Source organism: Marmota monax, unplaced genomic scaffold (genome assembly GCF_021218885.2).
Source record: "Marmota monax isolate L192 unplaced genomic scaffold, Marmota_monax_Labrador192_F-V1.1 WCK01_AAM20220418_F8-fsc00125, whole genome shotgun sequence".
Classification (NCBI taxonomy): domain Eukaryota; kingdom Metazoa; phylum Chordata; class Mammalia; order Rodentia; family Sciuridae; genus Marmota; species Marmota monax.
The window spans coordinates 11,916,240-12,019,119 of NW_026695235.1; the positions used below are offsets into that span (position 1 = coordinate 11,916,240).

Sequence of the window (102,880 nt, forward strand, 5' to 3'; positions counted from 1 at the left end):
TTGGACTGATCATTAGTGACTACCAACATGTGCTCGTAAAAATGCCCGATTAACTCATCTGCCGAAATAGTGGCTCTCATCCTTTGGGGGAGGGTTTCAGAAGCCCGGGGAGAGCCAAAAGGAAGCACAGAGGCCAGCCCAGTGAGTAGGAAAGGGCTAGGCCTGGGCATAGGCCTGGTGTTTCCCGGGAGACTCTGCTGTGGCTAGTCCGAGACCCAGCCTCGGGACATCGGTGTAACAGCTGGGAACTAGCAACCAGATCTTTCAAGGTCCAAAAGAGTAGGAGCAAGTGTCTTCATGAAGTGTCACTTTTAGGGCACCTGGGCCCTGTCAAGGAGCGTCTCAGAGCCCACAGACCTGAAGGACAGGAGCTCCTTCTGCGTCTGCTCCTTCCTCTCAGCGCTTTGACCCACCTGGGTAAAGGTGTGGGGGGCAGGGTGCTGGTTACGTCGGCCCAGGGAGAGGAGCGGGGCCACAGGTCAGCGTGGGGAGGGCTGAGATCAGCCGCAAAGAGAGACGGATTCCTCGGCTCCCAAGAGCCAAGGGGGTGGTCTCACAGGGCAGGACAGGACAGGGGCATGAGGGCATGGTTGTCACTGTGGCCACCGTGGATTCCTAGGGCTGTCACTCAGCAACACTGGTCAGCAGCCCTGTGACCGCTGGCCTTTCCCTCTTCCCCGTCTGTAAAATGGGATGGACCCCACAGTACTGGTGTTTGTGAAGAGTCAGTGAGTGACAAAATGTGCTCAGCACATAGCAAGTGCCCGAAAATGTTAGCTGTTACTAATTGGCAATAGATTCCCCAGGGGTGCTCTACCACTGAGCTATGTCTCCAGCCCTTTTAATTAAAAAAAAAAAAGTTATTTGTTCTTTTTAGATATGTGACAGTAGTGTATTTTGACATATCATGAATACATGGAGTATGATTTCCCATTCTTGTGGTCGTTCATAATGTGGAGTTACACTGGTCTTGTAGGAAACTTAGGAGAGTAATGTCTGATTCATTCCACTGTCTTTCCTATTCCCTTCCCTTCACTCCCCTTTGTCTAATCCAATGAACTTCTATCCCCCTTGGGTTCTTTGGGATTGGCTTACTTCACTTGGCATGATAGTCTCCATTTTTATCCATTTACTAGAAAATGCCATAATTTCATTGTTCTTTATGGCTGAGTAAATATCCCATTGTGTGTATATACCACATTTTCTTCATCCATTCATCTGTTGAAGGGCACCTAGGTTGGTTCCATAGCTTAGTTATTGTGAATTGAGCTGCTATAAACATTGACGTGGCTGCACCTTTTAATTAATTAATTAATTAATTTTTTGAGGCAGGGTCTCACTAAGTCGCTCAGGTTGGCCTTGAAGTTGGGATTCCCCTGTCTGTGCCTCAGCATCCCAAGTTTCTTGGAGTATAGGTATGGATGATGATTGATTATTATTAATTACAATGTACTTTCTCTTGAAAATGTTCCCTAAGCAATGCCCTCTTCTTGCAGGATACCATGCTTGCTCTCATGTGCTGTCTATATCACTGACCCCAAGGGTCAAAGCGACATGTCTAAGACCCACAACCTGGAGGAGTTGTGCCCTCACGTCAGCTCAGGAGAAGGCTGGGTTGGGAGATGAAGGGCAGGGTCAGGTTCATCCTCCTGGAAGGACCTAGGTGGGTGTTGAGAGAGCAAAAGGTGCGGCATCTGCAGTCCAGGGGAGAGATAATGAATGTCCATGCACTTCTGCCCTTTTCAATGCTCTATTCACTTAAATCACTTAATACAATTTCACTCTATAGGTTCTTATGGAATGACAATCCTTAACTCTGGGCATGGCAATAGACATAAACAATTCACAGCAAACAATTCTAGATTAATTCCAAGCACTGCAAACACTCTTCATCATGACAGGCTCATGACAGGCATTCCCTCTGCATGCAAAGCTCAAGTGTCAGATCAGAAGTCTCAAGTCTTAGGCTTCAAGTCCAGCAGATGCACACTCACTCAGACCACGGTGATCAGGTCAGGAACCAAGGTAGGCTTCTCCTGGGTGGAACTGATGGCTGGCTGAGGAGAGGGTCATAGGGAGAAGTTGCAGCTCTCACAGGGCCAAATGTGGCTGTAGAGTTTGAGGGTGGTAAGAACAATGCCGAGGATCAGGCACACGGGAAGACTTGGGATGTCAGTCCAGGTCCTCATCGAGCTCTCAGGGTTGTGTGAGTCAGCTGCCGTGGGGGTCTCTCAGTGACCTCATTTACCGTGGGTTAAAGCATCTGGTCTGGTGGTTCCCACTCTGATCTTTTCGCCTTTCCCTCTTAACTGCCACCTTTCCTTTCCCCCTTATTGGGCGAGGCCAGCCTGCCAGAGACTTCACTCTGACGTCAGGGTGGGGGAAGTGACCTATTGGTGCCTGAGGGCCACACTGGAGGGCTCTGTGGGTGTGCCTGGTGAGACTGCAGGTTTCAAACTGGAGTTTTAAAGTGGAGTTGCTTGGGCTCAGGCCTAAGGCCATCCTTAGTGGGCAAGTACCTGAACCTGCAGCCAATAGGCCAAACACGTGGCCCAACTTGGGGGCAGCCTGTGGCCAAGGGCGAGGCACTGGCGGCTGAGGGTTGTTCTTTGCTGCAGGCTGCGCCCCTGGTGGGGAACACTAGAGGTCCTCCAGTGTCTTTTGGTGGTGTGGGGATGTCTGCTCCGCTAAGCTGTGCGCGGCTCCCCGTGGGCTCTGGGGCCCTGGGCCCTGAGAGTGCAGCCTGCTCGAGTGCGCAGCGGTGCCGGCCCGCGCCCCCGCTGGTGTCCTTCGCGGCGCTGGGCGTGGGACGGACTTGTGTCCAGCTGCGCACTGGAGCGCTGTGCCGTGGTCCGGGCAACGAATGAATCAGTGAAGGAACAGACGGCGCTGCCCAGCCCTTGCGGGTGTACCGAGGTGCGGACCGGCGCTTAGAGGGTGGGCGCCCACGTGCGGGGACGCAAAGTCGCCGCCCGGAGCGAGGGCCCCGGCCGGGTTTCGCTTCCCGCTCCCGGGAGGGGCGGGGCTTGCGCGGCGGTGCCCGCCCGCTTCCTGCCCCGGCCCGCCCCCGGCCCGCCCCGCGACGCGCGGGGCTCGCGGGTTCGCAGCCGCTGCTGAGGTCAGAGGAGGCGGGCAGCATCCGAGCCCAGCGCCTGCGCGAGCCGGGCCGCGCGCCGGAGAGCCGCGAGCGGGGATCCCGAGCGAGCGCCGAGACCGTGACACCGCCCCGGCCCCGCGCCGCCGCGCCCGCCCGGCATGGAGGAGGAGTGCCGGGTGCTCTCCATCCAGAGCCACGTCGTCCGCGGCTACGTGGGCAACCGGGCGGCCACGTTCCCGCTGCAGGTACGCGCTCCGCGCGGCTTACGTAACCCGCTCGGCTGCACTCGCGCCCTGCGTGCGAATCCTCGGCGGGGTGGCCGGTCGCCCCCAGCCGTGACCTTGGCGGGGTCCCGCAGTGAGCCCCCGCTTGGGGTCTGGATTTCGGGGCTCTGCGGCCAGAGCCTGGCGCGCCCAGGAGCCTGCTCCGTGGGCTGGTGGGCGGGGGCGGGGAGCCCTGCTGGCGGGTTGGCCGGGGCTTGGAGTGGGGGGTGCTCAGATGGGACCAAGCCCCGGTGCACCAGCTGTGGCGTCCGGCGAGTGCCTCCGGCTTCCCGCCGCCAGGCCAGCCGTGGGCGGGGGCTCCCTGGAGGCGACAAAAATGCAGCAGGGTTGGAGGAGTGACAGCTGGTAGGACCCGGCCCTCGCGGGCAATGTCCAGGCAGGACGGTGAGATAGGCAGGTGTTTGCGCTGGCCTCCAGGTTCTGCCCCTTGTCCTTTGTGGGCCTCACGAAGGAGAGGATAATAAGGTTGCAGACAGGCCTGTGGTCAGGAGGCTGGGCCAGCTCTTGGGCTGTCCATTCCTGGAGCCCACTGTGTCTTCACGTGTTACTGTAGGCCAGGCACCCACTGCTTCCTGGTTATGGTTGGATGGTCAGGAGGGGACCTGGATAATTAGGCTGGACCTGAGGCAGAACCAGGGTATTGTGCTGGGTGGGCCTGGCCAGGTGATAGCCCCCTTGCCTGCCCACCTTTGGCATGGTCTGTGACCAGGGCAGATATGGCAGGTCCTTGGGCTCTTGCTGTGCACACCCAGTCCCTGTGCTGAGCATTGCAGGACATGAAGAAGGGCCACCTGCTGGGTGTTCTGGTTCACATCTGTAATCCCAGCTACTTGGGAGGCTGAGGCAGGAGGATCTAAAGTTTGAGGTCAGCCTGGGCAATTTAGCTAGATCCTGTATCAAAATAAAAATTTGAAAAGGGTCTTGGGATGTAGCTCAGTGGTAGAGCACTTGCCTAGCATTCTTGAGGCTCTGGGTTCAATTATGCAAGAAATAAGAAAAAGAAAGGGCCGCCTGTTTGCAGCAGGCCTGCAGGTTGGGCTAGTGTGGAAGGAAGACAGGAAGGGCCAGCCTGGGGGTAGCATGCTCAGCTGTGGAGCAGGAGTTCAAGACCAAAGGGATTGGGTGGCCACTGAGTCTTGAGCCTCTGTTGGGAGGTGTACGGTGCCTCCCCACCTCAGTCTCAGGCTTGCCTCTCATTCCAGTGGGCAGAACTTGATTGGGGCAGTCAGTGTGCAGCCCCTGGCTCGCGGGGGAGGAGGGACATAGCCTCAAGAATGTTAGGCAAGTGCTCTACCACTGAGCTACATCCCAAGACCCTTTTTAAATTTTTGTTTTGATACAGGATCTAGCTAAATTGCCCAGGCTGACCTCAAACTTTAGATCCTAGGACTGCAAAAGACAGGGTCACTGAATGGGATGTGCTTGGAGCAGGGGTGCAGGGGTAGCCAGGCAGGGTGGAGCTAGGCTGGGCTCTGCACAGCCCTACCCACCTGGGCAGTTGTGCAAGCCGCTGTGGCTCTCTGTCCCGTCCCTCCTCCCCACCTGGCTGCTGCTTCTCTTCTTCCCTTCACTGGGTAAACTGCTCTTCTTCCTCTCGTCCTGGTCCTTCAGCAGGGTTCCTGGCTCCTGAATTCCCAGGCATGTGCCTCGGCTTCTGCACCAAGGAGGAGGACATAGTGCGCCTGTTGCCAAGGGAGCGGCTCTTCCGGACAACCCATTCGGGGAAGAGCTGTGCTTCTTACCTGGGGTCCCAGTGCCCAGCATCCTTATCTGTGGCTCCACAGGTGCCCATGCTGGCATTGTGCTCTTCCACCCCTGTGTTTGAGCACCACTGGGCAGGGAGGAGCAGTGGGCTGGCTGGCTGACCTGCCCATCCAGTTTGCACAGCCTCAGCCAGCACAGGAGGGGCCTCGGTGGGCAGAGCCTGGAAATGGATCTGGAGCAGCGCTCACCAGCCTTCAGAGGCAGGTCCATGGGGAGCATTCCCTAAGGTCCAGAGTCACTGTAGTGGGGGTTTTGGTCAACACTACACAAGTTGGAACGCCAGAGTATTGTCTACATGGCCAAAGGTGGGGAAAGAAAAGCTAGAAAAGGAGAAGGTCTAGGCTGGGGCCAGGCCTAATGCCCTAATACTGCATCAGAGAGACCACAGAATGCCCCAGCGGCCTGGCATGGGGCTGGAGAGGCCACTGTGGAGACTGACCCTAGTGTCCAGGGCTCTGTAACACCAAGCAGGTGTCCCCTCTTTCTGTAATTGCACTGGGGGACCTGGGCCTGGTTTCTGAGCCTCCCTATACTGGGCACCATCTCTGTTGGGGTCTGGTGCCAGGGCTCCTGAAGCCCTTCATGCCAGGTGTGACACGTGCCCTTGGCCTTCGTATTCCTGCAGATGGCTGACGGCTGTGGCTTGGTGCAGACTCTTACCTCAGGACCGTCAGGGTCCTGCCTCCTGCACACTGCTGAGTCCTCGGGCCCTCTCCTGGGTCTCATGCAGGCAGCAGAGCGGCCCCTGCCCTGGGCCAGGGAAAACATGCTGACGAGAAGGGAGTAGAACCTTGACCCTGATTTGGGTTTTATTTCTGGGCCTGAATCCAAGGTGCATTTTTGTGCCCAAGGGGAACGTGTTTGTGGGACCAGTGCCAGCAGGGCTGCGAGCCAGGCAGGGTGATCTGGGGTTTGCAGAGTACAAGGAGGATGAGGCAGTCTCCTGGTTCTCGTGTCCCCACCCTCCTTACCCACCTCTGCAGCGAGGAGAGGCAAGGGGCTTGTGGAGTCCTGCACACAGGCTTGTGAAGCGTCTGGGGCAGGGAGGCCCTGCTGCTCTGGCCCTGGGCTGTGGGTCAGGGGAAGGAAAGGTGTCCTGCTGCACACTGCCTGTCCACACACTGCCAGGACCATTTCCTCTTCCTTTTTTTTTTTTTGTGGTGCTGGAGATTGAGCCCAGAGCCTTTCTTGCGCGTGCCTGCAAACCCTCTGCCGCTGAGGTAGACCCCAGCCTATTCCTCTTCAGGGGAAAACCCCCAAGTCTTTCAGGCCCGGAGCTCTGGGTTGCCTGAGCCTGTGGGTGTTGGTGCAGAGCCTTCCTGGCATGCTGGTTGGGAAGTGGAGATCCCAGGATGCTCAGAGCAGCCTCCCAAGGTGGGGTCAAGTTTACCATTGCAAAGCCCCTCAGATGGGGTGAACTAAAAACAAATTCATTCTCTCCTCTGGAGGGCAGAGGGTGCACTCGCTGGCAGCGGGGCCCTGCATGTTCCCAGAGGGTTCTTCCTGCCTCTCCCAGGTTCTGGTGGGCCCAGGTGTTCTTGGCCTGCAGATGCATCATGTGATCTTCTCCCCTTGTCTCCCCTTCCAGGGACACTTGTCACTGAGCTCAGGGCAACCAGCTAATCCAGGACAATCTTATCTTGAGATCTTTAACTTATATTTGCAAAGAACCTTTTTCCAAAATGATCGTGCTCAGAGGTTTCAGTGGACACACCCTTGGGGCCACCATGTGGTCTGCCTGGGGTTGGAGGGGCCTGCAGAGAAACCCAAAGGGGCAGTTAGGGGTTTTCTGAAAGGCTCAGAGGTTGGTGACATCCTTTTTGGGATATGACAAGAACTTCCTGAGGGTGGCAGCAAGCACTGCCAAACCTGCCCTGCTGGGGGGCACTGGAGCCTGTCACAGCCACTGGGCCTGCAGGTGGCTCGGAGCAACTTTACGTCCTTGTGTCAACCTCTGGAAGAGTGGGCCTGAGCATTGTGGCCTTTTGGCCTCTGTGCTGGGGTAGCCTCAAGGACTGTCGGGGAATCATGAGCACTGGACACCAACTTACTGAATCCATTGGCTTTGAAAATCCAACCTGGGGCCTGAGCTCAAAACCCACTTAAATACTTTGTCCCTGGAACAGGAAGGCAAGGCCATAACCTCCTGCCCCTGAGGACGTGGTCAGGTGGACAGCTTGGTTTGGGGCCTGCAGAGAGCAGCCTCATTCTTTGACTGTCCTGGCCCCTGGTGCAGGGGCAGATCCTGAGGGGCAAAGCCATGCCTGTTGACCAATGGCCTGGGCCTGGACACCCTGCAGGAAGAAGCAGGGGGTGGGCATCAGGTTGCGTTGGAATCAACGTGGCTCTACTCCTCTCTGACAGGTGACACTGGCAAAGTAGCCAAGGCTGTGGTCCGGGGTCCCTGGAGCCACAGGACAGTGGCAGATGCATGGTATACATGCACATGTGGGCAGGCCACTCTTGCTCACCTCCTTGGAGATGGGTCGGAGTTGGAAACGGTCCCGTGTCTTCCATCCCTCGTTCCCGCCAGGCCGTGCTGACCTGCCTGCTTGCTCTTCTCTGGTTGAGTTCTCCTGTCTCCCTTTGGCCGCTGCTGAACCCGGGTCTGAGCCAGATGGGTCCCAGTCCTGGAAACATGGTGGTGTTTTTAGTATTTTTTCTGCATGAAAGAACAGTATCCGTTGTTCTTGCTCTTGACTCTGAGTTTGGGGCTGAGGGTTCTGCTCTTCTCTGCTGTCTCGGAGAGAAGTGAGAACGAACTGTTTCATTTTCTGATTGCTCTTTCCCTGCTTGGACCACGGCTGCGTGTGTGGGTGAGGTGGGTGCCTGCGCGTTACAGGTGCGTTTCTTGGTGCTGCTCTGCCCTCTGCAGGACACTGGCCTCATTTCAGAAAGGCTTGGGGTGATGCTATGGAAAGCGGGGACAAGTCTGCAGAGCAGGGCGCTTCAGTGTCAGAGGCCGGCCGCTGACTCACTCACTGGCTTTGACGTCTGCGGCTGCACGCCCACACGGAGCTTCTGAAGTAGTCATGGCCGGTCCTACTTGGTGACCTGGAGCCGTGACATGGGGAAGATTGGAAGAAAGGAGAGAGGAGGGGGAGTGCTGGGGACGGGCTCAGGGATGCAGCCCGGTATCGCCGCCCTCCCTCCGTGCCTGGCGGAGCTGCCATCCTGTTCCCTCCGCACCCAGCTCCACGTGGGGCCTCTGTTCTCAGGGGTTCCGCTGCTGGCACAAGCCTGCCAGCCCCTCCTCCTGTGGCCCCAGGAAGGCTGACCTTGTGGCCTCCTGTGTGTGAGTGAGGCACAGGAGGGGGCCAGCACTGGGCAGAGATCCTGCTGAGCAGGTCAGGAAGAGCAGCTGCGTACAGAGGGAGGTGCAGCAGGACTGGAGCTGGAACCCGTAGCGTTTGCTCTGCTGCCTTCGGGTGGACAGGCCCGAGGCCGCACTGAGTAGCCCATGCTGGGCCGGGAGTACCTTTTTGGCAGCCTCTGGACAGCTCAGCAGCCCCCAGCTGTCTGGCCATCTGACCTCTGCTAAGCCAGGGGAGTGGCAGACAGGCTGGTGAGTAGCAGGAGGAGCGGGGCTTCCTACCAGCCGGGTTCTGTGACCCCCTGTTGCCTAGAAGGACCGTGGCTAGGCTGCCAAGTCTCTTGAGTGACCCAACGGCAAGATGGGCTGACCATGGTCAGCCCCTAGGTGTTGCCAGGAGCTTGGGGTGAGACCCTTGCCTTGGGGCTGTGCAGGGCAGCCCAGTACCTGGGAGACCCTGGACTCCACTGCCCATGGTGGGGCCTGCCTGGCATCATGGTCCTAGCCGTGAGTGCTGTGGGCACAGAAGTGGGTGCTGGGGGCTTGCGGGGGCAGAGCTGTGACTGTAGAGGCAGGGCACACACGTGGGCAGAGGCAACTGGGGGGCTGGGGGTGAGCTGGGGAGGTAGGAGGCCCCCTGGGGAACACAGGCTGTCTCCAGAAGTTCCCGTGGAGATCAGGATGAGGATGTGGCTTGGCTGGATTGTAGGCAGCCTCGAGGGACATGGGCCCTGGGCCCTGAGGTTGCTCAGGTGACTGACCTCCTCTCCACCCCTAGAAGGCTTTGAGTGAGGGTGGGCTGGCCCCTGGAGGAACTGTGCTGGAATATTCCGGAGCTTTCCCCGCTCCTGCATTCTGAGTCACTCTGCCTCTCCCGGGAGGAGGGATCCGAGCTGCTGCTTCAAGGCAGGTCTCTCTGTGTCTGTCTCGCTGTGAGAGGAGGGTTGAAGACCCAGGAAGGAAGGCGTCACGGGGCCGCTGGGAGTGGGGGCCACCTGCCCACAGCAGCCGCTAGCCTGCGTCACTGCCAAGTGGGGGATGCTTGGTGGCCATGGGGCCCGGGTACTGGGGCTGCTGTGGCAGGAGGAGGAGCTTGTATCGAGCAGCTGTGGGTGGAAGGAGGGGGGGGAACAGAGAGCCTCTGGCTTCCCTGTTGCCGGGAGTGCCCCTCCTCCTGGGTGCACCTGAGCCGTGTTGCTATGGAGTTCCGGCAGTGGAGGGTTGAGAGCCTTTCCAGGTCCTGCCTGGGCCCTGCCTGGGCTGCTTTGGGCATTGGGGCAGGAAGTCCGAGCAGCTTCCTCTCCCGGCAAGACAGCCTGTGTCCAACATGCACACAGCTACAGATCTCGCCCAGGCCACAGGCCAGGGACCCCCTGCTGCAGTTCAGGCACCGTCGGGGTTGAGGGGCAGAGGCTGCCCACTGCAGGTCTCCCAGGGCGCGCCCACTGTGGCGGCAGTGAATCTCCGCCTCCTGGGGCGCTGAGCCTCCCAGTGCTCCGCCAGGCCTTCCTCAGCTGGACCCGTGCTGCGGCCGACTCTGGGCACCGGAGCTTCATCTGTTGAGCTTCTTGGCCGAGACACCCCATCTCAGAGGCCGTGGGAGGGGGGAGCCTGAGCCCCTGAGCATCCTGGCAGGTCTGAGGTGCTGCAGAGACTCCAGGTGCTGCAGAGAGCCCAGGGTGCTGCAGAGAGCCCAGGAGGCAAGACATTGATGGGGCCCTGGGGGCTGGAAGGAGCACACTGTTCCCCTTACTGGCCATGCCTGGGTGGAGGTAGGCCCAGGACTGTTGGTGCTGGTTTTTCCTGCACACACACCTGTGATGGGGACGGTCAGACCAGTGAGAGACGGGCGGCAGTGAGGAATACAAGAGAACAGCTGGGGTCTGCCTGCCCCCCCACTCTCTGTGTCCCTGTGTCTGTCTCACATGCCCTGTCTGTGGGAGAGGTGGGGGACTGCCCTCTGTCAGGACTGTACAGCTGACCCTGGAAGCAGAACTGCAGGTGGAGGGGTGCTGCCCTCGGCGAGGGAGCGGAACTGATGGCACAGTGGCTCTAGGGCTTTGGGTCCAGAAAGTGGCCAGCAGCTCTGCAGCAGGGGCTCATGGAATGGCGGGGACCCCGGCTGCTGCTTGCGGTGTGAGGCTGTGGTGGTGGACACTGGTCTGGGCAGCAGTGGACCCTCAGGGGCAGGTTTGGAGGGGTGCAAGGGGTACGACTTGAGGGAGCTGGGGCAGCATCAAGCTCAGAGGCCAGTGAGGACCATCGCAGGGAGGGCGTGAGGCGGAGTGAACAGGCTGCGGGGGGGCCGTGCCAGCAGACGTGGACCTGTGGGAAGGTAGGCCGAGGGGCGGCCGAGCTGGAGCGGTTCCCGGTCCTCTCTCCCTGGGTGGCACCAGCCAGTTCTTCCTTGTCTTGAAGCGGGTTGTCCAGATCTCCTGGCTGTGTGCCAGCTGTGTGCAGGTGAAATCTGAAGTGGGTGTGGGGCAGGGGCTGGCTCACAGGCACGTGCTGGTTTCCCAGGTGTGGACCCTTCCTGCCGGCCCAGTGGGGCTGTGGCGGGAGATGGGGGGAGATGCAGGTGGCGCAGGGCGTAAGTGATGGCGAGGTGCGGTGAGCTAGCTGGGAAGAGGCGAGGTCTGCTGGCCTTGGGGTGCTCGGGGCCACGGGAGGGGTGCAGTCGTGCAGGCCGGTTCCACACGGCCACTCAGAGTCCGCAGTTTTCACGTCTCGGGCCTCCCCTTCTGCCCAGCAGCCACTGGAGTTGGGTGGGACCCGCCTGGCTAGTAACAGTCCTGGGAGAGAGGCCGCCTCAGGTTTCACCCATATGCAGAAGCCACCCAGGGCAGGTGAGGCCCACTGGTGTCACTCTTTGAACCAGGGGGCCCCAAGGCCATTTTGGGCACCAGGCTTTCTGTGACACAAAGTGATTTCTCCCTCAGGAGGCACAGACCAGCAGTGCTGTCCCCAAAGTGGCCTGAGGTGGCTGTGTGAGTCAGGGGTCTGGGGCACCCTGGCAGGGGCCTGTGTCTGCCTGCTGCCCGCCATCTCCTGACCCTCAGCTGAAGGAGCAGTCTGTGGCTCCCTGGAGGGGAGGTGGGGAGCAGATGGCCTAATGAGGCAGCTGCTAGGCCAGAAAAGGCAAAAAGGGAACCCAGTGGTGACCCAGGGGCCAGCAGCTGGCCTGGGGTGAAGGGAGAGGCTGGGGCCATTAGAACTTGAAAGCGGGGAGGGGCCGTGCGGGGAACCTGCGCTGGGGGCCACGGGGCCTGCCGTGGCGAGGGCTTCTGTGAGCGAGGGAAGGGCATCAGTGCCCTCCCAGCTCGAGGCAGGGGCCTTCGGGAAGGGCCTGGTGGAGACCCCTTCCTCCCGGGCCGAGGGCTCCTGGGAGCCCGCCTGGCTTTGCCTCCTCCCGAGTGTGGCTGAAGTGCAGTGCTGACAGGTGACTTGGGGTGCTGCCACAGGCATGTGACGCTGAAGAAGCTGATGGGGCGGCGTTTGGAACGGAGATGCCAAGCGCATCTCAGCCCCTTAGCTGTCATTGAAAGCAGAGGACAGCAGCTTCCTTCTCGACACAAGGGTTGAGTGTCCACATCCAGAACTGGCAGGATCCTCAGGATTGTGTCACGTGGCTTTAATCCGCTTCCTCAGTCTGGGGACTGAGATGCTGCAGGCCGCGTCAGTCGCGTAGAGGGGGCCCGGCCAGGCAAGTGAACTCTGTGGGTGGGACTGCTGATTTTTGTTGATTACTCTAGTGATGCATCGGCTTAGTCCTTGGAATGACCTTGGTGAACACAAATCGTGAGTGTACCGTCCAGTGGCTCAGCTCCAAGTGAACGCCACCCACGGAGCAGACAGAATGTGCAGAATGCCAGGGCACCCGGCCAGCTGCTCACGCCTGGCTGGGACACAGCTGCCATCTCTGCTGCCCGCCTCCTGCCTCTCTTCCCTGCCTGGCTCTCTCAGTCTCTCACGTGCACCACGTGTCCCTCTGTCTCTGCATATCTCTGTCTCTCCCACGTGTTCTGTCTCTGTGTCTCTGTCTCTCACACGCTCTGCCTACCTCTGTCTGTCTGTCTCTCCCACATGCTCTCTGTCTCTCCCACACCCTGTCTGCCTCTGCCTCTCCCACGTGCTCTGCCTCTGTCTCTCTGTCTCTTGTCTGTCCCCCACATGCTTTGTGTCTCTGTCTGTCTCTCACTTGCTCTGTCTCTCTCTGTCTCCCACACGCTGCCCGCCTCTGTCTGTGTCTGCCACGTGCGCTCTTGCCCTCTGTCCAGCACCTTCTGCCGGGGAGGTGGCCCACTTCTCTCCGCCCGCTGCAGGTCCTAAGGTTTTTCTGGAACGTTCTATGGAAATAGCACCAGAAAAGCATCTTGGTGACCTGCTGTCTCCTGCTGCCTCGTCCCCTTGACCTGCCAATTGTTTCTCAGAGCTCCTTGTTCTCATTTTCCTGGGACTTTGGCCCAAGGGAGGGTCTGATTCTGAGCCATGTTTACCTGGAAGTCCTCACACTTGGTTGTCGGGACTTTCATGCTCCCAGCTCTGTCCCCTCCCCCCTGGTGGGCTACCTCTGAGTCACCAGTGGACGGAGTGGGCGGCCTTCGACTCAGCTCTCCCTGAGGCCTAGGCCCCAGCTCCCGTGCCCACCAGGCCCTCTCCCTGGGTTGGTGGCACCTGCCAGTGTGGAACATTTGGTTGGTGGATTCCTCAGTGGCCCTTTGGTGACTTAAGCATGGAAGGAGCCACCGTAGACCTGGCTGGGAGTGGGGACGGGGGCAGAGGGGAGACTCAGCGCCCTCTGGAGAGGCTGGTGTGTTGGGAGCTAAGAGGCCCCTCGGGGTGGACAGCCAGCCACAGGGAGCCGAGAGCAGGTCGAGGCAGCCAGCAGGTGAGCTCTCAGGAAGGTGGTGGAATGGAGGGGTACACACAGGAGGAGGGATGTCCCTGGAGATGGTGGTGGGGCGTCTTCCAGCAGAGGAGGCAGGGGAGGTGGGAGGATTGGCCAGCATGAGCCTCAAGCTCCTTGGGCATGGCCAGTTGTCCTGATTGCAGGTGGCCAGCCCTCCCCAAGTACAGAGCCCGGGGACAGCCCTGAGCCTCCCAGTCAATTGAACACCTGCCTGTGGCATGACTGAGTCCGTGGCCCCCAAGTCAGGGCTGATGGCATGTCTGGCCTTGACACGGGGACAGGATGGCCCAAGCCTGGTGTGGGCAGGCAGGTGGGGTGCGGGAGGCCCCAGGCTCTCCCTGTGTTCTCGTAGGGCCAGCAGGAGAGCCAGGGCCCGCAGGTGGCTGAGCCCTTGCACACCGCCCCGCTGCGTGTGCTGCACCCTTGCACCCTGCACTCTTGCAGCCCCTGGCCCTGCCGGGGGGGGGGGGCGGGGGGGGCTGCTGTTCCCACACTGGGCACAGGGCCAGGGACGGGAGACAGGCTCCGTGCTGAGTAGTTCCCTGGGCAGTTGGAATGGCTGGCTCTGTTCAGGGGCACAGTGGGCAGTGTGCGACCAGGGAGGGGACTCTCTGGCAGGGCCACTGTTGTAGGTCCACTGTGATGGTGCCCGCAGGACCAGCCTGGCAGAGGCAGGTGGGCAAGGTGGGTAGGCCTGGCAGTGATCCAGGTAATGGGCTGAAGAGTGTCCTCTGTCCTGTGTCTGGTGTCTACCACCTCCAGCAGCCGAGGGGCACCGAGGGAGTCCTACCTACTGAATGTGAGAGGCCAGGGAAGTGGGAAGAGCCAGGGAGGACTCCCTCTGCACCGCATCCCACGGCATAGCCTGCCGCTGGCCCTGCAGACCCACAGGCCCCGCCGGCCCCGCAGACGTGGCTCCCCTTCCTCCCTCCACCAGAGAAGTGCTCTTACTTTTAGAAAAACGTAAGCTTTTAAACTCACAGGTTTTAATTTTCTTTAATAAACTGCTTCCTGCCCTGAGAGCAAATCTGCTTCCTCTGACCACAGAGACCCCCCACATGACCCTGCAGCCCAGGGTGTCTCAAGGGCCCAGCTGCCCTGGCTGAGTGACCCCATCAGGGCCAGTAGGAGACTCCCTGCCAGGGAGCAGTGAGGGTCAGGTGGCTGTGGTGGTTCGGGGAACCTCGGGCCAGCTGGCGCGTGAGGAGCAGGGATGGCCAACCAGGTGGCCTGGCAGGCTCGGGCCTCACTTCCTCAGAAGGGCCGAGGCTGGGAACCGAAAATCTGGCACCAAAGATGGCCTCACAGCCGTTGCTGGTCCCCGCACTATATTGGTTTCCTTGAATGATTTCATTTGGTGGAATTTCCGGAATCATCCATGACCCCTTCAGTGAGTTCAGCAGGCTGGACAGGGGCTCTGCCTCAGCCTCTGGGCTGCTGCGCCCCATGGGTTTCCTAAACAAAGGACAAGAAGCCCCTGGCTGGGCACAGGGGGCCCGAGAGTGCCAGGGGGCAGCAGGTCATGGAGAGCCGTACCCACCGTCCCTGTTACTCCCCTCCTCCTCCTCCAGGCAGGTGCTCGGGCTGTCATCAGGGCCCTGATGAGGGGTCCCTGGGACCCCGACCCTGGGCTCTCACACCCGTCCTGCTGTCTGTCTTGCAGGTGTTGGGATTTGAGATCGACGCGGTGAACTCTGTCCAGTTTTCAAATCACACAGGTAAGGCCTCGTGCAGCTGTTGAGGTAGAGCGGAGCACAGGTAGGTGGCATGGGCCCCTGGGAGCCAAAGTGCCATCCTCCTATGGACGAGGGCCCCAAAATGTCACTCTATACTGAGTCTGGGGGCAGGAGCTAGGGTTTCCTCATCCTTGATGTCTGTTGGGTTTGGATCTCAGCTCTGCTGCTCTGGAGCTGTGTGACCTAGAAGAGGTGACAGGGCCTCTCTGTGCCTCAGTGTCCTCCTCTGAAAACCAGGGTGGTGATCCAAGGCCCAGCTTGGGGAGAGAGTTCCATGGGTGAGCCCCAGGGCTGGTGCCTGGCTAGGAGCACTGTCCTCCCCGCGGGGTCAGCCCTGCGGGAGGCCTGTTCACACCCTGTCCACCAGGGGGGCGCTGTGGGTGTGAGGAGGTCCCCTAAGTTCCAAGGTGAGCCTCTAGGCAGTCTGGATTTTTAACACCAGTGCCACAGAGCGGGGCGTGTGTGTGTGTGTGTGTGTGTGTGTGTGTGTGTGTGTGTGCGCGCGCGCGCTCATGGGGACTCTGAGGACTTGGTTGCTCTGAGCACTGAGGGGTTGTCTGGGGGGAGGGTGTGCACCCCACAGCCCCGACCTGTCCTGTGTGGCCTCAGGGGCTGTGTGTGTGGAGTCCGCCCCACTCGCCAGGGTGACATGCCCCTGACATTGTTCTGAGCCCAGCAGGACGCGCAGGGTGGGCTGCAGCCCTGTGTGCAGGAGGGCTCCGGGGTGCTCCCAGGAGGGGTGCCGGAGGGCTCCGGGGAGGTTAATACGTGGATGGGGTATTAACCTTATAACCTGGGGTGGGTGCCAGCGTCAGATGGAGCCTCTGCTTGTCAGTAAGGGCTCTGAAGTCCAGAGACGTCCAGAAACCGATGGCTCTGACTGCCGTTTTCCATTCCCATGGTTTACGTAAGAGAGCAAAACCGGCTTGCACATTAAGTGGCTGCCTTTGTGCCTGAGGACTGCAAGGAGCCCCTCAGCACGTCCGCCCATGAGCCCCTGCTGCCCCCTGCCGATTCCAGCATTCCAGCAGGGCAGGGCCTCAGGCTGCAGATGTGGCCAGCTGCCCTCCAGGTCCTGCAGCTTTCTCCATTTGTGGCTGGGTGGCCACCCTGGGGGTCTGAGGCAGAAAGGCCTTGGGCTTGTCCCAGGGGAGGTAAAGACCAGGCCCCTGGGTGCCGGGCAGCTCTCCGGGTGCAGGGTGAGGGCAAGGGCGCTGGGGCTTCTTTTCACTGGGGCCCACCCCATGGCTTGGGGAATCCCCTGAGTGGACAAGTGCCTGTGCCCCAGGCTCCCACCTCCAGACACCACGGGGGCTGGGCTGGCCCCGGGGGCCCCAGGTGGCCCACTTGGGGCTGGCTGTGCAGCCTCACTGGGGCTTCATGGTGCTTCTGTCTCAGGGCCACCAACTGAGGGGTGAGCCTTAGGGGAGGCCTCACTGCACCTCTGCCTCATGGGCTCCCTACCTGTTCCCACCCTTCGCCCCACCACACTGTTGCTCAGAAGCAAGGCTGGTGCCTCTCACCTGCCCCCAAGGTGTGTGGCCCCTGGACAGCCATGGAGCTGGTGGATGAGTGACAGCTCCTACCTTGCAGCTCTGGGGCGGGTGGAGCACCCCATGCCGCCATCTCTGTCCTCGTGTCACAGGCTGCGCAGGCTGTGTCCTGGGTGGCGGACCTGCAGGTCCTTGACTGAATGACCTTCATTCCTGGAGTGCGGGGCTTCTCACCTGCTCCCCACCTCCCAGAAGCAGCCGCCAAGGCCCCTCGTGCAGGGGAGGCGTACTGCCATGTCAGTGACAGCCAGCATCCTGGGCCAGGGCTGTGCTGCCTCAGCCCAGCGATGATCTGTCATGTGGTCCCACGTGGGACTGGCCATGCAGGCTCAGCCACGTGCTGTCTCTGCCCTGGGCCACAAAGCCCCATGGCCCTTTGAGCCAGCCAGGGTCCACTGAGGCTCCCTTGCTCTGCTGCCTGCTGTGCACTTCCTGGGTGGCAGTGCCCGAGCAGCTCTGAGCTCTACTCCAGGGTCTGCCCTCTCCTCCAGGCCAGAAGCCCCCTCCCCCTTGTTATTTTTATTTATTTTTGAAAATCAATTATTACATTAAATCAATGTAATCAAAAACACACTTCTAAATGCTAATTATTAATTTTTGTATAATCTTCCTTTAATTGGTCCAGAAGAAACTTTTTTTATTTTTATTTTTTGGGTGGTGGTGGTGCTGGGGATTGAACCCAGGGCCTTGTGCATGCGAGGCGAGCACTCTACCAACTGAGCTATGTCCCCAGCTGCCAGAAGAAACTTCTTGACTTATACATATTTATTGCCCTCCCCTTTTTAAAACAATTCTATTATGATTTTCACGATTTTCATGCGATTAATTCACCCATCAAAGTGTAAGTCATTGGGGTTTTTGGAGGGTGGGGGTACCAGGGATTAAACTCAGGGGCACTCAACCACTGAGCCCCATTCCCAGCCCTATTTTGTATTTCATTTAGAGTCAGGGTCTCACTGAGTTGCTTAGTGCCTCACTTTTGCTGAGGCTGGCTTTGAACTCGCCATCCTCCTGCCTCAGCCTCCTGAGCCGCTGGGATTACAGGTGTGTGCCACTGTGCCCAGAGTCTGTGGGTTTGGTGTATCCACAGAATTGTGCAGCCATCTTCACAGTCGGTGTTCTAGAATGTTTCCACCATCAGAGCAGCACACAGTGGCGCACAGCTGTGGTCCCAGCAGCTCAGGAGACTGAGGCAGGAGGATCCCAAGTTCAAGGCCGGCCTCAGCAAGTTTGCAAGACCCTGTCTTGAAATAAAAATAAACAGGACTGGGGTGTTGCTCAGTGGTTAAGCACCCCTAGGTTCAACTCTGGTAGCTTAAAAGAAAATATGGGAATGAAGGAAGATTGTCGGCTGTTTCTCCCAGCCTCCACAGACTACTTTCCATCTGAATGTGTGCTGGACCTTGCTGTGAATGGGGTCAGGGACACAAGGTCTCCACATGTGGCGTTTCTCACTGAAGCAGCTGTCCGCGTCCCAGCCTGGGGTGCTCCCTGCCCTTCGCGGGTGAGCGGGGTCCCCCGGGGTGGCCACATTTTGTTGTCCAGCCACCAGTCGCACCTTCTGGTTGTGTCCAGCTTTGGGCTGTTTTGAATCGGGCCGTGGGGACACTTCCATGCTCTGCAGTGTACACCTCACCCAGGGGTGAAAGGTGAGGGGGCTCGGGCTGCACCTGACTCCCAGCAAGGAGCCGTGACAACGTGTGATGTGTCATCTGCTGGGAGCTCAGTGGAGACTGAGTGCTTGGGGTTGATCACTCCTCCTCTGCCTGGCCGAGGGGGGCCCTGGGGAGTCCGGGCCCGATGCCACAGGGACAGCCCTGTGAAAGGGTCTCTCTGGGCCTGGTGGCCTTAGCCTCCCTGTGTCCTGCTGCTCCTTAACAGGCCTTGCCAGAGCTTCCTGTTCCCAAGGTCCCCGCCTCGAGCGGACAGTATGGAGCTGGCGGGGCTGAGGCTTGGTGGTTGGGACTGGGGCACTGTCTTGTCACCTGGAGTTTGGAGAGTGAGGCAGCTGGCCAGGGGCAGCCAGCGTGGACACAGGGAGCCTGAGGACTGGAGAGGGCTGGCGGCAGGAGTCTTGGGACTACCCGGGGGCGGGGCTGCAGTGGGAAACCTTCTCTGCTGCTGTGGGTTGACCAAAGGATCCGAGTGTCCCTTCCAGAAGGTTCTCGCAGGCTCTGGACCCATCTGAGTCACAAGGGAGGTGCAGGAGGCCCCCGGGACCAGCCTTTTGTGTTTGTCTGGTCTCTCTCTCAGACTCATTGGCTCGGCTCAGGCCCCAGGCTGGTTGGCTCTGCTGCTTTGCGGCCTGTGGTGGGCGGCACATCACAGGGGAGCCCGGGGGCAGCGAAACTGCTCACCTTCTGTCCAGGAAGCATAAAAGGAGGAGACTGGGGGCCTACCGTTGCTTTTGAGGGCACACGCCAGCGACCTAAAAACCTCACTAGCCCCCCCCCCCCGCCCCGCCCCGACAGTACCATGCTGCACATGGACCTTTGGGGACATTGCAGATCCAAATACATCCGCCCGGAAGCCACCTCTCTAGGAATCCTGTGCTCTGCCGTGGGGCCTGTGCTTGGGACCTGCCTGGGTGCTGGCGGCTCACCTTCCTCCTAGTGAGCCAGGGGCTGAACTGTGTCCCCACTCTAGCCCTAATCCCCGGGACCTTAGAATGCGACTTTATGTGGATGAGGCCTTTAGAGGCACTAATTAAAGTTCATGAGGTCATGGGGTGGCCCTGACATAAAACAACTGTCCTCATAAAAAGAACACATCAGAGCTGGGCTTGGTGGTGCGCACCTGAAATCCCAGTGGCTCAGGAGGCTGAGACAGGAGGACTGCCAGTTCAAGGCCAGCCTCAGCCGTAACTTAGCAAGGCCTTAAGCAACTCAGCAAGACTCTCAACAACTAAAAAGGGCTGGGGTGTGGCTCAGTGGTTAAGCAACCCTTGACTCAGTTAAATTCCTACTACCAAAAACAAAGAAGAAGAAGAAGCCATAGCACCCAGACGCACAGGGGAAGATGGCATCTGAACTGAGGAGAGGGCTCGGGAGAGACCGGCCCTGAGACCTTGATCTCAGACTTCCAGCTTCCAGAATGTGAGGGAATGAGCACCCGAGGCCTCAGCAGGGTCTGTGTACCTCGTCACAGGTGCCTGAGCACACCAGGACACAGGTGTGCAGTTGGGTTTACCCCACCCCCCAATTTGGAAGGATGTTGGAGACCAAGGGTCAGAAAGGACCTTTTTGTCTTGCACCCCGCACCACTAGGCCTGTGAAATTTTGGTGGCAGCCTCAGGCCTCCTTAGGAAAGCTAGCCCAGGGCCCAAGGGCATCCCAGATAGTGGGCAGCTGGAGCCTGGAGGGGCAGGCTCCTGACCAGCTGAGCTGGTAGCCGGGGGTCAGTCTGTTTCTGTCTGGCCAGTCCACCGTGTACCTGGGGTCCTGCATTTCCTTCTTCAGTCAGAACCGGAGGGTGCCTCTGCCGGGTGGAGCAGCCGAACCCTCGTGTGTCCGTGGGGCTGTTCTGGAGAATGGCATTTGTTCCAGACACCTTAGGATGGCACCTGGGAAAGCCAGGGTCCTTTGCCATGGGAACAGCTGTCACCACACAGGCCAGACACTCGGGGAGGGGTGTCACAGGCCCCTCATGCAGGGAGTCGGATGGTCTGACGCCTCCCACCCCTGGACTCTGCTGTTCCAAGAATCAGAACCGAAGGGCTGTGCGATTGTGTGTTCGGGGGAGTGAGTCGGGGACGCCAGGCCCCTGGGTGGGGGGAGTGGTGAGAGGTGGGGTTTCCACACTTGGCTTCCCCTGGCACGCACAGGGCACCCTCAGCAGTGCTGCAGCGTCCTGCACCTCAGGTGTACCCCAGGTTGCGGGCAGTCCTGGAGTGGACACCTTGCTTGGACTCCTGTTGGGTCTGTTTCTTGTCCAGCTTGGTCCAAGGCTTTCCTGGCCACTCGGTAACCTTGTGGTGGAGGTGTCAGGACAGGGTGCCCAGTGCTGGGTGACAGCCCCGCTTGATGCCCAGGAACACAGTGGGGACTGGATCCGGAGACGGGGGGAGGGCACTGAGCCACCCCTGCAGCCTGGCTGCCCTTCCCACTCAGGACCCCAGTTCTGCCGGACACAATTGCAGCAGGAACTGGCCAGCAGAGTGTGCAGACACTGGTGCAGGACCTGGGGCTCTCAGGGGCGCTGGACACGTGTTGGGGGCCTGCCGAGGCACTGTGCCTGGGCTGCCTCACTAGGCCTTGTGCAGCCCCAGGGGAGGGCTGCCCACTGGGCATCCCCAGGGAGGGTGGGCAGTTGTCCCTGGGCTAAGATGGCCACCAGAGAGGCCTGTGCCGCTCCACCCTTGGCCCCCCGTGCCTCAGGCCCGTGTGATCTGCCGCCCCTGCAGGCTACGCCCACTGGAAGGGTCAGGTGCTGAATGCCCATGAGCTGCAGGAGCTGTATGAAGGCCTGAAGCTGAACAGCGTGAACAAGTACGACTATGTGCTCACGGGTGCGTGCCCAGGGCGAGCGGCCGCCGAGGGCCAGAGCCCCCTCCCCAGGCTTGCACCTGGTCCCTGCTTTCTTCAGGGAGGGTCTCAGTGCCCTAGGCATGTCACATCCTTGGTGGCCTTGGGCCTGCCACTCGGGGCCTGGCTTGGGTCCTGGGTGTCCTGGGGCCATGGCGGGCAGCACAGGTGGGTGTTGGGGGTGCTGCTGGGCTGGAAGGGGGCCAGCAGGGACTTTTAAAAAACACCTGGTTAAAAGCGATGCGTGCTCACTATCGAAGGCAGAAAATAAAAGAAAGGAAGAAGTTAGTCATGTGCTGGGCACCCAGGGGTCCATTCATGTCAAATGTTGCATTTCTTTTGGGAAAAAGAAAAAGGCCTGGTCTCCCTCCATGACCCTGGACTGGCCCCGCGCTGCCTGGGCACAGGCCTTGCTGTGCTGCCCAGGCCCCCTGTGGTCGCGGAGCACAGGGTGATCACTAAGAGGGTGATCTGGCTTCTTCCCCCCGAAGGTTACACCCGGGACAAGTCCTTCCTGGCCATGGTGGTGGACATCGTGCGGGAGCTGAAGCAGCAGAACTCCAGGCTCGTGTACGGTGGGTGCTGGACCAGCCTGCTCTCGGCCCGAGTGGCCAGGGTGCACCCGTCACGCTGAGTGGGGTTGGCCGGGAGCACAGGAAGGGAGGCCCAGCTGCCTCCTCCTGGCCACCCTCCCGCTCTGCCCCTAGCCAGTCAGCTTTGTCCACTGGTGTCCAGGAGAACCTTGCGGCTGTGCAGAGGAGCTGGAAACGTTTCCCGGGTCTCTCGGGCATGTGAGAGAGAAGAGTTAATGTGCTAAAAGTCGGGGTACCCAAGATGTGCCTGCACATGACCCTAAGGGCGTGGGCGTGGGGTGGCACGCAGGCAGGACCGGGCTGCAAGGGGGCGAGGGGAGTGGCCACGTCTGGGTGTGTCTGTACAGAGCAGCCCTCCTTCGTGGCCAGGCAGCCCTGGGCCCATCCTGTCACCTGGAATAGGGCCAGTGTCGCCAGACTGGCAGACTGAGGACCTTTTCCAGGGGCATGGTGACCCTGTCCCCCCGGTCAGTGGCGGGTCTGCCTCAGCTTGTTGCTTTGTCCATGCTGCTGTACAGGCCAGTGCCGGGAGACCTGGGTTGGCCTGTCCACGGCCAGGGAGGGGAGGGACTGCTGTGCTGGCTCAGGAGCCCCTCGATGCTCTTCCATGTCACTTGAGAAATGGTGCAGATGCTCCTCAGTTAGGTCAGGGTTCACCAGTCGTCTTAGACAAGGAAACGCAGGAGCCAGGTAGCCGAGGACAGTGGGGAGCTGGGGGGGTGCCTGGACTGTGCTCACCCCGCTTCACACCCACACGTGGTCGTAACAGCAAGCACTGGCCGCTGCTGGTGGAATATGCAATGGCACAGCCACCACGGAGAACAGCCTGCCAGTCGCTCATAAAGTCACGCGCAGTCACCTCGCGACCCAGCTCCCTCCCTGCTGTGTGCTGGAATAACTGAGGCAGACCCTCCACCAATTGTGCACCGTGTTAACAGCAGCCAAAGGTGGACACAACCAGGTCCACTGATGGTCAAGTGGACAGGCACAGGGTGGTGTGGAACACAGAGCCCAAGTCAGCCTTAAAAGGAAGGAAGTGGCTGTTAGGGTGGTCACGCCCGTGATCCCTGCAGCTTGGGAGGCTGAGACACGAGGATCACAAGTTCAAGGCCAGCCTCAGCAACTTACTGGGACCCTGCCTCAAAAACTCAGGCTGGGGATGTGGCTCCGTGGTGAAGCACCCCTGGGTTCAATCCCTGGTACCAAAAAGAAAGAGAAAGAAGAAGAAAGGAAACCCTATGACCCAGATGAATCTTGAAAATGTCTCACTCCGCGTAAGCAGCCAGTCTCCAGAGGGCAAATAGGATTCCACGTAGATGAGCTGTGGGGATTGGGAAGGTCAGGGCCTGAGGGTGGCCTGGGAGTGGGGAGTCGGTATGTGACGGAGGCAGTGTCAGTCGGGGGGAGAGGAAGGTGGCGGTGGCGGTTCCCCTCCTGGATGCCCTTACGGCCCTCCTCCGTGGGCCCTCCTCCGTGGGCCCGCTCACCGCCTTACTGACTTTTACCACCGTGCATCGTGGGGCTGGGGGCTGAAGCCGGGCCTCACTCACACGCCAGCACTCTGCTGCTGAGCCCACCGGCCCTTACAGACATCTGGCCGGGGGTGGCATGAAGGGGTCAGGGGTGCCCGCACCTCCAGGCTGACCGGCGGCCTGTGTCTCCGCAGTGTGCGATCCCGTGATGGGCGACAAGTGGAACGGCGAAGGCTCCATGGTAAGTCTCGGTGCTGCCGTGAGGGCCTGGTCCGGCCCTGTGACACCCAGAGACAGGCCGCACCTCGGGGCCTGCGGGGGAGGCTCGGGGGCCGGTCAGGCTGTGGATAAGCCCTTGGGCTCTGCGGCACCCTGTTCCTGTAGCCCCAGGGCAGCCGCAGTGCCAGCGAGCGGGGCACCGCCTCCCAGCGGAGGTCACAGGCAGACACTGAAGTTGGATTTCTTGTGCTGAAAAGTGGGTTTTGCTTACCTTTGCCCCTGAGCATTTAAAAATCAAAAATCATTCTTAGCTCACGAGCTGTTTCAAAGTAGGTGGTAAGACAGGCATGGTGCAGTGCCCCTGCACAGGACAAACTGGACCAGGTGAAGTCCGTCCTGTGGCCCTCACAGAGGTGGACACAGAGGAACTCGGGCCGTCCTGCCCGTGGGTTTCGAGGTCGGCAGTTTAGCACCTGCACCGTCTTGCCTTCTGCCCGCCCGTGGGCCTGGTCTCCACTGGCACAGGGCACGCCTGGCAGCTGCCCTCCCTGCCCCACTTGGTCAGTGGCTCGTGGGCTTCTGGTTTGCTGCGTGCTCTGTCCTGGGCACCTTCCCCGGTGCCTGTTTTCTGGAACCCGGCACCAGGCCTTGCCTGCTCCTGGTGCTGCTCCCTGTGCTGGGATGCTTGCGTCTGGGTCCTAAAGAGCCGAGGCCCGACCTGTTCGTTGACTAGGACCTGTCCTTGTTTTGATCAGGTTGATTTTTCCTTGTGATCTGAGAGCAGCCTAAGCGCGGGGTGACGGGTTAGGTTCAGAGGTGGAGAGAACCCACAATCTCAGGTTCCTACACAGATTTAAAGGAGGAAATAGGACGCTCTGCCCAGAACTGGTTTTGTTTTATTTGTAGTGCTTGGGGTCAAACCCAGTTCCTCACTAATGCTAGGCAAACACACTACCACTGAGTGACCTCCCAACCCTTTTTACTTTTTGAGATAAGATCTTGCTAAGTTTCCCAGGCTGGCCTTGGCCTACTTTGAGATCCTCTTGCCTCTGCTTCTGAGTAGCTGGGATTACAAGCGTGTGTCATTGTGCATTTTGCAGTCCTTTTTATTTTATTTTGGGAGAGGGTCCTGCTAAGTTGCTAAGGGTCTTGATGAGTTGCTGAGGCTGGCCTCAAACTTGCCATCCTCCTGCCTCAGCCTCCCACGTCGTGGGAGATCATAGGTGTGCGCTGTGGCACCAGCTGAAAACCAGGTTTTGAAGAACCTTCCGTTGATATCATGGTCCGACTTGAGGCAAGAGCTAGGGCCTGGGTGGGCTGGCTGCACCCCACCCATTCTCAGCACCTCCCAGCTTGTGGCTGGAGCAGTGGCACCTGGGGGCTCTCTGAGCACCAAGGGCACGGGTACATCTGTAGGGGTCTTGGGTCTCCAGGGAGGTCCCCAAGCTACATGAAGGGGAAGGATTAGAAACCAGCTGTTCCGCGGCACCTGGGAGTACCCATAAAGCAAGCAGAATCATTCCACACCCTCATGTTGGACTTTGGCTTTGGGGCCCTTCTTAAGGACATGTGGAAGCTAAAGAATGCTGTTAGGTCGAACTGTTTGTTGGGCAATTTAAGACAAAAATGAGTTGATCGTGAGTGTGGCTCACGGCCTGGCTTCCGTAGATACCAGAAGATGTGCGGGTCAGCTCCCAGACCCAGGTGTGCCCTGGGCCACTCTGGCCAACCCTGGCCTCAGGACCCCTCTCCCCATCCTCTGGGTTCTCCTGTTTCTCCGCGGCCTCTCCTTCCTCTGTGCTCTGGCCCATCGCGCACCTCCCATCCCAGACCCCTGTCCCTGGAGTTGCCCTTCCTCTGCCCGCCCCAGCCTCCTGCAGGACCCCTTGCCCTTGTGTTGACCTTGCCCGCTGCTCAGTGGCGCGAGCCTCTGCAGTGTGAGTGAGTCCCCCTTGTCTCCTGTGCTGCTCAGTACGTTCCCGAGGACCTCCTCCCGGTGTACAGAGAGAAGGTGGTGCCCGTGGCGGACATCATAACCCCCAACCAGTTTGAGGCCGAGTAAGTAACCTACAGGGCGGGCCTCAGAGGATCCTGTGCCTGCCCCTGAAGTGTCCCCAGAAGTTCCCCACTGGGGTCAGGTTACCCCGAGGTTGCCACCTGCTCCTGAGTCACAGTGGCACTCACTCAGGCCCCACCTGCTGGCCTGTGTTTACCTGAATAGCCAGGTATAGGAGGGGGGGCGCTCTGGCCAGCGGAGGGCGCTGGAGGCTGGACATGCCTCCAGGTGGGGAGCCACGGTGGTGCCACAGGCAGGCAGGCCGCGGGGTCTCTCTGTGGGGTTCAGAGGGGCTGTGGGCCTCCTGCCTGACTAATTGAAGGAGCAGAGACCTGGGAAAGCCAGTCACCAGGCTGCGGAGGTGAGGCTGCTCTTCTTGGCCACGAGCTGGTCCCTCTGTCCCTGAGGCCTGTCATCCATAGGTGTGGCCCCTGGACTCTGGGTGGCCAGGGATCCCTGACCTAGCCCTGTCTAATCTGGGGGGTGATACCTCACCTTGACCCTGAGCTGTTGGTACAGCGATGACCGTGTGAGTCCATGGAGGGTCTGGACGCTGGTCCCTTCACAGGGGCTGTGTGCTGTGGTGTGGGTCACTGGGGCCCTGTGGGGCTGTTCCTTTCCACTGTGAACCGTGGACGCTCAGCACATCTGGAACCTCACAGCAGTGCAGTGGACAAGCGTCCCCTTAGGACCAGACATCACCCCTGAGCCCAGCCCACCTGTCTTCCAGGTTGCTGAGCGGCAAGAAGATCCACAGCCAGGAAGAAGCGCTAGCGGTGAGGAGACCTTGGGGACCGTGCGCGTGGCCGGTCACACTGTTCACGGCGGGAGGGTGCGGCACACATCTGGGGACGGGAGATGGCACCCAGCTAGGCTGGCTCTGGCCTCGGATGTGGCTGCACCCAGCCCTCTGGTCAGCCAGCTGGCCCTTGTCCCCTCCTCCTCAGCCGGTGCTGGCAGGGCAGCGTGTGGCAGGGCCCAGGCTGATCTGCCCTGCCCATCACAGCAGTCCTGCGAGCCCTGCGGCTGCTGGGACAAAGTGCCAACGCACAGTGGGCCGAAAGCTGCACACCCCCGGCACCCTGGGGCTCAGGTGCTGCAGGGCTCCCTCTGAGGGGGCCGGAGGGCCGGCTGGGCCTGTGTGCACTCCTTAGAGGGCCCGCAGCCTGTCCTTGAGATGTCCCACCCTGCTGTGACCTCTTTTCTGAGGCATTGGGATCAGGACCGCAGCGTACACATTCAGAGCGCAGCCCAGATGGCCGCCTGCCCCCAGTGGCGCTGCAGGCTAGGGTCCTGTGAGCTCGGCAGTCACCCCCGAGGCCTGCAGCCCCCCAGCAGTGACCTCAGGCCCACACCTTCCTCCCGAGAGGAGTGGTCAGGAAGCCTGTGGCAGTGGTGCCTGGGCTGTGAGCTGTGCCCCCTGGGGTCCTTTCACAAGGCCACCTGCCCTGGGCTCCAGAGACCAGCAGGGTGCATGTGTGGGCAGGGGGGTTCCGGGACACGCTGTTCCCAGGCCAGCCCACTGGCAGGCTGCCTGGTGCAGCGGGGCTCAGGCAGGAGCGGGCGCGGCCCAGGGCAGATTGTTGTTCCTGTGCGCTCCCCTCTGGGACTTGCCACTTGCCCTCATGCCAGCACAGCCCTGGGGGACGGTCTCCACCCTCGAGCTGCCACTGGAGTCACCTCCATCCTTTGCTTTCAAAGCAAAAGACAGAACCGAGGTGGTGGGTAAACAGCAGGCGTCGGCTCAAGCACTGGAGCCGCAAGTCCCAGGTCAAGACGCCTGGGGAGGGCTCTGTGCAGGGGCGGTGTCCTCCCGGCAGAGTGGCAGAGCAGGGGACCTGAGCTGGCCCCGGTAACCCTGTCACCAGGCCCTCACTCCCAAAGGCCCCACCTCACGGCCCCAGGGGACACATTCAAACCCAGGCCACGAGCTCTGGGCACAGTCCAGTAAACATGGCCAGGGACCAGATGCAGGTCACCCTGACCCTCACAGCTGCCACGTGTCCCTGTCATGCAGGGCCACTACAGTCGGGGTCTGACCCAGGGCAGACCCCTCCCACTCAGGCCTGGCTCCAAGCCAGCACTGCCCAGGGCCTCAGCTGCTGACCTGGGCCTCAGCTGCTGACCTGGGCCTCAGCTGCTGACCTGGGCAGGCTCCTGGCTCTGCCCTGGCTGGGCTGAGGGGGTGGCTGTGCACACCCAGGAGCCTTCTCTGTGACTGGGACGTGCTGGGTGGAGTGGGCATGTGGCGTGTCCACTGGGCTGACGTGCTCCCTGTGCCACCGCAGGTGATGGACGTGCTGCATGCCATGGGCCCTGACACAGTGGTCATTACCAGCTCCGACCTGCCTTCCTCGCGGGGCAGTGACTACCTGATCGCACTGGGCAGCCAGAGGATGAGTAAGTGACCGGGCCTGAGTGCGTCTTCTGTCTTCACGGCTCAGGGGACATTTGGCCATCAGGGAGTGTCGTGTGCTCAGTAGAAGGAACACTGTCCTCAGCTGGTGGTAGATTTCCTGAGCACTTCTCATTGCTGAGGAGGGCCAGCTGCAGGAAGCTCAGGGCAGTGAGCAGCCTTGGACAGCACAGCTTTTATCAAGTGGCCACCTGGAGCTGGGCCGGGCCGGGCCTCGATCTCACGGGAGCGCCTTCTGCTGGGCTGCGTTGAGTGGCGATGGGAATACCACGTGGGCCGATTTTCTCTGAACAACATTAGGGTGACAGAGGCCGGGTCCCCTGCTGGGACAGTGACGGGGGTCACACCCACAGCCCCAGGGAGCATTCCCAGGTGGCTGCCTCCTTGGCACCTCTGCCTCTGGGCACGGTGTGTGGACGCACAGCTGAGGACATCCGGCAGTTCCTGGTGCTTGGTCAGCTGCACCTTGTCCCTGAGGCCATCTTCACTGTGGCTTCTGTCTTCCGCTTTCTGTTTAGGGACGGGGGTGGCACTGGGGACGGGAGGCAGCACAACATGCTCTTAGAGCCCCAGGGCACCCAGGAGGTCACCTGCGCTCTGTGTGAACACCCCAAGGGCCGGCAGCGCTGACCCTCTGGTCCAGGGAGGATTGGGACACTGTGGGCTGGCTACCTCCTGTTGCAGGATTGATTCTCCTCCGGCCAGGGAGTCTGGGGTCAGCTATTTGGCTTGTCTTCTCCTGCAGAGAGGCCTGATGGCACCACAGTGACCGAGCGCATCCGGATGGAGATGCGCAGGGTGGATGCTGTCTTCGTGGGCACCGGGGACCTCTTTGCTGCCATGCTCCTGGCGTGGACACACAAGCACCCTGACAACCTCAAGGTCAGCCGCGTGCCCTGCGCGGGGCCTTACAGCAGGCCCAGGGGGAGGGAGGGGCCTGGCCTGAGCAGCAGCCCGAGTAGGGGGAGGGGCTGCTGGGCTGTGGGCTCAGGACCCCCCTCCCACAGTGAATCTGCCCTCTCCCCGCTTGGGAAGTAGGGGTCACAGTGCTGTGGGGCAGGAGGAGAGCACTCAGGACCCCGGCTGGGCTGGCGTGGGGCTCCGTGGTATGGCCCTTGCAGGGCGTGTGCGGGCTCTGGGCTCCGTCCCCAGCATGGCACAAACAAGAAGGCTGGGTCCCTCCTGGGTCAGCCAGGTCCGCCAGGGGAAGCCCTGAGTCCAGGCAGCCTGCTAGGTGCACCCTGGGGCCACTGTGTGGGGCCCTGCTGTGACTTGAGGCTCTGAGAGGCTGCAGCCAGCCCCCCACCCCAGGGACCGAGCCAGAGCTGAGGACAGAGGCCCCAGCAGTAGGTCGCTGCAGGCCTTGGCATGGAGGTCTGCTCCCTGGGGACCCTTGGGAGTCTGTCCCATCTGCTCTGTGCAGTTGAGATGGGCGGCCTTGCTCAGGCACTGCTGGGTACAGTGGGTCAGTTGCCACTGACCTAGTGCACAGGGTGACGTGTCAGGGCCTTTCTCATGGAAAACTCAGTGGGACTCCTCCTGCGCTGTGTGCAAGAAATTGCATCATGGACGCTTATCGGGTCGCTCCTATCTGACACCCTGTCCACTGGCGCCAGTGTCCTTCGCGCTGTTGGGAGCAGAGTTGGCGGGACTGAGGGGAGGAGAGGGCAGGGGAGGGGAAGCAGAGTTGGAAACCTCCCTGCAGACCCACCCAGATCCCTTTGGGGTGGGGTCCGCCATCCTGTAGAACACCGTGAGGGCCAGAAGGGACAGCCCTGCCACCGTGATGGTGTTCTCTGGGAAAGGCTCCCAGAGTCAGCTCTGGTAGTGGCTCCCTGATGCCCTCTGCTGGGCACCCAAGGGCGGCAGGTCCCCTGGGGTTGGACGCAATTCTCCAGTCAGTCAGTACCGCCAGTGTCTGGCTCCGTGTTTATAAAATGAAGTCCACTGTGGCCTTCGAGTGGCAAGCCACTGCGAACCCTGAGCTCAGGCTGGAACGTGCGGTGCCCTCACTGTTTGGCCCCCTCCTGCCTCCCTCAAGGGTAGAGTGTACGCAGGACCTGCCACCTGTACCTGGCTGTGGCACCTGCATCCTATGGTGCAGGGTAGTGGAGACACCCAGCTGGCACCTGGAGGAGGCCTCATGCCAGGGCTCAGGGCTCTGGGGGCCAGGTCCTGGGTTCACCCGCCCAGATAGACTCGGAGAATGAGTCTCACGCCTCCACACCCGCTGGATCCCCCCAGCCTTTGACCCCCAGGCAGCAGTGATGATGACTGGCTGCCTTGGGGACAAGGGTTCTCCCCGATGGCCTTGACAGTTAACTGCAGGAATGATTCAGCTTCAGGGACTCTAGCTAAGCACCTGCTGCACACCAGGCAGCACTGAGTTCCTGAGACAGCCCCTTCCCACGGCTGTCTGGTCTTGCCACCTCCCGTGTGCCACCTCCCGTCACTGTGACAAGATGTCTGAGAGGACAAAGAGAAAAGGTTTATTTGGGGTCAGTTTCAGTCCATGGTGGGTTGGCCCCGTGCTCTTGGGTCTTGGTGGCCGGTCACGGTGGGAGTGTGGGGGAAGAAGCCACCCACTTGGCAGGAAGCACAGGAGAGGAAGAGGTGGGCATTCCACCCCCCTTCCAAGGACACACGCCGTGATCTCAGGCTCCGCCGGGCCCGCCTCTCAAGCTTCCACCACCCCCAGTTGCCCCACAGGATGGGCCTGAGCCCTAACACATGGCCTCCCAGGACAGTCCAGGTTCTGTGGCGGGCTGTCCTGTGGTCAGCCCTGGGGGCTCCCATGTCTGGGGCCTGTGTGGTGGTGCATGTGAACACCCCTCCAGGCGGTGGTGGTCAGCTCTGAGACGCAGCCAGGGGCTGGGCCACAGTGTCTCTCCCCCCCTGCAGGTGGCTTGTGAGAAGACCGTGTCGGCCATGCACCACGTTCTGCAGAGGACCATCCAGTGCGCAAGAGGTAGCTGCCCACAGAGGGAGGCCCTGTCGGGAGGGCACAGACCCCTGCAGCTGCAGGTAGCAGCCGGGGGGCGGGGGCCCTGGTGGGTAGCCCTGTCCTGAACCTGGAGCTCGGAGGCTCGGGGCTGAGACAGAGATGGGGAAGCTCCCAAGGAACCCACAGGGCACCTTTCTCCAAACTCCACTGGCTTAGACATGGGCGGGCGCGGGGGACCAGGGCAGGCAGCTCCCGGGCCACTCTCACTGGCCCTTGTTGGTCTGCAGCCCAGGCTGGGGAGGGACAGAAGCCCAGCTCAGCACAGCTGGAGTTGAGGATGGTGCAGAGCAAGAAGGACATCGAGGACCCAGAGATCGTCGTCCAGGCCACGGTGCTCTGAGGTCACCCACTCGCCCCAGCGCACAGCATGTCCCTGTTTTCATCCTTGTGACAGTGTGACGTCTGCCTTAGTGCCATGACTGACTTGCCTTCCATCTGTGAGTGTCGGGCATCGTGGGTCCCGATGGTGAAAGCTGCCAGTGTGCTTTTCAAAAGTAACAAGCCATCACGGGAATTTGTGATCTGGAAACCCGGCCCCCTCCCCCAAGGCTTCGGGACTCCTGACTGCCCTCGGTGGGCCGCTGGCTGCCACTGCCCCACGGAACCCCTGTCCCGCGTGGGCTGGGCCCATGAAGGCCTCTGTCCGCGTCTTGGATTGCGTCGGGTCTCAACCGTGAGCATCTGGAAGAATCACGCCAAGTTCCTGTGTTGTCCTTCTGGTTGTCCCCTCTCGGTTCCTGCGCTGGAACCGTCCTAGTCTGCTGCGTGCTGGGTCCCTGGGGTCTGGCCTCACGCAGCTGTACAGCTGCTCACGTCTGCACGCTCAGACACACTGGCGTGTGGTCACCGCACAGGGACCTCTCCAGGGCCCAGCGGATTCCAGCCAGTCTGCAGTCCTCACGGTATCAGTGGGACTCCTGTGACTCGGGAACAACTTCCGGGGATCTGCCAGGTGTTGGGAGGGACGTGCTGGTGCAGCAGGGCCGCCCCTGGCCAAGGCAGCTGGTGGGGTTGGAGAAAGGTGCCCTGTGGGTTCCTTGGGAGCATCCTCCATCTGTCGTGTGCCACTCGGCCGTGGGTCTGCTGCCCGCCGTGGTGACACTGCGTGGGGCCATGTGTGTGGGGTGCAGGATGAGGCAGTGCCCGCTGTCCCCTCTTGCCATTTCATCCCCTCCTTCCTTGTCTGTGCCGGCTGCTTGCTGGAGACAGGTGCTGGAGCACGACACGGGTGGTCGGCTCGGACCCCGTGGGCTGCAGTGGTGCAGGCCAGCGGCCCAGCACCAGTCCAGCTGTCTGCTGCTCTAGATGACCTCTCTGGTTCCACCTTGTCCAGAATTTGGGGCCACTCCGGCGAGGCAAGTGGGGCTGCTTGTCTGTGGCCCCTTTGTCCTCCCACCCTTCCTTTCTGCACCCCAGTTCTTGGGGGTGCCAAGGTCTGCCTCTCCTAGCACTTGCACCCTGGGGAGTGGGGTAGCTCCTCCAGGGCACCCCGGCTCCATGCCCATGGTGGCCCCTTTCCCAGAGCCCACCCCCACTCAGTGCAGTCCAGTGTCTTCCGGGAAGACCCTCCTCCAGGTCTGCATTCTTCACCTTGTTGGAAAATGCCCCAGAACCGAGGGCGCCGGTCCCCATGGGACCTCAGCACCCTCACACCTCTCTGACCCCATGCAGCTCCCATTCTGAGGTCAGCACTCCCTGGCCGCGGTTGACTGGCTCTCTGCCAGGCCACCAAGCCGGATGTGTTTGCTGCCATGATTCCTGGTCCCAACGGCAGACTTCTCCCAGCACAAGACCACTGGACCCACAGGAGAAGGGAGGCTGTGGCCAGAGCCAGGCAGGGAAGACCAGCCAAATTGACCAGGGGCCTTTGCATGGCCTCTCAGGAAAGCTGTCACTGCCAGGTGGAGCCAGGGACCCAGTGCCAGCGACGAGGACAGCTGATTAGTGTCCCTTTCTTTCTCCTGTCCCCCATCTTTTTTTTTTCCTTTATTTCCTTTCTTAACACGAGAGCCAGTGTCCGGCTGGAGGAGGGACCTACGTGTGTGTCCTTTCCACACCGTGGGGAGACTCAGGCTGCTGGGAGCCTGGGCCATAGACCCAGCTGTGTGTGCAGAGGACCTGAGGGGCCGCACTCTGCAGGCACGTGGACCCTCTGCTCCTGAGTGATACCTCGGGGCTTAGTCCAGGTGAGGGTGAGCCCCTCTCCTTCCCCCAGTGCCCTGTGGAGCTGCCTGTAGCTTCATGAACCTGGCCCTGGGGACAGGAGGGGCCCTAGATGGAGCCATGTTCCAAGTGGGGCTCTAGGTGTGGGACCCATGCTGAAAAAATGTTAAGAGGGCTGGGTGTGGCTCCGTGGCAGACCTGGCCTAGCCTGTGCGAGGCCCTGGGTGGGATCCCCAGCCATGCACCACCCCCAGTAAAAGAAGAGAAAACGTTAGCTTCCTCGCAAGGAAGGGTCTGGCCAGCCCACCTGTGAGCGCAGGTCTTCAAAGTGGCACTGCCACCGTCCCGGTGCTCCTGGCCTTGTTTCCACACCACAGGTGCCGCCTTGGGGTCCAGATCCACAGCCTGCTGTCCAAAGTGACCGTGGGCTTTGGTAGTGATTGTTGATACAGCTCGGGTCCAAGTTAGAATCCAGGCTTGTTTTTACTTTCCATAGTTTTAATGACATCAGAATCATGATCGTAACAATCCGAGGTGAACGCTGTGTTAGCCCAGTGTTGCTCGCTCGATCCTAGGGGGTAGGGTTTTAATACTTTCTTAATCCAGCTTCTCAAGCCTTCTGAAGACTGCAAGAAGGAATTACAAAATGTGATCCTTTTTTAATCGATTTTCAATCATCGCCTAGTCCTGCCAAGGTAATCGTGTGCCTCTGTGTTGATTTTGCAATATATACCAATAATTGTAAAAACGATGCTTTGTTTCACGTCCTGTTCTTAAACTTGTCAGAGACTATTTTGTAACGTTTACTTTTACGTCGGGCTGAGCCAGGCTTGGCTGAGCTGTACCCGGGGTTTCCTCAAAGCAGGAGCACTGCCTGCCAGGGAGGGGCTGCCCTCACCCCCAGGGGTGGGTCACCTCCACCATCACCCACAGTAAGGAGACAGGCACCCTGAGTGGGCCTCGGGCCATCAGGCCCTGGGAGAAGGCAGGTCACTCAGGGCCAGCAGGCGGTGTCCTTGGTCACTGGCTTCCAGAAAACTCCTGACCACAGTATCCATGTCCTGTTGCTTCAAGCCTCATATTCTCTCTTAAGTTGAAAACTACAGAAAAAAGCAGGTGAGAGTGTTCTGGGCTCTGGACTCTTTGTCCTTGCAGCCTTAGGGGCCCACTTCTTGGAGGCCCTGGGTCCATGTTCATGCTGCCCAGAGAGCCCCTCGTCTCTCCTGCTCCCCAGCAGCTCCCAAGCACCTCCTTCACACACCTCCTCCTTATGGGGCAGGGTCCCTCAGGATCCTTCCCAAGCTCCTGGCTTTGCCCAGGGAGAGGGCACTGGGGTTTGCATGGGCAGAGGGGGACAACTCTGGTGGTGGCCCTCACGTGGCCCAGACCACTCTGCCCTCAAGGTGTGGCTCCTGGGTGTTTCCACCCCTCGCCCCTCCCTGCGGGCCCAAGGGGGCTTCCCACGTGGCCTCTTGCACCGGGTCTCCAGGAAGCTAGGTCCTTCAGAGGAGCATGCCACACAGAAAGTGACCCCAGAGCCGACTAAGTGGGCACTCAGAAGGACCCCTGTCCTGGAGAGCATGGTTCTGGGGGGCCAGATTCACTGCCCAAAGGTCCTTCATGAGTCCTAAGCCAGGGCAGCCTTGAGCTGGGTCCTGGGGTCTGGGTGAATGCTACTCACAGGGCCCCAGCACAGTGGAGGGCCTGGGTTTCAGCAGAGCTGGGCCAGGCGCTCATATGTCACAGGCAGGCAGGCGCCGCAGCTTCAGCTGCAGCAGTGGAGGAACAGCTGGCCACCTGCAGGTGGGAGGGTGTGGGCTCCTGCCTGCCCGCCATGCACTTCCAGCCTCAGCCAGCAGGGGGCACAGCAGGGCTGGGTGGGCAGAGGCAGAGGTGGAGGTGGGTACCTGGCCCAGCCCCTGGTAGATCAGACATCAGCCGCTTTTCTGGGGAATTTGTTTCCTTCCCATGTGAGTCCTCCTTGTTGGAGATGGGAGCCAGGCTACAGCCCTGCCGCACAGCAGGAGGGCTGGGTGTGCATCCCCACCCTCCTCAGCATCACAGCCTCGGGGTTAGTGCTGGGCTGCCTTCATAGTGTGTGTGTCTCCTGTTCTGCAGTGTGTTCTGGGTGCAGACTGATTAAAAACATTCCGCCTCGCATCTCAACCCAGTGTGCTTATTTGCTTAGAAGAGATGAATGAGCGATTTCAGAGCTGACTGTATTTTAAGACTTCATATTAATAGAAAGTTATTCCTGGCGGTTTTCTTGTTTTAGTGGTGGCAGAATAAACATGGGTTTAAAGTGCATCCCCAGCCAGGCATAGTAGTGCACACTTGTGATCCCGGCTACTCAGGAGACTGAGGCAGGAGGATCCCAAGTTCAAGGCCAGCCTTAGGAACTTAGCAAGATCCTGTCTCAAAAGATAAAAAGGACTGGGGTGTGGCTCAGTGGCTAAGCACTCCTGGGCCCTGTGTTTAAGAATAAAAAGTGTCTGCACTTGGGAACCAGGTAGGCCCCTTTCCTCAGAGCAGGAAGCTGTGGTCACCATCTCTGATCTGCTGCCTGAGGATGAACCCTGATGGTGAACAGTGCTCCTGAGCCCAGGTCTCTCCTCTTCCCTTCCCCCAGACCACTGCAGGGAAGATTCTGATCCTTCTGCAAATGACACCCTTTGGGGCAGGGAGATGCCTTCATGATGCTCACCCTGGCCAGGAGCCATCGCTGTCCTAGAAGTCAGTTTGGAACAGCTGGCCAAGGGGCGCCCCCTAGTGGCAGAATTGGGTAGGTGGGGTCAGAGCGCACCACCCTGAGGTCCTGTGCTGGGCAAGTTCTCCTAACAGCCTCTGACTGACCGGGGAGCTCCTGGGGAGAGCCTGCCCGTAGCATCCCTCCCTCCCCTGTCACCAGGAAGGCCACTGGTGTTGCTCTCACCCAGGACCCAGCTCCATGGTGCGAGGAGGATGGGTGCTAGGGCTGGTGGGCCTGGCAGACTCTTCCAGTGTGCTCCAAAGAGTGGCGGGGAGGGGGGAGCCAAGCTGGGCTCTGAGCTCAGGCCAGGGGTCCCCTCCAGGTACCTGGGCTGTCTCCTGGATGAGGAGGTGGAGAACGAAGGGAGCTCTTCATTCAATGCACGTGGCTTCTAAGGGTGAGAAGCCGCGGTGGCCCTGTGAGCGCTGTTAACTTGACAGCTGTCCTGAAGCAGACCCATAGTTGGGGTCCCCCCGGTTGTTACAATTACTGCAAAACTGGACCAACGGAAGACTGAGGTGCTGCTTGGGGCCACCTGCCCCTGCCGGAGGCTCCTCTGCCCTGGGAACAAGGCACCTCTTGCCCCACAGTCCCCGCTGCAGCAGGAGGGACGGTCGGGGGCTCCGTGTCTTGGTAGCCACGTCCCAGCCCTGCTTGCTGTCTGTGTGGGTGTCAGTGACACTAGCCTGCAGTGCCGTGCGGGCCCTGCTCCTGTTGACTTCGCTGATCATCCACAAATAAGTATTTTCGCGACCAACGTGTGGAAGGGTGATGAGCTCCCTGGAGCACCTTGATTTCATTACTGTGCCGGGCTGAAAGCCTCGTGGCCTGGCTGGCCGAGCAGTCACTGCCTGCTGTCACCCAGCCACTGGGCCTGGTCACCGCCGCTGATGGTGGCACCTGGTTCCTTGAAGATCTATCTCATGAGGGAAGAGCCATGTCCCGTTCAACCCGAGGACCCGGCTCCCCTCTCGTTCTGTGCCCTGTTCTCTTGGGGCCCTGGGCCCTGGGGCTCCCTGCAGGATCCTGAGGGCCGGCCTTGGGCCTTGGCCCTGCTCCTCGGCTCCACTCCTAGATGGTGACTTGCAGGCTGCTGGCCTGGTGGGTACTGTGATCTCATGGCACCTGGCCTGTGTGTGACACTTCAGCAAGGGGCAGGCTGACTCAGGGGACCCCAGCCACCTGCCGCATACCCAGCCCACTTCCCAGTTACTGCCGCTGGGCGCCTGGCAGGGCCCTCTGGCCTGGAGCCAGGGTCTGGGGTCAGTGTGCAGAGGCCACGCTGCTGTGTCTCCACAGACATGGATCCGTTCTCCTACAGTTCCACAGAAGTCTAAAAATGGGGCGCAGGGTTGGTGCCTGCGGGGGGCTCAGGGGAGGGTTGTCTCCTGCCTTTCCCAGCATCTGGAAGCGCTGCGCTCCCTGGCCCCTCCTGTGTCTTCCATCTCAGGGACTCAGACCCTCCTGCCTCTCTCTTGTAAGGACCCCGTGGTGACCCTGGACCTCCCAGATAACCCAGGGCGGTCTTCTATCTCAAGACCCTCGACGCCATTCTCACAGGTTCCTGCATGAGGATGTTGGCACCTTGGGGCCATTATCTAGCAGACCACGTCCACCACGGGTTGGGGTGGGTTCTGACTTGGTCACCCCCCCAAACACCTGAGCAGCGGATCACGCTTGGGCCTCAAATCTCAACCATTGCAAAGACTCCACCGGGGCCTCGCTGGTAGGGTGGGGAAGGCTGGCCTTCACCCAGGTCTACCCCGGAGCCATGTGGCTGGGGACTTTCCAAGCCTGGGTCACAGCCAAAGTGACATGAAGGGCCTCCCCACTGTGCCAGAGCAAGGACAGGAAGGGGGGAGAGGCAGAGAAGGTGCCAGGGAGTGATGAGCAGGCTGCAGGAGGTTGCCTCTGGTGACTGCAAGCAGGGCTGGCTGCAGCACCTCCCCTGGGTCAGGGCCCTTTGTGCCTGTTCATGCCCATGAGCACCCTGTTCTTGCCGTGCGCCCGTCACCCACCCTCCACGCCAGAAGGACCTCCCTCAGTGTGCCACACAAGAGTTCCACCTGCACACCTAGAGCTGCCGACTGAGGCTGGCCCAGGCCTCACCCCTCCTGTGTGGTGGCCCTCAGCCCAGCCTGGAGGTGGCTTCCAGCCAGGGAGGCCAGGAGAGGACGGGACTGGCCTGCCCCTCTGCCCTCTCTCTTTGTAATGCGCTCTTGAGCTGTAATCCTCGTACCTTGCTGGTGACCCATTCCAAGTGCAGAGTCAGGGTCTGCTTCTAAGGTAGCTCTGCTGAAAGGGACTCAACTTAGGCCTGGACAGGGGCTCCCCAAATTCGGGGATGTCCCTGAGCCTCAAAATCTGACATTTTTGGAAATATGGTTTTTGTGATCTAATCAGATGAGTAGGATGTGGCTGTACAGGGTCAAGACCCTAAACATCTGGTGTCCTCACAAGAAGGTGGCCGTGTGACTGCAATCCTGGGCCTGGCAGCTCTGGACAGCTAAGACAACAGGTGACTTCCAAATGAGAGTCCCTGTGGGACCCAGTGAGCCCCTGGGACCAGGACTGGACCCTGGACAAGGCTGTGGTCCCACTCCCGACCTCCTGTGCTCCAGCAGCAGGGCTGCCCTGCCCACTGCTAGAGGGGAACCCAGCCAGGGCCCGCAGAATGGCACTTTCCCCGTCTGCCTCCAGGCCCTGGTGCTCTAGGGCCACCACCCCCGGGTGCCAGCAGGCAGGCAGCGCCTGGTGGGGGCGGGTGCTGTGCATTGGCTGGAAGGGGGTGCTTATGGGTATAGACGCTGCCCTGTGGCTTAGTGACCTAGTGTCCCGCAAGGGTAGTGTCCCCACGAACACAACTTCTTTGGAAAGGAGGGTGGTTGCGGATGGATTAGTCGAGTCACTGGGGTAGTGTGGCCCCTCCTCCAATGGCTGTGTCCTTAAAGAGGGGAACCTGGACACACGGAGGCCACAGGAAGACAGGCAGGAGTACAGCAGGCAGCACCAAGAACCCAGGTGTCGCCCAGGTCCTGGGAGGGAGCCCAGCCCTGCATTTTGGGCCCCTGACCTCTGGCACTGGGGAGAGCAAGGTCCTTTGTTCCGTCCTCCCTGTGGTGCTGGTTCCTGGCCCCAGGAGGGCGGTTTGCTCAGAGTCAGATGTCCAGGCCAGGACCCCCTGCCCAGGGTCTGTTCTTGGGCTCTTGGAGAGCCAGATGTGCTCACAGCCAAAGCAGATGAGGTGGCCACGCCCTGATCACCCCCCTCAGCGCCCACCTGTGTGGCCAGGTGGCCTCCCTCTGCTCTCGGTCCTCATGGCTCCTGCGGCTCACCCTCTGTCCACACATAGAACCACCCGTCTGCTGTAGGCACAGCAGCTCCTGGACCCAGTCTGACCCCCTCCTGACCCCTGACCCCAGACTGGCAGAACCGAGGTTCCCAAAGCTTTTGATTCTGACATCAGCCAGGGCAGGACAGAAGCCACCCCACAACTCCATGCCCCAGCAAAGGGAGGTGACCAGGCTGCAAGCCCGTGGACTCCCACGGGTCCTGTGAGCACCAGGGTCCCTGGAGCAAAGCCTCCCGACTCGGGCATCCCCAGGACCCCATGGCTGGCTGCAGGCAAAGCCATATCCGCAGGCATGACCCTGGCTGGATGCGCCTGGGCTCCTGAGGGTGTCACCTGGCCAAGCCCCTAGCCTGCCTCCCTGGAAGGGCCGGTCCTGCCAGTATCCAAAAACCTCAGGGACATCTCCGTCCCTGGAGTGCATACCCAGAGGCCACCACACTTCCCACAGAGGCTGTGGTCCTTTCTTCTGGGAGATCCCGAAGCTCAGGCCCACCCCAGACTAGTGACAGCATGCTAGTCTAGCGACCTGGTGACCTTGACAACGCTGCTCTTGGATTACTTGACCCTGTGGGCACACAGGTGAGCACTCCATGGGGAAGAGGGGGGAGGAGGAAGGGGACAGCCCCCGCTGCTTGGCCAGCCCAGGCCAGGTGGCAGCCTCCTGAGGAGAGGCGGGGCTCACCTGCCTCATTCCAGCTGCCCCGGGGGCCTCTCCTTGCCCTAGCAGGTCAGCCTTCCCCCAGAGCAGTTCTGGCACACTAGGGCTCTCCACCCAGCGTGCTCAGCACCAGCCCCTCGGCCGGCCTTGTCTGAGCTCCACCTGGTCATGGGGCCGCACCTGTTCCCACAGCACCTGCAGTGTCCTTTAAGCGCCCCGTGAAGGAGCTGGAGAAGGTCTGGGCAGGAAGGCCGAGTCTCTGGTCATCTGTGGTGTCGGCCCACACATCTTGCTCTGCCCGCTGTCCTCACGTGGGCAGGGTGTCTGGGAGGGGGCACAGCTGTGGGAGGGGGCAAGGGAAGGACCCGGAGAGAAGGGTGTCCGCAGGGCTGCTGTGCTGTGGCTGTGAGCAGCGTCCAGCTGGGTGCGGGCCGTACCCTACCTGCACCCTCTGCTGCCACTGCCAGGAGCCCCGAGGGGACTGTGGACATGCGCCCGTCCTGGAGCATCAGAGACCCAGGTCTGCGGTCTTCTTCTTGCACAACGTGCGTCCGGTGACGTTCTTGCTCTTGTCTAAGGAGAGTCTAATGTCACCTGGTCGGCTCACCCTGCCCCGTAACCACACTGTCTCTGATGGCAGTGACACAGACAAGGACACCTTAGCCTTCCTGGCTGCCGACCAGAACCCTCTCCTATAGACAGAACTCAGCACAGCGGGTGGGCAGCCAGCTTGGCCAGAATGGGGACCTGGGGCCTGCAAAACTGCAGGCTCAGGAAAAAGTGACATGACTATGAACCTGCAGGGCGACTGAGAGGGTGATGGGGGCTGGGGACCAGCACTGCGCTCAGCTGGGGGCTTGGGTGAGGTCTTGGTGCTCAGGGTGGGGTAGCTCCTGGCCAGCATACGTCTGGCGTGTCGCACTGCCCAGGTCTGGGTGGAGACAGTGCCCACACGGGGTGCCTGAGGGGCGCCCACACAGGGGAGTTCTGTGTGGAAGCAGAGTGCGCCCTTCACAGGGGGCCACGCTCCGACCAGTCCTCACACCTCCTCCCCAGCCCACCACCCAGACTGGAGCTCTGTACTAAGCTGGAGAGGCCTAGTCCCTGGTGAGGCGCCAGTGTGCCTGCTGCCCTGGCTTCTGGTGCCATTTGTCACAAGTGCAGGACACTTTGTGGGAGGCATGAGCAGGACCCCGCATTGTCCTCACGGCTCTCCAGGACTGTGAGGGCGGGAAGTGGTCCACCCTGGTGTCCTGCCCATGGGTGGGACTCCCCACCCGGGCTTCAGGGCCCATCATCCCGAGGCCTGGACAGGACTGGCACCATCCTTACTGGTCCAGGAGCACGACCAGTGTGACCACCAGGCTGCTGGGCACCTGGACCTGCTCTGGCTCACCCAGGGGAGTCCACTGCAGGGTATCCACAAGGCCCCTGCCATGAGCAGGCCCCTTGACAGCGCTCACCCAGCCTGGAGCCCTCACTCTGCCACTGCTGGGTGGTCTCAGCAGGACAGTGCCACCAAACCCCTTCATCCTGAGTGTCCCTCCACACAGCCATCTGCCCACCCCAGAGGGCGGTCATCGGAACAGCCCACAGTACACACGGCAACACCACCTCGGTCCCCAGGATGGAAAGCCAGCTCGCCTCCTGATGCCGGCACCACTGGGGCAGGTGACAGACTAGACCAGTGTCAGTCTCCCCTCTCCAGAGGCACTGACACGTCCTGCTCCCACGGCCTTCTAACTCCGAGCCGGGCTGCTCCTGCTCTGGGCTCCCCGGTTCCTCTTCCTGTGCCTCCTGCTCCCTTTCTGGCAAAGATGGGCACGCGGCCCTCCCCAGACCTGAATGGCATCCTCCGCCCGCCTTCCCAGGGAACGTCTCAGTGGGAGGTGTGGCCTGGGTTGGCATGTTATCAGTGTTTCTTTCTTTCCTTACCTTACAGCACTGGATGGAACCGGGCCACGCACATGCTAGTCGGCAAGCGCCCTGCCACTGAGCCGCTCCTCAGCCCTCAAAGCGTTCTCGAGTTCCCGTGGAGGGTGGGACACCGGCCCGTTACCTACCCAAGGTCTCGCTGGGCTTCATCACCCGTGACCTGGACAGGGTGCTGGGGAATGAATCCGGGGTGCTTCACACGGAGCACACACCCAGCCTTTCTGTTTTTAACTTGAGACAGGGTCTGTAAGTTGCCCAGGCTGGTCTTGAACTTGCTGCCCTCCTGCCTCAGCCACCATCAATACCCTAACACTGTGGGGGCAGACATGGCTTCCCAGCAGGAGGCGGCCTCCACAGGAGCCACACAGCATTTTAGGAACAGGCTCCCAGTCACCTCCCTTCAGGGCAGCGTGCCCCACAGGAGCTCCAGGGGTTTCCCGCTCTGCCCGCTCTGCCAGGCTCGGCTGCACCTAGTCTCTGTCACACTGGGTGCTACTGCCTCTGTGCACATCTCTGTTCCGGTGCCAAGTGTGCAAGCGTGTACCAGTAGACCCAGAGCTAAGCTCAGGACGGGGCTTACGGAAGCCGGTGCGACGGAGCACGTGGGTAATCCCAGTGGCTCAGGAGGCCGAGACAGGAGGATTGTGAGTTCAAAGCCAGCCCCAGCAATGGCGAGGTGCTTAGCAACTCAGTGAGACCCTGTGTCTAAAATGAAAAATGGGGCTGGGGAGGTGGCTCAGTGGTCGAGTGTCCCTTAGTTCAATCCCTGGTTAAAAAAAAAAAAAGAACTGGGCTTACTGAAACCTTCTATTTCCTGGAGGGGGCTGAGGCGTAGGAGGCCACGGCCAGAGAGTGGGAGAACCCGGCCTTCCTGGCCACCAGCCCGGTGGCTGAGCACGCTGGCCTGGGCTCCACAGCCCTGTGGTGTCAGTGCTGAGAACGTCAACCCAGCTGCCCCTGGCCTATCTCTAGATGGACTAGGGTTCAGAGAAACAGCCTCCAAACAAAGGAGCAACTAGTAAAGATGTGAAAATATATTTAAGGAGAGTCAGGGTGGGGCTCTTTGAAAGTGATTAAGATCATAAATGGGGCAGGAAAATACCATCTCAAGGACACTGGAACCGCCACGTGACAGCAGCTGCCTCCCAGTACCCTCCGGGCCATAAAGGGCTCGGCACAGAGGTGACGTTCTTCGCTCCGTGGTCCCAAACCCGTGCTGCACTCAGCAGAATCCTGCAAGGGTCTGTGACGGGGACGGAGGGGACTAGAAGTAGGTCAGCTCGTCGTGCTTGGCCTTGTCGGTCTGGTAGGCGTGCAGGGTCAGGGGCTTGTTCTCGTGTGGCAGGCTCCGGAACACCCGCAGGTGCACGCACTTCTCATCGCCGACGTCCACCTGCGGGAGAGTCCTGTGAGGGTCGGCCGAACCCTGGCTCCTCCTTCACGGGCAGAACCCCACGCCACCCCCTGCCTCCCCCAGAGCCCCCAGCTGGCCTGGTGCACATGCCCACCACCACACGCACAGCACCATGCTTACCTAAGCACCCGTGGTCCCCCAAAGTGGGGGCAGCCCGGACCCCCATAGCACTGTGCCCTGGCGCCAGGGACCCAGGCCCTAGCACCCACCTTAATGAAGAAGTTTGTTCCTGCCACCACTTGGCTCCTGTAGGACACAGCCTTGAAAACAGGGAACTTCTGGTTCTCTTTCTCTTCAAGCTGGGACTTCACCTGGCAGGGTGACAACACAGAGGGACTCCAGCACCAGCCCCCAGCACAACTGTGCCTCACAACCCAGACACCGCAACTGTCCTCCCAGTGACAGTGGAGAAACCAACTCCTGCTCAGTTCCACCAGTCTAATGACACATTCAGAATGGCATTCGCCTTCCCGTGTGGGCGTAGGACATTTAATATTTTCATTACAACACTGTAGACAAGTTCATACCGCTTTTTTTCCCACTCAATATGCAAATAGTTCATTTGAAAGAGTATGATTTTTTTAAACCAGGGACTGAACCCAGAGGTGCTCTACCATTAAGCGGCATTCCCAGCCCCTTTATTTTTTAATTTTGAGAGAGGGTTTCGCTATGTTGGTTAGGGGCTCACTAGATTATTGAGGCTGGCCTCGAACTTGTGATCCTCCTGCCTCAGACTCCCCAGTCACTAGGATTACAAGCATGCACCACCATGCCCGGCTGTATATCATTTTTTATTTTTATTATTTATTTATTTATCTTTATGTGGTGCTGAGGATCGAACCCAGTGCCACAGCCCCAGCCCTGTGTACCATTTTTATCTAATCCCTTATTCATCTTTTATTTATTTGGTGCTGGGGATGGAACCCAGGCCTTGAGAATACTAAGCACACAGGAAACCACTGAGCTACACCCCAGCCCTAATCTTTTAAAACTTTTCGATTAACTGAGATCTCTGATGTTTAAATTTAAGCCTCCATTTCACAAATACATCTCAGTTCCTTTAGCATCCTTCTGTGGGCACAGAGGCCAAGCCTAACCTTGCCACAGGCAGCAGGTGACCAGCACTTCGCCTGTATCTTGAGGTGGCTGCTTTAGGACATGCAGTGAGTGAACAGAAACATGCTTTTGAGTTGAGGCTGTATCCTGGGGACTTGACCTTTCAGAGGCCAGGGGTGTGGCTCGTGTAGACTGCTTGCAACCTCGAGGCCCTGGCCTCCATTCCTAGCACCCCAAAAACCAACAACATCCCAGAAGCTGATAATCTTTATGGTGGAAATAAAGAGCAAGTTTGTTTTTAAAAAACATTTTAAGGAGCTGAGGGTGCACTGCAGTGATTAAGCACTTGCGTAGCCTGTACAGGCCCTGGGCTCCATCTCCAGCACTGCAAAGGAAAGCAAAAATCATTTTAAAAAACTAACATGTTTATGTGTAATGTAGCTTCAGTGTTGTGGTCAGGTGTGGTGGTGCAAACCTTGGTCCCAGCTACTCAGGAGACTGAGGCAGGGGGACTGCTTTAGCCAAGGAGTTTGAGCCCAGCCCTGGCAACAATGAGACCCTCTCTCAACGGAAAACAACAGAAAGCAAAATGTGTGTGGGGCATGTAGGAAGTGTTCTAGCCCCAGTACCCCAAAACTAAAACACCAACGGCCGGAGCTCTGTGGATGCATCCATGCTGGCTGGGGCACTGGGTCCCTCGACTCTGCAGAGACTGGGCTGGTTCTAGTTTAGCAAAGCAAAGCAAGTGAGAGAGGCCCCAGCTGGGAGATGAGGGGACTGTGCAGTCTGACTCAGGCTCTGTCACCGAGCAGCACCTCCAGGGCGGGTCCCTGATGGAAGCACTGTGCTGCACCTGGGGGGACACACAGTGACAAGTCCCAGCTGTCACTTGTCCAACAAATCACCCAGGAGCTGAGAAGATAAAGCTGCTCTCTGCCCACCTGAGGAGCAGCAGCATGAACAGTGAGCAGACCCAATGCAGATGGTGGAGGACTGCGGGGGCCTGGGCCAGGCAGGTCCCTGCCTGCTGAGGGAAGCTTCCTGGTCCTGTTGGCAGGCTTTCTGAAAGGCCACAGTCAGCTGGGAAGCTGCAAGCTACCAGCCCTCAGGGGATCAGGTGGGGCCCAGGGACAGGGGAGCCACAGGCAGGGTCCCTCTGGGCTGGGGGAGACTCTGCCGAGCATCTGCTATCGCATGCAGGACTCCATCTCCCTCTAACTAGGGCTAGTCTCTGATGTCTGTTCTCATCTGCAAAGGGGAGAAACTGCAGTCACCAGCGTGCTGTGGTGACAGGAGGTGCTGGGCAGGTGCCCCTGTCCCCTCCTCACCTCAGAACCCATCCTAAAAATTCCCCCGCAGCAAAGCTACTGCTAACTTGCCCCTCCCATGAGACAGCCACTCCTTGTCCTGGCTGAGTAAGAAATGACAAATCACGGAGCCCAGGAAACTGCTAAGGACCGCTGGCTATGAGCAGCTCAGAGGGGACTTTCTCCAGTGTGGCTCACGGGGGCCCTGGCAAGTGCATTCTGGGCAAATTCCTCATTTTCAAGGTCTCAGTGGACTGACTCACTACCCTTACTACAGTCAGATGACCCAAACCACCAAGGCAGTGACATGGTGAGCCAGTCACATGCCAGTGGGCTCAGGAAGCAGCAGGCAGGATTTTAAAGGACGAAGTTCCCCTTTTCCTCTTACTCAAAACCCTGAGCCTGTCCTGCTTGTGAAGGATCCTGGCTTTGCTGATGAACAGCGAGGGGGAACCCTGCCCAGGGCAGGTGCGGAAGGGGAAGACACCGCGTTTCAGAGGGGAAGAGGCCCGGGAGGGGGCCACTGCCAGGGGCTGTGGGCAGCCCGGCCTGGTTTTATTTTGGTTTTGGACTTTTTACTTGGAGAAAAGTATAAACTCAGTTTTAAAAACGAAGCTAGAATAAGCGCAGCCACAAAACACGCACAGGCCTTTCGGCCCCCACCGCGTCGCGCCTGCCCCGCGCCGACGGCCGACTGCCCAGGGCCAGCGAGCGCTCCGCAGCCCGACGCTCGGATGCCGACCCCGGCCTGAGGGCGACCCAGCAGGTCCTGGGCCTCGCGTCCCCCGCTCTGAAGCCCGCAGCGGCCCCGGCTTCCGCGCCCGAGACTCGGGGGCCCGCCGCCTCACCTGGTCAGCGATGTCCTGCGTCTCGGCCGTGGCCGGCCGCGTGGCGCTGGGGCCCCCGCACATCATGATGGCGGCGGAGTCGGGACCGAGCGGACGGCGAAGTGACAGCGCAGGACCCGGCGGTGTGGACCCTTCGTCCGCCCAGCTCCGGAGTAGGCGCGGCGCCCACGTGACCGGGCGAAACCAAAGCGCGGGGGTGTCCAGCAATGTCGGCTAGGAACCGGGCGCGGGCGGGGTCTCCCAGACGCGCGCGCCAGCGCCCTCGCCCACGAGTGCCCACGCACGTCCACGCACGTCCACGCACGCGCGCGTGTTCCGGCTGCGGACCCAAGGCCCGGCGAAGGAGCTTCCCCCGTCCGAGTTGGTGTCGTCCTCCAGGTGACCAAGTCACGAGGACCTGGCGGGGGCGCGGCCGGGTGCCCGGGAAGTGGGAGCGGGCGCAGCCCTGCGAGAAGGGTCCTGAAGTGCGACCCTTGCGTGGTGGACACGAAGTAGGGTCAGACACTCACGAGGGATCTGGGGGTCCCGGCCCCTGCGCAGTGAGCGGAGGTGTGCATGCGTCCTACCACTGGGTACGGTGGTGGGCACGAAGTGCAGTGGGACTGCCACACCCTATTGTCTTGCGCAGCTACCGGTCCTGGCAGCCCGACCCTGCCGCCAAGTGCGAGCCAGTACTGCGGAGGCCCAGCAGGACTTGAGAGCTGCAGAAGGCAAGGGGAGAAGCGGGGGCCCAGAACAGCCTGGAGATGGTTTGCCCCTGGGTGCCCACCTGGCTGCCTGTGGTCGCTCCTCTGCAAGGCCTGGCAGCTTGCCCCACTGGTGCCAGCTAGTTATGTGGACTGCCGTGGACATCAGTATTGTGTCACCTGGGGACACAGGGAATGTGGAACGAGGGAGGACGCCGGGGCCCAAGAAGGAGAAGGAAATGACTTGGCCTCAGCCTGGAGTGAGGCAGGGGCGTATCCGAGGAATTAGGAAAGGGCTTGGTTCTGGTGGTGTTACCGCTGTTGACCGGTGACGAGTTCTTGCTTCCCCAATGTTGAAGAATAACACCAAAGAAGCACACGGAGGCAAGGTCAGAGTAGAAATTAGAAGTTTATTAAAGGACAGCAGAAAAGACTTCTCCCGGAGGAAGAAGGGGACCCAAGAGGTGGAATCCGTGGAAGTGCGGTTGTTTCCCCTTTTTATAGTTTTGGTGATGGAATGTAGGTTGGAAGGCCCCAGGGGTGGGACACAGGTGGGCAAAGAAGTAGTCTGAGCAGGAAGGACTTCATTAACACTTCTTTGGGATGGATTTTGGCCTAGGGCCTTTTCAGGACTTCATTAACATTCCATGAGCTGTCCTGCGTTTCCTGGAATCATTCTCAGCATGGCCTCCATTTTAGATTTCACTCGGTATTAGACCCGATTTATCTAACTACACTGACTGCCTCACTTTAAATCTGGCTTCAGTGGGATCTGGGTATAGGAGTTGGTTAGACTCACCATGGGGGAAGGGAAGGGCTGCCTGCTATATTTTGGACAGATACACGCTGGGAGCTGCCTGGGCTAGCGTCTCAGAAAGATCCAGCCTCCCCCTCACCCTCTAGGGCTGCTCCTCGGTGGACACTGGTCTGGTCCACTCCAAGGTGCTGCCTTACTGTCCCAGCAGAAGCAGCCCTGAGGGGAGGCGAAGGGGGGCATCTGATGCTGCAACTTTCAGAAGGTGGGGAGTCAGTGCAGTTGGCCTGAGGCTGGGGAGGGACAGACTCCCTTGATTATTGAGTGAGGATTCCATCCGTGTAAAAATGGAGATCTCCTCTGTGTAGAAGACAAAGCATCGCGCTGGAGATGTGGCTCAAGCGGTAGCGCGCTCGCCTGGCATGTGTGCGGCCCGGGTTCGATCCTCAGCACCACATACAAACAAAGATGTTGTGTCGGCCAAAAACTAAAAAAAATAATAAATATTAAAATTCTCAAAAAAAAAAAGCATCAAAAAATAGGTAGCCAAGGACAGAGGCAGGGAGGTTTGTCCCATGGAGATTTCCTTGTGTCTGATCCTCCCTCTGTGTTGGACCCGGGTTAGGTTATCAGTGCCCTCCTTTTACAATGAGGACTAAATTATGGAAACAAAGGCCACCCCATGAGAACCAACACTTAGAAAGCGGGTCTAGTAAAGGCTTGCTGGGCAAGGGGCTGATGGCCCTCAGCAGAGATTGAAGGTAGGCAGGGGAAGGGCCTCACTGTGGACAAAGTGAGGCGCGGCTGTGTCTTGGTGGTGCTCACTAGAAGAGGTCTCTATGCACTTGACTTAAGGGGCATATTTGAGGCTGGCTGGTCAGTCCTAAGTTGGAAGTGGAGACAGACATTAAGAAGCAGCTGTCCTGGCCTATCTGGGCCAAGAGCAGCACATAACTGACCCAGGGTCTGGCCTGCTGGCAACTCAAAGCCACTCCTGGAGAAGCAAGCATTGGTAGGAGGGAATTAGGTTTATTTAAGGGTGGGCACCTTGGGAGATGGAGGGGCTATCATTCTCAAGGTTCAGTCTTGGGGGCTCAGGGGTGCACAGGGCTTTTATAGGGAGAGTATGGAGTGTGGGTCTCCTCCTTAATTGGTTAGAATGGCTTGATGGATCTTGACCTCCTGGGGCTGGTTTCTGTAGTTTATTTTTGGTGCTTGTGATTGAACCCAGGATGCTTTACCACTGAGCTACATCCTCAGGCCTTGGTATTTATTTATTTATTTTGGTACAAGGGATTAAGCCCAGAGGTGCTTAACCACTGAGCCACATCCCCAGCACTTAAATTTTTTTTTTTATTTTTAGTTATAGGTGGACACAATACCTTTGTTTATTTTCATGTGGTGCCAGGGATTGAACCCAGTGCCTCATACATGCTAGGCAAGCACTTTATCACTAAGTCACCACCCCAGCTTTATCCCCAGCACTTTTTATTTTGAGACAGGGTCTCACTAAGTTGCTTAGGGCCTAAATTGCTGGGGCTGGCCTCGAACTTGTGATCTTCCTGCCTCAACCTCCTGAGCTGCTGGGATTTCAAGGGTGCACCACCACACCTGGCTTGTTTTGTTTGTTTGTTCCTGTGATGCTGGGGACTGAACCCAGGGCCTCACATATGCTAGGCATGTGCTCTACTCCTTTGAGGCGGGTCTAAGTCGCCTCCTCCTGCCTGGCCTGCTGGGTAGCTGGGATCACAGGCCTGCACAGCTGGCTGTGGAGTACTTCAGACAGATTGCTTTCTTGCAGGTTACACCTCAGAGCAGTTGACACAAAGCTAAAGACTTAGGAAGGGCGCTAGGAAAGTTACCGGAGGCTCTGGTCTCCATAAGTCTAGAAGTTATGGAACAGTTAACATCATAACCATTTAGGTGGGGCTTCTTTTTGGAGCTTGGAACTCAGGGCTGAGGGGCGGGGGCAGAACACCTGCATGAGGCTTGCTGGGTCGGGGAGGGGGTAGCCTTGCTGAAGGCAAAGGGGTGGGGGGCTCTGTAGGGATAACCCCCAGAGGAACTGCCCTGCTACCAGCAGGGCTGTCGTCTGGCTTGTACCTGGTCGTGTCAGTGGGTTTTCTGGCCATTTGTGGTCTGGCTGCTCTGGGTCGTATTGCTGCAGGTGTGGGCGCACCCAGATGTACGTGAGCCACAGAGGGCTGGCTCTGAGCCCACCTGCCAGGGTATGGATGCAGCCCTGGTCCCTGCTGTGTGGTGTGGGACTGCTTGCTGGACCTTTCTGTGGGGATGACACATAACCAGTCCCAAAGGCTCTCTAAAGGACCAAGTGAGTGAATTAGCACCCGGACACAGTGAGCTCCAGAGGAGCTGTGAGCCTTGTCATCGTCACTGTTGCTTGTGTATGCACTGAGTTTTGCTGGGTTTTCTGTGGGACGCTCTGGAAATACTTATATTCTGGAAATATTTGTACCTCTTTCCTTGGTGCCACTGTTTTTCATCTACAGGAGCCGGGAAAGAATGAATCTCCTGTCTCCCCACCAGAGTCACCCTGGCTCCACCACAAGAGCCTGAGCATGACTTACATTTGAAGTCTGTATTTGGAAAGATCAAGATCTTGAAGTCAAACTATTTTGAAGTCTCGCCTGTGAAACCCCTGCTTTCCCAGGGTGGATCCCAGCCGTATTTATTCATTTGTTTCTCTGAGAGTCTCACAGTCCGCCCTGCCCCAGGCGAATCCACCTTTTGTTAGCACTCCTGTGCTAGTGACTCATCTACCTTTCCCAGTTCCCATCAAAAACATCGTCATCAGAATTCGTACCAGTTGAATCCCAGTCTGAAACTGGTTGGGAGAGAAAGAAACGTTGACAGTTTGAACAGCTGGGCCTTTATTAATGTACAACTCACCCGTTTCAAGGGAAACAGCAGAACAGAGGTCAGGTGCCGGTGAGGGGGGCAACCAAAGCATAGGAGTCCACCCTGAGCCTGCTGCTCTGGGATACCCACGTGGGGCAGGTTGTGGCTTTGCCTCTGAGATGGGCCCCTCTAAGCCGGCCATCTCTGAAAGGACGGGGAGCTCACAAAGATGAGGGTAAGTCAAGGGCAACACAGAGGCCACTCCTACTTCCTAGTGGTAGCAGAGTTTGCTGAGCTTAGAAGCGTTCGCTGGGACCCCACTTTGGGGGCATACCTGCTGTTCTTGCCCTGACCACCTTCTGTCTCCCTGTCTCCCTGGGTGCTTTTGGGGATTCCCCTGTGGACAGACAGCCGGTTCCTCGCTGTGCCCCAGGTGCCCACGTTTTACAAGTGGGAGGTAACAGCTGTGGAAACAAGGCAGGAACAAGGCAGGGCTGTAGGTTCCCACCGGCTCTGCCAGGGAGCCAGCTGCCCTGTGTTGGTAGGAGGGAGTGATGTCTGCTCCCACCTCCACGTCTGCTACAGAGCAGGGGCTGGAAAGTACTTGACACCTACACACTTAGGAAATAAGAAAACAAGACTTCAAAATTAAAGTTGTCAAGTCAAACAATTATCACAGGAAAATTAATGGCTGCATAGAAGATTTATCAATAAACATGGCCCTCACAGAAAGTGGAAGCAACTGCAGTACCCAGGCTCCTCCCACAGCAAGGAGCACTGTAGTTACCAGGGAGTACTCACAGGACAGCATGTGGGTGCAAATGCCATGCGGGTTCCTGGGCCCTTCCCCTGGAGACTCCAGGGGTTCGGATAGATGCCTGTAGAACTGAAGGGCATAGACTTCACATTAGCCATCCTGGGGGGTGGGACAGGCAGTTTAAAACTCACCTCTGCAATTTTCTGTATCTTTCTGAATGTATTCTTGGGGTACTGGGGATTGAACCCAGGGGCACTCTACCACAGAGCCTCATCCCCAGCCCTTTTTACTTTTTATTTTGAGACAGAGTTTTCTAAGTTGCTTAGGGTCTCACTAGTTGCTGAAGCTGGCCTCAAACTTGTGATCCTCCTTCCTCAGGCTCCTGAGGATTACAGGAGTGTGCCATCATGCCCAGCAAGGAAAAAAAAAAAAGACCTTTTTAAAAAAAAAAAAAACAACAACAAACTTTTGAGCCAGGTGCATTGGTGCATGCCTGTAATCCCAGCAGCTTGGGAGACTGAGGCAGAAGGATCTCAATTCAATGTCAGCCTCATCAATTTAGTGAGACCTTGTCTCAAAATAAAAAATAAAAAGGCCTTGAGATGTGGCTCAGTGGTTAAGCACCCCTGGGGCGCTTCCTCAGTACCAAAAAAAAAAAAATTCTTTTAGGAAAAAAAGTTGTTTTATTTTAGAATGTTTTGCATTTTGAGAAGTCAGTGATGTTGTGGGAACATGCTCGATGTAGTGAAAGAAGTTCATAAAATTAGCACTACGGTGTGATTAAAGTATTTTTAAATTCTATACATAGAAAATTATGAATGAACACCTAGGCTTTGTTCTTTCAGGCCCTGGGAAGCTCCTTCCCCATGTCCTGTAATAAGGGGTGGAGGGAGATCCCGCAGGGGCACCACATCCCAGCTCGGGATGTGTCCTGGCTGGAGCCTAGGGTGCCACACCCACAGGTACTAGGACTTGCTGGGACTCGTGCTGTGCCTTCTCACTCATGCCCTGGACCCGGTGCTTGACCTGGAAGCTTCTATGTCCATCTGCCAAAGGGTCAGCATGGCACCTCCCTCGCAGAAGGTTTCTAGGTTCCGTGAAGGCGTGCCTGAAGTCCTGGGCACACAGTGGGCCTTTCCGAGTGCAGTGGGCATTGTCTGTCTTCCTTTCCCACACCTGGAGTGGACTAGATGGTGTTCGCCAAAATGTTACATCCACGCAGGATCCGCGAGTGTGACCTCGCTTTGGAAGTGAAGTTGGTGAGAGGTTGACTGGTGCTGGCACTAGCAAGTCAACTTGCACTGTTCATCCTCAAGGACCTGACTGAAGAGAAGCGGGAGGAAGGGCACCGCTGAGTGGCAGCCACCCGCCCGCCTCGGTGGTCATCTTCCCTTCGTGTTTAGAGGAACAGGAACGCCCAGAATGCCAGGTGACCTGGAGACAGCATCGCAGCCACAGTAAGAGAATTGATTCCTGCAAGGATCAATGACCATGCTGGTGCCACCAGCTGTGGTAAAAATGGGTCCCCAGGAGCCCCATCCCAGCCTCTGCACCTGCAGTCTGGGAGAGACAGAGTCTGGGGACAGCCCTCCACCCCCACCTGTGGCTTGCTGCCCGTCAGGCTCTTTCTTCTCCATCCATCTGTCTCCTGAGCTGTTAGCTGTATTTGGTGGCAGTGGCAGACTTTTCATGGGCACAGAAATAAGGTCTTTGCAGATGTAATTAGTTAAGAGGAGATCCTGCTGGACCAGGGGGGGGCCCTGAGTCCAATGGTGGTGTTCTAATAAGAGGAGAGGACACAAAGAAAGAATGGCTGGTGAGGTTGGACAGAGGGAGAAGGCCCAGTGCAGACAGCGGAGACTGGAGCATGATTGCGGCAGCCAAAGCCAAGGAGCCTGGAGCCCTCAGGGGGCACGCCCCAGGCAGCCTGTCAGCTGGACCCTGGACTTCAGGCTTCCAGAACGTGAGAAGGAGTTCCTGCTGTGTTGAGCCAGCAGGTCTGTGGTGGTTGTCACAGCAGCCCCAGAAATGGTACTTCCTCCCTGTTCGTCACATATATGTTCCCGAGCATGGGAGTTAAGCTGTGCTTTTAAGGATGTCATATGCACACCTGGACTGGCATGTTTTCATCAAGTTGAGCCTGGAGTTGAAAGACCAAGGCTTAGAAACCACAGGGCCCCTGATCATGGAGTGTTGACACTCTAGAGGACAACAGGACAACCTCAGGTCAGGAAGTGGGTCACTGTGATGTTGCAGGGAGACCAGATGTTGGAGTTTATTATTTGTGGGACAGTGTGCACCCTTCTGTGCTTGCTGAGACCCAGCAGGCAGTTTTTTTACACACTCATCAGTGAGGCAGTGTTCTGGTTGCAGGAAACAAACAAAAATCCCTGCCTGTGGGAGCTGATAGCAAAATGTAGTGTCTGTGAATTTGTAAAATTATTGCCTTAATCAAATTATTGTCAGATTATCTCCTTTTTACAATCTTCAAAATCTTTTATTCTGAAATAATTTTTAAAAATAGTGCAGAAGCCAGGTACAGTGGTTCAACCTGGAATCCGAGTGACTCAGGAAGCTGGGGCAGGAGGATTACAAGTTCCAGGCCAGTCTGGGCAACACAGAGATGAAACTGGAGTTTGAGGTGAAACTAGATTCTCTGCTTCTGCTGGTGGGTGGGGTGTGCATCACCTGCAGGCCTCTGCAATGGAGAAAGCCCGCTTTAGTGTTAGCAGTGAATCACAGTCAGCTCAGAGGGTGCAGCTGGACTCCTCCCCACTACTATCCAGTGGTGTGTGGCAGCTCTTAGTGACAGGCTATGCCTCGGTGTCACAGTCGACCCCAGCAGCTCACGGACAGTTTCTTTTTGGGTCTTGCAAATTCAAAGAATGAAATCCACAGACAGTAATGGAAGGCAGGAGTAAAAGGACTAGGATTTATTCACATGAAAATAAAAGAGGGTGAGAAGGGACCCTATTACAAGTTGTCTTCTGAGTGTGCTAGTCCAGGGACTTACATAGCTCTTGGGTTAATGCTGGTGGTCCAAATTATGCCCATCAGTGCTTGGAAAAGTACCAGTGCTATTGGTTAACCCTTGATTCTGAACTTCCCGATAACCTCCTTTCAGATCTGGCCCCAATTCTGTTTTCCCACCACTTCAGGACAAGGGCTTAGACTCAACAAGACCCTGACTCAAAATAAAATAAAAAGGATCAGGGATGTATGTAGTTCGGTAGTAGAGGTCTTGGGTTTCATCCTAAGGACTGGGGAAAAACACAGAGCTCCTGCCAGCTCTTCCTGTGTCCCCAAAGGCTTACATCTTACACAATTTACAGATGGTACGGTAACCCAAAGCAGGAAGCCAGCACAGCGGTTCTGTGCCAGTGACTGGTCTGTGACCCCTCGCCTTCTCCCAGCACCCCACCAGAGGCCCTTTTTCTGGTCCAGGCTTCTCCCACACAGCACTCTGTTTGAGAGGAACTGGGAAAGTTTCAGTCATTTTGAGGAATATTTCTTAGGGCATCCTAAGAACATTGATGTCTTAGCTCTGGCCATGCCTTGGTCACTTCATGAGGGGGTGTCTTCTGATCTCTTTATTGGAAAGATATTGCTTTCCCTTTGTTGTAAGTCCTTGGAAACCTGGCACACGTTTTCATACTTTTACCCACTAAAAATTTCATGTATTTATTTTTTGTGGTGCTGAGGATGGAACCCAGGGCTGCATGCATGCTAGGCAAGCACTCCACCCCACTAATTTCAATACCCATACTGGATGGTTCTGTCACAGTCAAGTGGCAAGCTGATGCCCCAAGCCTCAGTTCTTTTGTTCCCACAAAAGGAAATTTAATGGCAGACAGGAAAGGCCAAGCAAGAAGTGAAAGTAAAATAGGGCTCAAACAAAGAACACCCTCAAGAGAAAGTGGGTCATCTCCGAGCAGAGAACAATAAATTTATTACAGTTCTACGTTTGCCCTAGGAACTGACATCACCTTCTACAGTCTTTACCCAGCATGTTTACCTCCTCCTCCACATGGTGGGGGTGGGTTCTTTCAGGAACTGTCATGGTGATTATGGTGGGGACTCATCTGCAAGTCAATCCTGTTAATGTAGCTGCTGTGCTCGGTGACCAGATCGACTTTATCTTAGCTCACTGGTGTTACTGGAGAACTGTCTCCTCTAATGTGCACCAAGGAACCTCAGGCCATCAATCCTAACTACGCAGTGATCCCAGTTAGCCCATCATGAGTCAGCCCCACTGATCTTTCCTTTCCACATTTCTCAATTGGCTCCTTTGTGTCCACCTGTTTACTCTCAGTGTTAGAACACCTGTTGTTTTTCTGTAAGTAACCCAATTATTCATTAGTCTTAAAAGCAATTTGAAGAATACTGGTGACCCTACTTATGTTATTAATTTGCATTTCGCTGCTCATTAATACTACCTAACAGTTTCCTGCAGAGGAATCATTGTGCATTTATTATACCTTTCTTTTTTTTTTTTTTTAACTGGTACCAGAGATTGAACCCAGGAGCGCTCAGCCACTGAGCTACATCCACAGCCCTATTTTGTATTTCATTTAGAGACAAGGTCTCACTGAGTTGCTTAGCACCTCACTTTTGCTGAGGTTGGCTTTGAACTTGCAATCCTCCTGCCTCAGCTTCCTGAGCCACTGAGATTACAGGTGTGTGCCACAGCACCGGCCCAAGCCCTTTTTATATTCTACTGTGAGACAAGGTTTCGCTAAGTTGCCAAGGCTTACCTGGAACTTGCAATATTCCTGCTTCAGCCTCCTGAGTTGCTGGGATTATAGGAATGTGCCTCAGGAGGCTGAAGCAGGAGGATCGCAAGCTGGAGGCCAGCCTTGGGATCCTGTCTCAAAAAGGGCTGGGAATGTGGTTCCATGGTTAAGTGCTCCTGGGTTCAATCCCCAGTACTAAAAATTAAATAAGTAAAACTGTAATTGAACACAGCTACATTCATTTGCACATAATTTATGGCTTTTTTTTTTTTTTTTTGCTATAATACAAAATTGTTCAGCATACAAAACAAAATATTTTATCTGACTGCTGCTCTTTGAAAGGCCTGCTTTTGGGGAGCCTGGATTTCGGGAGAGTTCCCACATTCTGAGAAGAGGGTATCATTGCCTAATCCATACAAACAATATGGCTTATGATGAATACCTGCTTTCCTGCTGGGAGTCTGACATTTTGGTATGTGCCAAGAAGTTGCTACGTGACTAGATCTTGATAAAACCCTTAGGCACTGGTCTCTAACAAGATTCCCTAGTTGGCAACATTTCACACAAGTTGTCACAACTCACTTCTGGGAGATCAGGAGCATCCCATGTGATTCCACCCAGAGGTCTCAAGTGGGCTCCCACCTGGCTGCCCCCCACTCCAAGCACCTTTTTTTCCCTTTGCAGATTTTGCTTTTCATCCTTCTGTGATAAATCACATGAACCTGAGCACTGAGCCCAGATGTCTTGTCCACCTCCCTACCTGACCTGGCCTGGCCCTCCTCTTCTACAATAGTCAGGCAAACTGTTTGACTTCTTTATTTTGGTGGGGGGCGGGGATACAAGGGATTAAACCCAAAGGCACTCTATCACTGAGCCACATCCCCAGCCCTTATTTTTTGAGACAGGGTCTCCCTAAGTTATGAGGACCTTGCTAAATCGCTGAGGCTGGTCTCAAACTTGTGATTCTCCTGCCTTAGCCCTCCCACGTCGCTGGGACTACAGGTGAGAACCACCATGCCTGGCAGTTTTCTTGCATTCTAGTGAATCTAGTGATCAGCTCCCCAGCCTGTCCATAGTGTAATGTCAGGAACTGAAAACTACTCAATGAGCGAGTAACAAGATGGCCCCAGGAAATGCTGATCTTTCATCTTGAGATCTGCAGAAGTGAAGAGCATCTTGTGACTAGGTGATTAGGATATGACGGGCCCTGAGCCTCAAAGCTCCGTTACTCACCTCCCACATAAACCACCCCTAAACCGGCCTCCTGGCAAGAGGGACTTCGGGCAGTCAGCTTCTCAAACAGACCCACCTTCCTGTCTGTTGATTGACCTGTGATGTGCTGAGCGGCCAGATTTAGGTCCCTAACCTGAGTCCAAGTGTCCGCTGGTCTTGTGAGTCCTCCTAGCAAATCGTGGAACCCGGCGTGGTCCTTGGCTCTGGACACTCGGGGTCCCCTGACACAGGGCCCTTTCGAGGTCAGCTGGGTCCCCTTTTACACAGTGTCACACCCAAGAGGTCCCACAGCCTTTCTGCGTCCACCAGCATCGCGTCTGCACCCACGTCTTCCCAACCTCCCCAGACGGCGCTCACGGCCCGTTCCGTGGCCCGGCTCCGCTCAAGCTTCCTAGGCGCCTCCGGCCCAGCTCAGGGCCCGCCGCCAGGTTGAGGCGCTGAAGAGCCCGACCCGTGGCCTGGAGCGGCGACGGCCCTTCCCGCTCTCCGCTCAGCGCTGAGGCGCCGGGCCTGGCAGAGCAAGCGACAGCCTCCGAGGGCTCCTCCGAGGGCTCCCTCGTGGGCCGCGGGGAGGGCGGCGCGCCACCTGCTCCCCGACCTCGCCGGCAGCCCACTTTCCCAGCCCCTTCGGGGCGACGGAGTGCGTCCTAGCGGCGTCGCGGGGGGCTGACGCAGGCGCGCGGCGTCGCGGGAGGATGACGACGGACGAGCGACGTCGCGGGAGGATGACGACAGACGAGCGACGTCGCGGGAGGGTGACGTGGCAACGTCACGGGAGCGCCGCAGCTGCGGTGTGGATTCGGATCTGGGCTCCGTCCCTCCTGCCTGTCGGCCGTAGTCGCCATGGTCTCGCAGACGCAGCTCCCGCCTGAGATCCAGCTGGCTCAGCGCCTGGCGGGGAACGAGCAGGTGACCCGAGACCGGGCGGTGCGGAAACTCCGGAAGTACATCGTCGCCAGGACCCAGCGGGCCACAGGTGGGCGGGGGCGACTAGAGCTGGGGCCGCGTGGGGCCTTCGCGGGGCCGGCGGCGCGTCCCCACCGCGTCGGGCTCCCGCCCCGCCCCGCCCCGGCCGCCTGGTGTAGTGGGACGGTGACACGAGGCTCCACGGCCACACTCTCCAGGCCCCGTCGGGTCTTCTCCTGTGGGTAACCCCCGGCAGAACGTGCGCTCCTGCTGCTCCAGCCTGCCATGTGCCACGCGGCTCATCCCTATCGGCTTGTGTAGCTGGTGGCGTGTCCACCTTTCCCTTGCCAGCCTCCACGAGGGCCAGCACACGCTTCTTGCTGAACCCTTCATCGTACCGCGGTTCTCCGGGCCTGTCCCACCCCTGCCACAGCTTCAGCACGCCTGTGCATCCTTAGAAATGCAGATTCTAGGGTCTCAGCGCAGATTCAGCGACCTGGCTTTAGGAAGCTCCACAGGGGACTCTGGTCCACACACTGCAGCCTTTGTCAACCTCGTTTGCCCTCCCTAGTGACCGAGTGAATTCTCTTTGAACGTTTGAGGCATAACACAGAGAAGCACAAAACTCCATGTAACACTCGGGGAATGACCACCAGTAAACTCACTTTTAGGGCCACCATCCACTCAGGAAGGGGTTAAATTCTGAATTTTGAATCTCAGGAATTCCAGGGTACCTGGTTTCTGCCTGTTGCGCCTCAATGTTTAGTGAGTACAGGAAGTTACCTGAGGAGGGTCCTACAGGGGCTGAACTGGAAGGATTGCTTGGGGAGGGGACAGACTACTCCAGTTACCTTTATAGCAGATAGGACTTTGGGCTAATCCAAACACTGGGTGACTGGCACTAAGAGGTTGGGGTGGAGGTTCGTTTAGTCTGAATGTCACTGTTCTGGCACAGGTAGTTTCACACATGACGAGCTGCTGAAGGTATGGAAAGGGCTGTTTTACTGCATGTGGATGCAAGACAAACCCCTCCTGCAGGTGAGTGCATGGGCAGGAAGCCCCAGAGTGTGGGAGGACAGGCGGGCATTGAGCATGGCTAGGGATGCTGGGTGAAGTTGTGTGCCCTCAGTGCTGTGTTCTATCTGGCAGGAGGGCAGGGTCTTTGATTAGAGTGGCTCTGGCTTGTACTAAGGACAGGCATGGTTTGCTGAGTCAAGTCCCACTGTGCCACTGACAGTGGCAGTGATGGCCAGGACATGGGTGAAATGTCCCATTGGGTTAAAAATTGAGGGCTGAAATAATGAAGTTCAGGGGATAGAACTAGGTCTTCTGAGGTAAGGATTTCTCCTACTGACCTTTTAGAACAGTGTTTTTCAAAGTGTTCTTTGCTCTTTAAAGTAACTTGGGTTGAAGGTGCTTATTTAAATGCTGAGTCTTAGCTCATATTCTGTACTTACTAAGCAACCTTCTCTCAGTTGAGGCTATGGGCTCTGCTGTCTTAGCATGGACACTGGGTGATGCCTAACGCAGAGGCAGGCAGATAGTTAGTGACTTCTAGGTCTTGGCCTCACCTCCTGCTGATAAGAGGTTCCCTGCTCTCTCTTTCCCCTTTTAACCAGCCCCTTCTTGTGCTTAGCCTTGGGCAGGAGGGTAGTGACTGCCACTGTCTGTGGTGGGGGTTCTTTTTCAGCTGGGGGAAATTACACAACTCAAGTCCACTACACTGAGACCCACTGCTCCTGGCTGTCTATAATGAGTCAGTGGATCTTTGTGTTGACTTGTTATTTTAAGAACACAGTGCTTCAGGGACTGAGGGTGTGTTTCTTATTTTTTGCACAGGAAGAACTAGGAAGGACAATCTCCCAGCTCGTCCATGCTTTTCAGACCACAGAGACACGTGAGTATGCTGCTGTAGTTAAGCCCACATGTAGATGCCAGAGTCACTGAGATTTAAGCCATCAGACACTGAAGTGTGTGGTCTGAAGTCTAGAGTGAGAATAAGCCAGCATCTGGGTGCTTGTCATGTGTGAAACATGGCTCTGAGTACTCAGGCTGCACCATCCACTTACCCAAATAGACTCAAGAGCAAATGAGGCTTGAGGTCCTGCATTTTAAAATTAAAATGAATTGACTAAGTTCTACCTGTTGTTTTGATATTCCTGCAGTGTATTTCTCTAGCTCTTCATTCTGTCCATGATGAGTAGTTCTCATCTTGCCTGCCCATCAGAACCATTTGGGCAGCCTGTGAAAATCCTGACCTCCAGTCCTTGTTCACCCCAGCTCCCGGGGCACAGCCTGGGCATTAGCATCTTAGGCCTCCCCACACTGCACTGAGGGCAGCCAGCTTTGAGAGTGTCCCTGACGGCAGCTGGAGTGGTACTCCTGGTGCTAGTTGCATGCACAGTGGGTTTAATTCCCTTGAGTTGAAGCCACCTACACTAGGGGTGCCCACCTGGCATCTAGGTTTGGGAGACGCTTTCGTTGTGTTGAGTAACTGGTGGAGTAGATCCATGCTCCCTGATTGTTTCTTCCTAAGCTCTTGCAGAACAGTTGCTGGGTTCAGCATAGCCCAAGTTGTCCGCCTGGCCTACCTCCTATGATTTAGTAAACCTGCCTGTGCCTGGGTGGTATCACCAGCCCTTTGCTCCTGCAGGGATTTTGTGGTGGGAGATAGTTGCCCTCCTTGTGTCTTAAGTCCAAGGCATGGGCAGGAATGGTCCCTGGGGACCCTCTCCTTGGCTTGCATACAGTGTCTTCTCCCTGTGTCTTCATGGTGTTGTCTGTGCGCGCGCACATATAGGCACCAGTCAGATTAGAATAGGGTCCACACTAGTGACCCTATTTCACCTTAATTTTAGTCTGTGAAGAAGACTCTGTGTCTTTGCCTTCACAGTGACATTCTGAAGTACTGGGGGTTAGGACTTCTGCATGTTAGTTTAGGAGAACGTAGTTCAACCCATAGTGTCCTGTGTCCGACACACTGTTATCATGTATAACGTAGGGTCATGCATTTTGTTGGGTTCACGGATTGAATACTGAGAAGCCTGTGTATGTACAGTTGACACTGCCTTGGTGACACTGTCTTTGGGTGTCAGGAGGTGTGCAGCCTGAGCCAATGTGGCAGCAGAGGAGCTGGGAGGACAAGGCCCGAGGGTTGCTTCTCTTGCCAGCCGCCTTGCTCTCTCCATGTGCCTTTCTTGGAGGATGTGGCTGTGGTTTGGGCTGACCTCTGGTCTCTGTGCCCGAGTTCCCTGTCTGCTCAGCAAACTTATCTAGTGTTACTTTTCTGCTCAACCTGCTGGGACTGAGAAACCCCAGAGGCTGCCCATGGGTGGCTTTCTGAGTGGGGGCTTTCTGTTCTCCCCTGCCCTCCCAGAGTGTCTGTGTCACTCTGTGACTCAGTGTTGACATGGCTCTTCCCCCAGAGCACCTGTTCCTGCAGACGTTCTGGCAGACCATGAACCGCGAGTGGGCCGGCATTGACAGACTGCGCCTGGACAAGTTCTACATGGTGAGGAGGGGGCAGTCACCCTTCCTGTCCCTGGCTGTGTGCTGAGGACCTTAGGCAGGGTGGCCCTGAGAGTATACTGGCTTAGAATTTTGCAGTGTTTGTCCCCATTTGGGAGGTTATTGAGTGGGTGAAGAACTGGATTCTAAAGACCCTGCATAGACTCTGGGTTCCGAGAAGGAGCTTGGCCACCTGGTGAGGCCGTGCAGTGGTTTCTGGCAGGGTGACACTGGTGGCACAGTCCCTCCCTCTTTACCCCCATGTTTCTTCCCGTCTGGGTCACTGGTTTGCCTTCAGAAACCAAGGAGCTGGGTGTTATTCACACATGTGCTGCTCTGGCCTCCCTCCCCCATGGAACCACAGCTTTGCACTGTGACGGGGGAGTAGTCCCCAGATGAAGGGACCTTGTCATTGTCTTGAAGCCAGTGAACCTAATGGGGATGCCCAGCAGGACAGTGTCTGGGCCTCGCCTAAGGTAGCTCAGCGGCCAGCTCAGCCTGGGCTGGCCTTCTATCGACAACACACGCATTGGTGCCTCACAGTGAGACAATGTGCAGAGCTCAGGAGGGCAGGAGGGTGGGCTCTGTGGCGCAGGTGGGCCTGGGCCAGCACTGCCTCTGCAGGACACAGCCGGGTGCCAGGGCACCTGTGTGAAGCCTCCACACCGAGATGCAGTTCTTTCACATGATGAATGCTGTTGTTTTCAAGGCCCATTTCCTGGGTCCTCATGTGACCAAGTTAGCAGCTCAGGGCTGACTCGGAGGCACTGTAGGGAGGCACCTGCCATAGTGTCCCAGGAACAGCATCCCAGCTGCTGGGGTGTGCTGTGCACAAAGGCAGTCTTAGCTTCCTTAGTCACTTTTTACCATGCCCTGGCACCTTATGGGCATCCTAAGGTGGGAGAATGACAAAAATGTTGAGCTGTGAGGGGCAGATGCTGAGCCTGGGCTTCTCTCAGAGCAGAGAGCATGTACCTGTGTCCCTGCTCTCTGTGGGAGTTTGGAGCCTTGGAGGGCTTGGGGAAGAGTGCTTGCCTCAGACCTGGCTTTGCCTCCTAGCGAGGGAGCTCCACCTCTCACTCCATTCTCGCTTCTGAAGTAGCCGTTAGGTCAGCCCTAGTCTGGGGACCCGACTTAGCTCTGTCTTAGCGTGACATCTCAGCTGTATGCAGAGCTGCGTTCTCTCAGGGTGTGGTGGCGCACGCCTGTAACCACAGCAGCTGGGGAGGCTAAGGCAGGAGGATCACGAGTTCAAAGCCAGCCTCAGTAACAGCGAGGTGCTAAGCAACTCAGTGAGATCCTGTCTAAATAAAATACAAAATAGGGCTGGGGATGTGGCTTAATGGTTGGGTGCCCCTGAATTCAGTCCCCGGTACCAAAAAAAAAAAAAAGATGAGGTATCCCCCGCACTCATCCCATCAGCTGCTCTCCAGCTGGCCACTTGCTGCAGCCCTCCCTTGGGAGCGCCTGGTGCATGGAGGGCAGGGCCGCAGTGAAGTCTGGCTTGTGTTCCTCTAACGCGAGTTTCCTTCTGTACCAAAGCTCATGCGGATGGTTCTGAATGAGTCCTTGAAGGCCGTGAGAACACGAGGATGGGAAGAAAAGTGAGTCCTCACGCCGAACCTGAGTCCTGGGGCCACTAAGGCTGGGGGAGGGAGTCCGAGTTTCTCGTGTAATTCTTTGTCATAAAGAGGTTCTGGAGTTCGTGTTGAAGGAGGCCCCCAGAGCTAGAAGTTAAAAGTGGTCTAGTGCCCATGGAAGTGCCATTGCTCTGAGCCAGAGCGGTCAGTCCTGAGAGTTAGAATGGAGTCTACTGGGCACACTGGACCGGCAGCTAAAGATGCCCTTTTTTGATAAAAAAAGAGACATTTTCAGCTCTGTTAGTGGTCACTGCTCCCTGTTCTAAATGTGTCCTACCCCTCCCTGCGTCCCACCTTCAGCAGTGGTACCTGGGGTCAGGTAGCCTTTCCTTCCCCACTGTGAGCTATTTTCTCTAGTCTCTGGCTTCCTTGGGCAGCAGTGGGCTTCCGCCCAGGAGTCCTGTGCTCTGCCTGGGTTCAGCTCCAAGTTTTTTAAATTAATAAAAATTACCTGGGCTGGGGATGTGGCTCAAGCGGGAGCGCACTCGCCTGGCATGCGTGCGGCCCGGGTTCGATCCTCAGCACCACATACAAAAAAAAGATGTCGTGTCCGCTGATAACTAAAAAATAAATATTAAAAAATTCTCTCTCTCTCTCCCTCTCTCTTAAAAAAAAAAATACCTATAATTTTTTGTAAGTATAAATGATACATGCACAATTTAAAGAACTCGGAGAACTACTATGATTTTTAATGTTTCTTTAGGTACTTGGGATTAGACCCAGGGCCTTATACATGCAAAGCATATGCTCTACTGCTGAACTACTTCCCATCCCTGAAAAGTCACTTTCACTTTTTATGGTTGCTTATGAATGCACCTGGAGTGATGGTGTCCGCCTGTGGTCTGTGACTCGGGAGGCTGAGGCTACCCTCAGCAATTTAGCAAGACCCTGTCTCACAAAGGCCTGGGGAGGGAGCCCAGTGGTGGAGCATCCCTGAGCTCCGTCTCCAGTATCCAGCGAAACACAGTACTGCAGGCATCTCTCTGCGGAGCACTCAACGTCTTACTGAGTGTTGGCCTCTGTCCGCCTTCTGCTGCTGCAAGGTTTTGTCTTTATTCTCCTTTTTGAATTTTTTTGGGTGAGTGGGGAGAGTGGATTAGAAGTGTATTTGGAGTTGACTTGTAATTAGAAAGTGTGCCCAAAGGAGCTGCTTTAAATCCACGAACCTGCCATTGCCCAGCTGTCAGAGGGCTGTTGGGACAGATGCAGCTGGAGGCCCAGGTTGTCCTAGCTCCTTGTCTTCAGAGTCACACAGTGAACAGGCCCTGGCCCCAGCCCACTTTCTCGCTTCATGAAGGAGATTCAGCAGGAGTTGGACAGTTCACTGAGTGCCTCGAGGTGTGAATTTCTGAGGGTGAGCCTGCACTCAGGCTGTAGCACCGGGTTTTGTGTGATTTTCATCCTTGAATTCCCAGTGAGGACTCTGTGAGAGCTGGTGGGTCATCCTGAAGGGACCGAGGGCCTAGGGGTGACTTTGTTGTGATTACCTTTTTTTGGTTCACAAGTTAGAAAAGTCGCTCCATCCTTGTGGTAACAGCCACTGGTTGCAGAGGGTATCCTGGGGAGCACTGGTAACCTCTTCCCTGGGCAGGCAGAGTGATGGCTTGGGCCTCGCCGCATCCCGTCCCAGTGCCCACAGGCAGACAGGTCTTTGTTTCTAGTGCATGAGGTGTCAGCAGGAGCCCAGCAGTGGCCTCCTGCCATGATGTCTTTCTCTTGGTTAGCACGGGTCTCACCTCCTTTCCTGTGAGTCTGGTGGAGTGTCACTTTTCCTTCCTTAGCCAGTTGTTCTGTGTTGGAATTGCCCAGGGGCTCTGGGCTCTGCACTATTGGGGGCTCTGCACTGTTAGCGCCCCTGGGGTTTTGGGTGTGTCTAGACTGCTAAAGGCTGTTTGCTCCCTGGGGATCTCTGATCTGAGGGTCCAGGGCCTCCCTGAGATCATTAGGCTCACATTTCAGGAAGAGCTACCACTTGCATGTGTTCTCAGCCTGCACTCCATGTGGCAGGGCTGAGAGGCCAGCAGGTGGCTTGCAGCCCACAGCCCTTCCTGGCCTCTGCCTTTCTCTCCACCTCTCCTCTGTCTTGATGCATATTCCTGAGTTGTACCCTGCAGGGACAGCAGAGAGGACCACTTGGCCAAGGTGGCATAGTGTCCTGCCTCAGCCTGGCCTTTCCCACTTGCATCTCGATTGTTGCAGAGGTTGCTGGGGCCCACATGCACACTGTTCCGGTGCTGGCCGTGGCCACGACACCCTTGATTGCCACCCTTCTTGCTACACAGACCACCTGTGGGTGCAGAGAGTGATGTGTTCCCGGTGGAGGTGCCCACCTGTGTGCATTCTTGCTGGAGCTTTTAGAGGGGACGGGGCACCAGTGGCGTGTGGCCCTTGTGGCTGCTGCTGTATTTGCCCTCTTACTCAGGCAGGTTGAGCAGCTTCTGGAGCTGCTGATCACCGAGATCCTGCACCCCAGCAGCCAGGCCCCCAACGGAGTGAAGAGCCACTTCATCGAGATCTTCCTGGAGGAGCTGACCAAAGTGGGAGCTAAAGAGGTGAGGCCAGTGTCGGTTGGGTGATGGAGCTCAGTGTGGCGCGTGCCGGGGACTGACCAGCTCCCCTTGCTTTCCCGCAGCTCACCGCAGATCAGAACCTGCGGTTCATTGAGCCCTTCTGCAAGATCGCTGCCTGCACTAAGGAGTAAGTGGCAGGTGGCTGGGGCCTGATCCTTCCTCACTTGCTTCTGGGTGAGACTGCCTTTGGGGATTGCTGCCCCTTTTGACAGTGTTTGGGCTCTGGAGGCTGCTGGCCATGGGGTGAGGTGGGAGGCTGCTCGGCCCTGCTTGTGGAGAGCTGAGTCCAGCAGGCTTTCTGGCTTCCGCTTCACCCTCTCAGCTCCCTGGTTTTGCATAACATTGCTCGGGGCATCTTTGAGACCATCGTGGAGCAGGCCCCATTTGCCATCGAGGACCTCATGAATGAAATGGATGCGCAGAACGGGGAGGATGAGGCGTCAGATGGTGACGGTGAATCTCTGGAAGGTGAGTGTGAATAGGACCTGCCATCCCATAGACTCTGCAGGTGAGGGTCACAGTATACTAAGGTGGGCTTCTGCCCTCCGGTGGCCTGTCCTGGACTGAGCCTGCGTGGCCTGCTGGGCCCCTGCTTCCGTTCCGGAGCTCCCTGGCAGCACAGTAGCCAGTGACCTTGGAGAGCACCAGGCACATGTCTCTGCTCTCCTTGCTTGCTGTGGCCTCCAGTGCGATCAGCACTGTCCAGCTGCTCAGCTCATCCCATGCTCCCCACTAATCCCCAGCCCAGCTCCCTGGAGGCCCTGCTGTGCCAGGCTACAGTGCTCCCTGGGGCCTGCCTGCACCCTGTCCACCTGTCACTCAGGCTGCCTGCCCTCCCCGTTTACAGTGCAGCCCCTGCTCTGCCTTATGCTGGGTTACTCCATGTTGGCTCACTCACGATGACAGCCATCAGCTGCTCTGTCGAGCTCCTGATTCCTGGCCCATGTCTCCCACTAGGACCTGGCGCTCTCTGTGTCCCTTGCACCTGGGTACCATGCTGGGTGTAGTCCCTGACTTCCTTAGGTGACTTGGGGTGCTCTGGCAGTAGCAGATCTAGCCTGCCTGCTTCCAGTCTTGCTGTAGGGGCTCTGTGTACCACGTGACATGTCCTGTTGGAAGGGCAGGTCACCCATGGCTTAGGACTCGGTGCCCATGCTGGTGAGCCCTTGGCCTTCCTGGGGTCAGCCCACACCCCTCTGTCCCCAGCACATCATCTGGGGACATCTGTGTGTGCCTTCCCTGGCCCCCCTTGCCCTTTTCTGTCATCCTGGAGTCTCCAGGCAGGTCCCTGAATCCTGCTTGTGGTGCACCAGAGCAGCCCACGGCCCTGCCGCTGTCACTCTCCACGTGTGCTGCCCCCACAGCTCTGTTGTCCTGTGCCTGCCTTCTGAAGTGAGCACCAGCAAACCCCTGAGCACCCAGCCTGGCACGGGGGCCTTGACTGAAGTGGTCTCCCATTGCCCCTGGTCCAGCCCTCTGGTTGGGTTGGCTGCCCTTTGACCTTGCTGTGGGACTTCACCACCAGCTTTGCTGCCTGAGGTCCGCCGAGGCCCATCTAGGAGACCGCCCAACAGCCACCTGCTGTCCTCCCCGTCCTGTGCCTGCTCTGTTCCCAGGGGCTTTGGATTTCACGAGGTCCTTTTCATTTTAGGCTCCATACGCAGGACTGACCTTGAGAAGGGCAAGGGGACAGGAGACGATGAGGACAGTGCTGGCCCTGTCCTCCAGGTAGGTATCTGGGCCTGGGGATGGTGAGCTTAGCCTTTGCTCTCCTGCTCTGCTGCTGACTCCAGAATGGAGGGTGATAGCTATGGACTTGGAGACTGACCTTCATGGAGGTCAGCTTTGGAGGAAGGACAGACGGCAGGCCTGCTTGCCTGCAAAGGGCAGGGCCATTGAGTGGGATTGGGGGTCACGTGTTGGGAGGGTGGGTGCAGAGGCCGGCCCCACAGCAGTCCTTTTGCCATGGACAAGTAGGCAGCCTTCCCAGACCTCCCCTGCTGGGTGGGGAGCTGGCTTCATGAGGGGACACATGCTGAGTGGTTGGCGTTGGGTTGCACTGGCAGCCAAAGCAGCGACCCGAGTTGGAATACAGTGCTTACTGCTGTAAGGTGAAGGAAAATTGGGCACTTTGAGCTAAGAGTAAGATTACTGTCACTTGCTACTTTTGCATCTGGTTGTGGCTGCTGGGAATTTAAGGTTGTGAGTGGGGCTAGCTTTGTAGCCCTCTAAATGTGCCGGGCAATGCCACTCTGGAGGTACGGAGACCCTGAGCCTATGCTGGTGTGGGCCAGTGGATTGCAGGGTCCACGTGCTGGACTGAGGTCTGCTTGGGAAGGGACTGACCTGGCCTCCCTTTTTGAAACAGTTTGACTACGAGGCTGTTGCTAACAGGCTGTTTGAAGTGGCCAGTCGGCAGAGCACTCCTTCTCAGAACAGGAAGCGCCTCTACAAAGTGATCCAGAAGTGAGTGTCTTTCAGGGCACCTGGCCTGTCCTTCTCCAGCCCTGGAGCTGCCTGTCTTAGCCCCACTGCCTCTGCTGACATTGTGCCCCCGGCACTGTCCCTGAAGCCACTCAGCCAGGCAGAGGACTTCAGAGCTCCCGTAGACAGGTGTCTCACCAAGGGCAGGGTGTCTTGGGCCCCTCAGCAGCTCTGGGTGTGTCCCCAGGACGCAGCTTTGGCATAACCAAGGCTGTGTGTGACAGTCTGTCTTGCTCTTGCAGGCTGCAGGACCTGGCTGGAGGTGAGTATTGGATTGGCTCCATGTGACCCCATCTTGGAGGCGTTCATCCCTATGGCCCTGTGGTGGTTCCCCGTGCTCCCTCATGGCTTGCGGGGCGGGGCAGGGCAGGGCAGGGCGGCAGGCTGAGGGTTTCTGCAGCCCTTGTTCTCTAGTGGTTAGTGATCCTCAGCCCCTGGTGGCTGTGAGACATGGTGCTGGTCCAGGGCTTTGGAGTGGCTGATGGTGGTGTTGCCACTTGGGCAGGGAGCTTCTCCATTCTGCAGCGTGTGGCGTAGGTGACCCAACAGGCCTCTCCTTGGGAGGGTTAGGCAGGATTTCAAAATGCAGCCAGTTGAAGTGTTTTACCTGGGTGCTTGCGTGCCCACCCCTGGGTTCTGACAGCAGTGTTGACTGTCCTGTTCTTCACTTATTTGCCTGTCAGTCCATCCTCTGTCCACGTGGTGGCCTTTCCCTGCTGGCATCAGGGGCTGAAGGCCAGCAGTTTTAGTGAAGTTCATGCAGTGAAGGGCATGAGTCACACACACTGGGTGGGCCTGTGCAGGGCGCAGCACCCACAGTGGTACAGAAGGGACCCTTGTGCCCCTCCACGGTACTGCTTGTTTGAGAAGTAGACCGGCCTCGATGTGATCTGAGAAGGGCTTCCCAGGTGCTGCTGTTCTGGGCGGGGACGGGTCAGGCTTCACACTGTCCATCTCAGCTGTGGGGTTGTTGCTCAGTACCTCATGCCTGGCAGTAGAACAGGCCGTGTCTTAAGGATGTGTGCGGCACATTTCAAGCCACTCTCAGTCTCCTGACTCACCCGGATTCTCAGGCACCTTCCCCGAGGACGACATCCCGGAAAAAACCTACAGGCATCTGCTCGAAGGGAGGCGGGAGCTCAAGATGAGGAGGCGCTCACTGAAGTCAAGGTCAAAGAACAAGAGGAGGACTGGAGGTGACTATTGACGTCCAAGTGGGTCACCTGCTGCCCTGTCCCTTGCCCCTGGTCACCTCTGATGTCTTTTCCTAAGTCTCCTCTTCAGACACAAGTGCCCGCTGGCTTCGAGTTCTGGGACGCCCTGCATGGTCGTGGTCTCAGGGCTTGACCCTGGGACTACTCTCCACCATCCCGCTTCCTTGCCTGAAGCACACTGGCTGTGGGAACTGCCCTGTCCACACCATGGTGCCTTTCTCTGGGCCGCCTACCTCTTTTTTTCCCATGTTCCCCTCCTCTTCCATGTCCTCTGGCAGTCCTTGAGTTTCACAGCTCTTGACCTTGTCAGGGTCATTTTTCCTCCCTGTCCCTCCCTGATGGCCACAGGATTGTGCTGGACAGGGCACCTTTGCTAAGGACTGACCTGCATCTGTGCCCTGTGGTAGGCTTGAGTGCCTGCTTGCCCTGGGGCGGGCAGTGCCCTGTGCCAGATATGGCGCTGCAGGGAGCTGAAGAACCCTCCCTGCCATCTGGATTGACCTGGCCTGGGCCGCCCACTGCTGTTGAGCCCCTTCCGTGTTGTCCCCACCTGGGCAGTGACTTCCCAGCAGCCTGCCCTCAGCTGGGCCCCAGCACCTGAGCCTACTGCACAGGTGTGCAACTTGAATCAAACTCAGGGCTTGGCAGCCGACCCTGAGCCAGGGTCGTCCCTCCTCTCCCTGCGCTGAGCCAGTCCCACCCCCTCCACGCCTTGCTCCAGGTCTGGGCCTCCTGATCCGTCCTCTTGACAACTGGTTTTTCTAGAGATGTGTCTCCAAGCTTGGCCCTCCCTGTCACGAGCACGGGTGACTGTGGAACATGCCATCTGTGCTGATGTGGGTCCCCTGGTGGGCTGTGGCTGCTGTGCCTGCAGGGGATTTGTTTTGGAAGAAGTGTGTTCCCTGTTTCAGCAGGGGAAGGCGAGGAGGAGGCCTCTAGTCCAGACCTGGGCTCAGGGACTGAGAGGAAGAGGAGCCGGAAGAGGGTCAGCCCCAGCGTTGCACGTGCAGAGTCTGGTGGCCAGAGCGGGGTCCACAAGAGGAGGAAGAAGAGGCCGTCGCTGAAGAGCAGGAAATGACGTGGCCAGGCCAGGATGGGTGGCCGCTGAGCTTGCTGTGGCTTTCCTTGTCTGCAGCTGAGGTGGCTGAGGGGCAGGAGCCTGGCCCGTTGCCATGGCCTCTGAGTGCCCACGGCTCCTGAACCGTGGGCACTCAGGGAAGAAGCAGGGGGTGGGGGGAGTGGGGGCCCTTCATTTTGTGCCAGCCTCAGAAAATGCACCTGTGTGTGGTGGCCTTGAGCCAAAGTTCAGACTTTGGGGACTCGGAGCGCCTGTCTCAGCCTGGCCTGCACCACTGGGGTCCATGAAATAAAACACTGTACAGTCCTTTCCACAGCTGTGCTCCTTCTGGGGCATCAGGGTAGACACTGAAGCAACAGGTGGGGCTCCTGAGCACTGTTTGCATTTTATATCCATTTTTGTGGGGAAACAGTCTACCAGTTTTCAGAACCTGGTGAGAGCTGCCAGAGTGTTGGCAGTGCCCAGCTGGACAGGGCTCCAAGACTCCGCCCCGGCACTCGCCAGCCTCACCGGGAGCCGGGGTTTCACGCAGCTCTTGTTGATTGGCATATCCATGGCAGGAAAATCTGGCTCCTGGCATTCTGGTGGGCCTGGAGACCACAGCTGTGGCAGGAGGCCTGGGTATGCCACACGTGTCCCCACCTGGGCACTCAGCCCCCTTCTGTCCTGCCCAGTGGGTTCCTGGGGCTGGGGTCGGCTGGGAAGCAAGTTGGAGGCTATGGGGAGGGCAAAGCCATCTGTCACCTCCTACCCCATGGGTGGAGGGGTGCCTTAATGTAGGGGAGAGGTGTTTAAGACTTGGCCTGCTTGGTTGTGGGCTGCAGGATGAACTCTGCAGGGCAGGTATTGGTGGAGCCAACTGCTGGGGCTAGAGGCAGTGTGCCCACTTGCTCAGGGACAGGGTTTTTTGTTGTTTTTAAACTAAAGGCCATCATGGTGGGTCATCTGCCCCACAGCATGGTGGGTCATCTGCCAAGAATCTGCTGAATTCAATGTTTACCTCATCCAGAAGCCCTTCCACAGGCAAGCCTGGGCGTCCGAGCAGAGCTTGGGTGCCAGGGCCTGGCGGCACGTGACGTAAACCATTGCATCTGCACCTGGCACCTGCCCGTCTCCCTGCTCACGGAGGGTGCCTGGCTGACACCCAGGGTTTCTCTGTTCTTTTGTGCTCTCCCGCCAACTCCCTTACTTGTAGGTGTTCCTGGAGCCAAGGTTGCTCTGCCCCTGGCTTTACGGTTCCCTTCCTGCTGGGTGCCCTCACCCCACTTGGTGGCCACCCCTCTTGCCCCTTTTGACTCCTATGTGTGTTGCCCCACTGCATGAACCCAGTAATCCCCGTGGGCTCTGGTGTCCATGTGAAGACCCTCCTCACCCAGGCTGGTGGCTGAGAACCCCCCAGCACAGCCTGCTCCCCTTGGCCCTGTCTACGGACCTGTACGCAAGTGTGGGGGTACCTGGCCATCAGGTCTCCTGGGTACTCTCTTGCCCTGTGCCTCTGCTGGGTCAGGGCTCCCCACAGCATTTGAAGCCCGTAAGAACATGTAAGAAACAGCTCGTGGTGAACTCCCTGATCAAAAACCAGTTGCCTCTAGTCTCAGTGACCTTGCCCATTAGGGAAACAGCATTTCCCACAGTTCCTTTGTCCTGGGCAGCTTGCACACCTGTCTGCATGCACAAGTGGTAGGCGCCCAGCTACAGGGTGCACACACCAGAGGGTCACTGTGGGGACTGTCCTACAAGTGCAGCTGGTGGGCAGAGGTGCTCCGTGGTGGGTGTGGTGAGGGCCTGCCAGGGCCCCCTAGCCTCTCATTTATTTCTTACCGTTCTCATTCCCATGTGGGGATAGAGCCCAGGAGTGCTTAACCGCTGAGTCACATCCCGGCCCTTTCTGTGCTTTGTTTAGAGACGTGGACCCTCCTGTCTCAGCCTCCCAAGCCTCTATGGTTCTCTGTGGTCCTTTTAAGACTGGTTCCCCACCTTAAAAAATGTTGAGCTGTAATTCAGCCCAGCACTCGGCCTCTGCAGCCCATCTTGGAGCAATTTATCACCTCAAAAAGAACCTCCAGTGCCATGCCCACTTGTCCTCCAGCAGACGGGGCAGAAAGCCTGGGTGGGCCCTGCTGCAGAAGGCCCTGCCGAGGCAGAGATGGGTTGTAGGTCACAGGGCAGGGACGTTCACTTAGGCTTCCTGGAGTAACTAAATGGTGAGGACATTCTGTGGCTCAGGGACTTGCAGACTTCAAGGAGCAAGCACGCCGTTGCGCTGCCACACTGTTCAGATGTGACATTCTGGGAGGCCGAGCAGTAGCTCCAGGGCTGTAAGGCTAGCAGGGCCATCTCGGGGCCATCTCAGGGACACCGCGTCCCTCCGGTACATGTCGGTGCAAACAGACAAGGGGCCCAGCTGCAGCCTGATGACTGGAAGCTGCAAAGGGTGGCTCAGGGCAGTCCAGGCCACCAGAGTGACTCCATTCCATGGCTGGTTCTGGTGGAGAATGACAGTTTTGGCTCACAAGCCGTTGCCTTGGCTAGGACGGTCTCTGCACTGTTCTTCCGTAGTGGCAGTTGTGACGGCAACTTCCCCATTTTAGCCTCCTGTTGGGAGGCTGAGGCTTCTGATTCCCAGTGAGGTTAGGCGCTGGTGAGGTGGGCATGGGGCAGAGGGCAGGAATGAAGAGCCCTGGTGCTGGGGCACATCCTGGAGAGTGGCCCAGCCAGGGTGGACTTGAGCCCACCCCCAGCTGTAGGATGGTGAGTGGAGTTAGGACAGTCCTGCAAGGTAGTGGGACTGGAACACTGACCAGTTCTTGGGAGCCCCCACCTTTGCTTATACTGCTTCATAGACACAGTCTGGCAGGAGGGGACTGTCCCTCCCTGCTGGCTTAGAAGGTCCCAAGATGAGAACCAGACAACAGTTGGGACCCACAGGCCAGACCCATGCCACGGCACTGGCAGGTTGGATGAGAAGGAGGCCCTGCCACTGTTATGTGGCCCTGCCACTGTTATGTGGCCCCACAAGAGAAAGGGCCCAGAGTGGGGTCCATGTGCACTGGCCCCCACTGCAGGGTGAGGACCCCTGGTGGAGGTCCCATGGGCATGCTTCCCCAGTGGGCTTTTCTACTGGGGAGAGAAAGGTCACCAGAGAACCCAGGGGCACTGGCTTGGAATTGATTCTGAAAGGTGTTGCTGAGGACAGGCTGGTTGCCTTCTGAACTGGACCTGACGGGAAGAAGCAGTGACACCCGCGCCCATCTCTCTCCACAGCCGCTGCCATTAGGGGTTTTGAGATGTCCCTCAAGTGCCATATGGTGGCCACCAAGCTGTTAGCTGGCATCTCTCTTTGATGGGCACCCTGCATCCCCTGGAGTTCACTGTGCAGACAGCTCTGCACCCATGTGGGTGTTTGCGCACACCTACCCATTGACACCTGTCACCCGCGCACTCACCACTCACCCACCTGCCCTCCTGCCTCCTGGTGTCTCTTCCATGCACCCACCCACCTGCCTGCCACTTGTCTCTATCCAGGCGTGGCCCTCCTGCCCACACGTACCTGCCATCTCTCTCTCGCGATAGCATCTACTAACCTATGACCTTAGGGAACACAAGTGAAAAGCCACGGTTAATTCTGTCTGTGAAGTAGCCCATCCCCTGTGGGTGTCGTGTCTCTATGGTGGCATCCCCCACAGGGGCACCTCTCTCTCCAAGGCATCTCCCAATGGTGTCACCTCACCCCTGGTGACATCCCCACATGGACATGCCCACAGAGCCCCTATGTTGACATGGAGTCTGCCTCACTGGGGGCAAGGAGAGCAGGCACCTGGCTGGGCTCTGGGGAAGTGGGCCCAGTTTCTCTGGCCCCGCCCCAGGATGTTGCCACGCCCCTGCTCACACGGGCTGTGTCCCCTCCTGCCTGGGACCTGCACAGGCACCGTGCCAGCGTCTGCCTCTGGGGGTGCCCCTGGCCCTGGAGTGGGTTCTGGAGAATAGGCTGCTGGGGCGTCTCCAGTCCCTCTGGGGGCTCCTTGTGGTCTCCAGGGAACGGGCTTCCGGGGCAGAAGCTTTTCTCCCAGTGCTCCTGGCTTCCACCAACCGGAGTCCTGCCTTGCTGAACATGACCTCCGCTCTGCTCTGCCAGGGGCTGCGTTTCTGCACATCTCCCTGCCTGGGGATGGAAGTCACAGGGTCAAGGGGATGGTTCCCACGGTGCTTGTGTGTCTCCTGCCTCCAGGTCTAGTCTGGGATGGACACAGGCATTGGCTTTTTTAAGCCTTATAGGTTAATTATTAAATTCTGTCTTGATACAAATTAAAGATGTGCCTGGATTTGGGGAGTCGGGCATTATCATAATTTAGCGTAAAAGCCCCGACTCCGGCTGCTTCAACAGGAAAGGCTGCTGGCCCCATGTGAGGTCACAGCACTGCAGGCCTGCGCCCCTTCCAAGCCCACAGCTGCCGGGCTCACCCACTGGGGAGTGACTGCACCCCCGCCACCGTCCCACCACTGACTGGTGTGCTTGGGCCACATGTGGCACTGGTCCCACAGGGGCTGGTCACAGGAGGAGGCCACACCCAAGAGCCTGCTGCGCTCTGATGCCAGGCACCTCAGGAGCAGGACATGGGGGCCTTGGGGAGGTGGTGGTGGCGGCCTGTCTTCTCCAGGCTCCACCAGGTGGCAGAGAGGCAGGAGGCTGCACCTTTTCCTAGGGCCAGACTCCTGCTGCAGGTGGATGCCCCCTGGCCTGGCTGTCTTCCTCTGTGCGAACGACTTCCTGGGTTGACCTGCCCCTTCCTCCCTGGGACAGGAAGAGGTGCGCGGAGAGGACAGCAGGCAGGCACTCTGAGGTGGCTGGCAGCTGGGTTTCCTCTTGAAAGAATCCCCCTGGGGAAAGTTCTGCTCAGACCAGGGCATTTCTCTGGACGAAGGTGCGGAACAAGCTGCTCCTGGGCCTTGTGCCTGCACATGTGTCCCCAGTGGCAGCTCCTCCGCCGCAGCTGGGCACTCTCTCGGACTGCACAGAGCTCCTCTGGGAAGGAGGAGGCCTGAACCCGTGGGGGCGTGGGGAGCAGGAGCGGTGTTTAACGGGGGGGGGGGGGGGGGTGCACCTGGGGTTTGGTGGCTGTGGCTGGTGTGTCACAGAGGTGTCTGTGTGCTGGTACTAGCTCAGTGGTGGAGCACTTGCCACAAAGCAGAAGGCCAGTCACCTTCCTGACCTTGAGGTCGTTGAGAGGCAGGAGAAGTGTGAAGGACCCACGTGTTCCCAAGTTGAAGTTGGTGGTGGTACCTGGTGGGTTACTGTATGATTCTTTTTTTTTTTTTAAGTTGTAGATGGACACATCTTTATTTATTGATTTCTTTTTATATGATGCTCGACTGGATGCTTCATGCATGCGAGGCAAGGGCTCTACCACTGAGCTACAGCCCCAGCCCTGTGTGATTCTTTTTTATCTATGTTTGGAATGCTACATATTTTTCTACAAAAAAGCGGGATGTGGTGGAGCAGGCCTATAATCCCAGTGACTCAGGAGGCAGGAGGTCAAGTTCAAGGCCAGCCTGGGAAATTTAGGGAAAACATCTCAAAATAAAAAATAAAAAGCACTGAGGATGTGGCTCAGTGATAGCGCACCCCTAGGTTCAGTCTTCTGTACTGGGGAGGGGAATGCAAAAGAAAAGCAAAAGCAGAAGTATTAGGCCGGTCACAGTGGCACATGCCTGTAATCCCAGTGGCTTGGGAGGCTGAGGTGGGAGGATCACGAATTCAAAGCCAGCCTCAGCAACTTAATGGGCGCTTAGCAACTCTCGGACACTGTCTCTAAATTAAAAAGGGCTGGGGATGTGGCTCAGTGGTTAAGTGCCCCTGGGTTCAATCCCCAGTACCAAAAAAAAAAAGTCATTTTAGGAAACACAATTTTCACAGTTTCCCCTCTGTTGTTGGCTTTTAGGATTTTAGAAATGGGCTGTTTGAAAAGCAAGCATTCCTGGGAGGAGGGAGTCCATTAGTGGGTTGGTGAATCTGTTGTCCTGTTCCTGTTTATCTAGAAGCAGTGCTTTCCTTCCAGTTCTTGTTTGGGTCCCTGCTGTGCGCTCTTCAGGTCTGTGCCCAGGATGGGTGGCTGTGTCCCATGGGGACGCTGTAGGCTGTCTGGGAACCACCAACTTGCTTGTGTGTTTTTACATCATCTGTGTCTTAGAAAACTCTCCCAGCCAACTGGCCCCAGGAGATGCCCTGCCTGTGTTTTCCCAGCAGGCTCTTTGAGGGAAACGCACCTTCTCGGAGAACACGCCTGCTCCAGACACACCAGCGGGCAGGCGTCCACCTGGCCAGCAGTGGTCCCCCACACAGGGCCACTTCACAAAGGCCAGAGGTGGGAGGACACGGGCAAGTTCCCCAGCCCTGGCTCACACCATCCTAGGCACCCTGAAGTTGGTGCTATGGCCTGTGACACTGCCCCTCCTGGTGGTGCAGTGCTCCCCTCCACGGGCGTCCTGAGCCAGGAAGCAGGCATTCCAGGAGAAAGGGGGGTCTGCCATCTTTAGCTCCCAGCTGCTGCTCTCTGAGGATCCGGAAGGAGCCAGCGTCCTTGCCACCATCCAGGTCGGCGGGGCGTCCTGTGGGAAATGGGCTCTGCTGGATCAGGCAGAGGGGCCATGACTGTCTTCGCAGACAGGCCCTCTCCCTTGGTCTGCAGCTCTCCCCAGAGCTGGTCCTGATAGGCCCCTGGGGCAGGTGGGAGATTTCTGTGACTGTGGGTGAAGGTCGGCTTTCTGGAATGGCCAGGGCCCTCCATCTTCCTACTATCTAAATTGGGATGCTACAGCCCCTAGGGGGTGGCATGTGCCCTTGTGGGCCCCAGTGGGTCCACCCGCCATCGTGATGCGCTCAGCTTGCTCCACGACGCTCCTTCACGTTTCCCACTGTGGTGCTTGGGGACCTTCAGAAAAGTGCAAATACCACATGGTTGTCCAGGGCTCCGGTGTACCCAGAGCCCCCGTTCTCCAGGACCTGAGAGCTAGCAGGCTGTGTGTTGGAGGCTGTGGGCAGGAGGCCCTGGGTCTTCTTGCAACTCTGCTGGATTGCCCAGGAGATGCCCTGGGTGGCGGGGTGGGGGCTGCAGTCCCCAGCACAGCCCCTGATGCATGCAGCAGCCTGCGCCACATGCTCGCTCTGCTGTGCCGCCTGAGGGTCCCAGGCGAGGCGAGTTAGGAGAAGTGCCCCCCCTCGGCCTCAAGAACTATGGCTTCCATGTGAAAATGCAGGTGTGGCAGAGGGGGCCTTTCACCAGAAGCCAGGGCAAGGGAAGGACAGGATGGGCTGGCAGGGCTGGCTGTGGGCCTGGGGCACCACCCGCTCACAGGCTCTCCCCACCCTGTTCCAACCATCACCTGCCCCCTTCCTTCCTCGTTCACCTACCGCCTCTGGTCTGAGCCCCAGCCACAGAGCTCATGGGACCCCGCCACGGCTCTGTCCATGGGCCGGGACCCTAGAGCTCTGCCCAGCCTGATTCAGCCTCTCTGGGCTCCAGCATCCCCAGAGGTAGTGAAGGCACTGCAAACCCCATGGGTACAGACCTGTGTCCCCCATCCATTTCCTCAGGCACAGCAGCACGAGGGCCAGACCGCAGCCTGAGATGGTGTTCAGCTCTTAAATAACCACGCAGACCTAACACCACTGAAGATAGCGTCAAAACCGTGTCCCCTGCCCAGGTAAGCCCCAGGATGGCCCACCCAGAGGAGCTCACGGTGCGGGGCTCAGGACCTGGTGGGCAGCACAGGAAGCCATGGGCCGTGTCGGTTTCTGCGTCTCTGTGGAGAGTGGCAGGACCTACCTCCTGGTTGAGGATTTGATAAGTGGACACGGTGAAGCACTGGCAGTGTGTCTGGCCCCGAGCGGCTGCGGGCAGGCTGCGGCTGGGGGTCCTACCTTTTCTCCCTCTGCTTCCTGGAGTGGAAGCCACCCTGCCACCTAGAGAGCTGGACGTGGAGCCGGAGGACCTGGTGGGTCCTGAGCCTGTGGGAGCCCGCAGGGGAGAGGGCCCTTCTTTCTCTGGGGACGGTGGGTGCGGGGAGTGGGAGAGCCAGCTTCCTGGGGGAGCAGTTTGTCTAGGGGGAGGCCTGCTTTTGGAGAACACATCGTCACCTAAGGAAGGGGGCAGAGCTTCCGCCAGCCCCCGGGAGAAGGAGCCATCAGCAAACCCTTCAGCTAATTGTCTTCAGCGGTCTCTTGAAATCTAAGGGCTGTTACAACAGTAATTTGTGCCTCTTAAATAGTCAACTATAAATAGTGGGACAAACCGAGCGGGAAGCAGGAAGAACAGGGAAGGTGCTCGGAATAGCAACTAACCTAGAAAGCGAGTCGAGTTGACGTTGAGCGGTTGCTGCTGAAGAAGAAGGAAAGGGTGAGACCCCCGGGTGCCTCTGCTCCTGCCCCTGCAGGACCCTCCGTGTCCCCCTGGCGGCCACAGCCAGGCCAACGTGGTGGGCACAGAGCGCCTTGAGCCCTCAAGACTTTCCACCTGGCTGGCCACGGGGCCCGGCCTGGCAGTGGGGAGCGTGGTCCTGGCCCTGGAGCCCTGTGGTCACCATGTGGCCTTGTGCCCAACACCAAACAGTAGCAACTCAGAGACAGCCACGCAGGAGGGGACACCCCGATGCAAGCTGAGGCGTCCTCCCCGGCCTCCACCTGTGCTGCTCACTGGTCAGCTCGTGCTTTCATTCACGAGGTACCCACCTGCCCCTACGAGCGAGGCCCTGTCCTGGGAGGCCACACCTCAGGGAGGTGACTGTCCGCTTGAGGATGGGTGCTGTGGTTCGTGGGCAGGGTGACTCTGCAGGTGTGGCCAGAGCAGTGCTGCCAGCAGCAGGTTCATGAGGCGCCGGGTTCCCGGAGGCCATCAGCGCAGCCCACCCAGAGGGAGCCTGAACCCGCCACGGGGAGCCCCATCCCTGAGTGCCGCTGGTGGGCAGGAGGGTGGCTCCCAGCCCCTCCCGGCACCCTGCTACCTGGGAGCAGCACCCACCCCACCTCCTGCCCCCAGCAGCAGAGAGGGAGGGCTGGAGAACTGGAGGGCTGGCCCCAGGCATCTTCCCGAGCCTCCAGAACACTCCCGGACTGAGCCAGGGCCAGGTTGTGGGCTCGCCCGGCTGCTGGGGCTCCCACTTCCCACCCGCCTCCTCGATCCCTCCCTGTGGCTCCCTCTGGGCCCCTCTCCTGCGCACACCCCGTGTCCTCGGCTCCTGCCAGCCTCTTCCTCCTGGGGCCTCCCAGCGTTTGAATCTCGCACACCCATCCCTGGAGCCCTGACCTTGCACCTCCAGCAACCTGCCCCAATCTCTGTGGCCTCCTCCTGGGGCTGGGCCGGGGGCCAGGGCCTTGCATCTGGGTCCTGCCCCGCTGGCGGCCCCCACCTCTACCTGAGGTCCCAGCAGTCTCTGGGCAGTGCTGCCCTGGGGGCTGCCTCGCTCCCCTGCTCAGAGGAGAGGCCAAGGCTGTCATGAGGGGCCTGCTCTGGGGTATCCTGCCCCAGGACCCCCAGCCATCCCCAGGGGACAGACTGGGGTGGCAGAGCAGGGCATGGGACTCTTGCAGGGGCACAGGACACTTGTGCTTGGGGCTGTGTCCAAAGGTGGCAGGTGCTGAGCCCTCAGTACTGCCCTGCTGCCCTCTCTGCTCAGGAGGTCACCTCTACCACTTGACCCTCTCCTGTGAGAGCCGCAGCTGCTGCTGGTGGACCCCTCCCTTCTGCCGACCCGCACCCTCCTTGGACCCTGAGCAGCCTCTGTCCGTGTGGAGAGTCCAGGGCCTGGGGCACTTGCAGTGCAGTGAGTTCATCCCAGGGACTGTTGCAGAGACCTGGGTGGGTGGTCAGCAGGGGCCCAGCCAGGGGACAGGCCACATGGGTGGGGGAGGGTGTGCGAGGGAGCCCCATCTGCTATGGGCAGAGTGGCCCAGGAGACGGTCTGTGCACGCTGGCCCCGGCAGGTGCTGCCCTGGAGGTGAGGGGTGCTGCTGACCTGGGCTTGGCTCCCTCGGGGTCCACTGGAGATGCAGCCCCCTGCTGCCTTCTGGTTGCAGGTGGCTGTGGGTTCGACACTGGATGCCACTGTTTGCCGCCTGGGATGGACAGGCTGGGTGGCAGGGTTTCAAGGAAGGACCACAGGAAGAAGTTGGCAGTGCCACGGCTACTCAGCCTCCCAGGGGGCATGTGCGGGACTCTAGGCCACCTCGTCTGCCATTGCTCCAGATGACCCGTAACACACCTGGGCATTCGAGGCCACCTTGGGTGCGCAGGGCCAGCAGGCCCTCTAGGAGTGGGGCTGTCCCTTGCCTTGTCCCTGGAGGGCCCAGGAAACTGGACCGCTGTGTGTTTGCTGCGGCAGCGATTCCACCCAGGCAGCTCCAGGGCTTCTCTGCTGACGCCTGGACTCAGACCTGGACTGACGCCCCCAGCATGTCACAGACAGACTGACTCGACGGGGGCTGGGGGAGGCGCCAGGCAGGGGCCCAGGGCCAGGGCAGACTTCTGAGGAGTGGGCAAGAGCGCAGCGTGGCAGGCCTTTGCCTCGCAGCACAGTGCTCTACCCCTGAGCCCCAGCCCCAGCCCCGGGTTTCTTTTAAGGGAGGAGCGAGACTGCCCTCCCTGATCAGCTCAGCTGCCCTGGCCAGGGTCGGGGGAGGGGAGGAAGGGACGGAGCCCAGAGGAAGGTGTCCCCACTGAGGTCCCTGCCTCCCTCAGCTGGCTTGGGATGCCCGGGAGGAGCCTGAGGCCCATGGCTGGTGCAGGGCCAACCCTGTGCCCAGTGCTCTCCCTGTCCCCCGCCTCCCGGCAGGTTCTTGCAGTCACATGTGCCTGAGCGTCAGGCTGGCAGGGCCATGATGTCCTCTGAGAAGGGAGGGGCCCGTCCGGGTCCTGGGTTGCCAACATCAGAATCCTCTCTGGCACATTCAGCTGGAAAAGGAGTTTGAAAGGATGGCAAGGAGTGTGCAGCCTTATTAGGAACCAGAGAAACAGATGGAAGCTTCCAAGAGCCAGCCATGCCTGAGAGTTTGCCGAGAACTGCCCCCTGCACCCCCTGCTGCTGGGCCACCCTGTGCCCTCGCACAGGAAGGCTCTCCTTGTGAGAATGGCCCCTCTCCTCCCTGGAGACGGCCACTTGCTCCACGTCACCCTCCAACACACATGCCTGCTGAGCCAAGCTGCCTCCTGTGTGAGGTCTCACCAGGGTCAGTGACCTGGGCATTCTCAAACACTGACAGGCCATTCAGAAGACACGGGACAATGAAAAGGAGCAAATTATGGAGGCACACATCAGCCGAGGGGTCTCCAGAAACCAAAGGAAAGGCGGAAGCCCACAGACCACACAGGTAGGGTTCCTTTTGTGCAGCATCCCTGATGAGGCCATGAATCAGAGGCCAGAACCGCAGCCAGCAGGGGCTGAGTGGGAGGCAGGAGGTGTGGCTGAAAGGGTGGGGGACCCGGGAGGCCTGGGTGCTGCCTGTATGCTTGTCGCAGCTCTGGGACCCACTGTCACGGCCCATAATTCCCCCCTTTTTTCTGCAGTTCTGGGACCAAACCCAGGGCCTCATGCCTCCTGAGCAAGTCCCCCTGGAGCTCCCCCTGCCCAGAGAAGATGTCTGATTGAGGCAGAAATCCAAGGTGCCCAGGACCAGGACGGGCGCAGCCACGCAGGCACCCTGGGCCGTGGTCCTGCACTGGAAGCCTCCTGAGAACAGGGGGAGAGCACTGTCCAGATCGAAGCCTGTAGCCTGGGGACACAGGTGCCGCTGCCTGAGCCTTGTCCCCAAGTGTCCCCTCCTGGGCTGAGCAGGGGTGTGGGCATCGGGGAGACGAGGGACCTCAGCGCAGAGTCTCCCTGGCTCCCTGGTGTCTGAGAGGCCGGCCCTGGGCCGCGACTCCCCCCCTTCCCGCCCCTGCTGCGTGGAGAGGGTGAGAGCAACTCCAGGAACAGCTGCAGACACCTGGCCCCACTGCTCCCTGCTGTGTCCCCTGCAGGGCGCCTGCTGCCCCATGACCACCCACCCGCAGGTGTCCACCCTCGTCCTGTGCAGAGGTCACCAGCACAGCAGGTTCCAGAGGAGGTGGAGGGTCTTGGGCTCTGCTCTGACATGAGGAAGGGGCTGGGCCAGGCCCCCCGGGACCGTGCAGCTGATGCAGGCCACTGGGTGTCGCCCGTGGCGCTGGCAGGACGGGAGGGAAGCCCACGGCCAGCTCTGCCCCTCCTGGTGCCTGCAGCCTGCACTGCTTCCCCTCCCCGTCTCCCTACTTGGAAGTGGCTGTGCTCTGGGACTCTGCCTGTTGTGGGCCCAGAGAAGCGGTGCGTGTGGCCTCCATGCCAAGTTCAGCAGCACCAGGACCGCTGTCACCCTCTGCCCCTCCCCTGCCTGAGGTCTGTGGCCACAGCTTCTGGGGCACTTGCGGGACCCTTCATCCTTCAGACGTCCCCTGCACAGACAAAGCCTCTCCTGCTCCCCTTGACGTGAAAAACCTCCCACGAGTCATCGTAGCCCTGTGTGTGCATGTGCACATGTGTGCGTGTGTGTGCGTGTGCGCGTGTGTGCGTGTGTGTGTGCGTTGCGTGTGCGTGCGAGTGTGTGTGTGTGTGAGCATGTGTGTGTGGAGAGTGAAGAATGTAGGTTCTAGAATACAGAGTCCAGTGCTTGGCACTGGAACTTACCTGCCACTTAAACTTGGGTTTCCAAAACTCAAGGTCACGCATGCCACATCACAGAATGTCCCCTGGAGCACAGGCCCTTACAGCCATAGTCCAGGCTCGAGGAGAAAGGGCCGAAGGGATCACCTGTCGGCTGGGGCAGCACACCTAAGGCCTTTCTGGAAGTCCCACCCTGCCACTCACTCGCACGCTCCTCTGCGAGGAGCTGGGAACGGTTCAGGGTCACCCACGGCTGGGCCATCGTGGTGGGTGTGGCAGAGAGAGGAGGGAAAGGACGCTGCGCAGGTGGCGGGCAGGAGGCTCCCTGCTCCACTCTGTCTGGGCCCCTTTTCCTTTCCTGGGCTTCTGGCTGTCCGGCCAGTGTGGTGGTCCAGGCCTGCAGGACTTGGCACCGGGTCTGGAGGAAGGCAGAGACCCGTCCAGTGCCCTCAGGTCCTCAGGGTCAAGGTGGGTCTCCCTGTGCCTGTTTGCAGGTCAGCATCCACAGGCAGGTCCAGGCCGGGTCTGCTGCCCAGGGCCAGGGTGTGGGCCCCAGGCTGCCAGGGTGGCACGGCCTCTGCTTTATCTTGGGTCTGCCAGATGGGCCCCGGAACCTGGTGACGAGTACGACAGTGTCTCAGCCCACAGCAGCCCCGGGAGCCACGTCCCGTTGTGCGGGTGCTGTCTTCCCCAGGTCCTTCCCCTCCTGTCCTGAAAGGAGCAGACCTGGGCCTCGGGGTTAGCCATGACACCTACAAAGACCCTGCACCCACAAAGTGCGTGTTGTCCCGGGGCCTGCCTGCAGCCCAGTCCCATGCAGAGCATGGCTCCCTTCACCGCCCAAGGACAAGGGGTCGGGCCCCTTCACAGCCTGACCCATGGCCACCAGCTGAGCTCCTCTTCAGAATCCCTTCCCAAAGAACCCGACAGATCTGCTTCTGCAGTGCTGGGGTTAAAGGGCCTCAGCTTGGATGGCGGTCAGCCAGCGTCTCCTGCTTCGGCACCCACCCACGCCGCTGGTCTATGTGCAGCCCGCCTGGCTGTGCGCAGTGTCCAGAAACCTGGGTATCCAGCTGCCCATCTTCCTGCCGACATGTCCCCCAGCTGGTGCATGCAGGGTGGACGGGAGCTGCGCGAAGCGGATCGCAGAGCTCTGCGGTGATGTGCTGAGTGGTCAAAGACAGAGTCGGCCAGGCTCCGTTTCTTTCTTTTTTTTTGAGAGAGAGAAAGACAGAGAGAGAGAGAGAGTTTTTTTTAGTATTTATTTTTCAGTTTTCGGTGGACACAACATCTTTGTGTGCATGTGGTGCTGGGGATTGAACCGGGGCTGCACGCATGCCAGGCGAGCGCGCTACCGCTACCGCTTGAGCCACATCCCCAGCCCTCCCCCTTGCATTTCATAGTAGTGAGAGTGCTCTGGAGATTCCTGGAGCAGGAAGTTGGAGTATGGAATAGTGATAAAGAAATACACGGTGTGTGCTCTTTCAGGAGATGTGTGTGGTGGCTGTGGATCATTTCACTCCCTTCTCAGAGATGAGGAGACTGAGGGTCAGAGTGGCCACTGGCCTAGGAGCACTAAGGCATTTTCTAGTCATTTGATCTGTTCCCATTTTCTCTTCACTAAAGTGAAGATAATATACTTTAAAAAATAATGCTTATCTTTCAGGATTCTTTGGGGTCCAAATCCTTACCTGCGAAGAATAAAAACTGAACTCGAAACACATATGGACTCCTGGAGGAAAGGCAGGTCCCTGGGGAGCATGTGGCCCTGAGGAAGTGCTCACAGGGCACAGCTGCGCTCTGTGCCTGTGGCTGGGGCTGTCTGCCCAGCATCACAGTCGGCCTTTTGCATCTCATGGTCCTCTGGGAGTGGAGTGTGACTCACTACTTCCTCCGAAAGGCAGGCTTACCTGCAGGGGCACTGCCAGGGGAAGCACAGGGGGCGCAGTGCCCAGGGTTTCCCAGGAACGCCACGGTGCCACCGCGTGAGGCTCCCTCGTCAGGCGCTGGTCCCACGACGTCTTTCACAGACACCATTCAAGTGATGAGGCCTGGAGAGAGTCAGCCGCTGGGCACAGCAGCCCACACTGGGACCCGGCTCTCAGGGAGGCCGAGGCGGGAGGGGCAGCTTAGCACGGCCCTGTCTCAAAATGGATTTCTTAAAAGGGCTGAGCCGTAGCTCCATGGTGGAAAACTGGTTGGTCCACTGTGTGCAAGGCCCTGGGTTCCATCCCAGCACCGCCAGGAAGAGGAAGGGAGGGAGGGAGGAAAGGAGGGAGGGATGGAGTGAAGGAGGGAGGGAGTGAAGGAGGGAGGGGGGAGGGAGGAAGGGATGGGGGAGGGAGTGAAGGGAAGGAAGGGGGGAGGGAAGGGGGGAGGGAGGGAGGGAGGGATGGAGTGAAGGAAAGAGGGAGTGAAGGAGGGAGGGAAAAAAGGAAGGAGGGAGGGAAGGGGGGAGGAAGGAGTGAAGGAAGGAGGGAGGGAAGGAGGGAGTGGAGAAAGGGAGGGAGGGAGGGAAGGTTGAGGCAGAGAAGACCTGGTTAAAGTCATGGGGTCCCTTTGACCCAGGAGCCATTTTCTCTGAACAGCCCCGTGGCTCCCCTGACCTGCGAGAGGGGCACCAGGAAGGCAGAGATGGTGACAAGGACAGCCACAGTGCTCAGGAGGTGGCATGCTGGGGGCAGGCTGATGCAGAAGGAGCCACCAGGGCCAGGGGATGGGGGCGCAGGGTGTGCTGGACCTCAGGAGGGACAACGGTCTCCCTGGACAGATCCAAGAGGAAGGGACTTGGGCCGCACCGAGCGCCGTGGGAGAGGCTGTGGGAGAGGCGGGCTCAGGTCCAAGGGAAGCCAGAGCAGAGCAGCAGGGCCACCAGCTGGGGGTGGGTGGGACAGTGTGTCCCCAACCGCCCAGGGCTGTTCCACCCTGCCCTTGTCCAGGCCCCAGACTGGAGGGAAGCCCCACCTGGCCCGAGGCTGGCCTGCAGCCGCGGGGGAAAGTCTGCCTCGATCCTGGGGACCCCTGGAGACCAGCTGAGTGGCCCTGCTGGCAATGGAGGGGAAACCACAGCCACCCCTCCCCCAGGGGGGAGGGTCACGCAGCAGTTGGGAGAGAGGAAGGGCTCACACACATCACCATGACAGGGTGGGCACAGAGGTGCCACCTCAGCATAAGGTACAGCATATTTTTATTCATTTATTATTTTGAAATATTTATTATTATTATTTTTTAATGGACACAATATCTTTCCTTTGCATTTGTGCGGTGCCTCGGGCATGCCAGGCCATCAGCCCCAGCCCAGGCTCAGCATGTCTTAAAAAGGAAAGAGCAGAAGTCGAGCTAAGGGGCTGGAGAAAGACCCACCATGCGCTGTCTCCTATGTGGCCTGCGCGGACAGGGGCAGTGACAGTGGGCGCACACCGGGGTGGCCGCGCGGCCTCATCAGACACTCTGGTGTCCGCCTGGGACCCCGGTGGAGGGCCTGGCAAAGGGACCACGGGCCAGTCAGCAGGAGGCAGCTTTGCGACCCAACAGAAGACAGCAGGCTCCGCTGTCCCATCCCCTGTCCCCAGGGCCGAGGAGGCAGTGTCCCTTGGAGGGCAGGACCCTCTTTCTTCCCACCAGCAGGGCCCAGCGTCCTGCGGCGAGGACGTGTGGTGCACTAGGGTGTTCCTCCTCCTCCGAGGCCATTGCGTCTCACACTGGCTCTGGCGCAGTCACCCCTTCCCCAAGGGTCACTCACCCGCCACCCTGCCGCCCCCACCTTGCCCCAGAGCAGGGGCAGAGCTGCATCCAGGAGCAGCGGCCCTGGTCTCTGGGTGGGTCCTGCTGAGCCGCCGCCCGCACCGTTTCCCTGGCCCAAGGAGACAGCCCTTGAAGAACCACACAGCCAGGGGCTCTCTTGCCCCCAGCCACTGCTCTTGAGTGGCCCAAATCCGTGACAGTGGGCCACCAGCCCCAGAAGTGGTGGCCCCCTGAGCCTGGCTGCCCCCTGGTGGCTGCTTCCCATGCAGAGGGCCCCAGAGCCCACCAGGGACAGAGCCGCCTGTTCAATTCCCAAGTCACCCCAATGGGGAAATGCCACTGGGCTTTGTTTTCATGCAGGGACTGAGAGTGGGTGCTAGTCCTTGGGAGGTGCGGGCCACTTCAGCCATGACAAAGAGGCCCTCTCACATCCTACAGAGATGACGCCCGATTGGCTGAGTGTTTTCAGGAGACTATTTTGAATTTAGAACCTTAAAAAATAATCCTATTCTGGGATTTTTTTCTTTAGTGCTAGGAACAGAACCCAGGGTGTGCCACCACTGAGCTGCCCTCTAGCCTTTCTTATTTTATTTTGAGATAGGGTCTTGCTGAGGCTGGCCTCCAGCTTGTGATCCTTCTACCTCAGCCTCCCTAGTCGCTGGGATCCTCAGCAAGCGCCACTGCGTTCAACTGGGAAATGATTTCAAAGAACTCCTCTAGCTGCTGAGAACCACCTTGTGGGTAGAGACCTGGGACAGGGCTGGGCTATGGCCCTGAGAGTGCTGGCCCAGCTTCCCCAGCTCGGGCCCATCCCCAGCCCGCCACAGGACAGGAGCAGAGGCAGAGATGTGTAGTGCGGACCTTACTGTCCCCCAAAGCTGGTGTCACCCTTGAAGGCTTGGACCCCAGCCTGTGGCACCATTGGGAGGTAGTGGGCCCTTCAGGGGACAGGGACTCTTCCTCCCATCTTTTCTTTGCAGCTGCCATAAGGTGAGCGGCTCCCCTGCCGTGATGTACAGGAAGGACCCGGTGACTGTGGACCGCGGAGCCACACCAAGCCTTTCCTCTGGACCTTGCTGTGTCAGGTGTTGTGTCTCCGCGGTGACCCACCGAGCTAACCCAGAAGAAGGACATGTGGAATACCACGCTGCCACTGAGACCCGGGGATCCCCGCTGAGTTCTGCTGAGGACTGAGAGCCATCCCAGTGGCCTGGTGGGCCAGAGGGAGGACAGTGCCCAGTAAGTGGACTGTGTGCCACCAGGGGCGCAGCACCCGGGACCTGGAGGGAGGCCGCCCCACGAGGCCGAGGCCCCGGGCCTCCCTTGTCTGAGGGAGGCTCCCCTGTGGGGAGGCTGGCTCTGGCCATCGAGGTCTCCAGGAGGAATGCAGGAGATGGGTGTGGAAGCATCTGGAGAAGGCCGAGGGGCCAAGCCAGAGCCACAGTGCCAGCCACAGCAACGCAGGCTCGCTGTGAACTCGGGCCTCGGTTGGCAAGGGGCGCACTGGAGAGTCGGCAGAAGTCAGCTGGAGCCAGCAGCCGGGAGCTTTGATTGAGGACCCCCCCCCCCCAACGGGCTACTATAGCTACTTCTCTGGATTTTCCCATTTTTACAATGAAATCGTATTATTATTTACTTATTTGTTTATTTTGGCACCAAGGATTGAACCCAGGGCCCTTAACCACTGAGCCACACCCCAGCCCTTTTAAAATATTTTACTCAGAGACAGGGTCTTGCTGAGTTGCCTAGGGCCTCACTAAGTGGCTGAGGCTTTGAACTTGTGATCCTCCTGCCTCAGCCTCCGAGCTGCTGGGTTTACAGATGTGCATCACCACGCCTGGCCTGAAATCCTATTATTTTGATAATAAACGAGCCGCTCAGACAAAATCAGGCAGAAATTAAACGAATGGAGAGCTCTGACACGTTCAGCCCTGACCAACCCTGCAAGCTGTTTTGGGGGGAAGCTGAAAAACGAGTTTTATTTGTGTGGAGAGGCAGAGGACCTAGAACACCCAGGTATCTTGAAAGAGAGCAGTTGGAGGACTCACGCGCCAGGTGTCAAGCTCTGTGGCAGTGCGGTGGCCGACAGTGCACATTGGCAAGAGGGGACAGGGAGACCCTGGGCGCCGCGGCCCGTTTCTGTGGTCCTTGGTTCTCAGCGGAGGTGCTAATGCAGGGCCCAGGGCAGGACTTTCTTTCCAACAAATGGCCTGAAGCTGCTAGATACCCACGTGGAGACCAAGGGACCTGGCCACCCCACCAGACTCAGCCTGAGGTGGGGCCCACTGCCAAGGCCGAAGCTGGAACCACAAACCCCCCGGGAGAAGAAATCAGGGGAATGGGCCTTTGACTTGGGGGTAGGCACAGCTGTTCAGAAAGGACACAGAACCATACAAGGAAATCGGACTCATTGGATCACATAAAAATTAAAAATTCTGCTCATTAAGAAATAAATAGGCCACGGGCTGGGGCTGGGGCTCAGCAGTGGAGCGCTCACCTAGCACGTGCGAGGCCCTGGGTTCGATCCTCAGCACCACGTAAAAATAGATAAATAATAATAAAAAAGAAAGAAAGAGAGCAGGACTGAGAGGAGATACACACAAAAACAGTACAACTCAGCATTAGGACAAAATGCAATTCAGAAATGGGGGATCTGAACAGACGTGTCACCAAAGGAGACTGGCAGAGGGCCAAATGCACACCAAACACGGCAACCTCAACAGGCGTCAGGGAGACCAAGGTCAAAGCCGCACAGAGTTCTCCACAGCGCTCACCAGAATGGCCCACCGAAAGTGAGGGTGTGTTCAGCAAAGGCACAGAGCCCCTGGGACCCCCGGGGGGAGGGCCTGCAAAGGGCACATCCCTGGGGGAAGAGCTGGTGGCTCCCTTCCCTCTCTGTCCTTCTGTGGCACTGCACACTGAGCCACCGTGCTCTACCTCTGAGCTACACCCCCAGCCCACTTTAAAAATTTTTGAGGGCTAGGGTTGTGACTCACCAGTAGAGCGCTTGCCTAGTGTGTGCACAGCCCTGGGTTCGATCCTTAACATCACATAAAAATAAAATAGTTATTGTGTCCAACTACAATTTAAAAATAAATACTAAAAAATTTTTTTTGAGACAGGGTCTCACTAAGTTGCTCAGAACGGCCTGGAAGTTGTGATTCCCCTGCCTCAGCCTCCCCAGTTGCTGGGATTACAGGTGTGGGCTACCACACCTGGCTATAGACCTGGGAGCTTCTAAAACTAAACAGACAACTGCCCTACAACCTCGCAATTGCACTACGAGATTTTTACTAAGAGAAATGAAAAGAGAGAGCCCCAAATTGGCAGCGGCCCAGAGGTCCATCAAGAGGAGAAGAGACGAGCCTGGACCGTGGCTGACGCAGGGCGTTCAGCTCAGCAGCAGGAAGGACTCCATCATCTCATTCCAATATCCATGAGTCCAGGAGCTCTGTGGTGAGAAAAGACCCGCACAGCAGAGCACCTACGGTGGTCCACTCCTGAAGTTCTAGAGAGGCAAGCCGACAGCGAATCCATAGTGCAGAAGACCCCGATGGTGGTGGCCGCAGGTGGGGTGGGGACCGGCCTGCGGGAGGGAGCAAGGCCTTCTGGAGCTCGGAGCTCTTGCGGGGTCGGGGTCCGGCGCACGGGCGAGTGCGCCTGGGAGACCATGGCCTCGTGCCTCCGTTTTCTGCAGCCCGTCCTTCAAGAGAACCTCAGGTAACTGCTGTGCTCCTGCTGCGGCACTGTCCCGTGGGGACAGGAGGGTGTTCTGTGTCCACTGCTGACTTCGCAGCCTGCGCACTGTGGTGCAGAGACGGCGCACCAGGCAGGCGCGTGGTCAGCCAGGAGGTGTGGACCACCTGGCGCCCACGGCTAATGCCCGCCTCCCGACGGGGTCACGGGCTCTTGCCCTAAGTGCTCACAGCCCAGTGTCACAGGAGCAGGAGGTGGGGACAAATGAAGGGCACTCACAACCTGGTCTCCCACCAAAAGGGGTGGATGTGACGTGATGTATCACAGAGACCTCGGGATGTGGTAGGAGGCCAGGCCAGAAGCCCTTCGGGTGGGACCCATGGAGTCCAGGGGGACGATCCAGGCATGGGAAGCAGAGGGCCTTGCCTGGGACAGGGAGGACCGAGGGGAGGACCGTAAAGGGCCCAGGGTCCCTTGGAGGGTGGGGAGGGATTCGGAGCAGGCCCTGGTAGGGGCTGCACAGCCCTGTGACTGCTCAGTGTGACAAGTGCTGCGGGACAGGTCACCTCAGCACTGTTAGTGTGAGGCTGTGTGAGTTCCCCCTGAATAAAGTGTGAGTGAGTGTGTGTCTGTGTGTGTGAGTGTGTATGTGTGTGTGAGTGTGTGTATGTGTGTGAGTGTGTATGTGTGTGTGTATGTGTGTCTGTATGTGTGTGTCTATGTGTGTGAGTGTGTGTGAGTGTGTGTATGTGTGAGTGTGTGTGTGAGTGTGTGTCTCTGTGTGTGTCTGTATGTGTGTGTATGAGTGTGTGAGTGTGTATGTGTGTGTGTCTGTGTGTGAGTGTGTGTATGTGTGTGTGAGTGTGTGTGTATGTGTGTGTGAGTGTGTGTGTCTGTATGTGTGTGAGTGTCTGTATGTGTGTGAGTGTGTGTGTGAGTGTGTGAGTGTGTATATGTGTGTGAGTGTGTGTGTATATGTGTGTGAGTGTGTGTATGTGTGTGAGTGTGTGTGTATGTGTGTGTGTGAGTGTGTATGTGTGAGTGTGTATGTGAGTGTGTGTCTGTGTGTGTGAGTGTGTGTATGTGTGTATGTGTGTGAGTGTGTGTCTCTCTGTGTGTGTGTCTGTATGTGTGTGTATGTATGTGTGTGTATGTATGTGTGTGTGAGTGTATGTGTGTGTATGTGTGTGTGAGTGTGTGTGTCTGTATGTGTCTGTATGTGTGTGTGTGAGTGTGAGTATGTGTGTGTGTGAGTGTCTGTATGTGTGTGTCTGTATGTGTGTGTGTGTGAGTGTGTGTGAGAGGGAGAGGGAGGGAGGGAGGGAGGGAGGAGGGGTGGGACAGGAAGCTGCCTGGGTGTTCCCTTGGCTGGTGGCTCCTGGGGCCACAGTCCAGGGGGTGCAGAGCCAGTCCTGGCCCTGCGCCATGGCCCCCTTGATGGCCTGGCATTGGGCCACCTGCCATCCCTGTCACTTGCCAGGTGCTGCAGGGGCTTCCTGCTGTGGGGACTGCCTGGTGCCCCCTGGACAGGCGGGGCAGAGTAGGTCCCGAGAACCCCAGGCCACACGGTGACCAGACCCAGGTCCAGATGCGTGCTGCAGGCAGTGAGAGACAAAGTATTGAGGCAAGAAAGGCGACCTTATCTGGAAACCCAGCTGGTGGGGAGGACGGCAGCCATGGGGTCCCTCCTGCTCCACAGACTGGCGAGGGGCTCTTGAAGAGGAGGCCTGAGGACACAGGAACACCAGGGTGGTGCCAATAAAGTCCAGAAGCTCTTTCTGACTGCAGGCCACAGGTGCTATGAGGGTCAGTTGTGTCCCCTGGGTGCCAGTGGCTCCAAGGTTTCTGAAACTAGGTCTGTTGTCAGTTAGATGGCCGTCTTAGGCTACACATGGACAGACCACGTGCCTCTGCTGACTGCGTGCAAGACTGAGGTGGCCAGAGGCTGTTGGTGTCCACTGATCCGTGACACGATGGTGCGCTAGTACGTCTCACCAAGCCGCCATCTTCCAGGACCATCACACTGTGAATGTGGTGCTGATGCTGCTGCCGCACCACACTTGCCGACGGGCAGGCTGGGAGATAGCTGACCTGCCCTCTCGCAGGATCTCCGTGGGGCCCCAGGTCCTCCATCCCCAGGCCAGCCTCCCTGCAGACAGTGGCTGCACAGCCGGCACCTGCCCTGCCAGCACAGACCTTCTTCCTTCTGTGGCAAAAGGGCTGACCCCATGAGCAGCCACTGGGAGAGGCAAGAGGCTTGCAGATACCTCCAGCCCTCTCAGGGACCGGCTGGCCATTCTGAACCTCTGCCTTCTCTTTTGAGCCTGGAACCCTAATGCCCCCCACAGCCAGTGTAAAGGAGGAGTCTGGAGGTGCCCCCAGGGTGCCACGGCCCTCTAGCTGAGGCCCGGGGACTTCCAGGCTGGTGGAGCCAGGCCCACACCCACCTCTCTGCAGGGACATTGGATGCAGGTCACCTCATATCCAGTGTCACTTCCAGAAAAGCACCCTGTATTCTGCGGAACCAGCTTCACGTGAACAGCCCAGCAAACCCCAGTGGCCCTGTGGGTGATCCCCACTGTCTCCTGCTGAGCCCGCAGGGTCACATTGCTGTGCCATGGGTGGGTGAGCCTGGATTCCTCTGCATGGCTGAGGGACAGTCCCCTTACTTTTGTCCCTCCACCTGCAGGCGGTGGCCTGGGTTGTTTCCAACATCTTTCTGTAATGACGGAACATGTTTTTGTTTCTTTTGTTTGTGTCCCTAGAAGTGGCGAGGTGGTGACCCTGGGTCCACACTGTTTTCCAAAGCTCCTCATCTTTCACATCCCCCACCCCAAGGCCTGTTCTCCTCTATTCCAGCAGTGACCCTAGTGTGCGAAGCAGCTCCTCACCTTGGCCGCCCTAGTGCTGTGACGTGGTGTGTCACTGCAGCTTCCGTGTGCCTTTCCCCGATGATGAGTGTGCTGAGCGTTGTCCCAGCCCCTGATGGGCCTTCTGTCCCTCTGCAGGAACGTGGGTCCATCCCCTCTGCTCACCTTCTGCGGAAGACTTGTCTTCCTTCTCACTGAGTGATGCTCTGCACACCAGTCCCCATCAAAGGGATGACTGCAAACCTTTTCTCCCATCCCATGAGCTGTCTTTCCACAGTTTTGATGATGTCGTTTGTAGCACAAAAGTTTTTTTAAAAATTTAGGAGCCAAAAATCATTCAATGTAATACACCATATGAATACAAAACCCCAACCCCACCGCACCATCTCAAAACATGCAGAAAACAAATTTGACAATGTCAAACACCCTTTCCTTTTATTAAGTAGGAGTAGACAGTGCCACCCTCAAATTGACAAAAGGCACATAAAAACCTGCCATTAATGTCATAATTAATGATAAGATCTGTATTAAGGTTTGCATTACTCGTGATCGAACCCAGGGCCTCATGAAACTTGGGATACTCTATACCACTGTGCTACAATCCTGGCCCTGAAACCTGTATTTTATTTCCTAAGATAGAAAGAAGATAGATATACCCACCTTCACCGTATCTATTCACCATCATACTGGAGGTGTTAGCCATGTCATTTGGAATAAAAGATAAATAAAATGCATTTATAATTAAAAAGAACAAATAAAAAATGCATCTAGATTGGAAGAGCAGAACTACCATCTATATTCACATCTATCTTCATCTCTACATTATAGTATTTCAAAAATCTTAAGGAATTCAGTAAAAACCATTACAACCTACAAATGAGCTGAGAAAAGTTAAGATTCAAGATCAATATACAAAAATCAATTGTGCTTATGTGTACAAGAAAAGAACAGTGGAAACATGGAATCATGACCTCGATTCTAGTAAGAGCAATATCAAAAGCAAACTAATTAGAAATAGATTTTAGAAAGATGTGAAACTTGAACACTGGCTTGTTTAGGTAGGCCCTAGTGTCTCCCCACATCCCTTCTTGTCTCTAAGGACCCTCACTTCATGGAAATAGGAGAGGGATTGTGCACATTTTGTGTGGTCCTGGGGATTGAACCCAGGGGTGTTCGACACCTGAGCTACATCCCCAGCCCCTTTTATTTCATTTTGAGACAAGATCTCAACAAGTTGTCCAGGTTGGCCTTGGTCTAGTGATCTTCCTGCCTCAGCCTCCCTAGTAGTTGGGAAAAGTTTTAAATTTTAACAAAGTCCAACCTGTCTATTGTTGTTATTTATTTATTTATTCATTTGTTGCCTGAGTTGTTTGTGTCATATCTAAGAAGTTACTGTCTGGTCCAAGGTCATGAACACTAAAGGTTTTCTGATTTCAGACTTACACTCAGGTCTTTGATTTATACTAAGTTTTTTTATATGGTGTGATATAAGAGTCTCACTTCACTTTTTTGTATGTGGATAGTTAAGTTGCCCAAGAACAATTTGTTGGAAGACTGTTCTTTCCGAATTGAGTGGTCTTGGAACACCTTCTGAAAACCAATTGACCCTAAGTGTAAGGGCTTATTTTTGGTCTCTTAATCTGTCTCATTGATCTGAATGTCTGACCTTACACCTGCACAAGACTATTTTGACTGCTACAGCCTTGTGGTGAGTTTCGACTCAAGAAATGTGAGTCCTCCTGCTCATTCTTTAAGATTACATGGTTAATCGGATTCCTCTGGATCCTTTGTGTTTCTATATAAATTTCAGGATCAGCTCTTCAATTTCTGCAAAAAAAGGCATCTGGGATTTTGACAGGAATTTAGCTGGAGCTGCAGATCTACTTGGGGAGTAGTAAGTCTCCAATCCACGGATGTGGGGTGTCTTTCCACTGAATTAGGTGTCCCAATGTCTTTCAACAGTATTTTCTAGTTTTCAGTGTATGAATCTTGCACATATCTTAATTTACTCCTACGTATTTTATTCATTTTGATGCCATTATAAAAGGAATTGCCTGAATTTCACTTTCTGCTTGTTCATTGTCAGTGTGTAGAAACACAATAAATGTTTGTATATTGATCTTGCATCCTGCAACCTTGCTGGATTGGTTTGTTAATCCTGATGTTTGCTGGGTGTGATCCTTAGGATTTTCCATATATAAGATCATGTCACATGTGACTAGAGATCATTCCTTGTATGTATGTGTGTGTGTGTGTGTGTGTATATATATATATACACACACACACGTGTGTGTGTGTGTGGGGGGGGGGTCCTGGGGACTGAACACAGGGCCTTGTGAATGTTAGGCAAGCTCTCTACCAACTGAGCTATATCCCCAGCCCCGACTTTTTAAAAAAAATATATTTCTTTTTTAGTTGAAATTGGACACAATACCTTTATTCTATGTATTTTTATGTGGTGCTGAGGATTGAACCCAGGGCCCCGCGTGTGCTGGGCGAGAGCTCTACCGCTGAGCCCCAGCCCCAGCCCCACTCAACTTACTTTTTCAGCTAGTTGCCTCTTCTCTATTCTCATGCCTGTTGTTGTGACTAACATGCCCAACAGAAGAGGTCTTGGTGGACATCTCCGCGGTATTCCTGGCCTCAGGGGAAGCATTCAGTCTTTTACCGGTAAGTGTGATGGTAAGCCGGGCGGTGGCCACGTCTGTAATGCCAGCAACTTGGGAGGCCGAGGCAGGAGGATTGCAAGTTCAAAGCCAGCCTCAGCAGAGTAGTTAGACACTTAGCCACTCAGGGAGACCCTGTCTCTAAATAGAATATCAAAAAACAAAACCCAACCAATCAAACAAAAATCGGCCGGGATGTGGCTCAGTGGCTAAGCATCCCTGGGTTCAGTCCCCAGTACCAAAAAAACACCCAAGTGTGATGGCAGCTGTGGATTTTGTGATTGTGCATTATCAGGTTGAGGAAGCTCCTTTCTCTTTCTACTTTGTTAGTTTTTTTAAATCATGAGACGGCGTTAGACTTTGTCAGATGCTTTTTCTGCATCTATTGAGATGAACATGTTGCTTTTGCCCTTTATTCTACTGATTAGGGCTTCACATGGACTGATCTTCACACTCTGGGCCAACCCCGCGTCCTTGGCACGAATCCCACTCACTCATGGGTGTGACTCTTTCCTTATGTCACTGAACCTGGTGTGTTGGAATTTCACTGAGAACTTTTATATCTGAATTCATGAAGAATGTTGGTTGGTGGTTTTCTCGCGGGTTTGGATGTCAGGTGGACCTGGCCTTACAGAGCGGTTGGAAGTGTCCCTTCTGTTTTTGGAAACCCTTTTTAAGGATCGGTATTAATTCTTCCCTGGCTGTGTAGCCACCACAGCCTGGGATTTTGTGAATAATTTGAAAAAAAAATTACTGATTTGATATCGTTACTGGTTATTAGTCATTAAAATTTTCTCTTACTTCTTGAGTCAGTGTTGGTAATTTGTGTCTTTTAAAGAATTTGCTGTAGTTTGAATCTAGAGTGTCCTCGAAGGCCCATGTGCTCAGTAAAGACTTGGTCCCCAGCTCTGCACTATTGGAAGGTGGTGGGAACCATCCAAGGCCTAGTGGGAGGTTTTAGGTCAGTGGAGGTGTCCTCTCGAAGGGGACAGAGGGACATCAGTCTCTTCCTTTCTTTTTGCTTCTGAGTTACCATGAGGTAAACGGGCCCCCTCCATCACACCTTCCTGGGATGATGTACTGTGCTGCCACAGGCCCAAAGCAACAGGATTGATTGGTCATAGACTGAAACCTCTGAAACCATAGACCAAACAAACCTTTCTTCTTTTTAAGTTAATTTATCTCAAGCATTTGTTACAGTAACAGAAAGTTGACTAGCACAGGATTTTTTAATTTCATCTAGGTTATGTGATTACTTAGAATATTCCCTTATAATTCCTTTCATTTCTGTAAAGTCAGCAGTAATGGCCCCTCTTTCAGTCCTTATTCTAGTAATTTGACCCTTCTTTCTTTTGTTCTTGGTTAGTGTAGCTAGAGATTTATTAGTCGTGTTGATCTTTGAAACAACTTTTAATGATTTTCCCTTTTGATTTTCTATTCTCTATTTCATTTATCCACACTCTAATCTTTGTAATTTTTAAATTTCTACCTTCTTTTGGGTTTGCTCATTTTTTTCTAGCTTCTTAAGATGGAAATTTAGGTTATTGATTCGAAATCTTTCTTTTAAAATACACACTTGATGAGCCTGGCACCGCGGCACCCCTGGGGTCCTAGTGACTCAGGAGGCTGGGGCAGAATTGCAGTGTGAGGCCGGCCAGCTGGGCAACTTTGCCAGACCCTGTCTCAGAATGAAAAACAGAACAAGTGGCTGGAGATGCAGCTCAGTGGGAGAGCACCCTCCCTCAATCTCCAGCATTGGAAAGAAGAGTATTTTTTAGAGCAGCTTAGGATTCACAGGAAAGCAGAGTTTTCATGCGTCCCAGCAGATGCACACGAGTCTCCGGCCATGCACACCCGCCCCAGAATGAACCCCACAACAGCCACATCAGCTGGAGTCAGTGACACTTAGTTCCCAGGCCCAGTCAGAGACCCCAAGAGTGTGGAAGTGAAGCTTTTCCACCCCCACGGAACCACGTGGGGCTTTCAGACCGGCTTCTTTCACTTAATAATGTGCAACTAAACCCCTCCCTGTGTTTTCACAGTTCCAAGCCAGCCTCAGCAGATCAGTGAGGCATTAGCAACTCAGTGAGACCCTGTCTCTAAATAGAATATTTAAAAAAAAAAAAAAACCCAAACCAAAAAACGAATGGTTGGGGATATGGTTCAGTGGTTAGGCACCCCTGGGTTCATCTCTTTTTAGTGCTGAGTAGTATTCCGTTGTCTGAATGGGCCAGCCTTCTTCATCCCCTTACCTCCTGGGGGTGCTTGGTTGCTTCCAGGAGGTGACAGTTATGAACAAAGCTGCTACACACAGGTTTTCAGTCCATCTGGGCAAACCCTGAGGATCGTGACTCCTGGATCATATGGAAAGAGTTCACCTGGTTTTATAAAAAACAGCCAGGCTGTCTTCCAGAGAGTTGGTGCCATTCTGCATCCCACCAGCGATACATGAGCGCCTGCTGTTGCACGTCCCCCAGCATCTGGAGCTGCCCAGGGGCAGGTCTTCACCCGGGGGTCGGGGGTCGGAATCCGCTGTCGACGTGCCATTGCTGTCCCACCTCCCTCCCTCCCTCCGCCTCTCTTTTCTCTGTCTTTGTGGTGCTGGGGCTGGAACCCAGGGCCTTGCGCCCGCTGGGCGAGGGCTTCCTGGTGGGCATTCGTGGCCTTGACTCTCCTCCGAGCACCCCTGGGGTGCCTCCCATGAATGTAGATACGCTCCTTTTCAGGCATCTGAAGAACCGGCGAGTTCTCCTTCTCATTTCTTTGGGGACCCGCTGGCTGTCCAGGGGTTGGCTGCCTGAGAATTCCCCACGCTCCCTTCTGCTGGTGATGCCAGGCCTGGTTTCCCAGCTCCCCACAGAGGCCACTCTGCCCCTGCCTCCATGGCCTGGTCTCCTGGTCACACACCCAGGAGCCTGTGCTGCAGTGACACTGAACAGCCAGCTCTGAGAGTCCCCAGGGAAAAGCCGCCCACGTCCGAGTCCAGGCCAGGGAGGACAGGCGAGTGGTGGGCGTTTCAGAGCGCCAGCCAGGTTGACCGTGGCCACTGTCTGGGGGCTGGCCCCTCCTGCCCCTCAGTGGGTCATGGGCTGCTTCCCAGGGCCTCTGGGGAGGCGGGAGAAGTAGGGCTGAAAAGCTGTGAGGCTCCTATCCTTCCAGCTCATCTGCTCTTCCTGGATAAATGCTCCACGGCTGTCGGAAGCCCTGGGCTTATTTCCAGATTCTGGAAAAGTTGATCTCCATGCTTTTTTTCAGTGCTGGGGATTGAATCCAGGGGGCTCTGCCCTGGGCCACATCGTCCGTCGCCCTTTCATTTTTCATTTTGACTTCTGACCTCTGGCCTCTAGAACACGTTCCCACCCGAGGCCACCTGGACTGTGACAATTCCTTAGAGCAGCTCTGGGACACTTATCAGTTTTCAGGGACAGTGCTCTTGAGACCGTGGTCAGTTGTCACAGCAGACGGAGCAGAGCACTTGAGGGCCAGGTGTGGGCATCCGTCCCCGGCATGGCCACGTCACTTCTGTGTGAATCTCAGGCCCATGTGTAGGCCCACAGCCCTAGCCACCCCAGGAAGCACACTGCCACCATGTGTCCCACAGGGAGCACGGGGCGTGTGGCAGACCAGCAGGACTCCTTGGGGACAGGACCCTCTCTGGTGACCAGGCCGTGTGAAGGTCCAGGACATACTCGGGCCAGCGGCTCAGCCATCTGTATCACCTTGCCTCAAATCTCCTATCCACCTAGTTTGTTTAATTTTAAATTTTAGATGGATGAGCTTTTAAAGTGTTAGTTTTTCCCTAAAGAATAACATCCATAAAACGACGGCAGCTATTTATCCTTGTTCTGATCCGCAGAGAAGTGAGCCCCTGGCCTCTGGAGGCACTGGCCGCCCTGCGAGTTCCTGTTTGTCTGTGGCGGGCTCCTGGGAGACGGTGCCGCGGAGGAGCAGAGGCAGCTGAGCCGCAGGGCTCCTGGGGCTCCGTGGGCTCCTTGACTGAGAGGCGTCTGCCCACAGCAGCCTGCGATGATGATGATGATGATGATGATCGCAAGGGCCTGCTGCTAGGCAGCCGCACTCCCAGGCCGCGGCTCCTGGACCCACATTCCCAGGCCGCGGCTCCTGGACCCACACTCCAGGCTGCAGCTCCTGGACCCACACTCCAGGCCGCGGCTCCTGGCCCCAGCTCTGTCTGCTCGCTGCTCGAGAGCCAGTACTCCAGAGACCAGAGTAGGTAGGAGTCAGGTTTGTTCAAAGAACTGATGCCCGATAAGTTGGAAGAGGAGGAGAAATTGTCCCCCAAACAAAGGCCATCTCAGGGAACTGACACTAAAGGGCTTTGGCGAATGCGGAGGGGCAGGTGCAGCAGGCAGGAGGGCTGCGCTGAGGGGTCTTCCCTCTGAGGCTCACGTTTTCTTTTCTGCTGGAATATCCTTGAGATCAGAACTGACTCTTTCCTCCTGGGCTGGTCCCTATAGTTATTGAGATGAACATATTATTTCCCTGCAAGTTAAACATTATTTCACTTTTAATTAAAGAACAAGAGTCCTTGGCCCCCCTTTGATGTCACCTGAAGACCGTCAGATGTCTTGGGCTCCGGGAACCTGAAGAAGATCCCTGATGAGGACTGATGGTCAGCGTCATCTGGCTCCTCTCCTGCGGCAGTCAACTGTGGCAGTGTCTCAGGGACTCAAAGTGTAGGGAACTAGAATCCACAAAGCTGGCAAGTGGTAAAATCCAAGAAGACTGACCAGGGCCGTTGGTGAAAGGGAGCTTATTTGGCATCAGTGGTGCAAGATGCATGGCCTGGCCATAATCGCTGCCATATCTGAGCTCCCAGGGAGCGCCCTCGTGGGCCCAGTGCAGGGTCTGTCCCCGGTGCAGCCCCAGGAGTGCTGAGCCACAGGCTGGGCCGCTGCATCTGCTGACCTTGAGTTTGATGATGGTGGGTGGGCAGTAATGGCTCCCAGTGGGCAGAGGCCCTTGGCCATAGGAGGCCCCAGGGAGGCGCACATGCGGGACGGGGGTGGGCAGGAAGACCCCACGGAAGGTGTCAGGGCCCTGGTGGGGGGGCCAGCAGGGGAAGGGGAGCCAGAGCCCCTGTGGACAGCTACCTGGGGCTGGTCAGCAGGGTAGATGGGGCCAGGTGTTCGTGGTGTCCCATGCAGCTCCTCCCCCAGGGGAGAACTGCTTCAGAACTGCAAAGGCTAAATGAGTCCTCCACGAGTTCACTACTGGAGACCTAATCCACAAAGCCATATGCTTCTGGTGCACCGAGGGGCCTTCGGGAGGCCACCAGGGTTAGATGAGGTCGTGAGGGTGGTCCCATGGCATCAGTGGCTCTACAGGAAGAGGAAGGGACCCAAGCTGCACGCCTGCTGTCTCCCATGTGACGCCCTCTGCCATGTCGTGATGCAGCACACAGCCCCCCCCAGGTGCCGAGCAGGGCAGGTGCCACTGGGGACTTCCCAGCCTCCAGAACTGTGACAGACTCGCCAACCCCAGATCCCAGACCCTGCATTCATGGTGAAGCCCTCCGTCCCAGGAGCTCTGTTAGCAACGCACGGCTGGCACTTGGCAGGAGCTACCCCTGTCTCCTGGGCCACATGTCCCTGTGTGTCTGCCATCCCACAGGAGCACCCAGGCTGCACCTGAATAAGGAAGCCCCAGCTTGAGGGGGGCCGGGGTCGCGCCCTGTCCATCAGGTGTCATGTGTTGCAAGTGCTCCCACAAAGCCCAGCACCTGTAGCTGGGACCTTATGTGTAAACAGGTCTTGTGGGTGGGGTGGAGAGGCAAGGGTGGCCTCTGTCAGGACCGGAGCCCAGCCAAGAGGGTGCCCTTCAGGCAAAGTCTTCTTTAGCCCTTTCCTCTGACCCTGAGGGCCAGCACCCACTGGCTTCTTCCTCCTGAAACTGACCCCAGAGAGACACAACTGGCTTCTTGCAGGGTTTGACCAGGACCAGAGGACCGGGGCCGCCCTGCCCTGAGCGGGGGTCAGAGCAGCCAGCGTAGCCAGCCCGCCCTGCCCTTGCCTCTGTAGGTGAACACTCACACTGGGGTCGGGCAAGCCCTCTGCACACCTTCAATCCAAAAATGCCTTTAACCTCCAGCCTGGGCCAAGCGGGATCCTAGGGACCTGGGTACTGGTTCCTTCCATGCTCCATGCCTCCCGACTCCAGCCTTGACACTGTGAAATCCACGACCTTGAGGGCAGCAAACCTTAAGCAGATGACCAGTTTTATTTAGCTGCAGGTAGTTTGTAAGTTGTTTGCATCCGAGTCCTGGAAGTCAAATCCTGTTTTCATATTGATCTCTCTTATGAAGCCAGCATCCTCGTGGACGCTCCTGCTGGGAATGCAGGCAGGCGGGCTGTCACCTGTGATGGGACAGTGCAG

The 102,880-nt window shown here is 57.6% G+C and overlaps 4 protein-coding genes and 1 long non-coding RNA gene across 7 annotated transcripts; 4 read left to right on the forward strand and 1 right to left on the reverse strand.

Moving 5' to 3' along the window:
- Positions 1–3,126: 3,126 nt before the first annotated feature.
- Positions 3,127–33,853, forward strand: Pdxk (pyridoxal kinase). 2 transcript variants are annotated; one of them, XM_046438993.1, is made up of 12 exons: positions 3,127–3,342; positions 4,993–5,165; positions 15,031–15,085; positions 21,059–21,163; positions 21,671–21,754; positions 23,439–23,485; positions 25,436–25,521; positions 26,250–26,295; positions 27,808–27,919; positions 28,681–28,817; positions 30,837–30,903; positions 31,167–33,853. In XM_046438993.1, exons 2-12 carry the CDS (start codon positions 5,022–5,024, stop codon positions 31,277–31,279), a joined length of 996 nt encoding a protein of 331 aa, XP_046294949.1. In that variant the 5' UTR covers positions 3,127–3,342; positions 4,993–5,021; the 3' UTR covers positions 31,280–33,853. The 2 variants fall into 2 exon arrangements, with proteins under 2 accessions (XP_046294949.1, XP_046294950.1); XM_046438994.2 differs by lacking the exon at positions 4,993–5,165 and having other exon boundaries at positions 3,157–3,342.
- An 8,962-nt stretch (positions 33,854–42,815) lies between these two features.
- On the reverse strand, positions 42,816–46,582 carry Cstb (cystatin B). The gene is made up of 3 exons (XM_046439032.2): positions 46,422–46,582; positions 43,420–43,521; positions 42,816–43,189 (listed from the first exon to the last, which is right to left on the reverse strand). The coding sequence occupies exons 1-3, from the start codon at positions 46,485–46,487 to the stop codon at positions 43,061–43,063; spliced, it is 297 nt and encodes a 98-aa protein (XP_046294988.1). The 5' UTR covers positions 46,488–46,582; the 3' UTR covers positions 42,816–43,060.
- A 10-nt stretch (positions 46,583–46,592) lies between these two features.
- On the forward strand, positions 46,593–53,933 carry LOC131423970 (uncharacterized). Its single transcript, XR_009226247.1, has 2 exons — positions 46,593–46,970; positions 50,372–53,933. It is a non-coding gene; the product is annotated as an uncharacterized LOC131423970 (long non-coding RNA).
- Positions 53,934–58,193: 4,260 nt separating this feature from the next.
- Rrp1 (ribosomal RNA processing 1) lies at positions 58,194–71,153 on the forward strand. The gene is made up of 13 exons (XM_046438981.2): positions 58,194–58,419; positions 59,305–59,387; positions 60,189–60,246; positions 61,775–61,860; positions 63,399–63,460; positions 65,919–66,048; positions 66,129–66,193; positions 66,389–66,534; positions 67,718–67,794; positions 68,435–68,532; positions 68,793–68,812; positions 69,624–69,746; positions 70,676–71,153. The coding sequence occupies exons 1-13, from the start codon at positions 58,287–58,289 to the stop codon at positions 70,840–70,842; spliced, it is 1,248 nt and encodes a 415-aa protein (XP_046294937.1). The 5' UTR covers positions 58,194–58,286; the 3' UTR covers positions 70,843–71,153.
- Positions 71,154–74,068: 2,915 nt separating this feature from the next.
- Positions 74,069–85,231, forward strand: LOC124089066 (uncharacterized). 2 transcript variants are annotated; one of them, XM_046439002.2, is made up of 5 exons: positions 74,069–75,764; positions 78,434–78,543; positions 80,512–80,658; positions 80,912–82,201; positions 82,398–85,231. In XM_046439002.2, exon 5 carries the CDS (start codon positions 83,188–83,190, stop codon positions 84,127–84,129), a length of 942 nt encoding a protein of 313 aa, XP_046294958.1. In that variant the 5' UTR covers positions 74,069–75,764; positions 78,434–78,543; positions 80,512–80,658; positions 80,912–82,201; positions 82,398–83,187; the 3' UTR covers positions 84,130–85,231. The 2 variants fall into 2 exon arrangements, with proteins under 2 accessions (XP_046294958.1, XP_046294960.1); XM_046439004.2 differs by lacking the exons at positions 74,069–75,764; positions 78,434–78,543 and adding an exon at positions 78,921–79,559.
- Positions 85,232–102,880: the final 17,649 nt, after the last annotated feature.

Coding starts and splice junctions, on each gene's coding strand:
- Pdxk (XM_046438993.1), top strand. CDS start 5,022: ATGTGCCTCGGCTTCTGCACCAAGGAGGAGGACATAGTGCGCCTGTTG. Junction 21,755..23,438: donor GAACTCCAGGCTCGTGTACG/GTGGGTGCTGGA, acceptor GTGTCTCCGCAG/TGTGCGATCCCGTGATGGGC. Junction 25,522..26,249: donor CCCAACCAGTTTGAGGCCGA/GTAAGTAACCTA, acceptor CCTGTCTTCCAG/GTTGCTGAGCGGCAAGAAGA.
- Cstb (XM_046439032.2), bottom strand. CDS start 46,487: ATGATGTGCGGGGGCCCCAGCGCCACGCGGCCGGCCACGGCCGAGACG. Junction 43,522..46,421: donor CGCAGGACATCGCTGACCAG/GTGAGGCGGCGG, acceptor TCACCCTGCCAG/GTGAAGTCCCAGCTTGAAGA. Junction 43,190..43,419: donor GAACAAACTTCTTCATTAAG/GTGGGTGCTAGG, acceptor ACTCTCCCGCAG/GTGGACGTCGGCGATGAGAA.
- Rrp1 (XM_046438981.2), top strand. CDS start 58,287: ATGGTCTCGCAGACGCAGCTCCCGCCTGAGATCCAGCTGGCTCAGCGC. Junction 60,247..61,774: donor TTTTCAGACCACAGAGACAC/GTGAGTATGCTG, acceptor CTCTTCCCCCAG/AGCACCTGTTCCTGCAGACG. Junction 61,861..63,398: donor GCCTGGACAAGTTCTACATG/GTGAGGAGGGGG, acceptor TCTGTACCAAAG/CTCATGCGGATGGTTCTGAA.
- LOC124089066 (XM_046439002.2), top strand. CDS start 83,188: ATGCCAAGTTCAGCAGCACCAGGACCGCTGTCACCCTCTGCCCCTCCC.